Raw genomic sequence first — 144,179 nt, forward strand, 5'->3', positions numbered from 1 at the left:
GGGTCCAGTGCAAAGTGTTACCGGGGATATCAATTAGTAAAAAAAATGAACATATGCTGCACTGCTTGCACCAGTGCAGCCAGTTCAGATAAAAAAAAATGCCTCTACCGGTGGGTGTCACTTTGATGGAGTGCTTATACAGTAAATCCTCGTTACAGGAGACACTGTTACAAGAGACACTTGGTTATAAGAGACATTTGAATGAAGACGATTTGGTTGGCTTTCCTATGTTTGCCATGTTAGCAACACTGCATGCAAGAGACCTTGGTTACAAGAGAGACGTTTTTTTGGTTTCCTTGAGTGTCTCTTGTAACGAGGCTTTACTGTAGTACCATTGGACGGCACTCAAGACACAGCAATAAAAGATACTTATGCAGCAAATTCTGCTCGAACAGAAAGGCTGGTACAACTTCACAACCCGTTCTCTGCGTGTTCTAGCTTCAACTTTGCAACGTACGTTCCCTGATGCCCGACAGCATTCTACAGATTGTGCAGCCACCACACAAGATGTGTTGTGCAGCGGGACAGTCGCTTCCACATGCCTGGTTTTAAGACTGCAATGCATGCCACGTGTTCAGTGTAAGGAAAAGGTTGTAAAGTTCGGATTCTGTGCGGCACCACAACCTTGCGCCACACAATAACTGCAGCAAAATAAAGTTCTACAAGACAGGAAAACCAGATGGTAACTAAACGCTGGAGGCAGTGCCTGTTGACCCAGCTCAAAATTTTAAGCTGCATTTTACTTTTGATGTATTCACACGTAGGAGGTTCCAACGCATCACAGACTGTGCGCCATCCTCCTCTAGGTCACCATTATAAAAAATAGTTTTCAAGCAATACAACTGATTTTGATAGCTTTTTTTTTTTTTCACGAAGATAGCGACTAACAACGAATAATGTCACCAATAAAAGGCCTTTTATTTTTTTTTTTTTTGGCGGCGGGGTTTTGGAGATGGCTTACGTCCACTGCGCGTCAGGGAGTACGCCTTATCGCCAGACGTAACCCGCTTAATTAAGCTATTCTTGGAATACCCCCCAAAAAGTAGTACGCTAGGTTTATGTGCCTATGCTTCTGCTCTCCCGAAAGAAACTCGTGCAGGCATGCGCAGGCATCTGTGCGCGCACAGTGCCGGCGAAACGCCACAGAAAATATGTTCATACAACAAACGTAAAATAAATGCAGGCCTTTTTTTTCTTTTCTTCGGGCAACATTTATAATTTACCACTTCGTGTTATGATAAAGATTACAAATTTTTTATTCCGTTTATTTTTCTCGGCCTCTTATCTTTCGCTCATTTTTGTATTCCTTCCCTGTCCTTTGAAGTTTGCAAGTCACCCACGCCATTAGTGAAAGGAAAACAAGACCCAGATAACAACCTGATTCACTTTTTCCGCTGTATTGCCATTTGATGCGCGTACAGTCATCGCAATTTTGTTTGTAGGTCCCATTTGGCTACAAACAGCTGAATATATGCTGGTCTCAACTTCAAGCTGAGTATCACCTGATCGTCAATCGGCTGATCAGGTTGATCGCGGCGCAGGGAGCCAGGAACGAGCGTTGCAGCCAGAACGAAATCGAGAGTTCACGCACGGCCGCTGGAATGCCCGAACAAAAGGGACAGCTTGGAAAAGAAAACAAAGCAAAGCGCAAGTTTACTTGACCCCTCGCGCTTCCCGGCGCTCTCTGTAGTCCTCCAGCAAGAGACTGAAAAAACTGGGTTTGAGAGTGCGTTGCTATGCGCAGGCGCGTATTCTTTTACAAGTGTCCGCCATATTGTGTCAATGAGGGGTAGAATGTGTCAAAACTTGGGGCCGTAAAGTACCTGTGTTTAAATTCGTGCTGCTGCTACGGACATTGTCATGTTCTTGAGGTGATAAAATGGCTTGCCTAAACAGTCTCAAGCAGGATATAAGAGCGTTAGAAGCCTCGTTCACGAAGAACCACGAACGATTTCAAGTGGTAGCTGCGTCAGTGGATGAACTCACTTGCAGATTTATCGGACGCAATGGGAAAAAAATTGAGATCCACGCCAACATCACAGTAAGTACTCATGAATGCCGCTTTTCAAGTGTCCGTTGCCTGATGTTGGGAATCGTTGTGAGTGATGCAACCGCTTGCTTTCGGTAACAGCTGAGTGGGATTTTTTTTTCTATCTAGGCCAAGACCTTGAACAAGAGTATTGTTTACGGGTGAAATCATGCGCTCAACAATGCGTTGTTTTTCAGCGTCCAGTGTATTGTTGATCACTCTTCGTGTGGTATTGCGGCCTTTAAAGACACAGACAGTGCCTCCTTTTACGTAGTGACAGCGTGCTGGTTGCGGTAGTGATTGCCGAGATATATTATAGTTGCTGTCGTGGGCTTAGGCTACAAAGCCGCGTTTTCTTGGTACCCAGCTCGTTCCGTCCAAGCCTTGCAAAATGCCGTTTACGCGGAAAGGAAATAGTCAGGCTAACTGGTCCATCTGGGATTAAGGAACTATCGTGTGCGGTTGTTAAGCCGAGCCCATGGAAACCTGCCTTCGGCAAACCATGGCTACGGCGCTAGCGACAGCACATCGCAGCTCGTTGGATACAAACCTGCGGGCGTATCCCGCACTCGAGGGGTGCGTTCGCTGACAGGTAGAGTCGTGCGTGCCGACGTCGCCAGTTTTGCTGTATTACGAAGCGACATCGGGAGCGGAAAAAAAAAACAATTTCGGAAATACGAGCCCGCGGTAGCTGACAAAACAAAAAACCCTAAAAAGGTCCACAGCCGATGGCCAGACGCTTCCGTGCGTCGAGCGTCGCCCCCGACGACGACTTTCGTGGAACGTCGCAGTAGGAGTGTTGACTCCTTGTGGCGCGCCTTTGTCCCCTGCCTTTATCACGCGGACTCTTGTTGCAGCGCTCCTTTCCGCCAGCATGTCGGGCATTTTAGGCGGCATGGTGCAGGGAATAAAGAAAGAGGTTCCGACCTAATGACCGGCGCGCAGACCAGTCAGTCGGCCGCCTACAATCGGTCGCGCGTTGCTCCGCTGCTTGCCCGAGGGCTGGTGCGTACTGTGCTTGCGTAATCAATCGTTACAGGAGACGTACCCGTCAACGCCGCCGGTGTGGTTCTCCGACACCGAGGATCCGAGCATTACCAACGTTATTGAAAGCCTTACCAACACTTCGGGCCGCGACAACCATGTGAGTCAGCTTGTGCTTTTTCGCTGTGCAGTACTCGTGAAATTTCGTAGATTAAGAATTTTATGCACTTTAAAGCTACCGCCCTTGTTCCTGTGGTCGCCCCTGCACCAAAGAGAGCTGGCTCTTTGCTGCAGTAAGGCCAAACTGGGATGTAAAATTTGAGCATGTGACAGCTATACCACATACACCTGCTTGAGTCATAGTGGTAGTCTTTTTAAACTTACAGAAATGCTACTTGCCTAATCTCCGTTGTCTGATCATCCTGGATTCACACATAAAATGACCCGAGAAAAAATTATGCACAAAGAAAGCATTAGAAAAACAAACCAGGTAAATATATACTTCACCCATGCAAACTGAAGCACATGTGGGGTTATTAGTGCTACAATGGTCATTCTGCTATTAAGTGTACTCTGTGCCATTCCTTCGCAAGATGTGGATGCTGCATTTGTTTATAAAATATGTTGTAAGTGGGGTAATTTTTAGAGGTGACATGCCCTGTGTTTGAGGGAGTGTGTTTTAAGTGAAGCGGAAACGCCCATGTATCAGTATTTCTTCACATGTGAAAACCCTTGGTGGTTGAAAATGATCCGTAGCCCACCACTACAGCACGCCCCATAGCCGACTTGTAGCTTCGGGTGGTGAAACACCCGAAATTTGGTGGAGTATGCGCGCATTTTTTTTTTTTGTGTGTGTGTTATGTGGAAATCATAGAATAAAAGGTAACCTTTTTCTGTTTATGAAACTCAAGTTTGTTTTATTCTTACTTCACATTTTTTATAAGTGCAGTTGCTGCAAAAAAACAAAAAGGACTTGCCATTCGATTCCTTTCCCTGAATAGAATTTTCATCATATGGTTGCTTCTATGATCCCTTATATAAATATTTCGCGTGAAATTGTTTAGTGAAAGTAAAGTATTTATTAAATGCAGAAAAAAAAAAATCAGTGGCAATAAATGTACCCCAGCACATTCCTCCAACACTGTTAGCTGACAAAGCAAACCCTTTTCGATGACATGCAATCTCGCACTTTTTGGGACAATTTTTGCTTGTCACTTGCATGTTTTAATGAGCAGAGAGGCTTACTCCATTATTATGGCATTACGGAAATAGGTAATTACAAGCAGTTCCTTGTTTTGCCCACAAAATACCTGGTGGTATTGCACTTTGTTATCCAGCCTGCTGGCACTTCTGTGCCTGTGAGTCCACCCACGAGTTTGGCACCGTTCTTTGCATCCGATGTAGATGCTTTGGGCACATCTGAGCATCCTGTCACCCTGGCCTGTGTTGCCAAGGTGTGGCAAAGAAAGCAGCACACAGGCTGCACTACCACAGACATTGTGGAAAAGCATTTTTCTGCTCAAATAGGCAGCTTGTCCACATTTTATTCGATACAGTGCTGCTTTCTTCAGTACGGCAGCCATGATCCAGGCATACATATGGGGTGAGGACTTGCGTGCATTTGTGTGCCAGGCCCCTGTAATGAAGGCCATCGTTTGGCTCGGTGCTTGGGTGAGCGATTCAGGGTTAGTGTCTATAGTTTACTTGCGGGGCGCTAAGATGTGATCAACATGCGCATCATTCCGTCCAACAGCTCGGCTGCCATTGTGTCCGTGCAGGCACTGCACTGTTTCCTAATAGCAAGAGGGCTCTTAAAGGGACACTGAAGTGATTTGTAAACATTGCGGGATTACTAGCGCAAATTGTAGTCCGGACTCCCCAGGCCATGTTTCAACCACTCTGGGTGCGTTTACACGAATTTATTTAATAGAAAAATCAATTAGAAAATTCTGTCCTCCTCTCTGCATCCTCGCATTTCTGTGGTGTTTTCGTGTGATGTCAGGAGGAGATGAGTTGTCTTGGCTGAGCTACTGCACGGCTCGCCGGCCGCCGACGGGTCGTCGCATTTCGTTCGCTCAGTTGAAAACTAAGCCATGACACGTTTGTGAATGGAAGAATGTGCCCTTTAGTTTGTTAGTTTGTACACTGTATCAAGCTCCAAGTACAGGTTGCTCCACACAAGCGCTGCACAAGCGCACATGCGACGTTTCGCTGACTGGTACGCTCGTAGGAAAATCTAAGGCCACTTGAAGGCGGGAGAAGGGTCAGCGAAGTCAATATAGGTACTATGGAAATAAAATCAACTGAAACTTTAACCGTACAGCGTAAAACTTAGGAGCAGGAAGCACTTTTTTGCGCTGAGTGAACAAGCACAGCGGTTTGCAGCACGACCTTTTTCCGTCTAAGAAATGCAATTGCTAGACATGAGATATTGTGGAAATGTGGGGGGACGCTTACTGAAAGAGCGCTATGCAACAAATAGTCTTCTAAGCTGCTTGAAATGCTAAAAGTAAATAAAAGTGTAAACTAATTACACATTATATACCTCATATTTCCAACGCTGGCAGCGTTGGCCCGTCGCCGAGTGGCCTGGAGCTCTAGGTATGTTATTTTGCAAGTCAGAAGTTCGACTCCCTCAGCGTACATTCTTTCTTTCTTTTTTTTTTTTTTTGTAAGTTGACTTTTTCGTTTTCAGCCGATGTTATCTATACTGAGTTCACCATTTTTGGGCTGTAACGTTCACTGCTCCACGAACTAGTTCACAGAACACGCACAGGCTGACACTGACACGCTAGCGAGTTATCGTTGGCGTGCCGTTGCCATAAGCACCGACTGCTTGCGGGCAGTAGGCACAGGCCAGAATCGCAGACCTTTGGCCTAGTGTGAACATGGTTTTTACGATACAAGCATGAATGAGGCAAGCTCCAAAGATGGTGGAAAAGCACATCGCATTTGAGCGTCTGCGGTGACGCGAAGGGCGTTCATCCACTGCGTAGGCCTCGGCTAGTGACTGCCACGATTCCTAGTTGTCCTGGTAGGCTTATCTGAGGCATTTTACAGCCGACATGACTGAAGCACGGTATGGCGATTATTGAGATATCGAGAATCGCATTTAACGATGACGTCGGATGCCAAGCACGTTTCCCGAAACCGAAAGTTATTTGAATGCTAATCTTGGACATCGTCCAATCATGTGGCACCTTTACCTGACGTCACTGCGGTTAGTTGGTGCAACCACCGCAAATCGCGCATGGTAGTTTTTCTTCTTTCAGGCTTTATGAAATAAATACCACCGTATCGCCCGGACAAACGATGAAAAGTGTGTTCACTTGAGCCAGTCTACGCAGTGCAAGCAGAAACGGGAGCTTGGCAAATTCGCATCAGTGTCCCTTAAACTGGAGGGGGTTATGGAGGAGTGTACGGCCAACCGAAATGGCCTGGAAGCCGACAAATTTCCGCTGATCATAAGTACTTGGCTGTAGTTGGCACTAGAAGAAGATCACCTAGGGGTCATTTAGGAAATTTGAGAGCACCGTTTGCTCAAAACAATTCGCGTAGTGCTTCTCATTTCAGTGCTGACTGCTCTCCCTGGAAAGGGACTGATTAGTGTTACCTGGTGATTGTTGTGCGGGGAAAGGACACAACTAGTGGCAGTGGGGCTGTATAGAAAAGATAGCAAACCTATCATGGTCTCGCACTTGTGGTGGAAGAGAGGCACTCGTAGTGAATTGTCTTGCTGCTGTAAGATGGTTTCTGAGCAGGGCATGGGAAGGGGCAACTCCTTTTAATCACTGTTATGCTGTCTCATTAAGTTTTGCTGGCACACATTGCCAGTCTTCTGAATGCTTCATTGCTGGCCTTTTAGTTTCAGTGAAGGAGGCACTTGTCATTGAATTCCTTGTGCTCGTCATCACCTTGGCGGGCACCTTGACATGCATCTTGCCGATTCGGGGCCATACTAGTTGTTAGGCATTTCTCTTGCCACTGAGGTCTGTGGGACGTCTGTTTACCCATGTCGTCATTGTCTTGTTGCTCGTGCCACTCTGCTGCACCATGTTTAACACAAAGCTTGCGGCTCTTGTTTTGATCTCAAAGATGTAATAAATAATGTGGGACATTCAAACACAGTGTGGGGAAAGCTGTGCTGAGTTCTTTGGAGTTAAGTTTGAAGTTGCAAGCCTGAAGGAGGTTGGGAGGTTGCTTCAGCTACCAGATGATTGCTAAGACAGGGCAGGCATTGTTTGGTCTTTGTTGTTAAACTGTTAAATGGCCCCTATGCTTTTGATCATAGTTCAAATAAAGAAAAAGGAGTGTACTTGGGTTGGCCATGTGGCGAGACGAACCGACAACCGGTGGACAATTGGGGTAGCAGAGTGGGTACCATGAGATAGGTCTAGAAGAAGGGGAAGGCCATTAACCCGTTGGAGGGATCAAATAAAGACATTTGCAATGCTTTTTAGCTCACTGGGGCGGCTTCATGTGTGCACCACCATGCCCGAGCCCGCACATCACCGTTTAGTAAGGTGACACACATGGTTGTTGACATGTGCGCCACGCCAGTGAATAAAACCTATACCTTTCCCACTCAGTCACAGCCGTAAAGAGCGGCTGCGCGTAAAAAATGCGGAATAAAAGCCTGTTGATAGCTGTAGTCCAGCACTTTGGTCTAGTTTTTATAAGCTCTTATTCACTGACTTACTATTAACATTTCTGCTGTAAGCCATAGGCGAGCATCAGGGTTCTCCCCAGGAATTTTTTAGAGGTGGACATTTTGAGAACGGGGGGGGGTCAAGAAGTTTAGCAATTTCAAATTTTTATAGCAAATATTGAACAACTCTGGTCAAATACCGGGCATTGTGGGGCTATCGCGCGGTGATAAGTGGAAGCTCTTGAACAAAACAAGAAAGTGATAAGCGCAAGCATTGACTCCACGATTTGCATGCAGATGGCAATTGAGACTTCAAGGCTGCCTGTTCAGACTTCTTTTCACGTAACCAGACGGCGGGGGGTGCGGCCCGCTGCTGTGGAGTTGCTTTCGCACAGTGGCCGTGCTTAGTTTCTCGGGTGCACATTTCCAATCGGTCAGCCGGAGCAGTGGGTGGCCTGCCGAAGGCAGTGGGCTGTGAAGTGGAGCACTGGGTGGCATTTCCACCACCGCCCACTGTGGGTAGAACCCTGGCGAGCATATTCAACTGACTATACAATGTAAACTGCATTATTTAACGCACAAAGGCAAATCAACCGCGTGAAGGTGAAGCTCCACGATAAGCAGTATCGCAGTTTCTCGCTTGATACTACGCTTGGCAGGTAAAAGATGGCTTCATTTTTTTCTTCTGACTGTAGAAGTTCCTTTGATAAATGTGTTCATGCAGTAGATTCCCATTTTAAGCTCTCGGTCATTTATCTTGTCAGGTCAGGAAGTTCGAATTTGTTTCACTCACATTATCGGCCAGTAGAATGACAGTTTAGGCTGTAACGAAACAGCACAAATGGTTTACAAATACCCAATTTACGTTAAACATGGGAACTTGTGCTTGCACCACTTGCCCGGGTATGCAAGAGTCGTTCAGACATGTTGATCAGTCATATCAGAGGTCAGACATCGCCCGTTCAGTTGCTTGTGAGATTTGTCGTGTTGCTAGCGTTGTAGCTGTGTCGGACCCTTTGTAAGTCCACTCTATGCCAACATATTGGGCATACAGTAGGGAGCTATGATTGGCTTCTTAGCGTGATTGCATTTCACGACTTAACGGCCAACTGCACTCAAAATTTCAACCTCTTGAAAACATTATTTCCGTATAGTCTGCCTAAAAATACTGCAAGATACAAAATATGACTCTCAAACGACCATCAAAAATTGGAGATTTTGAAAGTGAAACCGAGAAGAGCGTGGCCATTACGGCCATGCTGAAGTGATGCTCCCGCACACGGCCGGCTGGCCGGAGAAAACCTGTGCGCAACGCTCCAGCGGAGCTCGCCCGCCTCTCCTGGCTGGCCATAGAAAAAAGCGCAAGGCCGCCTGCAATGTCGCTTCCGCTTCATGGCTGTTTGTGCGATCCGCCGGCAGCTGCGACGGAGATATTTTAAAAGTTTCTAATTAATTAACCGTGCATTTTCCAGTGCTACCAGTCGTGTCCCACTTGGTTTGGTGGTACGTACTGTACGTTCAAAGTAAATTTGGCCAAGGTGAAATTTGAGGGTAGTTAGCCTTTAAGAGAAACCGTAACTGCATTTTTTACCTATTTGCTGATATTGTGCATTACCTATTTGCTTATACCATGCAATGAAACGACTATGCGTAGTTTGTATGCAAAGGTTCCACAGTTCAAATTCTTAAACAATACAATTTCTTTTCGAAATCTCTTCATGACTTCTTTAAAGCAACCTCTCAAAGCTCGCAAGGCATGAGCGGACCATATAACAACTAAGTAACAACTATATAATCATGCTAAGAATGACCATATAAGCTGACTCGTGTTGTGGCAACCAAGATCATCCACGGGCTGTGTTTAATTCAAATCGGAGAAGTTTATTTTTAACTACAAAAAAAAAGGTTTACAATCCATCCCATTATCTACCTATTGTGCCTCATTACAAGGCACCAGTGCAACATATGCACACTATAGACATTGTTTTTGGCATTCTGGAGTGGATTTCTTTGATACAAAACATTTCATCTTGCCTGGCAGGGGGGGGGGAATTGTATGTAGTGGATGTTAATGAACATAGTTCAGTTAGGTGGTCTAGTGACAAAGTGGTAGTTGGTGGGACATTAGCCTATGATAATCTACCTGTTTGTTATGAACAATCTTTGTATTAGGTGCACAGTTTGCATGTTTCTTTTAATTTATAGAAAATATGGAGAATGTAGTCAAGAGTTCGACGGAAGTTCGTCTGGTCAGGTATCATGATGAGAACGAAATGCGGTCACTGACCAAGTCAAGGTGAAAAACACAGAGACGTTTCGGAACCCGTACGGGTTCCTTGATCACACTAAGCAGGCAAGAGCCGTAAGTCGCTTCTTATTCTAAAATGTGACGTAATGAACGGGTGTAGCTTGCCGGCAGGTTGCCATCTGTCCTATTGATAGTGTCCTTGGTCTTTTGAATGAACACGGATTCCAAAAGTATCCCAGGGCAAGTCATATCGAAGACGCGCCGGCATCCCATACGTTCCTGGGGTGAGCGAAGCTTTAAGCTGTATCTTTTCAACGTATGACCTTCGCGTTGCGCACATGCCGTCCAACAAGCTGAGGAATCAGCTCGTGAACGTGAAAGATCGCTTGGACAGCAAGAGATACCCCGGTGTTGTCTACAAGATACCATGCGCAGACTGTAGCTGCAGTTACATCGGCAAAACTGGCAACTTCAGAAGGAGATTAAAGGAACACCAAATGGACGTGGGCAGCAAAAAGAAAGCGTCGAATGCCCTGGCCGAGCATGCCAATGATCACGGTCATTCTATCGACTGGGATAACGCCACTATAATAGCAAAAGAAAAGAACCCAGCCATGAGATTACTTTTGGAATCCGTGTTCATTCAAAAGACCAAGGACACTATCAACAGGACAGATGGCAACCTGCCGGCAAGCTACACCCGTTCATTACGTCACATTTTAGAATAAGAAGCGACTTACGGCTCTTGCCTGCTTAGTGTGATCAAGGAACCTATACGGGTTCCGAAACGTTTCTGTGTTTTTCACCTTGACTTGGTCAGTGACCGCATTTCGTTCTCAAAATATGGAGAAGTGCATGTTGAACTGATTGTTTATTCATATAAAAATGCTGAATCGCTTGAGCAGTGTACTTCCAGTATTACTATTGGTGGTGCGTATGCAGGTAAAATAAGGCGGCCACTGCTGACACCGGCCGCCCGGCTGGGCTCGTTCGGGAGCAGCGAGCTTTTTACACAAGTGTTAGGAACTGTTTTGTCCTGCTGCTAGGAATGCTGAATGACATGACTGGTAGCGACGCTTGATGGGTGGCGAGGCACAAGTTTGTAGACATGTGGAGCTATAACAGCATAGTGGTTACCTCTTGGGGCAGTATGTCTGTCTGGAATTGGAGGCGTTGCTAGTGTCAATTCACGTTGTGCATGCTGACCCCTTGCTCTTTTTGCATAAAGCAAGGTTTTTTGCCCCAGAGTGCTGGCTTTAAATTGTGAATGTACATAAGATGTGTCACGTTAGCGTTGAAAATGATTGGGCACCACGGCTGTGCCTGTGCCCCCAAGAGTGTAGGAAAGAGCAAAAACTGGTCAGTTTATCTCCACAGTTCTGGGTTGCTTCCCTGACCTGTTGCTCCACCCTGGCTAGCAGAGCCTGATTTTGGCTGTGCAGCTGCTTGTGTTCTGAGCGTTGGTCCCTCTCTTTCTTTCCCCCACATGTGCTGCTGCCACTTGCAGCTGCTGCCACAGGTGAAGATGTTAGTCACCGAGCTGTGTATGATGAACAGCATACCCCTGCCAACAGAGTTGGAGACGATGGAGTACCTTCTGGTGAGTGGACTGGCATGTGCGAGGGCAGGGGTCTGCATTCCTGCCATATTGCTGTAAGCCTTTGCGAGTACCTAGGTGTGGGACCTGCAGCACTAACGCGGGGTAACCAAGCCTACCAGCTCTTTTGCAGCCCTCTCGTAAAGTGCATGTCTCTGGGGCAAGTTGCGTGAGGCCAGGGTGCACTGAGTAGTGTCATTTATTACGGTCGTCCATTCTGTTCCCCCATCACACTGGGAGAAATAATGGGGCTGGAAGCACAACCGTCTTAATTTAACGTTTTGGCACTACTTTTCTTTTTTGCTCGCGAAGTTTGCGGTAGAAGTTTTCGACGTGTGATCTTCATGTGGTCTTTTGTACTATTTGTGTGCCCAGGGCAGCTTTGAGCAATTCTTGGGCAGCCCAAACTGCTTTCGCCATAAATTAAATGGGAAGATAAAATACAGTGCTGCTTTGGAGTAATTCTGAGCTGTCCAGAATGACTAATGAAAGATGCCTGTGGTGTTCTTTTTCTATCTGGTGAAGGCCTTGAACCCCTTAAATGGCAAGTTGGGCTCAGATGAAAGTTCAGCTGCCCGAAAGCCGTCTCGGGGTTTATTCGGCAGCGAAAGAGGCTTTGATTGCCAAGAAATTACCAATTGAAAAACGTACAGAATCCTACATACAAAAACACATTATTCTGGGCTTCAAAGCACTATCAACCAAGTAATCCTTACCTGTCTCCTTGTGGCATTTCAAACCAAATGGACTAGAACAGGAGAACGTGAAATTACAACAGAGCAAAGTTCGTTTTGTTGACAAAACAGGCCTGCATTCTGATTTACTTAGAGAAGGATGTGATCATCTGATGGCTTTTCATAGCACTAAGCAGGATGATGTTTTCTGCAGTGTTCACGCGTGAAAGGGCCTTTTGTGCTTCTGCAGCTTTTCAAACTATTGAAAAAACGGTATGTCTCAATGTTCTCATTTCGCTTTTTATGCTAACTTTCAAGTTTTAGCCCCGTACATACCAAATATTTTTTCGTTACAGCCAATATGGCGCACTGCTCGCAGTTTTGGTTTCAGTATAAAAAGAATAAGTGTCTCTGAAATGCAATGTGACCACCCAAAGTTCGTATTTACTTCACTATAGCCGATAATTTGCTATATTGATGTTTGTCTTAGCAAGATTCGACTGTATGCTAATTTGACTTAGTATGTGCTTGAATTTTTATTTTTTCAACATCAAAAACTTTTAAAATATAAGCAGTTTGGGCATCGAAATTGCCAAGATACTAAAATGATTAACGGGTTAAATGAACAACTGGAACACCATCGTGCAGCTTGGTAGGCAACTACAAGGTACTCCCCCTTCCTTCCCACACACACACGGCTCTTTTTCAGTGTAGTCCATGGCAGTGGCCAAAGGTTTTACTTACTTTGGGACACGCTTAAAATGCAACTACTCCGAAATTGATAGCAGCAGCTGCTGTTAGCAATGACTGCATGGCTAAAGGTGTTAAAAGGGAGGCCGTTGCCTGCTTTTGTGAGACATTGCTGAAGAACTATTTTCTCTATAACATGGAAGGTTTTAAGTCTTATGTTTTGCTGAGCAGTTGCAGGAGATTTTGACAATGAATGTGCATTGGGAACTGCATTTTTTTTGTCGCGTTTTGCTATGTCAGTGCATGTACAGTGCATAAAGTGACACAAATAGAAGTGTATTGGAAAGTGAGGTTTCATTCAATTGGGCTATTGGGATGCAATCTCATGTCTCCTCTCCGATGCAGCCAGAGGCGGGGAACAATTCTGGCCTCCAGCAGATGCATCAGCAGCACTCTGAGGAAGAGGATGAGACGGACGTTGACGACGACATGCACATGGAGATAGACGACGAGGCAGGGTGAGCGGCTGCTTTCGACTTATTTCATGCCTCAAAACTCGGCCTCTTTTTCTTTTTCTTTACGGGCATTCTTTTTATTAATTAATTGAAAGGCGCAGAAGCTTGTGAAAGCCTTGAAAGCAGGAGCCTTGGTAGGAGCAGATGCAACTACACACTGTCATTAACAAGATTGATTAATACTGATTTGTGCAAATTAATTTTACTGGCTGCCTCGCTGGCCTGCTGGTTCTCATCTCTTCCCTGAGCAATCCTTTTGTGTTCTTTCACTGTGGCAGCTTTTGCATTCGGCATTGAACAGGCGAGCAAGCTTGTCTAAAGGTGTCCACAGTGATACGATTGCCTATGCGCAATACAGGCCTTCGTAACAGAATTATAAAACCGATTTGGTAGGCCAGGCTCGTCGAACAGCAAGCACCTGATTGGGCACCACAACATCAAAGTTCTTGGTGTCGAGCAACAGTAGTTTATTTGTAACCCCCTCCCTGTGTAGGCCATTTCATATCAGCTAAGATGTGGAGCTTTTGCCATCATGTTCTTCCAAGTTTTTTTTGCTGTAACGAGGGATTGTGGGTGGTAAGGGTGGAGCGAAGGACCCAACCTTTGATGTGTATTCTTGGTAGCTTGCGACCTTGCCTGTGGCTGATTGAGTTGTGTGTGTGTCCCTCAGGACGGAGAAGAGCAAGGAGGACGGGCTGAGTGTGGAGAACCATGCGACCCTGGAGAGGCTGCGGCAAAACCAGAGGCAAGACTATCTCAAGGGCTCCGTCTCGGGCTCGGTGCAGGCCACCGACCGGCTCATGAAGGAGCTGCGAGAGGTGGGTGCTGGGTGGGGTGGGCCACTCTCTTGGCTGTCGTTAAGATTCTTGAGGTGCAAGTCCTGGCTGCTCACTGAAAGCTTGAGAACCAGAAGCATGAAGCAACCGTTGTCACACTCCTTGATTGACATGGGTAAATGAATGGTTGCATAAAGTTGAAATGTGCGTACGATTGAGACCGGTTTGTTATGTGAGGAAGCTTGTTTCATACCGTATTTACACGATTGTAGGTCGACCCTTTTTTTTCAGATTTGATGATCCAATGTTGGGGGGTCGACTTAGAATCGAAATCGACCGTCTACCGTAGTGACAGCAAGAGAAACGAGAAATCGGGGGTGCTACGAGGTGGGGACAGCTTTGCACCCTCGTTCTCGTGGTTATGGTCTAAAGTGTGAGCTGCATGGGGCGTTTTCTGCTCGCGAAAATGCGCTGCGCTGACGCTGCCGCGAATACCACCCGCATGCTGCGCGCTACGCTATCGGCGGCGGCAACATGGCGGCGTCATCAGCCGCGAAGAGGTGCGCGTAGCTCCAGTGACCGCTTCTAACCGTTTTTTAAGGGGAGTCGCTACTCGAAGACACTTTTTTTCTAATATTCATGATAGAAGAATGAAATTCAGGCTGCTAACATAGTTTTTTGTGCAGATTTCAAATATTGTGCAGATTTCAAAATTTCACAGTGCATGGCTGATTACTTTTACTGTGAGTTGCAGAGTTTTTATGTTGCATCATGACAATGTGTAAAATATAAGCATTTTTGCCCCCACTTTTTCTCCAACTAAACTTCCGTGCATTTAGCTCATTGATGGCTCATAGCATTCCCCATACACAGTAGAATGCCGAAAACTAACTTCAATGTACATGTAAAGCACGATAAAACAGGTACAAAATTTAAATCTAGGAAGTCTAAATTGTAAGAAAGTCAGTATGAGTTAATTATTTTTTTGTTATAAAAAAATAAGTGGTATCAAAGTTTCATATAGATAACGGCACTCCTCATGCTTTAGAGAATATATGGGCAAAATTTCATTCGGATACGAGCATCAGAAGTGCCAAAAACAAAGGGGGCAAACTCAAAAAGTTGCTAAAAATTATGTTCTGAGAAAAACGCATTTGAAAGTAAAATTGAAAGTTTTTTTACAAAGCAGTGCCCAAGCTGTGATAAAACTTGCACATAAATGCGAACAAATGTTCACCCAGCAGCCACTGCCACTAGAAGCAGCCTGCACCATAGGTTTGTCCCTCACAGCTCTTCCGAGCAGACTCCGCGTCTCGAGACTTCTTCTTTAGTGTACGCCAATGTGCCCTCGCTTCCGCAGTTTGTTTGGTAGACATTTTTTTCTGCCGTGTGTTGTCTTGCGATGCGCCAAGCACAACCAGATCTTCAGTTGGAAGCACGCCCAGCTCCTCCAGGACACGTTCAAAGCTGGAGTGCCCTTGATTGAACCACAAAACTGCCAAGGCAGCGGCCATCTCCACAACAAACCGGGAGGCAAATCGTGTCTTCGGGCAGAGGAGCCATATCTTACTGTTCAATGACTCTGCTGCGTTTTGTGTTTTGCCCCGAACACAGCGTGTGAGCAGCTCCTTGTCAGTCAACCTCTTGTAAATAGGCAGGACTGCCTTCCCCTGTGCCTTGGTGAGCAGTGGTGTGTGGGAAGGTGCCGGTTCACCCAAGGCTTCGGCAAGCCTGTGCTTGCACCAGGATGTTGCGCCTGCTGGGCAGTACTTGTGACTGCTCGCACCATCGGAAGAACAAGAATGAAAATAGGAAGCCCAAATGGCCTGGTGCATGCCTTGAACGCTGCCCCTGTTGCTTGTGATTGCAACTTGGTAATAGGTTTGTAACTTCTGGATCACAGGATCCTTCAGTTTTTCACCTCTAGGCAGCGGCTCCTTCACCTTGCGAATGTTGGTGCCAAGGCACTTTGCCACATGATTGGTACATCTTCCTTCTGTATCTGAACAGCACCATCATACACATCGGCATCTACAACTGTATTATAGGCTTTCGAGTCGCCATCACTGAGGAACACTCCAAAGAGCAATGGCGTAGCATATTCCTGGCTCCTCTGCCATATCCGCAATGCTGCTTCTGCTTCCATTGCATGTGCCGAGCAGTCAACATTTCTCTCACACACAGGAGCATGGAAAGCTTGCCAAACTTTCTCTTCCTCATCTGGAAGGACCTTGTGACGACTGCAGGCTAGACAGAAGTTTGACAGGACTTCAAAGTCCAAGCAAAGTCCAGTGTCAAGGGACACAACCGTGCCAATACCATTGTTGCTCTTGTGGCCCCGTTTCTGCCACGTACCATCGTACATCATGGCAACGTTGTCCTCCCCGACTTCACTTCTCGTGAGCTGCCTAGATGTCTCAAGATTTTTTGAGACGGCACTCATTGCTGCGCCGTGCACCTTCCGACTGATCGCAGCAAATGACTTATGATGCATGGGCTTTGGCAGCCCATTCCCACAGAGCGTGCTGCCACAACAGCTTTCACATTTATGGCGAAAGACTCACGCGAGCTCCCGCCGTCGTACGCTCTGCTTGCGCTCGGTCTGTTCTCCGCGCTTATGCTTGCATTTCCGTCCAACGCAACTCGCCGTGACGTGTACGACGCGGAAAGAACACTTTCTGAGCACACAGTGTTTTCACATCGGAGCTCTAGATACGACGCGAGTCCTTTACGCTTCTCAGCCGGTTCGCGAACTCGAACTTCCGATCGCCGACACGTCGGGCAAACCGCACCGCTCACCAGCAAGTTCAGTTCTGTAATGTCAGCAATAACGCACGAATCCCCTTCGCGCGGTCTTTCTTCATTCTGAAAGAGTCCAATCTTCTTTTCGGAGGCACTCACGTACTCCAACGCAGCGTCGAAGTCGCACAAGTTGTCGGCGTCGCCGTTGCTAGGCCTCGCGGCCGCGGGTGCACTTGCCGTTCGGCGAGTCTTCGGCGTCGATTTGTGCCGGCGTCCCTTAAGTTTGTGCACAGAGCGGTACTTCGAGGGCCGATGAATAGCTCTGTTAGCCACTTTCCCAGTCATAATGATAACGCACAGCGACTGTTTCTTAGCTGGGCAGTTCAAAGTGACATGGAGCCATCAAGTAGGCTTCACCACACGCCAACGCGAAGCAGCCAATGGCGATCCCCAATTCGTACCACGTGACTAAAAGCCCGCTGCACAGCACGAAAAAAGCAGCAAGAAACATCCTTTTCTTTATTATTTTCTGCTCTGCAGCAGCCCGGGCAACCAAGGTCATTGGGAGAACACGGCTTGGCCTATCTCCTCACGCTGTCCGCGATGGCGTGCGGATGCGCTGTCTTGGGCGCGCGACGCTTGAATATAGCGTACTTTCGGTCTTTTAACTGCCACCATGGGCTCTTTAAATGCCGTTTGAACTAATTTCCAGTTTGAATTAGGCTTTGATTTTTATTTTATAGATGGTAGAGGAACTAATCATGATAAAACAAGTGAAAACAGAAAAACGAAAATTTCCGAAAAAAGATCTATTTTTCGACCCGCATCCCCCCTTAAGATATCACTGAAGGCACAAACGAAGGCGTCATTTGTGCAGGAAAGGAGCTGATAATGTGGTCGAAGACGACACTATAAAGCATCATCCGCGCCGCTAGGGAAAGCTCCAATCAAATATCCGCCTCCGTGGTAAGCCTAAACATCTCCGGCGGCGCCAGCTGGCTGTCCCGAGCGCTTTCAAACTGTTGCCATAAAGAGCGCGCCTCCCCATTAGGGCAAGTCGTCAGGCTCCTCCCACTGCCGCGCTCGTCACGCGTCATACCAAGGTAGAACCAGTAAAACTTAGAAGCGGCCGCGTGCGCGGGATCGTCGACGCGGGCGTGAAAAAGTCGCTCGCGAACACCGACGCGCACGAATTGCGTGCAAAAACACGTCAAGAAGCATTTTATTCGTCTCTAATAAACAAAATGAGTATTAACGAATTCCTTGATTCAATGCGCGGCGCTAATGTAGCCCAAATCATATGTTAAGTAGACTTCCGAACGCGATGGTGGGAAGGGCCGCTTTCGTCAGCCGCCATGCTTGTTTTGGTATCGCGCGGCAGTGGCCGCTGCCGGTTGCTTCGATGGTTGTCATCTCGCAGCAAATGTGTTCTGCCCGCTCAACCCACAGCGCATGGTTATTCCTTGTGCTTACACAAAAGCTTTTCTTTTTTTTAACATCTACCGCGCATACCGCGAGCGTACTGCTCTTGTGGGAGTATCAATCATTGTTAGAGCCGTTGTGTGGGTTGACGGAAGAGCTTCTCTTTGTGATACGATTTTCTAGGTGGCGCTCGCATTTTTTATTTTTTTAGAGAGATGCAACTTTTGGGGGTCGACCTACATTCGAGTCGGCTGACAATCGTGTAAACACAGTATTTAAGGTCAACATTTGCTGCTTCGCACCTGCCGGTTTTGCTGACGGTAGCTCAAACCAGGCCGTCAAAAAAGAGAAAAGGAAATGCTGGCTCGGTTCAGATGTGGGCAGCTTTTAACGAAGACCAATAGGAAAACAGTCGGTGAACCACCTCAGTGAGTATAAACAAGTTGTCTACTGACCAGAGAACTGGGAATTGTCGAGGAATTTTAGAATGTTTGGAAAAGTCATGCAAATTTCTAAAGAGGATTGGCGCAGTCGGAAAAGTTAACCTATACCCATTTGCTTGTATCAGTAGCAGGAACTTGGAACAGGCGCAGTCATGAGTGCAGTCAAGTGTGGCAGTAAGTGCATTTGCATTGGCCTTCGAGATTCCAGGCACATGCACTACCATTCAGAACATCGGTCGTTCATCCATCCTCCCAGAGGTGGGGGTCCATTTGTTCATCAGTCTTTGCGCTTCAGTTTCTGCTTCTGGGTTGAAATTTTCTCCGTGTTGTGTTCCGGGAGTGTTATTGTCAATTTGCTGTGAATTTCTAAGGTGGTAACCATCAGATGCCTTTCCATGTTGCCCTGAGGCGAGTTGTGAAACTCAAGGGCCTCTCAAACACTGGCTAAATTGGGGGCGCCGTTTCGGTGCTTGTAAGAGCCGAGTGTGAGTGGGCATTGATCCCCCATCGCCAGGTGTACCGGTCCGAGAGCTACCGGCACGGGGTGTTCCGGGTGGATCTGGTCAACGACAGCCTGTACGAGTGGAACGTGATGCTGCGCATCGTGGACTCGGACTCGCCCCTGCACAACGACCTGGTGGTGCTGAAGGAGAAGGAAGGCACGGACCACATCCTGCTGAACATCCTCTTCAAGGAGAACTACCCCTTTGAGCCGCCCTTCATCCGCGTCGTCAGCCCCATGATCACGGGCGGCTACGTGCTGGGCGGGGGCGCCATCTGCATGGAGCTGCTCACCCGCCAGGGCTGGAGCAGCGCCTACACCGTTGAGGCCATCATCCTGCAGATCGCCGCCACCCTGGTCAAGGGCAAGGCGCGCATCCAGTTCACCGGCAACAAGGTGGGCACGCTTCCCCCCCACGCGTCGAGAGAGACGCACCCAAGGCAGAGGGTTTGCAGTAGTGTCACTTGAGTCCAGAGTCCACTTATAACAAGTGCCAGGAAAACTACATCGTTTTAGCCGCTAATTGCTGTAAGCGGGTTGCGAAATAAAAAGATGATACAGCACTCAAAACATCTTATTTGCATGCAAGCAAGGTTGTACACCGCTTATTTGTAGAAAAGAAGCTGTGCTCGGTCAGCTTTGTTGGCCGCACAAGATGCTGGCGCACATCCTTTTTAAAAGCATCTATAGAAGCTTCACCTAGCTGAGCTAAAGGTCCTTGACGGAAATGAAGCCCCCGGGACTGTGTCGTGCGTTGGGCCTCCTGCGAAGACACTGCCTGAGTAGGCTGCACAGCCTCATCGTCAGAGTTGTCACTGCCACTGCTGTCCAGCGCGTATCCGTGCAACGATTGCCTCTTCAGTGAGGCACTTGGACGTTTCCAAAACATCGGCTCTGACATCCCCTCTGCGGAAACACGGAGGCAGTTGAAAAGGCACTCTGTCAAATTCTAAGGGGCGCACATGTGACACAACTGAACACGCGAGTGAGTAGCGCTGCAATCTCGCAAACAGGCGCGGAGACAATGCCAAAGTGGTGGTGCCGGGAAAGGGGTTCGGAAGGAAAAGTTCGCTCTTCCTCTCTCTGCTTTTGCGTAAGCGTACAGTCGACTCGTTTTCTGAGGGGTGGAACAGATGTGAGGCGCATCGCGCATCGCTCTTATTTTTGGCACCCGCTGTAACCAGATTCAATCATATCCGATAACGGGGCACTGGAGCATTGTAATAAGCGGTTTATTTTCCCATGGAAAGGATACAAAAGTGGCCAGTGCCATAGTTGTTCATCGTTATATCCGATATATTGTTATAAACGGTATTGTTGTAAGTGGACTCAACTGTATATGCTTTATGGTCCCGAAGAAGGTTTAGTGACTAACTTTTGGTGATGCTAGCTTTACAGCCTCCTGTGTGGAAATGTCACCTTGAGGTCCGTGCTTCAGAGGGCTTTGCTAGCAGCTGTACCGTCAAATCCGCTTGTAGGGCTGCCCAGTAAGTTTGGTAGGAGCGTGAAAAAATCCCAGGCATAAAAAATGGGAGGACGCAATTCGATGTCTAAAGGCAAGCTTACTTCCTAACTTTTGTACAACTGCTGGGACTGGGGATCTCTGGTACCTAACTTTTGTCTGGAACTGCTGGGGCAGATGATCTCTGGCAGGCATGGAGTAGCAAACCCAGCAGTTCAAAGGAGAAGGGAAATTATAAAAGCCCAGAAAGAGCCAAGTACGTGTGGTTGCGAAGAAATTGAACCGTTCAAGAGGAGCAAGGAATTAGGCAGAAAGCACAGCTGTGCAATATCAAAGCAGGGAACTGCATAGTTAAACATTAAAACAAGAATGAATGTTTGAAAGCAGACCATAGAGGCCAGAACGTGGATATGGCTATGTTTGACCTGCTCCTCCTTATCCAGTCTGTCACTTGTTCAGCCTTACAGATGCATGAAATGCTTCAGTGGATTTCCCTTTGTGTGCATGTGTGTTGTACTGGAGGTTTGCTGTAGAGCTCTCAGAGGGCCATGGATCACATGCTGGTGCATGCTGCTGTACTCTGCATGGTGCACTCTTTGGTTCGTGGCAAAGAAAAAAAAGAAGGCTAGTTTCTGAAAAGTTTCTTTTTGGAAGCTTGGCTGCAAATGACCATAAATGAATCTCTTTTCACTGCACATCCCTCGGTTCTATTCCTGACCATGATGTTTTTCAAAGTTAGATGATGGTGCGCAGGTTTTGGTACCATATGCTGCCCACAACGCCAAATTTTGTGCTTTGTGGGAAACAATGCTTTCACATTCGAAATCGCGAAGACACTTGAACACTCCTTGGGATGTAGTGATGGCAGAAGGGACACTGAAGTGTGGAAAAAGCTTGCTTCTATTGGTAGATCGCAGTGCCATGGATGCAAATGTGTCACTCGTGGAAGCGGCACTTCCCTGTTAATGCGGAAAAGGCCAAAGGTTGGGAAGACGGACATTGCCACCCCATGCACTTTCCTGCAATACAAATTGCGACTTCACGCATCTTGAACGGTGCAGCGTAGTGCCACCAATCATGCGTTGGGTTTGTTTATGTTGTGTTTTTAACACCCGGCTGCGCCGGGTTGTGTGATCTGTATCCCAAGTGAGGCCTTCTTTTTTCTTTCTTATGCCGTACTGGTTATTTCGTTTGATAGGGAGAATGTTTCGCCCTAACGTCACGAGCTTAGCATAGTCTTTTTTGATCTACAGTGTTCTCATTTGATGGGAAGAATGTTTTGTCTAGCTTAGAATAATCTTCGTTGATCTGCAGTGTTCTCGATGTAATTCGACGGTTCGAACGGTTCGAGAAACACCCGCGCCGAAAGATAAATGCCCGCAGAGCAGATGCCGCAGCATACAATTCGCCGACACTCGCCTGTGCACGTCACTGTTGAGTGCTGCTTTGGCGCCGGTGTATTCTTTGAGTTAGGGGAGCACAAGTTCGCTCCAACAAAACTTGTTTTTCCTTCAAGACAACTGCATCGTCTTTGGCTTCGTGACAATAGGATAGGCAGTCTTAAGAAACACATGAAAGCGCGTTCACATAAATAGGAAATTAAAAAGTTAAAAACGGAAGCTCCTAAACATTTACATGTGCCGTGCTAGTTTCAGCACTTTTAAACCCCCCCCCCCCCCCCCCCCCCAGTACAGACAACAAAATTATTTTAGCATTATTTTTATCCTCTATGCGACGTGTCAGGTGATGCGTTGCACTACTGAGCATGAAGATAGTGGGTTTGATTTGTTATTGTGGCTGCTGTTTTATTATTACTATTATTTAGGGGGAAAAACCAAATGCCAGTAAGTAGAATATTTTGATGCTTATTAGAGATCTATACGTGCACTAAAGTAATTTGTTGCCTCGCACAATGCCTCGCAACCGAGATGCATCTTCATTCTGTAAAGCCTTAGTGTGAGCTGTTTCTCGTTTCCTGTTTCCTTTGTGATGTGGACTGATGTGCTCCTGTTCTGGCTGTGTGCCGTGACTTCCAGTCGCACAACCTTTCCATGCAGGCCCAGTACAGCCTCTCGCGTGCACAGCAGTCCTTCAAGTCGCTTGTGCAGATTCACGAGAAAAATGGTACGCTCTCTCCCCCCTCCTACTTGCTCGCCTTATTTTCCAGCTGTTTTCGTGGTGGTTGTTCTGGTGGGCTGAAGCATGTCACGTACAGGGAGTCTAATTCGCATTAAAGTTCTAAATGGGAATCACTACCACTTAGTTCCTATTCTCCGTATTCTGGTTGCCACACCATGTAATGTATTTTGGATGCTTGGGTCAACAAGCTGCATGCAGCACTGTGGAGTCTGCATTGTTGTCAATAGAGCGCCCACTGAGGGCACCTAACTCACCGCGAAGGAAAACGAGAATAGGTACCAGTGGGTTCCACCTGCCAAGAGGGGAGACTGAAAGGTCCTTTCAAAACCCCCTTCACGGTGAGTTAGGCGCCCTCAGTGGGCACTTCTTTGACAACAGTGTAGCCTCCACAGTGCTGCACACGGTGCAAGATATACTGTTAGGTGAGGACACAGCTTGCAAAACAGACGTGCACTCGTCGTTTTAATTAAGTCATCAAACTGATGCCGCTGGGACCGTTGACGGTAGTTCCCTCCAGAAGCAGAGAAAAGAAGCTGCCCGAGCGCCGGCTACTTGGAGGTGTTTGGATGTTTTCGGCTCCCTGCTTCTGTAACCGGTCGTCTGCTCGCCGCGACTTGGCCGACTCCGTCGGCTGGTGGTGCAGACGATAATTTGAAGAAAGCCGTGCGAAAGCCTTTGCGCCCTCCCTAGTGTTTCAACGTGTTCTAGGCATGTGTTTTGAGTCGGTAACAATCAAAAGAAGGTATAAAACACTAAACCGAAAGGAATGTGTGCCGCGGTAGCCGTTGAGCACTCACACAAGTGACATTTATTCTTGCGCAACGAGAAAGTGGTGTGCAAATGTTTTATTGAGTACGTACTACATCGGGTGGCAAGAAAACGTGACAATATTTAACGTTCCCTGGGATCCTAAACGAACGAATGCGTGCTCTGCAGCCATCCCCAGCAGGAAATGATATGCTACTTGCAGTCAGCATTTCTCTGAGAGCGCGGTTGCGCGCAAGGGTACTTTTTGGAGCTTTGAGGGGAAGTACTACAGAATGTCGAAGAGGTGTGCGCTCGCAAACAATGCACTGCAGTCGATTTTACCGTTGACTATAGCCCCCCAGCTACTCAGTACAAGCAGTGGCAAAAAGAAAGCGTGCGCTGCCGGAACAATGCCTGACATACAAGGAAAGTAGCCCAGTTTCTGAAATGGATTGAACTAGCGGCGATTACGCTGATGTTTCTTCGTCGTAAATGACGTTGCACAACTGGGGCAAGTTCATGCACAAAGCAGTGGAGACGAATCGATGTTGTCAAAGTCACTGCCGGTGTCCCATGTTCAGAGGAGCTGCGCGCGCGTCTAAATGAACTTAGGACACCTGAACTCTCACAGCTGTTTCAACAATGCAATAAATTACGCGTTAAGATCGTGGCGTGTGAGCACACACAAACAACGTTGTTTTACAGGCATGCCGCTGGTGCCTGCGAACTACCTTGCTTCGGACAGTCGTTGAACTACATTGCTTCGGACAGTCGTTGGTCAAGCCACTTGAAGCCTAGGATGCTGCGAAGCTTAGTTAGGAGTTCTGACACCAGATGTCCTTTCAATCAAAGGTCTACGTGCAGTGCCACGGCGCCACCAACTCTGTTTGACACATTTTTGGGCTGCTGTGTCCACACCTAAAAGTATCTTGCACCGTGGTGCTGCGTGCAGCTTGTGGTATGAACTATAAATGGGGGGCTACATTACATTTGAACAGGGCTTTCTACGGGAACATGTAAACATACACAACAATAACGGAAGCTGAAGTTCTGCGGGGGTCACTTTGCATAAATATAAATTGGTCTGTTTTAAAAATTGTTGCACAAACAACTTTAGTAGCAAATGCAGGGCTTAGTAACATGGGTGATTTTCTGCAAGGATCTGTGAAGGTTGTGCAGGATTAATTCTGATAAGTTATTGGCTTTCTAGCCTATGTGTTGTAGAGATGTCAGATTTCGCACCTCTGACAAAAACTGGAAATGGGGTCTCGAATTGATCGACCCGGCTGTGTGCCTGTGAAGGGGAAAGCATGATATATTACAAGCATGAATTAGGCTGGTTAGCCTTCTAGTTAACAATCTTTTCGTTTTGTTGTTGGCTTGAAGCAGTTAGCAATGCTTGCCGGTGCCGTACGGGCACAGGGAGCAGCCCACCCAAGCTCAACCTCACTGACGACACTATCATTTCAGTTTACCGGTTCTGGACAGCTAAGGGTAGTTTGAGAGCAGCATTGTTGTGCATTTGTGAGTGTCTTTCTTGTGCATGCTTTATGTTACTAGCAGACTTTAGACAGTGAGCTGCCGTGCATTGTAGCTGCATGAAGCCACATAAATAGTGCAACTAGTGGGTGGTTATTTCCTTGCACGAGCTACCCTGATAACCCTCCAGAACTGACCGGGAGACTCCCTGATACTGACCATGCCTCCTGACGGTACGGTTGTGTTCTGAATTCTTCCGGAAAATGGTTCAACACATAGAGGAAAGAAAGCTTAGGAGACGCCCCAGTGGCCACCAGCGCATTGGGAGAAGTGTGGAGGAGGTAGTGCTTTTTCCACTCTCATCGGAGGCCACTGGCAGCTGCGTTGTAGCGACGGTGCCGAAGGCTTACCGTATTTACCCGATTCTAACGCGCCCCCGATTCTAACGCGCACCCGATTTTCCTGGCAAAAGAACCGAAAAAACTTGCACCTCCGATTGTAACGCGCATGGGACTTTGTGACCCAGACAAATGAATGCGAGAGAAACGGGTGATTTATTTCACGAAGTAATCTCACTCATCTCACTCCTCGTCGCTCTCCGCTGACCACAACATCTCGGCCTCGGTGCCTTCAAGCGCGTTCGCGATGCCACACTTCTGAACGAACGTTGAACCATGGTCGATGGGATCGTGGCCCACGCCTCGCACGCCCATCCCAAGAGCTTCTCCAGAGGTGCACGCTTCAGCTGACCGCTCATTTTGAACGCGTGGGAGCCGCTGCTGCCATTGCTGTTATCAAGTATGCAAGTGAAACGATTTGACGATTTGTGTGAACGCCGATAGAAAAGCCTAGGTGCCTAGGCTTGCTGCGTCCAAAAAATCGTTGCTAAAAGCTTTGGCGCCATCTTAAGATGGCAATGGGGATGGGTGGGATGAAATTTCCGCTGTTTCGGCAGTTTCGATTTTGTATGCGATTCTAACGCGCATGCGAATTTTCGGCCTATTTTTTCGGAAAAAAGGTCCGCGTTAGAATTGGGTAAATACGGTAAGTCGTATGCTTCTGAGCTCTCCCGTTTTGTGCCGTCCAGAATAAGCAGCGTGTTCAGAACCTGCACCACATGTGTGTACGAGGCATCACTATGGCAGTAAGGGCGACATCGAATGCCACGCAGGAATGCATTGTGAGAGCAGACATTTTGCTCGGCAAAGAGTTACATGAATGGATTTCCAATCACCAGTGGCCAATGTGGCACTGAAAAATGTGCTCTTAGTTAAAGGTCACCAGTCTGAACCATGCTTTGAATAAAGCTACTCCAGAGAGTTCTTGTTACGAGCAAAATTTGTTGCGACTGAGAGGGTGAAGAAGTGAAGTACCTGGGCATTGGAGACCCTCCCACTCACAGAAATATGGACTCTCGATTTTTGACTTGGCCAGGTTGGCAGCTGTCATAAGCACTTTCATTGTAGGCTCTGGACAGCGAAGTTTGACGGGCTAGCGCAGTGTGAGTCGTGGCAGAACCGCGCAACTCTGGGTCGGTCCCACCGTGCCGATCGTGTTCAGATGCACACTGAGTGGGCCTTCAAGCGTAGCTTTGTGGTGGATTTTTCCATGAAACTTAGAGTGGAGTTCATTCATATACGTTGAATGCAAAGTGTGACATCCACGCCTGTACTCCGAGCCACTGTCAGAATTTGGTCTCTCTCTTTTCAATGTGCCGTCAACACCATATCTACGGCAATGATAGGAAGAGCTTTGATCTGTGGCATCTTGCTGCTCTCGGCAAAAAATTCCGGTAGTCAGGCCTAGGCTATTAGGGCATCAGCGTGTTTGTGTTCTCTAGAAAATCGGCTCTTGCCACTAGCTTAGTGTACTTGGTTATTTGTTGAAAATGGTGGCTTTGACCCTTCGTGTTTCCCGATTGTCCTGCCACATCGCCTTTGTCTTTTCCTGCAGGTTGGTTCACTCCTCCCAAAGAAGACGGATGAGTGGGCTAGAGCTGTCTTCTGTATATATAAAGGAGCAACAGCGTAATCGTGGTCGCTGCTTTTTCCCCCCCCTCCTTTCTTTTTCTTTTCTTGTTGTTCTCTCGCCTTATTATTTGGAGTCAAAGAGGGTGAAAGAAGAGGAAAACCAACAGCAGGACAGTACACTGGTGCCTGCTGCTTTTGAGGGCGACAGTTGTGCACGTTGCGACCAAGACTGCTGCCCCTTGCCTTCCTTTTGTTTTACATCGTTTTCTTGTGTGTAGAGCTGAGAGAAAAGTTCCTGTTTGTTGCACACACACACACACCCACACACAAACACGCCGCCAGACAGACATTCAAGACGCGCCCCCTGCCCCCCTTTCCTACGGTGCCCTCTCGAGGGAGTGCTTTGTGACATACCCACGCTCCCACGGTGGAGCCCCCCAACCAGTGCATATTGTTGTTTTGTTTTCATTGGCTTGCTTTTTTTTCCCCCTCAGGCCGCATTTTTTTTAGTGTGATAATAAAAATGAGAGGAAAGGGAGAACCAAATTCCTGTACTGCTGTGTGACGTGTTTTCATTCTGTGCTTCACAAAAACAGCACACGGGTAGTCTGTGGCAATATTGTTGGGGCCCCTGTGGCTTTAGACATATTGCTTCCAAAATGAAAGCTAGAAAACTATTATGCGCAGGGTTCCTTTGAGGGTAGGTAGGGCATGGTGAGCAGCAGAGTCAGTTGTGCACCAAATACACATTCAAAGAGTAAATGAATGTGTATCGAACGGTCTGATTTTGCAGTTAGAAATTTAGATTTTACCCTGGCCTCGAGAGAGAGATTAGCGATGCGTGGTCACCACTGGTCGAAGTCTGGCGGCGACGGTGGCAGCTCTTGTGACGAGGAGTGTTTGCACGTGCAGGTCCGAGCTGCCCGGCGCACGCTCCCACTGCTCATCACTATTTAGTACATACGGGAAGGGATCTTGGGGGCATGCCCACATAGAGTGGACAAATGTGGCGGGGGCGCCACAGGGGAGGCAATTCGGTGAGGGATATTGAGCAAGGTAGATACGATGGAGTACTGCCCGACGAGTGAGGGTATCCGTTTGCAGGAGTCGCCCGAGGCGTTCCTGATAGTGGGCGAGCCCTGGATGAGTGGGGCTATTCGCCCCGAGCGCGAACACAGTCGGCCCCTGGCGGCGGCGGGACGAACCGCTCTTAGTGTGGATGGCGCTCTCGCGTCGTCTGCTTTTTCACGTTGCGTGCGGCGCAGGATGCGTGCTGCACACGACAAAACAACCAATATGTGTACTCGTTTGGGAGTAAGCAATGACATAGTTACCTCTGCTTACACATTTCCTCTAGAAACGCAATGATCTGCGGCCGTTGCGGGTTAATGCACTGGTTTAATTCCACGAAACATCTTCGCCGTGGTCACCGTTTGAGTGTGAAACAAGTTATAAACATTGCTTCCACACATTGCACTTTTCTTATTGTTGAGTGTAGTCGTCTGCCGTTTCGGGAACGTCGAAGGGTGCTTTTTGAAGGTGGCGTGGTGATTATTTAAAGGATCAAAGTTTAGTACGCGAAACGGGTAAGAAGCGACAAGACCAGTGCATACGCGTGCAAATTCCACACCCTTGTAAAATTGCTCTGTGTCCTTATAGAAAGAAGAAACAAACAAAAACATTTACAATGCACACGACCCGTGCGCTATCACCCATACATTACCGGACACGTATTTTACACCCGCAAGCGCCTGTGTGATCGTGTCCTTCCCGTACCTTTTCTAAAATAGATACCATTTTTGGACAGTCGTTGTTTATACTGAGAAGGAGGAATAAACATTTATTCAACTGTATCGAGTTGCTAATTTTACGTATTATTTAAAATATGTTTCTATGGATGCGCAAAAGTATTTAGGGGGATTTTTCGGTAAAATTAAGCAGTTGTGAGTTTGAGTCTGTCATGTGGCATTTCATGTGTCATTTTCATATATATCATTTTCAAATCCGACATGAATCACCTTCTCCAGAAACGTGTCTCACTCAGCATAACCGAATGCCTAATATGGTAACGTCTTAACCTCTTATGGTGGACCGAAGTTTAAAGAAAGAGGAGAAAACGCGTAATATAATGCGCGTTGTTGCCCACATGTGTGAGGGGTGTGTGCCATGACTCGCTGTTTTTTTTTTATAATTTTTCCCACAATGCTTGGTTTCAATAAAATTTTGAAAAAGGCGAGCCACAATTCCTGGACAATCCCAGACCAAAGGGGGGTTAATCAGTTTTGAAAATACGTACTGCTTTTTCACCGCTACAGAACACGATGCCTAGTGTAGTTTCGATTGTAAGTAATTCTGATAACCATAGTTTTTTGGCTTTTCGCGTTACATGCGTTCTCTTCTCGCTGCTCTTTCAACGTTGGCAGAACCCCCCCCCCCCCCCCCCCTATTTCCCCCCAAAAAACTAAATGCACAGAATTTGATTTTTTAACCAATCCTAAAGAATTAAATGCCAAGACAAAGGCGATATTCAGTTTACAAAACAAAGTAGTTACCGGGAACCCGTTGCGCTAATTCGCAACGAGAAATTATAAGGAAGTGTTTGCAACAGCGCAACTTCATTTATTGCCATCTTTAGGGTTCGTAAGTGACCTTGTACGCAAGAATGCAAACACATCTCGCTGTTGCAGGCACCTGTTAGATTTTAAAAGGAACGCAAATGGTCAACAGAGCAGCCTTAACAGAAAATTTGTGCTCACTGTGAGGTCCCAGAAGCTTGGTGTGCACACTGTAAACCTGCTTGTAACTTTGCGAAAGCCTAGCTAAACATGGGATGTTGATTGTACTGCGTGCGTTGACAATTCAATGCGCAAGTTCACTTGCGACGAAAGCTGTAAATAAGTGTTCCGAAACCGTTATTCATCAAACCTTTTTTCAGAGTCGTTAAAATTTTATTTAGAAGACCAGTTAGAGCGATTACATTTATATCTGCGCTGACCAAAATTCAGTAATTTTATGTTGCCTTTTGAACACACAAAAAATATCGTAAGCTCTTAGAAAGAATTTCGGGGCAGTTAAGTAGTGTTACTATTTCACGGCATCCCACAAATGCAAGAATGCGTCATGCTACCACTGAAAGCGATTGAGATTGCCGTTGTAAACTGAATTTCAGATATCGAGGCTTCCTGATTTGTTTCTATTTATGCTTTTATTGAAGGCTCAAAGCCACAGTCTGGAAAGATCGAGCTTGCTACGAGCCACTGCGTACAAGTTCATTGTCACAATTACGGCCATTCTGAGATTTCCGATGAGTCGTCGCTTTTTTTGGCGTAGTAATGAAAACTGACTGCCGCTTCCATGCTATGCATTGAACGTTGAGGAACCGAACTACAGCGTACCACTCTTGTTTGCACCTTTCGTGCGCACATACGGCGGGAAAAAGGCACGAAGCGCGCCCACAGTGTGTATTCTTACGGGCCGCTCAGCGGAGCATCCACACTAGCAGCGCGACGCTGTCGCCACCTACATGTCGAGCTCGTGGCGAATAATGGCGGCGGGCGAGGCGGTAATGCACGATGATGTCATCGGTCCCTCGCGGATCGGGCACCATGGTAGGGGGTGAGGCTATCCCCGGCACGGATAGTAAGCCCTCGTGCCACATTATGAGCCGCCTCGTTTCCTTCAAGACCAGTGTGCGCCAGGGTCCAAATGATTTCAACCGGAAAGGTTCGAGGGGGAGGGGGGGGGGATTTTGAAGAGGATTTTGGGTGCCACGAGGCAAATTGACCCATGGGTGAAATTTTGAATGGCCATTTTTGAATGTGCGATTATATTTGTTGGAGTAAGCCAGGTCATTTACACAAGTGCTATTGCAGCCTCCTCTGCCGCCGCTGGGGAGGTGGTACGCACGGTGGGAGAGGTAACGGGGCTATCTGGGCTGTTGATGGCTGCGGGGGCATAGCCATCAGAATGGCGGTACTATTCTGCCGTGCCGACATGGACTATTTCTTCGTCAGTGCTCGCACCTCCCTGCGAGCCCTGTGGTACCACGGCCGGGCTGGAGGAGCGGCGGACGCGCAGTTTCATACGGCCTGCGCTTCGGGTATAGTTCCCACCTTTGACCGCCGCTAGTTCGTGGCGCTTCGGACCAACCCTCGCCAGTTGACCCACAGCACGGGCGGGGTAGAGGAGCGGTGCGCGCGGATTTGCCGCTGCCCTAGCCCTGCCGTGGCTACAGGTGATACCTGCCAGTGTTTATTTACATGGGCGTTCTTAAAATAGTTGATTCCTTACCCCCTTCTGAATTTTAGGGCTATTAGGGTCAAACAGCCTAACATTATCATTCGGAAGTGGCGAATCAAACATTTGAAAGAAACATTTCAACGCGGGGCGCATGACGAAAAATATGCGAGGTCTTCATATCTTATCAGCGACTGTATTATATGAAAATGGTGAGACAGGCAAATAAACACGGCACTTTCCGTGACTGAACTATCATTTCTTATTTTATTTTTCCTTTCGGATGATGTCTTGGTTTGCACACGCACAGGGCACGACCAGTGACGCGAATGATTTCCCGTCGAGGGAGATAGGGTTATCGCTTAGCTAAACGTGATTCTGCTATTCACGCTCCGGTCGGGCTGAGCGGTCCGCCGGCAGCGAAGCGCACTGTCAAAAACACACAGCTGCTCGGCCAGAAGCGATGCGTCGACTAACAGAAAGGCGGGTTGGAAGGGCAGAGGGTTGGTTCGAAGCGCCCCCACTGTAAAGAATCTGCTGTATTGGTTCCTTCTTGGGTGCGCAGGCCGTATGAAAGTGCGCGCTCGCCGCTGCTCCAGTCCGGCCGTGCCCTAGCCACGGCCGGGCTGGAGGAGCGGCGGGCGCGCACTTTCATACGGCCTGCGCTTCGGGTATAGTTCCCACCTTTGACCGCCGCTAGTTCGTGTCGCTGCGGACCAACCCTCGCCGGTTGACCTACAGCACGCGCGGGGTAGGTAGAGCGGCGGCGCGCGCGCACTTGCCACTGCTCTAGCCCTGCCGTGGCTACACGCGATACCTGTCCGTGTAAATTTACATGTGCGTCATTAAAATAGGCGACTCCTCCCCCTTCTGAATTTTCGGTCTAATAGGGTCAAACAGCCTAACATTATCACTCGGAAGCGGCTAATCAAAAAATTGAAAGAAACATTTTAACTCGGGGCACATGAAGAAAAATGTGCGAGGCCTTCATATCTTATCAGCGACTGTATTATATGAAAATGGTGAGACAGGCAAATAAACACGGCACTTTCCGTGACTGAAATATCATTTCTTATTTTTTTATTTTTCCTTTCGGATGATGTCTTGGTTTGCACACGCACAGGGCACGACCAGTGACGCGAATGATTTCCCGTCGAGGGAGATAGGGTTATCGCTTAGCTAAACGTGATTCTGCTATTCACGCTCCGGTCGGGCTGAGCAGCCCGCCGGCAGTTTATTCTAGTAACGTTGGTCAAAAACACACAGCTGCTCGGCCAGAGGCGATGCGTCGACTAACAGAAAGGCGGGTTGGAAGGGCAGAGGGTTGGTTCGAAGCGCCCCCACTGTAAAGAATCTGCTGTATTGGTTCCTTCTTGGGTGCGCAGGCCGCATGAAAGTGCGCGCTCGCCCCTGCTCCAGTCCGGCCGTGGTGGTACTTGGGGTGCATGTTCTGTGGGAGGGGACGAACGCGGAGACGGGCATGGGTGGTTCTTGGGATGGGGACCTTCGGGTCGAAGATTTCTGCTGCGCGGATACCTTAACATTTTAGAATGTGCTCACCAGTGGAGGTAGTGGAAAGACCAGGTGGAGTTGGTTGATGTGATGGGCTTCAATCAGCTCTTGAGCCGTATTGTGGAGGCCTGGGCGTTCGAGTCTGGCAGTGGGTGCATTCTGGGGAATTTGCAGGTTGTTTTTACGATAAGGAGGTGTTAATCTGATCAGGCGGAGCAGGACGAGGCTGTTGGCTGCGGACAAGGACAACGTGTATTTACGGGACAAATAACTGGAAAAATAGATAAATGAGCATTAACATAATCAAGTCACGAGAGTTAATGTCCTATGCAACAAAGTTCGCGCCCCAAAATAGTTCGCGCTCACGTGTGGAAGTCGTTGACGTCTGTGAGCTGGGTAGGTGCACTTGGCTCGGTGCGCTGGTCAGTATGCTTGAGCGGTGTGCTGACGAGAGGCCCTAGTCGGTAGCGCTGCTGCTGGTCGATGAAAAGAGCTGCTTGCTTGAAGGATTGCAGAGCCTTTCTGACGCTGCTACTCGGCGGCTCGAAGAGACCTGGTGTAGCTCGGCGCGGAGATCTCCTGGGCGTTCACACCCAGCAGAGAGTTTCCAGAAGAAAGGCGCGGCTCGGAGCGGAGGTTCCCCGAACGTTAGCGTCCGGCAGGTCGCTCCCTGAACCTCGTTCTTCCTGCTTCTCCGTGTTGTTGTTGTTGTTGTTTTTGTTCCTTCACAAAATGGCGCATACCCAATCAGGGGATCGGCCAAACATCAGTTGCTAATTCGAATGAGATTGCTGCCTAGGTGGATGATTCAAGGAAAGTTAGAAAATTTTGGAAGCTTTTTTCTTCTTGTTTTTGAGGAATCGAGATTGGAAATTAGTCAATATTGAAACAAAATAAATAGAGAAAGAAAGAAAGAAAGACGAAGAAGAAGAAGAAGGAGGAGGAGGATAATAATAATAATAATAATAATAATAATAATAATTAAAAAAAACGGCAATGGAAACGTTTGGAGGGCTCTGGTGAGGTTCCAGAATAAGATACGAATTAGGTTGTGAATCTTTTGGAATTTTCTATGAAGCGCAGAAGAGCAGAACAAACATCCCGGCGGCCATATCCAGTTTCTGAAGCCCCAAATGATAAAAGAACCGGCACCGATAATGCCAACCCCAGGCGATGAAGCGGCACCTCAAGGAGCTGACGTCTGAGGCTTGAAAATCGTCGACAGGACAATAGGATGTGGTCCACAGACTCTTCTTCATTACAGTAACTGCACATGGCAGACTGCGCCAGACGAGACCTGTGGAGGTATCTGTTCAACTGGGGCACACGACATCGAAGGCTCGTTACTATCACCTCCAGGTCGCGTGAGGGGCACCAATTCGGTTTCCAGGAGAATTTGAGATGACAGAAATCTCGCAACGACAATAGGACTGATTCGTGCTGCCTTTGCAGCTTCAACAATCTACGGAACCTTGCGGCGGCTAATAGAGGCGTAGTCTCAATGACATCGACAACAGGCCCGGAGAGTGCTACCCTTGCTAGAGAATCTGCGGTTTCATTAAAGGTGATTCCCGCATGCCCAGGGACCCAAAGAAGGTCAACTTCCGTAATATGAGGTGGCAGAAGTGACCGAAACGTCCGTAGAAGAGGTGAGTCTTTCGGAGAAGAAAGGGCTAAGCCTACGGATAGGGAATCTGTAATTATGAGTGGAGACGATACCGATATGTGAAGCTTTCGTAGTGCCAACACAATTGCCAAGAATTCCGCATAGAATATTGGGGTAAAATCCACCAGACGAACCGAAAAGTACCAATTTAGGGAAGGGGAAACTATACCTATTCCGGATTTTTCATCTCGTTGAGAAGCATCTGTATAAATGATAATATCTTGCTGAATTGAGGCCAAATGATCTTCTAGGATACCATTGAGCAGTCTGGCAGGTAGCATTTTAGCATTTTGGGGAAAGATGTTCCGGAAGTTGACCGTTATCGTATGACCCCTATCAAGAGATGGAAGTATGTTATTGAGCGCAACCCCTAATGGAGACACCAAGCTTTGTGCTAGAGTAACTTGCGGTCGATAGGACCTGGGCCACTGGGCCGCCAGAAACACAGCTGGCTCAGCTACAAAGGTAAATTGTGCCCTGCTAACCCCCGCGCCATAGGCTCTCAAGAAAGTCTCCACCGTAAGTATTCGAAATCGGTGATTCAGAGGGGGAACTCGGGCTTCCAAATAAAGTAACGCATTAGCTGCATGTTTAGGTAGCCCTAAACAGCAGCGCAGAGCCTGGCGTTCCAGAAGAACTAGGCGATGGAGCTTATACGTAGCAGCACCCGAGAATAGAACACACCCGAACTCTAAAATAGGCCGCACGTACATATGGTATATCATCAGAAGAGATTCACGGCGCATTCCCCTCTTTCTATGACTGAGGCGCCTCAATATGCCAACAGCACGTGCTCCTTTAGTAACTATACGCTCTATATGTGGACTCCAGTCAAGTTGGCTGGTGTGTACTACACCAAGGTATTCTAAAGAATCAACCTGGGGTATGATGGTATGATGTGCTGACGATAACAGAGAGAGATATTAAAGGAAAAAGTGGACTGAAAAACTAGCACAGAGCATTTCTTGGCATTTATAGTGAGAGAGATGCTGTCTAACTAGGAATCTAAAGTATTCAGATACGACTGCATTAATACATACAGTTCGTGTATGTCAGAAGCAGATGCGAAAAACGCGATATCGTCGGCTTAAACATAAGTCTGGACACCCGAAACCAAAGGGACCGAGCTTAACAGGATGTTAAAAAGAACCGGCGAAAGGACAGCTCCCTGTGGTACACCTCTTTTCTGCGAGTGCCGAGAGGAACAAATGTTACCCCTCACACACCAGAACTGCCTGTCCTTTAGGAATTCACACAGCCATGCTATAATGTATCTCGGGAAATTTAATTTCTGTAAGCGAGACAATAACACCGGGTACTCCACGCTGTCGTATGCTTTTGCTATATCCAAGGTCACTAGAGCCGCAACCTGTTTATATCGACGGGCAAGTTTTATACGACTTTCAAGGTCGATGTGGGCACTCCAAATAGAACAACCTGGGCGAAATCCAATTTGACTTGGGCTGAGGATATTATACTCAGACAAAAATTCCATAATTCGGTGAAGCAAGATCCGCTCAATTAGTTTTACTACGTTAGAAGTCAGAGAGATAGGCCTGATGTTATCAACAGCGAAGCCCTGACCAACATTCTTCGGTATAGGAAGTATTTTTGCTATTCGCCACCCATCGGGTATCCAAGCATTCCTGAGAGAATAATTAATCATACTCAGCAAGTCATCCGGTGCCTGATCGTATAGTAGTTTTAACATTTCAGTAGTAATATGATCCGGACCAGGGGCCGCAGCTGGCATTTTCGACATAGCGTCAAAAAGCTCCGCATGCGTAATTTCTGCGAAGTCCTCTACCACTATAAATGGAGGAGACGAGGTACCTAGAGAAGACGAAAAGCGAATTTGCAGACCCCTAGCAATCAACTCTAGAGTCTCGGAGATTTCACTGGAAGATAATACTATAGAGTCTGAATTTTCAGCTTGGGAAACCACTTTCCTTGACCGATGAAAACGAAAAAGGGCCCGCTTATTATTGGGTTCAGAAAGAATTGAGCAGCGGTGACAGTCATAGGCCTGTTTGGCATTAGAAACTGCTCGTTTGAACATCGCGGAATGATACTTATAATTGCTCCAGTTGAGCGGGCAATGATTATAGCAAAGCTTCTTCCAGGCTGCCTTCCTGCGTCTAAAACAACGCGTACATTCTTCATTCCACCAGGGGCTAGGTGACAGCTCCCTTAGATCGTACTTCAAATAACGAGGACTGTGCCGAAGTGGTTAGGGCAGCACAAAGACCCGTCACCCGTTCAGTTGTGTCTTCTGCGGACAGAGAAGATATGGCCTCCTTCAGGAAGATTTGGAATTTCTTATAATCTACAAAAGTGCAACTTCGCCGGACGAGAGAGCGAACAGGGCACTGAATATCAAACAATATTGGAATGTGGTCACTGCTTGTCCCGTTGTCAACAGTAGACCATGAAGAAACTCTAACACCCCTAGAACAAATAGTTAAATCTAAAACCGATCGAGTAGGACCCTGTATGTAGGTAGGAGAAGCCGAATTTATACATGCCAAGTTGTTGTCCGTAATCCAATCTATCAAGCGAAGACCGCAGGAATCCGTTCGGTGACCCCAAGAAATATGGTGTGCCACCACCGTCGTCTTCCTCCTCCTCCTTCTCTCTCGCCTCCCTCTTCCGCCTCCGCACACCTCGTCTTCTTCGCTTTCACCTGCCGACCCCTGTCCGGTAGCAGCGCCTCCTCACACCTTCCTAATTAGATTATCAACTTCTTGGGGAGGGAGTAAGTACTCCGGTTGATGACAAATGTCTGTACGAGTCGTAGCTAGCCTCTCCTCTTAAGTCCATGATTTCGACCGGAAATTCGTTTGAGACCAATCGTTTGATTTCGTGGGAACTTAATTTTGAAATGTATTGTGTTGCCTCGGTTGCGTTGTATTGCCAGCCTAGCACCTTAAGGGCAGGCACCTCTGGGATCAGGTGACAATCTGTGAAAGCTGATGTTTGGGGGGCTCCGCGATCCTAATTTAGGTGGTAGAAGGAGCAGTTCAGATTTGGCGGGTGAGCAAGCAAGGCCTGCCAGCAGAGCTGCTTCGGCAACCGCATAAGCCCCTTGCTGCAAGGTGTTTTCGATTTGTGCGTCACTACCGCCTGTTACCTCTAGCGTTATATTGTTTGCATAGAGACTGTAGTGAAGGTGGGGTAATACTTCTAGGCGTTTGGGAATATTAAGAGCGGCCAAATTAGAGTAGGGGTGATAATACGGCCCCTTGCGGGGTACCAATGGAAGGAAGAGTGAGAATTTTCGATTTGAGATCTCCTCTTTGGAGAAACGCCGTGCGCGCCAGGAGGAATGCACGCATGTAATTGTAAGTGCATTCCCCAGGGGCCATTGATTGTAGGCCGCGAAGATGGCAGCGTGAGAGACCCGATCGAAAGCTTTTGTAAGGTCCAGAGCCAATATTGCTGCCGTGTCGCGCTTGGTAGGAGGTGTTATTACGTCTTGAGATAATTGGAGCAGGATGTCCTGGGTGGATAACCCGGGCCTAAAGCCAATCATTGAATGCGGAAGAGCATCAGTAAATGTAAGGTAGAGCGTGAGGCGAGAGAGGAAGGAGTGCACCATGACTTTACCTATGCATGAAGTGAGTGAGATGGGTCTGAGGGGATCGATGGTAAGGGGCTTCCCTGGCTTCGGAATAAGGGTTATCTGGGCGTGCATCCATGCCGGGGGAGGTAAACGAGATTCCAAAAGTGGTTAAAATAAGTCGTCTAGACTACGGAACATTTTATTGGTTATTCCATCCGGCCCCGGCGCTGTCCTGGGTAGGAGAGCAAGGATGAGGCATACGTAGTTCTTTGCCTCCCCCGCATACTCCGGATGATCTTGAGCCTGCGTCTCTGGGAGGTAGTTCCAGCACACATGGGCGCCACAGTAGGCGGCAGGCCTAACCGGAACGAAGAGGCAGACTCGACTGCACGCGAGCTCACGCACCGTGCAGCCGGCACTCCGCCGTCTCGACAACTTCCGGCGACAGATCCCTGCCCAATCACTAATTATAGTGACTTGCTCGTATGGTACAGAGAGCAGCGTCGAAGCATGGCTCGGCCGCATCACCGTCTCTCCAGAGAAGAAGAAGTCCATCTTCGTAGGCTTCAGACAGGCACAGTGCTTACTCCCGCGCTGGCGAGACATGTGCGGCCCGGACATTACGCGTCGGCAACGTGCAGTGTGTGTTGTGCAGTGCTGGCAGATCTGCCACATGTGTTGTGGGGGTGTAATGAACACGAACGTCGAGGGTACCCACAGACTCTACCCGAGAGGATAAACTCTGGGTTGGTGTCCACGAACCTTCTCGAACAACGAACGGTGGTCCAGCTGCTGGTGACAGCCCTGAGCAGACAGCGGCGGGCCGAGACGGGCGCCGAACGTCCTAGTGATGGCCGGGTCGTCCCTCGTGCCCCGCCCGGTCACGCTCCGGGGGCTAGATAGTGCTCCAGCTCTTGCCTTCACGACCAGGGCGGAACCCTGTGCGGTGATCCCCCTGGAGCAGGGCTACTGTAAATAAAGTCCTTTTCTCTCTCTCTCTACGTAGTTCTTTGCTCCCCTTCAAGAGCAAGTGCCACCTGTAACCTTTCGGCTGCTATGCTTGCAGGCCACATGCAGAGGGATCAGCTCACGGCAGCAAATTTTGTTCTGCATTGAAGGGGGTGTGAGATATTACCTTGCTGCCTCAAAATGCCTTGTAAAAATTGGCCTTTTGTCATGTTTGGCTGTTTTAAATGCCATGAAAGGGATGCCATGGGCATTTGCTGACATGACGAATAAGGGCCGTTTTATTGGACATTTAGAGTGTATGGTAGCTGGATTAAATGTTCAGGGAGAGATACACACATCAAGTGGCGCAACCTACTGATACTGGGTGGACTTGAGGTGAGCCTGGTGAAACCAGCAGCTGGCACGCCTCACAAATGCTAACTGGAGTGGTGGTGTTAGCCACAAGTAGTACAACACGTGAAGCTACATCCCTCTCCTCCTTACCCCTCGCCTCGCGCGCATCACAGTGAGGCGGACATTAAATAATGACTGATGGGATAATGACCATTTTCGATGTACTGTATAGTACATCGAGAATGGCCATTATCCTATCAGTCATTATATAGTACATCGAAGAAATGCGCAACGCACATGCGAAAATCAAGCCCCACTAGAGCCGATAATGCTGTGGAGGCACCAGTATGCTACAAAGGCACACAAGTGCTACTTCCAAAATCGTGTGGGGCGTGTGTGTGGATGCACAAGGTGGGAGGGGGACAACGAACACAGGAATTTTTTAGGCAGCAGAGTCCGTTTCTTGGCTTATGCATGTACTGCCCACTACATCACATTAACGTTATATTTTCATGAAGGGCGCATGGGCCTCCTTTTCACTGGTACATTGTTTGTGAAGCGCTGCTGGATCTTAGGCATACAGATTAAAACCCTATCTAACCAAGTCACCGGGAACCGCACCCTATTTCCTTAACTCGATAACTTCGTAAAATCCGCACTGTCATTTTGTAAGCAGTTGATTCCTTAAATATTAAGGGAGGTGCATCCCAGCACCTACCATGCCATCTTAATTGCGGCGCTCGCCTGCCGATAATTTAGCAGCGTTAATTCCTCTGTCAGAGGAATCAGGAAAACGCGAAAGTGAAATGTGCAGCAAAACCTGCAGCTGAGCCTGATTAGCGGGTCGGCGGCTGTCTTGTGGGTGTGCTTGTCGAGTGACGTCCTGCTGGCGGGTCGCATCGGCAAAGGTGTACTGGCGTCATTTCCGTGACTGGTATGACGTCAGTGAAATCTTGGGGTGTCGCGGCATACAACACTTTTGTGTTAAAATATAAAACCCAAAAACGAACAACCCTAAGTATAACGTACTCTTTAGTACTAAAGGTTCGGATAGCGTGGAGTGCCTGCGTTAGCTCCGGGTCGATCCTACTTTCCCTGCACAAACATGGTTATTGGAGGCGACTTCAATGCAAAGAGCCACACCTGGGGCTATACCAGTACAGAACAGAGGGGCGGCTCTTGAGGAAACTGCTGAACTATGCAATCTACACCTCGTTAACGACCTCGCCTGCGCAACAAGGGTGGGGCTTCATCCATCTCAACGGGACACCATCCTTGACCTGACATGGACCACTGCAGGCCTCATCCGTAATTGGTCCACATACAGCACAACGTGGGGTATAGTGACCACTATTTTATCTATATTACATTACGCGGCAAGTGACTACGCATAACTATCACTCGAACAGACTGGTGTGCCTTTCGGCAAGCTTTCAATGCACATGTGAGGACCACGATCTTTCGGCATTCATCGCTGGCGTCCAACAAGCCTCGCACACGGCTTCGGAACAAGTCGACTGTTATGAAGACACCCCTGCCATTGACGGGCATTTATCGAATTTGTGGAAGCAAGTCGAGCAGCTCACCCACCGCTACCGTTATAATGGTCATCGCCATCGGGACCTGATGCGGATCGGGCATCAATACAATACAAGCTGATTAATTCGTATCAGAAGTAATTAATGAATGACCATTGGAATGACTTGCGCTCCTCACTTAGCAAGGAACGTGGCCTCTCCAAGATGTGGCGAATTTACAGAGGCCTCGCCGGGAAATCGAAAAAACGCCAACCACTGTTTTCCACCCTTGCACTGACGGACGATCCAGCCACAGTAGAGCACCAACTTATCACTACCTTCTTCTCCACGGCATCACTCACCCAGCACCCCGCACTACCGGTCACCCAGGTCCCCAATTTACGCGAGGACCTAGACTCTCCGTTCACTCTGGCAGAACTCCGGGCAGCCAATGCAGGGAAGACTACGTTCTGCACCTGGCTATGACGGCATCACCTGGAAACAAATTCGGCACATGGACGATTTTACCCTGACTCGACTACTAGCCCACGTGAACAAGCTCTGGGGTATGAGCGAGGTCCCTGTTTACCTGAAACTCACCCTCGTCCATCCCATTCCCAAACCAATCAAAGACCCCAATGTTATCACAAACTTGCGGCCGGTTTCACTTACTCCTACTCTGTCCCAACTTGTTCCAGAGGGGGAAAAATTGCAGCGGGGCTATCTTTCAGTAGCACGGCGGCGCAGCTGCAGAAGTCACTGTTGCAGAAAGTTCTTGCTTGGGGTCATTGGTACGGCATTGTAACACAAGGATAGCGCTGCGGAAGACGAGGACAAAGAGAGGGGACACACACGAGGCGCCGGCGCCTCGTGTGTGTCCCTCATCCGGTACACCCGGATGAGGGAGTTCGAGAGGCAACACGGGATGATATCCAGTGTGTTTGCGTGCGTGCTGTTCGCATGTGTTTTCATGTGTTCTCGTTTGTATTCCAGCAGCGGCAAGAGGGGGAGGGGGCGTGCTTAAAATTTGCGCCCTTATACGTATTTCGATTAGCCTTTGGCAGGTATTCTTACAAGGCAAGGTGAACAACGTTCAGGGAACTGTAGAGATGCTGGTATTTAAAAAGTCGCGGTGCCTGTTGTTGTCAAGTAAGACTCGGAGACGGAGTGCAAGGGTCAAAGCGCGGTAAAGACAGTCAGTAGGTACCTTGAAGACATACCTGAAGTTCCCCAAGTTATGGCAAATAACGACAAAGAAATGAGTGAAACGAGAAGTGATCGCACACTAGCTATTGCACCAGCGGATGGTAAGATATGATTCTTTTTATTTCGCTCGGCTTTTGGAACAAGATACTGGTTCGGATAGATCGTGCTTAAAGGCTGCAAGACTCAAAAATGAACTTTTACGAGGCTGCTTTAGGCATGAACACTTTTAGAGAACAGTTTCATGGCGAACGGGAAAAGCTGGTGAGTGAGTTGTGTTTGTGTCCCTCCTTCTCTTGTCCTGCGTGTGCTTGCCGCTGGTTTCTTTTTTGCAACAGTATGAACCAACAAGCCCAGCATTTTACTCACTTCTGTTGAGTATCACAACGGTGTTTCCCTTGTCCGCAGGAAGTATGGCAATGGAGGCATTATTCCGGAGGCCCTTGATGGCTTCTTTCTCAGACGGTGAGGACCTGGATTGAGGGCCGCGCGTCCTCCACTTCGATAAAACACCGATTGCACGGGTGCGAGCCTCGTCTCTTACTTCGTGAGGAAGCTGTGTGATGGCTCGAATGTATGCAAATGCGCACGCGAGCGAAACCAAAGCTTCTCGCACAACCTCTCAGCTGATGGGACACTCGTTACGGCGCTATGATGTAAAGGGAAGGTGGCGCGATAACTCCGCAATCGTCAAAGCACACCTGGCAAACACCACGCACCCGTAGGCCGCTCCGTGCTTGTGAATGTTTACAGCGGCGCGTTCGAGCAAAGCCGGTCGTGGTTCCAGCGGTAAGCGTCAAATTCGGCTCGCAGCTCGTGAAGGTGCTCCGTGAGCATGGGACCTACGTATCGTGTCGTTTTGAACAGCGACAGTACATCCACGATACGAGGGATACGAGGGTGGGAGCGCAACGCTGGCGAAAAATCGCGTACGGCGCCTTCGGCAACGCCACTCGCCTCCTCCTCCACCGGCAGCCAGCCGGAGCCACTAAATGCTACCGCGGGCCTGAGAGTGGTGCATCTTCCATAATGCATTGCGCGGGAGGAGCCCGAGGAGAGGAGAATGCGGCGTCAGAGGAGGTTGGCTTGCCAAAGCTGTGCCGCCTGACGTCATGCTCCCTCCTAACATTTTTCTTCCTCCATGCCGGTGTGCCGCTCTCCGGCGGCCTTTCGGTCGACGGTTGCTCTCCGTTGCGCTTGAACCCCCCTCAGCGTCGCATCACACCAGGGTTCCCGCGAGGGGAGGTGGGTGTAATTTTTTACAAAATCACCAGGGGATGTCGATTGCGCGAGTTCCTCTGCTGGCTGCTCGGTTGCGTTTCGCACGCTTTAAAGTTGATTTTAAATATGTTCTAGGCTGTATACTAGGCTGTCTGCTTTTCTTATCTGCGAAGGCCATTTCGCTGGCGTAAACATTCCTGACGCACGTGCCGGGCAAGTGTTACGAAATAAAAATCAAACGCGCATCGGAGGTGCGCTTGTGCTTCAAATAACACCGGTTTCTCATAAAGGAAGTCGTGCGACACTGCAGTGGTAGGGGGTAAATCTCTCTTAAGTAAACAGCGTAGCAGGCGATGCTCTCTCGGGAAAGGGCCTTTTGCTGCTGCGTGTGCTGTTGCCAATTGCACCGCTGGACAACGGGATAAGGCGCTGACATGCCGATCGCCGGTCGCACCTCTGGTGATATTAATTTGGAAGGGTGTACATTGCCACTTCCTTAATCGCTGTGTCAGTAATAACTCTGTTCAAATTCCTTATGTAGGCCTCAATACACGTCTGCACACATTTTTAAGTCGAGCGCCACAACGCATTCTGACGTCCACCCTTAGTCAGCTAGGGCCGCTGTGGCACTGGGGATACGGGTTCGTGTCGCATTCGGGAGATCCAGAGTTCGAATCCCATGCAGACCCAAATTTGCTTATTTTTTTAACTCACTTTACTTTTGTTTTCTGAACAGGTGGTCGTTTTGTGTGCCATTGGGTATTATTTCCGACACCGGATTTTCGACCTGCCAAGTCGGCCGAATCCCTCTTCGACTTGCGGGTCAAAGAGGGATTTCCTATTCTAACCCACGACCATACTGGCTGAGATTTACGCAGGCTAAAATTTACTCGGGCTTAGGCATATCTACACGACGTCAGCCTTAGAACGGTTCAGAATCACGCGGTCGTAGGAGCTCGCGCTGTATCGGGGGGAAGGGGGGGGAGAGGAGGTCAAACTTAGGTCACAGTAGGCTGACGCTCACTCAGACTCCCGCGTGAGTCGGAGCCCGAATGAGCGGACTCGTGAGTCTGCCAAGGCTTGGCGGCATCACGATCCCGCTTTCCGTACCCCATCGGATGAAAAACCTCAGGAATTATTTAGCTAGCAACTGGCAGCTGGCCCAGTCTCTCTCCTGACCAATCTGTTAAACAATATTTTAGCTGATCTATTGGCCCCAATTTCCCGCATGGCCCAGCCAGCTTTCTTGACGGCGGTTGATCAGCGTTCTCCTGGGGCGGGATTCTGAGTTGTGTTCACTTCAAAAATGTTCATTTTGCGTTTGTTTAAGACGTGTTTTTGTTCTGGTTGCAATATCTTTGACCACCAGCACCACTGTGCAGAATCCAACGTGTCGCCTTGCTTGTCTTGCTTCACTTCCGTGTCGTCTGCGAAGGCTCGCTCGAAGGGGACACGATGAAACAGATGGGACATGAACACAACTCAGAATTCCGCCCTAAAACTCAAACAATGACCTGTATTTCCGCCGGTTCTATGTGTGGCAAATTGTTCAAACAAATATTCTTCTGCCTTCTATAGTTCATGATAGCTTATGAAACGTGTAGCCCCGCGGTTGTACTTACGTGACAACCAAGGACCCCTCGGCCAGTGGCTATGATTCTTGCTTCGCAGCCATTAGGCGGTTTGGGTTTAAGGTTCACAGCGCGGGAGACGAGGACGATGAAGAACACAGGACAAGCGCTGTGAACCTTTTCCCAAAATGAATTACCAACACGCCCAAGTGTCCACCCTATTGGGTTTAATGCTGGATACTGGCAACCGTGCTTTGTAACTCTAAACTGGACGAAAAGTGTCCACGCAGGCACAAATGCACAAATAAGTGACGAGTGGGTGGGTGCCCCTAAAGACATGCCATGCCCACGAGAAGAACACCAATGGCCCCGACTACATTATCAACTCTTTTGTGAGCTTTCGCCTCTGTCTGCGAAACTGGCGTTATGCGGCGGCATAACAACTCAGATGACCCATGGTTAAAGGTGAACGATGTACTTACAAGGCAACCATTACCGACCGAACAAGAGCCAATGCTACGGGCTTCGTCTGGGGTGGGAAAACATAGTGATATGCACAAATTCCACTTCGTCATTTAGTCTTGGCAACAAGCACGTCGCAGCGCATCATTGCCCATTCCTTCTTGTAATGGCCGCCTGGTCAAGAGCGGTCGTCCTGGTTGAGACCTCAATAAATAGCAAAAAGCGTGCCGAGGAGGCGCGCGGCGAAAAGGGAGAACGTTCATGCCACCACAGATGGCGATGATGGTCGCTAGCCTTAGAGAGCGGTACCCGCCAAAAAAGAGAGGTAACGTCAAAGGCCCTTCGAGACTCGCCGGAGAACTGATCATGGGAAACGGCATCGTCGTATTGTCAGGTCATGGCCGGTCCGGGCCGGTCTCGGCGGGTTATAGGCTGGGGATACAGGGTTGGGGAAGGGGTGTGTCCATGGCTTAGTTGGGCTGGGGCGGGTCGACGCGGTTTGAGTCAGGAGCCAATACGGGGCAAAGCTGGCGGGCCAGGGTGGAGACGACACCGCAGCACCCACCAAGCAATCTGGCGAAACCCGCCGCGATCAACGCCATCGTCATGTGTGGCGACAAGAGCTTCTACGGCACCATAAGCAAAAGAAGCGGGCAGTGGACGCAACAGGCGCATTCACATTGGACGAACACGAAGCAGGTGTGTGGCACGTACAGTGAATCCATCGCATCCCTTTCAATCCTTGTTGGTCTCTTTTGTCCTGCCGCCCCGTAACAACGTCCTTCCACCTCGTCAGTGTTTTCTGCTTGATCTCAAGCCGTGGCTCAGCCTCTTTTAACACGAAAGTGTTTTATGCCGGGGTACACAAACCTCAACGACGTCATATCCGTCACGGAAATGACATCAGCAGAAAAAGTTCCACTGGAGCGGCGGCTCTAGGTTTCGAGCCCACGATCACTCTGGCCGGAACGGGAGGTGTGAAACGCTCTACCGACCTCAAAAAGGAAAGCTGCAAGCGCTTACAGGCAGAAACTCCTGTTGGCATCCTTGCCCCTCTCAAGCGCTTCTCGCGTCCGGGGGAAGTATTCGCCAATAAAGTGTATGCGAATGCAGCGTACACCCCCCACATTATTTATAAATGGACAGCTCCAGCAGGATCCGAATTGCGCCGATGCCCCCACTGTAGTCGTGAAGGCACACCAAATCTTTATCACTTAATTTGGCTTTGTCCATCATTCGACCGTAATCGCCACCAGCTTTTAACTCTAGGTCCCGCCCCTGCGACTGAACAGGAACATGTTAGCCGGGTTCGTGACGATCCCACCACATTAGAAGCAATCACCGAGTACGCCCTTGAAAACGGACTCTACAAATTAGTGTAACGGCCTGGTAGACTTCCCCGTTCTACCTACAATGTGAACTGACTGCAGCGTGCACTGTTTTCAGTTTGAACCGCATTGTCTAGTGTGTGAACTGTACATTTAAAGTGGCCCTGAAAGGCGTTTTGAGCACACTAAATGAAGTAGCGCAATCGTTAGATTGGGTCGTACAGGTAATCTGGGCCAAGTATTACTCTTTTACGCGGAGCGGAAAGCTCACACTTTTGTTGCAAAGTTGTCACTTTTTTCTCACCCTTTCCTTCGTGTTTTTGGACGCTGCCATCTTCACATGTCTACATCATCGATTCCCAGATGTTCGTCATGAGCTAGACATCCTGCTATTGGGCGGCTTTTTCACGCACTTCCGGCAAAGAGATGAGTCGTCTGCTCAGCGTCGGCTCGCCGGCTGATCTGCCAGCGGAGTGTCGGAGTGCTTGGACATTTTACGACAAACGAAACAAGTGTAAACAAACGCTTAACCGTTCGTATTGAATGCAACACGGCCATAACACGACATGGATATTCTCTTACCTGAGTACGTTTCATACAGAAAGCGTTGAAGCCCCGTGGCACTTCTTTCGTGCAATCGCAGAGAACGCCCTGAGCCGAATGCCCGGGTTTGACAGATACATTTTATTCCACTTCAAAACAATCCAGAGATGCGTTTCGAACGAACACAACGTCACAACATGCGTTGCAAGTCTGAACCGCGATTGACAGACGATGAGTTGCCTCCTCCTGCCCGTCGTAAATACGGCACTCACCTCGCGCGTGGTTGCGGGGACGAACAGCAAGTCACTTAACTCTGGCGCGCAAGCCGAGATGGCTTTTAGCCACGCACACTGCACATGCCCCATGCGAGGTTGAGTCGTACGTCGCTCGAGAAAGATAATCCAGACCATGGGAAGCACTATCCACCCGCAGAAGCACAACGTCGCATTTCATCGCGAAACAAAGGCATCCACAACACACACACCATCGCCTCCTGTAATGCCAAACGCATCTCACACTTCCCAATGGGAGTGAGTGGTACGCCTGCAGTGCCCACATGTCGCGAGGTGGGGCCCCGAGCTGAACCGGGATCACGCAACCGTAACTGACTTCTGGGGCGGTTTGTGCCTTGTTGCCAAGGCAACCGATGTTTGAGATTGTCAAAGAAATGGCGCTCGCTCCAGCGCTAGAAAGCTCAGAGCCGCGCCGGAGCATGTTTTGCCAACGTTGCCGCTCTCCACCACGCGTCGCACCAAGCTGAACTGATCTAAGGGACCTTAAACTGGTCACATGATTGAAGCGTTTTGTGCACGGGTTCTGTATCGGTTTAAAATGTCTTTTTCACATGCCGCCGCAGGAATTACCACCACCGCAAAATAAGACCCGGCACCAGCGGGGCCACATCTGATACGGCGCTTTTTGGATAAACAGTGCACGGTGCATCAGGAGCATGAGGGACCGAGCGCACGATACCCCCCGAGCGGCTGCGAGGTAGCCGCCGATTAAAAGTCACGTGCTGCCCTGCAGCAACGCACACCGCGAAAGGGCAAGGCCAGGCCGCCGCACAAATGCGGCCAGATTTTTCGTTCGCTTTTCCAGCCTTGAGCGGAGTGAGGGATTCAAGGTGTCAACAAAGCTTGCCCGTAGCAGACGGCAGTATGAGCAGCGCGACTGCGGAAGTACGTCACCGCCGAGGAGCGCAGCATCACGGGAGGGTAGGCTCTCGCGCCGTCAACAGCGGAGAGTAAGTTGAAAGGAGGAGGAAACGCGGCGCGACGATAATGCGCGGTTTTTGATTTACGATTTCTCAGCTAATACTCATCGCTTTAACAAAATTCTTGCGGGAGGAGATTGCTAATACATCGTCTTGTTTGGTTACATGTACATCCATGCATCGGCGGAAGGTATTTCAGGACCCCTTTAAGTGTGAGCTGTGCATTTTGGTGCCACTGACTGACTTCAATGTGTTCATTTTGTGATTAGGACCCCAAGACTGCAACTGTGTTCGTTCTGCGAGTTGTGCCCTTCCCCTTTTTCCCTCATCCTTGCTCCCCCCAGGGCCCAATGGCCTCTCGTTTAATAAAGTTTTTCTCTCACTTCTGACCCATGAAGTTTCTTTTTTCTTTATTACCAGTCTTCAACACGCACGTACAACACAAAAAATAATCACACGCTGCATGTGGTACAACACGCACCGACATACCAGCCGTGCCTCCGGCTAGGCCTTGTCATTTAATCATCACTTTAGAGTAATTAACGGCTCTAGAAAATCCAACCAATCTGGTACTGGCTGTTGGACTCTCAGCCCCTCAACGAAGCCCAGGAGATTTATTAAATCGTAGGGGACTCCGTTATTTTAAGTTAAGTGGGAAGTCTGTGTAACCTTCGCTGCATTTAGATATCCCTAAAGTGAACCGCCATCCAACAGTGTCTAAAAACGTGGTCTATGCTATCTGGTTGTTTACAAATTGTGCAGTCAGTGCCCCTTTTCTTTTAACCATGTTGTGCAGTCAGTGCCCCTTTTCTTTTAACCATGTTTGCACAGTAAGTGTCCCCGAATGAAGTTTGAAAAAAAAAAAAGGACTTCACCTCGGGTTTTACAGCCATACGAAAAAAAAAAAAAAAAGACTGAGCCATGAATTCATGCCCGGGTGGCTGTACGAACATGTGTACGAACGCGCCTTACGTCCTACTACAGTGCTCTAGAAGCACTGTGCTCCTACTCTCTAACTCGTCCATCCAGATGGTGCTGCCGACCAGGAGATGTGAAACGAAGTAGTGTGTCATGACGCTAATGAGCGCCGATAGTTGGCGCCTCGATAGGGCAGGGTGGAGCAGCGGAAGCTACTGCGTTTCTGTTCTGTGGTTTACCCGTCCGCCGCCTATGTGGAACGCCGCTCAGCTACAGTAGCTCAGCTTGTGGAACGCCGCCGCCGCGTTCCCCAAGCTGAGGTCGTCGCAACACAAGCGTCTGGCGTACACGCCACGGAGCAGGACAAATGTGGTTGCACTTTTGCCTAAGCGACCCGCTAGCAGGACGTCACTCGCCAAGCACACCCACAAGGCTGCTGCCGACCGCAAATCATGCTCCTTTCGTTGTAGCGTACTGTGACTTGCTTCACCAGCGATTCGCTGACAACGCGTTCGGTTTCGTTCGCACGGTTTGCGAGCGCCTAGGGTTTCAATCGGATTTACGCAATGCTCCGGCGAGTGTATAATCCAGTGTCTAATGTTGATCCGTCTAACGGTGTCATACCGACGAAATATAAATAGCGATGTGCAAGTTCATATCGATGCACAATAAAAAATCAACTGCTCCTGTGAAGGCACATTTCACTTTCGTGTTTTGCCGCTTACGAGAAAAGGATCAACCACATTTTTTTAGTACACAGCTTTAGTTTTTTTACACAGCTTTTAGACAGCATCTGGTGTCTTGGTTACCCGCATGACGACGAATGACCGCGTTTTTTTTGTCTTGCATTTTTTTCCTAGCAAATTTCTTCCGAAGTCTTCTAAAAGCTGAAGTATTTTCACATGCAAGGCAAGTGGTTACTGGTCAGACGCTGCATACGAAGCAAGAAATATAGAGGTTCTCCGATGCATGCACGTAGAAATGCACCTTGGGAGAGACGCAGAGATACACTGACAACGTTTTTCTCAGCCACGTTTATTGAAGTACTGGTGAGCATACAGTTTGTGCAAGCACACAGACATGTGTTTCGTGCGAGAAGAGTGCCTTCGCGATGTTTATCGCGACCACGAGCAGCCGGGAACGCTTGCTATCGAACGTGTGCATGCATGCAAGCGGACAGCGAGTACGCCACACACGTGTACACTACTACGCTGCGCGGGACACCTAATGAGCACATTCACTTTGGCACTTGCGCGGAACATCGTGGGACAGCCGCGGGATATCGAATACCTGTAACTTCGGTTTGAGGGTGCTAGAACTGTCCCGACATTCGTACGGCATTGTGGGGTGCGTGTATTCCAAAGTGTCGCTTTCGTATCAAACTACCAATGCTTTTTCTCCCTGCGTATAAATTCCAAACAGGCCTAGTTTTGTTGTCCAATTCCGAATATTTTCGACGACAATTCGATTATTCGCGCTAGGTTAACATATCCACGGTGCCGAACTTCTTGAAGCATAACTTCACGCGGGCGCTTTCAAAAGAGATCAGCTTTCGATGGCAAGTATTGGATGTTGAAAGACTACGCGGCCACATTTGAGCGAGAAGAAAAAAATTTGAAAGAAAACAATAAAACCGACTGAGCTCGTAGACAAAGTAGAAAAAGTTGTATGTAAGTGATCAAAATCATGTAATCAAACTCATCTAATCAATGTAAACATGTGAACATGTAATCAAAAAATCAAGCTTGCTTGGCTCTAGTCTGGGCTACGGAGAGATAGCTCTTGTCTTCTACGAACTCCAAGGCTTGCGACCCCAATTTGCCCCTTTTAGTAATAAATAGTGAAATGAAAGAATAAATAACTAGAAGATGCGAAGTAGTGAATTTTGGGGCTGGGATTTCTTCCTTGAATAGGCGTACATTGAAAAAGAGAAACATTTGAATGGAGATAAGGTCGGCAGAAATAAATATAACGACATGCTTTTTCCGCGCGCCATGCTGAAATTTCTAAAAAAAAAAAAAGGTTGTGGTGGCAGTTGTTAGAAGCCTTGAAAGCTATTGATATAAAATGAACATATGTACATCTCAAGCAATACTTACAGCGCTTTTATCTTGTGTTGCGCTAAATTAAAACAAATACGGTGCCGTAGTTGCCTAGGGTGTGGGCTTTTGCAGCAAATGAGCGTGTGATAACAACACGTGCAGATAAGATTTTTTTTCGTAACAAAACATAGCTTTCGAGCTTTTTGTTTTATTAATGTTTTGTGCTATCAACAAATGATCTGAACGTTGTGGGGGGTTTGCCGTTGTGCATGAAAAAGCCCCCTGGGAAAGAAAGGGGGATCAGATAGACCACACACATTTGGCATTTAGGGGTCCTTGCGTTGTTTTTATGAAGTGTCGGTTGGCTTTGACTTAATCAGGGGGGTTGTTTGAGTGTTCGTTAGATCTTGGGTAGTGTTTTCTTTCCTACGATTTAAGCAGTGAAGGTGAAAATGTAAGCTAACGCGAATTTCACTTTTTATTCCCATCCTGCTGCAACGGAAGCAATAAATTTGATAAGTGTATTGCGCACGATTGGGAAGAATGCCGGCCTTCAAAAAGGAGGATGTTAGGCGTAGGAGGATTTTAAACGTTTTCAAGGTGAACTAGCGAATGAACTTCATTGACCACGCCGACTACTATGGATGACGAAGCGTACAATACTTGCGCTATGTCTTTCTGTACAGAAACTTTTGTTCTTGTGGGGTTTTCTTTTGAGCTGATAAGTTTTCAAGAATATGTGTTGGAATGGTCGTGGGTTTTCACCGAACTGAGTGACTCGTTTTGAATCACCAGCTACTACGTTACTTCCTTGTGTTCGTGGGATCACAGCGATTTTTGAATCGAACGTGGATGGCACTTTCATGAAACTTCTCCCAAGACTCAGTGCATCTCGCATTCATTGCTGCAAGAGAAGCACCGGCCCAGCAAATAACGCAACGGTTTAAAATACAGTTTTCTACCCTTATTCACAATAATAAATATTCAGAGGCTGGCGCTACTCAAATCTGACAGTGAGTCTTCTATTTGTTCGTACAATCTCTGTTTTCTTTGCGACAGGCCAGCAGAAGACCACTTGTCTCCTATACAAAAATACTTTTTGGCACGGAAAGCTTCCGTCTGCTCGCATTCAAAAGTTCTCATGTGCGGGTTATCTCTCTCTTCTTTTTTTTGCTTTATATCACTGGGTGCTACTGAGTACTTTTGGACACCTACGTTCCTGTAAATATAAATTTCGTTTTAAATATATATATAAGTATATTTATATATCCCTGAAACCGTGACGATGCATGTGAGCTCTAACGAGGTAAAGCATGCGATGAGAGTATTCTATGTCTCGCTGCACTGCGTTGCAGCAGGTTGTGCAGTCGTTAACAATGCTGCCGCTTCGTACGGCGCCTACACAGTAGGATGTCACAGGAACACAGGCCACAACCGCTATACCAGCAGGGAGGGAGGTTGTGACAACAGCGGGGAGCTTTGGCAGCACTGGGGCTCCGCTCTGTCGTCTCATCGTTTCCTTTTTATTCTGTTTTTTTTTTTCTAGTGCGCATCATGGTGCAACTATGGCACAACAAGACGCACTGTTTCCGTTCATGTGGCGGTGCGTTAGTTAGCGATAAGTTAGCGAATTCTTCAGGCTGTCTCTGTATGTACCTTTGAACTAGAACTTGAATTGTAAGCAGTCTGAATTGATATCAGGTTTCGCAAGTTATAACTGGAGGAAAACAGAACACTGCATGTTCGATCGGCAGGGATTTGTACACACCCCCAACACCCCGCCCCCGACACCCCCGAAGAAATTCGACCTCCCCCCCCCCCCAAAAAAAAAAAAAATTCTAAAACTATTAGCACCCCGCCCAGGGATTTATACCCCCCCCCCCCCTCAACAGCCCCACAACACCCATCAGAAAAATTTTGACACCCCCCAAAAATACAAAATCTGGATAAGCCCCTGCCGATCGGTACATGGCTTCTCGAATTTCGTGTGTTGCGTCCCCAGTTTTAGCACTTTGATGGGATACAGGTATTGCAAGGTTGTCCGCCCGAGTGAGTGCAACAAATTTTTGGGAGCCAGTGAGGGTTAAAATTTGATTCTGCAGATTGCATTTGCACCACCTGGCCTTGAACGCTCAGTTGGGCCTAATTGAGTAACCTGTCCCCAGACTTTCGACCCTCTGGAGCGAAGCTGCGCACACACACAAATAAAGCGCACTGCATCGTTGTCCTGGCTGCAGGCCGCAAGCTCCCCGACGCCGTCACATCCTCCTCGAGCTCCCCGTGTCCCAACGCTAGCGCGGCTTTCCGGCGACAGGGGGCGTAGCGGCAGAAGCGACGAGCCCGGCAGCGGTGGCCACCGTAGCCGTGCCCGCTGGAGGGTGGCGGCTCCGTGCAGCGTGTGTGGCTCCGCGGGGGGACCGGCCTAGAAGCGCTGCCGTAGCGACCTCTTGCTGATGCCGAACCGGATGGCCTTGTTGGCGACGCGCACCTGACGCAGCTTCCTAGACGCGGCCAGCCTGCGGAGAAGCTCGACCAGCTCGCCTGCCGTGTAGTAGCGGCCGCCCGCCGACTTGCGGGAGCGACGCACTGCGAGGGGGGGAGGGGGGGGGCAGACACAGGAAATCAATCAATCAATCAATCAATCAATCAATCAATCAATCAATCAATCAATCAATCAATCAATCAATCAATCAATCAATCAATCAATCAATCAATCAATCAATCATGTCAGTTTCGCGTGTTTTGAAGGGCGCAACAAAACAAAACCTAGCTATCACGAGCAAGTGCAAGTTTGTCTTCGCGCGAGATTTTGCAGCCTGTCTGCATCTACTGGATGATTGAATCCACCCTTTCGTTTGCGCTGAAAGGCCCGCACAGACAGCCCAGCCGGCGTGCCATCGATAGCAAAACTGAGGGACCAAGCGCAGGCGAAGTGGCCCCTCTCGTCTCTCTTCTGTGGCCTACACGAAACTCTTCGTGTAGGCCGCAGTTATTCTGATTTGGTGCAAGGCGGTTTCATCACGCCTACACCGCCTTCTGGAGTAGCGCGGCAGGTACCCATTGGTGTAGGGACAAACTTTCGCCCTGCGCTACATTGTTCCGACGAGGGACGTTTTGCGATCACCGCACGTCGGGAGCTTGTTTTGACAATGATTGTATTTTTTTACACTAAGCTAGAGGACAAACCCTGGTGAGGTGACCCCTTTCAGTTAAACGCTTCCGTTGTGCGAAGAGATACAGGTCTCTGCTATTTCACTCTCTCCCAGCGCATACCAAATGTTCTTACACTTCCTCGCGTATGCTCCGCTTGTTGATATCAACCCTCAAACACGCAAGCAAACGTGACGGCGACAAAAGCTGAAGTGGGAAATATCCCTCCGGAGAAATAGTGCCGTTTCAGTGTTCGTCACGGAAGGCTTCCCTCTCCTTCACGATTTACGCGCACAGGGAACATTTAATCGCCCAAACATAAGCGTGGGTGGATGGTATAGCAGCCGTACATTGCCATCCGCAGTCATGCACCGCCCAGTTATCACGATTTGGTTCAAGTAGCGGCGAGCGTATAAGCCGACAACTAAAGGCCCCGGAAAACGTATCGCGGCGGATGAGGCTCTATATATAGAGACAGCTGCGTCGCCGAGATAAAGCTGACCGTCTGGGTGCCCTTCCCCACACGGTCGTTTGCCGTGGCTCTCCTCGCTCTCATTAAAGGTCGGATGGCCGCGCGCTGCACCACGGACACATCGTTAAATTTCTCACGCGCTTCGGAGGCTCCTCTTCTGCAGGGAAAAACGCCCTGCTTCTTATCTTTCACGCCCTTTAGGGCTTTCCGAAAAGAAGTCGCACGTTGAGTGTTGTCCCGCCGGATATTGCGCACGAGCTTAATATAAGAATGGCCTTTCGCCGAAACCGTGACAGACTGTCAAGATCGGACGGATTTATTGTCCTGGCCTCATGAACGTGGGGGCATTGTCTGTTGACAACTTATCGTTGCTGCTAAACTTCTGTTTGTTTTTTTTTTCACCCCAGTTTCCTGGTAAATTTCTGCACAAAGCTAAACATCCCTGTACGTACTACAACGTGGCCGCGCACAATACTTCGGAATGTCGTGCTCTCAGGAAATCGATAAAGCTGTAGCAGCTCTTGCCCAGCAGCGAAGATGCATACAATCGCCGATGCCGTCTTTCACCACCCGATCCACACTGGCACCATGACCATTACCTTATTCCTGGGAAAGCTGGGTCACTCGCAAGAGAATGTTTGTGCGACGCCGTGGGCCCAACTCGTGTCGCACGTATCACTCGTATTGGACCGGAAGCCGCCTTCCACCTGCCAGTGACGCATCTGCATGTTTCAGCCCGGGCTTCATCATTGTCGCACAGTAACCGAATTTCATGAGTTGTTTACTCTCTCTCTCTCTCTCTCTCTCTCTCTCTCTCTCTCTCTCTCTCTCTCTCTCTCTCTCTCTCTCTCTCTCTCTCTCTCTCTCTCTCTCTCTCTCATTCGTAGTTACGGTGGACTTTCTCATGCATGGTCTTCCGCTTTACTCTTCGTTTCCTGTTCTATTAGGGTCCACTTTATTCAGAGCTGCAAAGGTTAACCTTGCCGTAGGTGTTCAGTAGTGCGTAGTGCATGGCAGGGTCAAAGGTGCGGCTGACAAGCGCGACAAAGTGCTTTAGCAATAAGCGACGTGCCTGAATCCATCAACAACTGGTTCGAACTGCGTAAAGCGAGAGGCGAAGTAGAATAAGATAAAAAAGCTACCACGTAAAATCAAGGGGCGGAGCTGGCTTAATTCGGAAGCTTTTTTTTTTTTTTTTTTCAATGCCGTATTCATTACTGGGGCACAAGAACCTGTCAAGCAACCACAGGTGTGGGCGTACCACAGTGCCTTCGACCAGCCGCCTTTCTTTTTATTTAGCTCTGTACGTTAGCGAGGCGCAGTTAGGTGGAACGATAAGAGACAGTCACAAGGAATCACCATCCTCCTTCTCCTCCGCATACGTTCAGCGGAGCAAAGCGTCCTGGCTAATGGGGATGAAGCAGCACTATGTCTTGTCAAAAGCGGGCCCGTATAGCGTCTCTTATTTGTGCACGTTACGTTAACTGCGAGCGGATCCCGGAAGGAAACTGAGGAGGACGATGAAGCGGAAATGCGAAGAGTCTCGGGTTCGGAAACACGCGCTGTATACGGTCCGGTCAGTAAGATTAACATGGCGTGCCTTTTTGGCTCAATCCCTCTGCTCATGGCGATGGTTTGTTTGGTTTCGTCAGAACGTAAGCAAGCACAAACTTCAGTGACGAAGCCATCTCGAATAAACCTGACTACTGAGTCGATAGATATCGAGAAGTCAGTGTTTCACAAGTCTTTTCCGTATGATTCGAAAAATATTTCAAATGAAGGGTACGACGCGCTCATTCTGCCGTCGGTGCACTCTTTGCGTGTTACAGTAATAGTGCCCACCAACAAAATCTATCGATAAAAGTGAAACTGCATGCTAAACGTTTAAGAAACGTCGTATTCACGGTCGCCAACGCTGTGTCCCCGAGAGGACAGTTTATTCGTGCAATAAATGCCAACCGCATCGTAGGGCAGTGTAGTAATCCGAAAGTCCCGGTCCTTCGTAGTCTAGATTCATGGTTAATGCCCGACGACACAGGGATTATCAGACGAATGTAGTACGCCACCCGGCGTTCGTTAGCGTGCGCGCAACTAGTGTATACGGGCTATAATGGAGGACTCCGGAATAATGTGCAACGCCACCCGGGGTTCAACGTGTAGTGGGTCGTAGCCCAGGCGTCAAATGCTACCCATTTACCCATTTCGTCGTGGCCATGGCTGGCAAATCCGACCATTTTTTTCCGCCCCTTGCAACTGCGGAATATGACTGGGGACCTCCCAGCCTATAAAACGTGCACAGTATCTTTTTTGTCTGTGTTTTAAAGTGTTAGTCAATAAAAATTACGCCCACCTCCCCTCGCGGGAACCCTGGTGCGATGCAACGCATCTCATGGGGGGTTCCATTGGCATTTTCCATCGTATTGATTACGCTTATAGCAGGGATTCTCACGCGAAGGGAGGTGGGTGTATTTTTCCATTTTCATCATGCAATGCACATGCAGTACACGTATGCTCATGTACGGTCTTTATTGCAGACGAGAATGAGTGCCTTGTGGTCCGTAAAGTGCACAGTTAGGGGATCGACGATTCGTCGAGTACTCCGAAAGAGTGCAAGCGTAACGCGGACGACCGTCGACTGAGACCGTAGGAGCGCGGCATGCCGCTTTATATTCACAGCGCCCGAAGGAGAGGAGAGCGCGGAGAGAGAGAGAGTACTGCACATGCGCAGCGCGCGCAGCGCCGAGCGCAGCGCCGCCCACCGGCGCCTAGCAACGGAGTGAGAGCGCGCTGCGCCAACCCGCAGCTGTTTGGGAGAGAGTGTTCGCTATCGGAGAGAGGAGCGGAGGAGAGGCGCAGCTGTGCGGACAACGCCGGACAGACGCAGGAAGGACAGAGGGGCGAGCATGAGATGCGTTGCATCTAAAACCGCGCCTTACTTGGTTCCGCTGGCTGTGTTCGTTCTAATATGTGTGTACAGTTAAGCGGGCACTCTGATAACCTGTGATTGCACAAGCAGAACGGACCGTTCGAATCGTTTCCATCAATTGGTATGAAATGCCGAGTTATTCGAAGCGGACGAGAAGCTCATTCCGCCGAGACGCATAATAGTACGCTGAACGTCTATAGCCCACGCGCGTTTGTATCACGTCTCTATAGAGCACAGGAGCAGAACCAATAAAGCCCCTCTTTAAAACCCAAAAAAAGTTTTGAATTTAATATCCCACCACGCAAGGATGCACAAGGCTTCTAGTTCGAGCAAAATGAATTTTAGTGTTCCGAGATCAAACTATATGGGCAACCACCCCCGCTTAAATTGGCTATAGGGCAGCGAAGCAAGAGCATCTCTTGCATTCCGTGCATTCCGGTCCTGGTGTATATATATATATATATATATATATATATATATATATATATATATATATATATATATATATATATATATATATATATATATATATATATATATATATATATATATTTATTTATTTATTTATTTGAGTGGATGTATGACGAAACGATGGGGTTCAATGAGAAAACGCTTCGCACGCCTCCGGATCCTGGACCGTGAAAGCTCGGCTACGGTGAACTTTTCCGCCGTGCTTCTGGATCGTGTCCTTCAAGGTGCACCGGTGCAGCGGCGTCATTTTGAAGATCACAAACCCGACAGCCACGAGTGGCAGCTCGTTCCGAGTGGGAAATCGATTTACGTACTCGAAAAGACCTGTGTCCTTTGCAGACAATGGCAGCGTGAGGAAGCCTGATTGAAATGTCAGGAACAATGATCGCCTGGCCGAGACCTTTCCTGCTCCACCTCTCTCTCTCTCTCTCTCTCTCTCTCTCTCTCTCTCTCTCTCTCTCTCTCTCTCTCTCTCTCTCTCTCTCTCTCTCTCTCTCTCTCTCTCTCTCTCTCTCTCTCTCTCTCTCTCTCTCTCTCTCTCTCTCTCTCTCTCTCTCTCATGGACAAGGACGAAGAACCACGACAGCGGCCAAAATGTAAGTTGAACATTTTTTTTTCTGAAATACTTATCCACAAGGCCTTGAATTTTTAGTCCCGCCACAAAATTGGGAACTGTCATGTGGGGCGAAATACCCTTTGACGGCGGTGATGACATCTTCATTGGACGAAAATTTCTCCCCGGCGAGCCATATTTTTCAACTTTGCGAACAAGAGGAAATTAGACGGTGCCTAATCCGCAGATGATGGTGATAAGGAATGAGTTGAAAACCAAATTCATGAAATTTCGATCATGCGACGTTCGACTTGAGGGACGGTGCAATTCTTTCGTAAAAAAAAAACACTTCCTTTTTTATTACAAACTTGTTTGAAATCGTGCAATAATATTGAATAAAACTCGCCTCTTATTGTTTTGCCATTTGGGAAGTAGCCGGTGAAGAGTATAGCCCTCGGCTGCACGAGAAAACGTATCCGATACCCTCCTGTAGGCTACAAAAGTATCTTCGCTTTCTTTGGAGAGTTTTTACGCTCCCGCTCTCTACTGATTTGCCTACTTCTTCCATTCAGGGATATGTTGGTGAATCTGTGTTTCGTCGCCTGCCCCGAACGGACACGAAACGGGAACTTTAGTCTGCTTTCGTGGGTTGAAGGCGAAAGCCAGCGAGTATCGAGGAATTCTCCACTGCTTCATCGCGTTAGCGTCTCTTTCTTCGCTCTCGTTTCTTCGTCTTTCGACACGAACTACTAGGACAGGCAGAGTGGCCGCGATTCACGCGGCAGTTTCCCCACAGTGATAGAGCTCCTCCGTGTGCACCTATTCTACGCACGTTCCGTCACGTTCACTTGTCACGGGCCACGCATCCGGCTAATCGTTGCTTATGATAATGATGGTACATAAAAATGGCACAGGGGGATTTGCTAAGAGTTTTTTTTTTTCGTTTTATGAAAAAGAATGCAATAGTAGAGCCGAAGAAAGAATTTAGATGTACATTCAAGAGATAAAAAAAATGGAAGCGCGAAAGCAAAGTAAAAGTCAGCCTGATCGGAATAATTTTAGCATGGCAGGCGAGCCGCCTCCGAAATGAAGGAACGGATGGCGTGACAAACATCCCCGTGGCAGTGGCCTAACTTCGTGCCAACAAAAGACAGAAGCACTGATCGAGTCAATGACAGTCCAAGACGTCGCAGGGGTGCCTCCAGCAACCTTCTTCGATGATTGGAAAATCGGCGGCAAAAAAGGAGGAAATGTTCTTCGGATTCAATTTCGTGGCAAAAGCGGTACAGGGGAGAGGTTGTTAGATCCGCCCGAAATAGGTATCGGCTAATCGTTGCTCCATTCTGGCACGGTGCCTGGTTAGCCCAATGGTAATGCACTCGCCTCCTGCTCCGGGGACCCGGGTTCGAATTCCACGAGAACCCAAGTGTGTGCTTATATGGTGTTTATTTACTTCTCATTCGCAGCGGCGGCCATTTCAGTGCCAGTCGTGTTGACGCCGACGACGATGACAGCTTCACTTCTCGTGTTTAATGAGACACCTAATGCTTTCCCATTGATTGGGATTATGCACTGCCAGGCACTGCATGGCAGCGTCCGTACGCATGAGTTTTTAGTTCACAGTCAACAATCGCGGTACTTATCGCGAACACTTTTTTCTCATCAGCAATGCTTCGTTCAGAATTTTTCAGAAACCCCATCCTTTAAGTTGCGATCGGCGCCCTCGACTTTCGAGCACTGGTACTCCGCGGTTCTGCATAAAAACGCCGGGAACTTTTTTATTAGACGATGTCCGGAGCGATGACTTCAAATGGGCATCCCGGCTGGTATCGTTGACGTGGACTAACGTTTCAATTCACTCACCCATCTTCAGTTTGGCTGCACAGTTCAGCTGAACTTTACCTGATTGAGCTTGGGTCTGGAGAGCCACCCACTACTTAAAAGAATTACCTTATGCCTGTACGGAATTCGTCTTATTCAACTTTAGATAGAGAGAGAAAGAAGAGAGAGAGAGAGAGAGAGAGAGAGAGAGAGAGAGAGAGAGAGAGAGAGAGAGAGAGAGAGAGAGAGAGAGAGAGAGAGAGAGAGAGAGAGAGAGAGAGAGAGAGAGAGAGAGAGAGAGAGAGAGATTAATGATGAAATTGATTTTAGCCGTGTCCTTGCACCTGGCTGGGTACACGCTGGATAAGAATGACGAAAAAGAAATAATAATGACAATAGAAATGAAAGCGTGGGATGATGCGCTCAAGATTCTCAGTCACGTACGCAGAGCTTCGCGACAAAGCTTTTCAGGAGGCTTCGTCCAGGCCTGTGCTCCGCGGGAACCCCACAAGTGCTTTGGTAGCCCGTGAAGCCTGACTTGGACCGAACCAAGGGAACAAAACAACCCTCAGATCGAGTCCCACGCCATGCGGCCCACAGAGATAAATTACGAGTGTCTGCCTGGGCGCCGGGAACTACTTCTATTCGCAGATGACATGCTCGATGTATTATGGTGTGTCGCACGTGGATCAAAGGGGTAAAGGAGTCCTGCTGGGTTTTAAAGAGCAAATGCCTTGTGAAAGTCGCATTCAACCGCAGTCGATCTAAGACTGCTTCCTCACGCGTGCTACGCCCATGGTGATATCTTGAAGATGCATTACGGGTCAATAGGTGCAGTGGCGCGCACTGGTGCCTTGCGTCACAGAAAGCTACGTTTTTCAGGCAATCCAGGATGCGAGGGTTGCCGCATCCTTTCTCCTCAATGGAGTTGGCAGCGCTTGAAATGAGAGGCTGTAAGCCGATTAGGCCGCTTTGTCAGCTGCGACATTGCCGGCGCCTCCGCAGTCACTGCAATTCCACGATTTGCCGCTATTGTATTGCTTGTGTGCGCAGGAAATGCATTTCCCAGGTCACCTGTTCTTTCGGTAGCGATGCTGAACAATCGAGTGCTGACCGGGGATCAGTAAAGACTGCCCATTTATTTGCTGTCTGCTTTAGAGTATTATGATAAAAACAGACATGTACGCTCGCTTCAAACGTATACGTAACACGTGAATCATGCTGTTTTTCTCGATGATATTTGACCTGACTTAGATTGGAGAGATTGGAGAGTATACATGCCATCCATGATGTCACAACCCAACCTGTGGCGTTATCTCATGAAAACTCACCGAATTTATCGAGCGACCCACGTATATGTCGAGAAAAAAACACAATGAGATGAACGAGAGCATCTGTGCGCAGATTTAGAGCAGAAAAATTTGATTTTCGGACTAGGGTGTAGAGTTCATGCGGCGTTGGCTTGGAAAAAATAAATATGGAACAGGGTGAACAGAGCAGAGTTCTTGGGCTCTGTCTACCCTGTGAACAGAGAAAAAAAGCCGAGTTCTTGGGCTCTGTTCACCCTGTGAAAAAAAAAAACTATTTACCAATGCCTTCGAAATGGCTTATAAGAAGCATAATTACACCCGTGGAAGCCTAACTCCTCCTAACAGCTCTGACCACTTCCCACACACCGAGCCCCACCAAGATCACTAATATTCACGCAGGCTCCAAATGCGATATGGTGCATACTCCGGCTCAGGACCCTCAGTACCCCTCAGTGACACCGTGCCCCTGACAAAGTACCGCGACAAAGTGCCCCTCAGTGACACCACTACCCGGAAACGTCGAGACCTGTCAAGGTACACTAGATGCCTGGACACAGTGGGACAACAGGAGACGAAAGAGCTTAGAAAGGTGCCGATATCCCCAGAATTTCGGGTTTTTCTTGGTGTACTGTGCGTGCTATCCATGTACTGGATGATGTCACTTGTGCATGTATGGCGAATTGGCAGTGTTATAACTACAATGTAAAAAAATTAAAGACGTTTCATTCAACGTGAAAGCTGTCGGAAGTGCAGAGTAGTGATTTGCCATAATGGGCTGTAGCGCTGTTATCCGATCACTGCTACCACCCAATGCAATTCAAATTACCCGCATCCGCTGTGCTCGCGCACCCCTGCCTGAAAAAGCGCCAGTGGGAGTTCTGCTATTTTTGTGCTTTCTTTTCCTCCCGCACGTGCCGGCGTTGCACTGCCACTTTTCTTCGCTTACTATCATAAAAACCAACCAAACGAGCGTTCCTAACTAAATGAACGCGAGCGCTGCGGGTTAATTACGTATGTTTTGCCTCAAATGTACCTGCAGTTTTCTTTGCGCTAAACTACGGGGAGATGTATGACAAGCACCAGTGGTTCACGAGTTTCGAGTGGTTATGACTATGTAAACCGCTTGGTTTTCGAAGCCTCTGCGGGACGCCCTACGACGGGTACGCCGGGCTCTACTTGGGTCCGTTATCTCGCTACGCAGCCTGATTCCGGCAGCCGCTTGACACCGAGCGTTACAGCGAGCTACGATGACAAGGCGAGCCCCTAAGGTGCTTTGCACTTAAAATTACGGTTTCTCTGCCAGAAAATTACAGGTCTTCCAAGACTTATGGAGGGTGTCACTTGATTTGATTGATTGTAGGGTTTAACGCGGCGACGCAACGCCGGTGACGAGGCGGGCCGTAGTGGAGGGCTCCGGATTAATTTTGACCACCTGGGGACCTTCAACGTGCGCCGAAATCTCGTACACACGGGCGTTTTTTCTTTTCGCCTCCATCAGAAAAGCGGCCACCGTGGCCGGAAATCGAACCCGCTACCTCGTGCTGAGGGAGGGTGTCACTTAGGCGTTGCACTTGTAAAATATCCAATGCAACGAAGATGGATGTTTCGATGGAAGCTCATTTTTGCAAGCGAAAATAACGAATAATGTCTCCATAAACCCCACATTTTAAAACATTAAGATCTAATCTGTCTTAACTGTCATCCAAGAGCTCGAAAGCTTGCTCTGTCCCTTCTTTGTCTGTTCAGGAGGAGTTCTTTTACCATGGCGTCAACGCCTAGACGGATAGTGCGACGCAGAAGATATTCAAGTCTCTCTGTACGATGCGCCGGAAAATATAAAATTACAAGAGTGGGAGCATAACAAAAATTAAGGACACGACAAAGGCGTCACTCGTGTTTCAGGAAGTTTCTGTGTATTTTAAAAAGCCCGCATAATTGAGGGAGTGAGCGATGAGTTGCAGACACACTGTGCTTCAGCCGCGTTGGAAACGTGTCGATCACTCTTCCTTCATTAGAAACTGTAAAGATAAACTTTACTCGGTTCCACAGGCTAATATATATGCTAAATTCCCGCCAGCTTTACGGCGTCGGCCGCTTATTCGCCGTTGTTTGCAGTATCCAAACAAAGCCTCATTGCCTGTAAACTTCACTGTGGACGCCCAGCTTTGAATATTTATTTTTTAAACCAAGGTTTTGTAACCTGACCTGGCAGGAGGAGTTCGCGGTAGAAAATTCCTCCAAGTTTGGCCCAACCTCCTGGAGTGCAGCTTGGGCGCAGGACAGCTTTATTGAAACGAGTTGAAAATGCCAAAGGTTTCAGCTCTTCGCTTCGTTGCTGCTGCTGCTTGCTGCCGGCTACACACACAAAAAACCAACAAGCAAACCAGATCCTGGCCGGCAGGTGATACGAAGTGGCGCCGCCAGATTTCAGTGATACACTCGCTGTCGCCAAAAACCACTGGCGGAAGTACTGTTCGTGGGCTGAAATGTAAAACAGGGAGCACATGCCGCCACCCCAGCTAGAGTCGGCATTGTTCGCGTCAGAAGAGGATTATACTTAGAGTTACTGTACAAGAGAGGTATACACAGGAACTCTATAATTGCCTTGCCCATAGCGCGAGACAGTGCGGCTCGGACGATTTCCGTTCATAAATGCCACGCACTGTGAAGTGAACGGGGTGCTACTGTCGCCAGGAAGCGGTGCTTCGTAGAAAGTAAACCGCACATATACGGTACTGGTGTGTGATCTGAAACTACCCCAGTCTGCAACGCTCCCCTTCAACGACAGTCGCTCATGAGAACGTGTCCGGTAAAACGTGCATCGCATATTCGACTGTATAACTTGCCCGAATAGTTTAGTGGAGACCGGAGGCAAAGTATATGCTTCAGGCATTTCGCACTGGGTCGACGCACAGGTCTCCTCAAAAGGAATGAATGAATGAATGAATGAATGAATGAATGAATGAATGAATGAACTCACTAATGTCGTCGTGCCACCGGTAGGATCCCGGCGAGGGCGGCGTTCCCATCCACTGGAGCTGGTAGTCGTCCGGTTCGTCCGTGTCGAGTTCTGGGTTAGCTTCCAGCCATGGGTCTGCAAATGCAAACGCAGGACGTCATGTTAATGAAAACAGACATTTCCTTCCGGGACTCTGACGAGAAATTTGCTCGGGAGACGGATGGAATAAATAAATTCATAAATTTATTTACTCCTAGTGTACGGCTACGCGAACACACTACGCTGCTGGAAAAGTGCAGCATTTTATTGAACGGCGATGCGAGAGCTCTATTGACTAACACCCGGAAATATTCTTAAGAAAACATTGCTTCCGAGCTTGTTTCTGATAAACGCGCAAAACAGGAAGCAAAATAAACGGGGTGAAGCAAGACAGTCTACACAAGCTGATACGTGTTTTGTTCCGTCTTCATCTTTGGTGTAGGTTAAAAAGGCCACTGCAAAGAAATGACATTCTTTCTTACATTTCTGCACTTTATCGATTTGTTGCAGTCAATTCAGATAGTGTGTGTCTAGCGGTCTAAAATTTCCTTTTATTTACTTCGACTGCGGATGTGTGCACCGAGTAAAGGTTATTGCACCGGTTGTTTTCATTCTCACGTTTTAACAGCTGCAGGTTTTTTTTTCTTGACCATCTGTCCTGCCACAGGCCACAGATGAACGTGTATGATCGGATGACGATGGAGGAAAGTGATCGGATGGACACTTCGAAGCAAGTCGACACGCAACTTTGCTGTTCGCAGAACCACGTATTTTACTCCCTCTCGTTTCCTGTTTTTTTCCCTCGCACATATATTTTTATGTCTCTAGATATCTCCTTTACACACATCCTACGCACGCGCTCTTATATAGAAAAAATAAACGCGAGCACGTAACTGCTGCTAGACCCAAAACGAAACAATATACGTTCTGGTGGCGTTTAATTAGAGAGAGAGAATCTATTAAAAACTACCACTCGTCGATTATTTGGAGTTCGTAGAGTATAATGAGTGATGGAATATCCGTGTATTTGTATGTGTATTACCGCCTGTATTTCTTAATTAAAATCATGCACGTATGAGCCGTTTCTTTTCCGTCTAGGAACGGTAGGGCAGTTGCAAAAATGTGACTACTGATGTTACAAAAACTCCAGCACAACCTGTTTCACGCTCACCAGAAGGTCGGCTGGAACTTGGAGCGGTGAGCTTGTTTCTTTTGCAGAAACAAAACAAAACGCGAGCTCGAATTATAATAGCCGCTGTCGGAAACGGCGGGGGACCCTCGAGCTCCTAGAAGCCATATATATGCTCGACGCGCGACGACGCTCACAAAAGTATAAAGCCGCGCAGTCAGCTTGGTCGACATTATTTATCCCGAACGTATTTCTCGTTTGCCTGTCACGAAAATACGTTGAAAAACTACTGCACCGGAGCAACAAAAAGGGAAAAAAAGAGAAAAAAAGAGAGAAACAAGATTTATCGCGTCTAGTTACTCCTTTGAAACCAGTGGTCGTTGCACTTTCGAGAGAGTCCCTGGTTTCAGACAGCTTTCTTACTTTGCGACTTGTATGTAGGCGCGCTTTAAGTGTTTCTGCGTTTCTGAGTTGAGATTTGTTTTTACTGCCAGCAGCCTTCTTTCAGCGGTCAGACGTCTTCAACGGTCAGTCGTCTTTAACGGCAGATCGCGTCCAGCGCAGGCGAATTACAAAGAATGGAAACGCGGTCGCCTCTTCGTCTTGCCGGTCTCCCATATCTGCGGCAGGATCAAGTAGCTTCGCGAAGCGCACAACCGGCGTTCTTCCTCTCTGAAACAAAATTGAAACTGGCGGGAAGGTCACCGTATTTATTGGTCTCATGTGTCACTTCAACTGTCGCTGGCGGCCAGACTTTCCAGAGAGAGCGAAAAAAAAAAAAAAAGTCGTGCCGTGGCTAAAAGCGAATTGGGCAGACAAGCGGAAAGGGATGTTTTCTCCTGGGCTGATTCGGTGACTGTGAGTACAAATGACCCCCAGGGCGAAATCTCGCTCGGTGATGGTTCCGTCTGTAACAGGAAAAAAAAAAAAAAACGGTAGCGTGCGAGCGTACTGAATTTTACCGCTACGCTAGCGATCGGATTACAAAAAGTTAAATGCGAATACTAGAATTAGGCGAGTTCGAGACGGAAAAAGTATTAACCCTCTGACGTCAAAAAAGCCCCGCGTGTACGCGATTGCAGTGACTGACGTGTACACGAAATTCGAGATGTCTCGGGGCAATTAGACGAGAGATAATCGAGACTTGTTCGGGCCCAGAGACTTAATCCTTTAATCCCGCAGCCGGGAGACGAGCAGGGAGGCGGAAGAAATAAAGGATGAGAGATAATGTGCCGGGAGTCCGCTTGTGGTAAACAATTTCAAGACTCCACCCCGAATGATGAAGCAGAAGGATGAGGGGGAGTAAGAGGAGAACAGAGAATTTCGCGCTAAGACGACGCTAGTTTTCTCGGGGACTTACTTGCCGCCAGAAGCCACGAATCGAACGTGGTTGCTCTTCGGACAGTTCTTAAAACGAGTTCATGAAGCTCTCGACTCGCTGCCTCGTGTTACCCATTTCGCCCCCACGCCATACTTTTCTGTTGTGCAGTTCAAGTTACTGCAGTCGTGCAGTCCGCACAACGCTCTAAACTCGGATATCAGGAGTTACGGCAAGATGAGCCTCTTTATGTGTATGAAAGATGAAACCAAAAACTGTAGGAATGAAATATTGGCAAAATAATTCATTACATGGCTGTGGTTTTAAAGAAACCCGAGATAATGAGAAAGAGACAAGGCCAAGCTAACTGTAGCTCCTCCTTTCTTGTTGTTCTTCAAGTTTTGTCCCTGCCTTTCGAACACTAATGAAAGTGTGGATAACAGGAATAACTCTTCTTTTAGGTGACACACGCTAACAGTTCAGCCGTTAGCCTATTTTATAAAATTTTGTGTTTTAATCGATCACTGTCAACTGCCTTCTGTTAACATCAGACAAAAAAAAAAAACCTATGACGATTAGTCTTGAGAAAAAAGCAGTGCCTCTACGGCCACGTTATCTTAATGGAAGATTTGTATTCGTGGCCCAATTAACGAGCTAATCAAGTGAAATTCGCTAATTGCGCCTTAAGGTGTGACCCTCGATGGCGGAAAGGGCTCGAATATACAGAGACCCGTCTTCTGTTGCACGGTCCAATCTATGAAGACATGGCATTAGCTTTATGATAAAGGTTCCACGTACATTAACGTGCCTCTCTTTTCTTTTGGAACCAAGGTTGCTAGGACAAATGCTCGTTCTAAGAGGCCTTGTCTTACCGTTACAACATTCTTGCTTCTGGCAATGTTAAAATCCCCGCCGCCCTTATGTCCATTCCGCATTTTGTTTGCACAGTGTTTTGCGAGTGCCGCACTAGACCTCAGCTTCCGCTCACTAGATAAGACGGTCACATGTCACAAAACAGAACAACCTGCATATAAATTTCTTGCTTTGGCGTTCATCTTAGTTAGATTTCCCAACAGCCTCCCACGTGCGTACGCATTAAGCACGGTGCGGTACGGTACGGTACGGTATCAGCATTAGCGTACATCGAATGCACTGCGCTATGGTTGGTATGAAAGAGTGAAATCACGTTCATCATCATCATAATCGTCTTCATCGCCAGCCGTGGGATGTCTAGCGAGGCACTAAGCCCCTTTCCACTGACTTGCTCCTGCTTTCATATCGCATTCGACCACTAATATTGTCTGCTCCCGAAGTCGATCATATCCTCCCTCCCCATGGTACTCCGCCTACTAAGGCTTCCAATTGCACCAACCCTGTATCACTCCACATTGGAATGCCCCAAACACCGAACCCAATTGCCCATACCCAGCCCCTCCCTTCCTCCGGATGAGAAGCCGCTCTTTTTAGCACAGCCTTGGACGAACAGCGCTGACTGATCGACCGGGCAAGGCGGATCGCAGCATCAAATGCGGCCCTAAACTAAGGACACCACCCTCTGAGAGGTAAATAATCTGACTTTTATAATAAAGATTTCTACTGCTGCTACTACTACTTGAAGACACGTTCTAGTGGGGTCAGTGTCTAATCTGTGGCAATATACCATCGGCTGAAATGTAAACCTGTAAAATGAAGTTATTCCTATCTGGGATGTGCTTACATAAGCCTACATTGCGCGTGTAAGCACAATTTGGCGCAGCAACAGTGTGTGGGGTTAAGTGCGCTTGACTTTTCAATGTACATAAGCTTACCTATAAGCGCGCATTACTACACCCTGATATACGACCCATATGTGGTGTTAAGTGTTTTTCCTTCTTCACAATAGTGGCGTATGCAAAGTGGGGAGTGAGGGAGCCACGGCCCCCGCGGAATGTTTGCCCTCTCTAGGGTCGAGTGGTACAGGCGAGGCTACTGACTGTGTCTATCTTCAAGTAACGGTTGCCGACAGTAATTTTTCTCCATCAAGTGATGCGGTAATTAAGCTTACGCGCTTTGACGATAGCACTCACCACAAAGTGTATTTTAGAATACCCCCGAAGGAAAGCGAGACTAAAAAAACGCATAATAGGGAAATTAAGTGGGAAATAAGCATTTTATACCAAAGTTATTTTAAGTTGAATTGATTTTCTTTCTTTGTTCTTTTTACTTTTTTTGTGGTGTTTCTTATGGTTGAAGAGCGACGAGACAGATGCGCTTCGGTTTAGGCGCGTTTGTCTCGTCGCTCTCCGTTTCTGTGTCGTGTTATTTAGCGCACTTTTTTTCAAGCAAAGTGCACTAACCAGCCCAACAGCATATTTTACTGAGGTGTTTTTATGTCTTGGGCGACTGTAGTGTTTTATGTGTGCTTTTTATGTTTTTCCCGCCCCCATTCCCGTGAAAATAAATCCTGCGTGATCCACTGGTTCACTATATTGTTATTACCCTCACATGCATCTTAAATATCACAAGCCGCATATTTTCAAACTTCCTGCTCTGTTACCATCTCGGGGAATAACGTGAACTTTACTCCTGCGCGCGAGCTCTTAGTACCTACAGTAATAGCAAACAGTTATATATTAAACTAGCTTTGTGCTGCACGCACTATCAAGCGAGAAAAGATGATTTCGACAAGACGGTACCACGAAGTGGTCTGCTTCTCCCAATGACAAAATGCGGCTTTTTTCAAGTCTGCTTCGCCTAACGCGCGCGTGCGGTGCGCAAAGCACGCTTCGCAGGCGGCGCGATGCGGGCTTGCGAAAGACCGCAATGCAATTCAGAGCCGCGGGCACAATGTCCCTGCTATGAACACCGACACAAAGAAGTCAGAACCGTACGTGTAATTGGGGTACCCTACTCGTAAAAAGGAACTCGGAGTCAGTATAGGACATCCTACAGTTTTCCTAATACGTAGGTCCCATGAAGAACGCGTCCATCCTATTAGAATAGCACCGACGCCGAAAAGCCGTGCTTTGCGATGTATAAAAGAGGCCGAGATACAGACTTCTTGCAAACCTTCCAGTAGTCTCTGATCAAGCATCAATTCACGTGTTCTCTCCGGATGGCAAACATACTTTACTACTAGTAGTAATAGCATGCGTTTTCGGTTTGCCTCCCATCCCTAACTTTGCAAATTGTGCATGGCGAAAGCCCGACCCAAACGCATTGAGCCCGCGGATCAAAGATGCTGTCAGTTGTAAGGCTGAGTAAGCGCACTTGGCTTTAAGACGAAGTACGCATAGTTTTACCTCCCTTAAGTTGCCAAAAAAAAGGAAAAAAAAAATAACCCCCAAACGAAAGATTAAAAGAAAAATGTAATGCGAGACGTATTGATTCCGTGATGCGTCTTTTACTAGCTCTGCGCTGAATCTGCGACAGTAATATTCCAGACTGCCTCCATCCAGTGTTACTTCCAGGGTGACGGAGTATCAAAAAAAAAAAAGGGAGCGTGCTGCGTAAAAGTCGGAGGGGGCAACGCAAGACCGTCGCTGAGACGCCCTTAGAACTTGAAATGAACAAGAGCTCCAGAACAGCAACTCCAAACTTGTCTTCCTCCTTTTACTACGGGCCGTAAATGCAAGTGCACAGTAACTCTGGAAATGCTCTGCTTATGGAACACTCCCGATACGGACTGGAAACGTACGTCGGCTGAAAGACAGTGCTCAGCGTGTACAGTAAAAAAAAAAAAGGTGTCTGAACCATATCTCAGCGACACAAGGAATTATAGTTCATAAATTTGAAGGGGCCATAGAAATGGAATGTACGAAGGAAAAAAAAACGGTGGAAAAATCGTGTTCATTAGAATTTGCTTAGCGCGTGACTTCAAGGTCAAGTTGAAGCATGAGATAAGCAAAACCCACAAACACCCCTAATTGGACCGTTCAGAAAAAGAAAGAAATAAAAAGGTTTCGTTCACCCTGTGTCTCCTTCGGGGCGTGCCGAACGTGTGTCGCGTGGCAGAAAAAAAAAAAAAAAAAAGCGACGCCATTAGAGCTCGAAACAGAGACCCCGGGACATTTAGGAAATGGAGTCGCGCATAGATTCAACCTGCACATGAAGTCACGTTACCCTGCCGCCTTACGCCCACTGCGGCAGTTTTCGCGAACTTCATTTTAAGCAAAATTTGCAGATAAGTACAAAATAAAAAAGAAAATTGGGTAGAGAATTCCGCGGGGTCCGCTTGCTTCGTTCACGTAATAATCTGGATATTAAAAAGCATTTCCTTATAGTTAACCGCGTTTGCTTACATTTTTATGTGTTAAAAATATCTTCATCAAAAGTATCAGACATTGCTCAGATCCTGGTGTGACCGAGCCGAACAAATTGGATACTTGATACGTGGGAGGAAGTCAAGTGACGTTAATACAGTCCTCGGTGCGGTCAGAAATTACGAAAGTAAAGGCGAAGTCGTCTTTTTTCCTTCTTTAGCGCGAACGAGAAACAAGCAGAAAAGACGGGATAATAAGGGCAAGGTTGATGACTATCCGGCGCCGGGCAGCTGAGACACTGCATGGGGCGTATAAAGCAGCGAGAAGACTCAGAGATAAACGAGAAATGGTCGTGCTTTTTCGCCAAGGTCAGGCGAGATAAAAAGCACGGTGTGGTCATCGCGAAGGGTCTGGAGGATTAACAAGCTTATTTTAGAAAAAAAAAAGAGATTACGTGTTTAGGCCCTTGTAAACCAAGATCGTCCATCTTTCAGGAGGCTGATCCCAACGCACAAAAATCACATTTTGGTATCGCGTTTGCAGAGACAGTAAAAATATCAGCACGGGCATCCTCGACGCGTGAGAGCAAAAATGAGATTTTTTTTTTTACTTTCACCGAACATGATTAGGGTATATATATCTAGCTTATTTCTTGTTTTGAGAGTGATTCCCGTAGGCGTAGAATGCACTTTTACACCTTTACACCTTCTCGCGAGCGAAATGTCTGTTCCTTTTATCTCTTTCTGTTTGGTTTCCCATTTGTGGTAGCGTCAAGTAGCAGGAGCGAACGAGGAAATCGAGGGAGGAAAAAATGGCGCGAAAACCGAGACGCTTCCAAACACCGATAAGAGTGAACAGGACGCAGCTTCCTGGAGAGAGCCATCATTTATCTTGCTACGCTTTCTAGTTCCGTCGTCGCTCGAATGTGGTTCCGACGTAGCGCCAGCAACGTTGTGTATGAACAGCTGTAATCAAGATGAAACATACGCCATGCGCCTCATCTGTAGTGAGGCTAGATTCCTCTAACATTGTGCGGGAAAGAGGAAGAAAGAAAGGTGCACATGTGAGTCGCTGCCGAATTGCGCTTTACGTGAACGCGGATTCGGAGTTTTTGTCGGTTCTTTGGGCACGGCATGCACCAAAACTAGTAACAGAGTAAATTAAGACAAAATATATATATATATTGTTTCTAGTCAGTGGAAACCACTACCGGGCTGATTGCAACAGATGGAAGTGACACTAGGAAAAAAAACATGCATCTAGTCACTAACATATATTTCGTCCTGTAGTAAACACGGATCTTTGTTTCTAAAGTAATATTGTTTCTCCGGAATAAATAAAAAAAAATCACGCAGTGTAGAGGTATTGAAGAGTTTTTAGGTGACCGTGCGCTAAAGATGCCAGAAAAACTGAAAAGAAAAAGCAGTTTCCGCTGATGATAGAGAAAATACGCGTTTGCTTCGAAGTGGACGGCAACTTCGCAGTCCGTGTTATATCCAGATGGTTTAACCCGGGGGATCGAGCTCCACAGCTAAACAATAGATTAAGACGGTGGGAAATGGTTTGTGGGAAATCAGCAGACGTTCCCAGCCCAAATGCTGGGAGTTTACGGGTTAAGAATAACAAAAACATATTTCCCGTTCTACTACCTTTTAAAGCGAAGCGTTTTATGAATAGGAGAAAGGAAAATATGGCGGTTTTGTGTACGCAGAAAGCTCCTTCGGTGCAACCTGATTCGCATGCGCGAAAAAAAAAAAAAAAAAGAAAAAAAAAACGGGTTGGAAAGGAGCGAGAAGTAACGGGTGACATATTGGCTGGGTTGAACGCGCGCGCTGGGAGTCATCTCGTTAATCACACCTCAAGCGATAACGGTGGGCGGGTACGGGCGGAACAGCGCCAACGGGACAATGGAAAACACCGGCCCCACTTCACAGCTTTGTTGTTTAACCATCTGCATTGGCGCATTTTTAATACAATATTGATTGATTGATTGATTGATTGATTGATTGATTGATTGATTGATTGATTGATTGATTGATTGATTGATTGATTGATTGATTGATTGATTGATTGATTGATTGATTGATTGATTGATTGATTGTAGGGTTTAACGCGCCGACGCAACGCAGGAGATGAGGCGCGCCGTAGTGGAGGGCTCCGGATTAATCTTGACCATCTGGGGATCTTTAACGTGCACCGAAATCTCGTACACACGGGCGTTTTTGCTTTTCGCCTCCATCAGAAAAACGGCCGCCGAGCCCGGGAATCGAACCCGTGACCTCGTGCTCAGCAGCGCAACGCCTTAGCCACTGAGCCACCGCGGCGGGTTTTAATGCAATACTGCACGTATTACATCGTGTAGTCCTGCCGGGAACGGCTACACGAACGATAACGCACTTGCTTGGTCTCTGGGTTAAAATGCACCCTCACTCGTTTTTTTTTTCATTACATCCGGGGATGCTTTTCCAAAGCAATTACTCAATTTAAGTTATTTCTAGGCATGATTTTCCGAAGCTGAAATGGAGTGCATGGTGCCTTCTAGATCCGTTAAGGGCACAAGGCAGAGAAAGAACTGCGTTGCAATTCGAGAACTCACTTTTTGCAAAGCAATCATTCAATTTATTATACCCGTGTACCTTATTTTTAGAGGCTGGTTTGGACTTGGGCCTGTTTGGTTGCTCTCGGCACGGCGTGCGCAAAAGCACTGTCCGAATTTCGGAAGCTTACCAAGCCATACGTATACCCATCTAAATAGGGGGAAACGACGTCATGCGTATGTTCTCACCGTTTTTTTTTTTTCGAGGAAACCTTTAGTGACTAAATTTTTAGCATGACTCGTTCTGCCTTGATTTTAAGCTTCTTGTTCTTGGGGCACTATTCTTATTTACCTTTCGCAAGCACATTTTAGATCATGCGTGTCATAAAGTCAGGAGCAAACTCAAGTTTTTTTTTTCATTTCTTTTTTTGCAAGCTGGCAATAACAGCGACCTGCGGCTGACAGTGTTCACACATCACGCTCGAGCGATACCATTTACCAGAAGGCAACACTTAAGAAGCTATACTGCATGGTCGAACATAAACAATGTTGCCCGGGGACATTAAACCTCCACTTTGCTATCTCTTGACCGGGATACAAGATAACGTCGGTGTTTATGTGTAACGACGTCGACGCCTAAGGTGTTCTCTTCAAGGTGCACAACTTCACTTCTGTATCCGTTCTGTATCCGGCGACCTACATTTACCGAAGCCTCGATGCATTATGGAGGGTGCTCAAGCTCCGGGACACGTGTGTGTACACACAGCCTGAGTCAACAGCCCAGTGATGCGGAGGACTCTGAATTGCAGCACCATGAAACGCCTCGTACAGTTGGTCACGCTTCGAGCACTTCTGGAGCGAAGAAAGAGCGACATCTTGGTGCCGTCTTTGCTTTCTTGTTTTTTTTTTTTCCGCTGCCTCCTTACTTCTCGATCAGTACGCCGTCTTTTCATTGCTTTTGTAAACGATGGGCCGTAGGGACAGGAACTGAGCAAGGCCCTCGACCGACCCGTAATGTCGTCCGAACGAGCAAAAAACTGGTCTAATGTATGATTTGGCTTAAAGTGCGCGAATAAACAAGTCCGGCGAAATTATACGAGCCTGCAGGTGGCTCTTTAAGGCGCTGTCTAGACGCATGTCGCGCAAAGCTAGACGTGTACTTCAGCAGAGGCGCGACCTTTCACGTGGTGTTGCGGATAACCGCTCTTTAAGGGGGCCTGGTGCCTTGGGTGATTGAGTTTTGACCAAAGGCAGTAGATATGACGCCGGGTGGCGCATTTTGCCATAAATCGAAGCAGTGAAAGTGATCGTGTATGCTTTTGCAGCCGCGTGCGGTAAAACCTGGTAGTCCTTAGTCGTCGCTTTCTGGGAAGCGTTCCTGAAAACCAAAACTTTAAGCGAGACGTTTGTTTGATTCATTGATTGATTGTGGGGTTTAACGCGCCGACGCAACACAGGCGATGAGGCGTGCCGTAGTGGAGGGCTCCGGATTAATTTTGACCACCTGGGGATCTTTAACGTGCGCCGAAATCCCGTACACACGGGCGTTTTTTTCTTTCCGCCTCCATCAGAAAATCGGCCGCCGCGGCCGAGACGTTTCTTTTACCTGAGCGTTCGGTAGCAGGCAGTGACAAACTGGTAACTGGCAGAGGGGTGCCACGTATTGCAGCGGTATTACACGTGGAATAGGCGGAAATATTTTTTTTTTGCTTTTTGTGATTGTTATCGATTACAAAATAGTACGAATATTCCTATACATAGACAACATAAACAAACCACCGTGATGAGTGGTTCTAGTGCGGATGGCGTTACTAAACATCAATTGTATGCATGCATTTTCTTGATTCCTGCAAACTTCTTTGTAGTGTTTCTTTTTATATTATTGATGTCTCCCGCATCAACCTTTGCTATGAGAAGCGCTATGAATTTTTTCAATTATTCTGTCAGGCGACAGAACAATGGAGAACATTTGAAGCTCTTCAACGTGTATTAGAATCTCGGCACCGGGAGAGTTTATTTATTTATTTTTTACCGAAAAAAACTGCCTTCGCCCAAAGCAATGAAACCACGGAGCAAGAATATTTTATTCTTGCTCCGTGAATGAAATCCATTGCTTCGTTTTAAAGCGGAGCTTCAGTGTTCCCACTGATGGCGTCTGTAACGCAAAAAACGCCCTGCATGCAGGAAGGCCAACTTTTTCTGACGGCGATAATGAATGATCGTGGGTGGAATGAAAGAAAAGCACGCTTCGTGGCCGGAATCAAACCTGGGTCCCTCGCAACGTGAAGCCGGCGTCATTCCGATTGCTCCATTTTGGCACGGTCCAAAATCAGTCCAAACTCAGACGACAACCGAAGAATCTGTCACGAGAAAGCTTCGCGTTCAACTATCGTCGTCCCTAGACGGAAGGGTGCGTGATTTTTGGCAGACAAGCGCCCTAGCCGAGGATTGGCGTTGTGAGACCGGAGGAACGCAAACATTTCAGGCGAGAAACGCGCAATTCTACCACTGCCAAAAACAAACGAGCACGTCGTCACGGACGCTGCTTTCGCTCTACCTCCCACACTCGTTATCACCAATTCTTTGCAGAGCTGTAGAAGCTGTGATATGTGAAGAGACGCATCCAAGAGTGCGCGCAAGAAAGCCTTCTCACAACATCTCGTTTGCATCCTCCGGCGGATCTAGACACTAGGGGTGTGGCACCCGTTCTGCCAAAATCCGCCGTCGCCGTTTTTGCCGTTGTCTTGCCTGCTGTGGTGCCAGAAAATCCCATTGGCCTAGATGCCGTCGGCATCCCATTGACTACGGCGTCAGCGTTCCCACCCATATTGCCTACATATTCCCTCAGGTGGGTCGGCAAGTGACGCTGACAGCTGCAATCAGTAGCTCACGTCACGGCTGATTCCCCAATTACTACTTGGCTGTGGCGTGAACATTCCTACCCAAAATTCTCACATACACAGTCGAGTGAATTGGCCAGTGACGATGACAGCTGCCTCCAGAAGATCCTTGTCGATCTTTATGAACACACTCATAGCGAGAAAAAAACATACGGCTGTGGCATGTAACACACACAAGGAGCCTGAAGTGTCTCTGGATTTTTTCTCCGAAGAGCATTGTTTTTCGTTCATCTGCAGTGAGACTGCCTCACCCGCTTTTCTTATCGCCTGATTATTGCTGCAGCTTTGCCAACACCGCATGATGGTCGTAAAACGCAGGATTAAAACGCAGGCTATTATAAAAAAATCAGCAGAGGCTTATCTCGGCTATGCCAGGATATACGTAGCGTGAGCTAAGGTTCAGCTGGTTATTCTTAGGTTTCCTGGTTGTCTAGGATTAGTTGATTATCATGCTTACTGCTGCTAAAATTAGTTCCAATCCAATCCAATCCAATCCAATCCAATCCAATCCAATCCAATCCAATCCAATCCAGTCCAGTCCAGTCCAGTCCAGTCCAGTCCAGTCCAGTCCAGTCCAGTCGAGTCGCGGCGGCGGCGGCTCCGGCGCGCCAGCTGTACGCCGTGAGACGACACTGCTCCTCGCGCATGCGCAGCACGGCTCTCCAGGAGCCACGCTAAACTGCTCAACCTCGGCCAGTGTAGCTCATGCGACAAAAGTTTAATGAAACTGTAAAAAGTGCGGCAAAAACAACGCAGTGCTCTTACACCTTTGAGCGTAACAGTCACTTGAGGCAATGCCGCGTTCCTGGAAGCCTTTGAGTAAAAGTGCGAGCACTCGAAAGTCGCGTTTATCAGTTTCAAGAGACACGCGGTCCTCAAAAATTGGCGTCTATGGGTTCACTTCAGTCTCAGCGATGAACTCGCTAAAAATGAACTCCCGGCGTCGAGGCCTTCCACCAGAACGGCCACTTGCCTCCTATCGTAGTTCCTTGTAACTGCCGTTGCTACGAGCTGAAACATCACTCGAGTGGCCTTGTACTACATGCCACACCCCGCTCACTACTTCCGCTGTAGTCGAGTATTGCCTCGTCACTTATTTCTCGTGTGCTGCTGGAAGATATCGATATTTTTACCTGCGTCGACGAAGCACCTATAGGCTGGACGCCGCGATAAAACAGATAGTTCGCTTACACGTCAAGTGTGCCGAAGACAGGAAAGAGCTGAGGACTCGAGTGCACAGATAAATGCGGAGGATGGTGCCGACGTCGGCCTCTTGCGTGTCGTGACGTCGTCTTGTGGGTGCAGCGTCATCGTACGCGAAACGTCATGGCAGTGTCACTGGCGGCGAATACGTCACGAGTGTTTGCCACGCTAAAGTCAGCTGGGAGCCGTTATCTTTGGGCTTGAGACAGCCTCGATGTCGAGTTAGATAAGCATGGCGCTCGACACTCTGTACACGAAGCACGTATGATGCCACTTTTTTTTCTTCTTGCTTAAGCAAGCAGAAGTCGTAGGCCCTATTCTAAATTTTACTTGATCGTTGCCATCTCCCTCGAAGTCGGTCTTCGTTGACTTTCCGAATACTAACGTGAACTGACGGCGAACCAGAAAGCGCATTTGTGGCGTCATATTGGCATGACGAAGCCCAGGCAAAGGCAATTTTTTTCCAACATTTCTGAAATTTGGGCACGAAGTCGAAGTTCGATTACCGGCCGCGGCGGCCGCTTTTCAAACGGAGACGAAAAGCAAAAACGCCCGTGTGTACGAGGTTTCCGCCAAAGATCCCCAGGTGGTCAAAATTATTCCGGAGCCCTCCACTACAGCGCGCCTCATCGCCTGCGTTGCGTCGGCGCGTTAAACCGTAAAATCAATCAAATTTCTAAAATTTGGGGGGTTGTACGCTCCGAAGCTATACGTAGGTCATGAGGCGCACGGTAGCTGTATTAATTTCGGCCAAATGCATTGGGACCTTTGACCTGCACCAAAATCGTAAAACACGACCGTTCTCTTTTTCAGTTTTCTCCAGGAAAAAGAAAATGTCGCTGGGATCAAACCCGCGTCCTTGGGCTCAGCAGCACAACGCCTTGCCACGGGGCCACTGCGCCGCAGCGGCGGGCTCAAGCAATGCAAAGAGTAGGGCGGCCGAGAAATCAAAGGAACGAACCAGAAAAAGAAAACGAAACAAAACAAATTCTGCACGTGACTGCAAGAAACCGGACAGCGAACCGTGTTCGGGCTGTTCGTCCTTTTATGTGTTTATTTCTATTTCGCTAATGTTTAAAATGTGTTTTTATTATGTTGCTGCTGTTCGCTCCGTCCCACTTCCATCAAATATGCGTTGCCAGTATTTTTCAATGCCACCGGCAATATATCAGTCAAACAAATATGGAACAGCGCTAAACAATACCAAATGAACTGCGCCGCGTAGATATGCCCGATTGCCTGCCTTATCTCAATCTGAATAGGGCACAAACTACGTGCACACGTGCAGAATAACAGCACAGGCCCCACTGCTATCGCTTACAATGGCACTTGACGAGATGATATTTTCGCTACATCAGGGCATTTTGTTGTGTTTTTGACTTCAAAAAAAAGAGTGAGGAGGGGCTACGGTAAGAAGTGTGCCATGCAGTTGATTCCAGCTCGCATGGTTATACCAACTCGCGCGATTGTGAAATTTCGAATACGAATGGTGCTTGATTTCCAAACCGCGCACGAAGATCGAGCGAGCGAAGCGCACAAGCTGTCAGCAGCTGACGGGTTCGCTATTCAAGAATCTGGATTTTTTTTTTTTTTTGTTCGGGGCTCGCAGCACGCTCATATATGGAAGAGACTGGGGCTCCGGTAAACTCGCCCTAGATTTTTTTCGTTGTTAGCTTACTTGGTGGCTCCCTAGTTTCTTGCACGCCTACATGTCTGCACTTTTTTTTTCTTTCCGTTCATTCTGGTAGCGACGCCGATGGCTGAGCGCAAGTTGGAGAAGATGGCTGAGGGGACCATCCTTCTCAGTGTTTTTACATTCCTGAAACCTCCCCTACCTTCCTTCCTCACGACAAACGCTCGTGTCGCTTAGCCTGAAGGTCTCTTCCGAGACGGGACACACGTGCCCTAATTCCCCCCTCTTCCTCTTACTTCCCTCCTGTCTTACCTATTCTCTCTTTTTATACGCCGCGTGGTAAAAACATAAGCGAAAAAAAAAATAGGCGAATGATGTGGGGGTGTTTTATTCTTGCAAAAAAAAAAAAAAAGAATCCCTCTCTTATCTACAACTTTGCTGCGTTTTCTCGACCCTGAACGACAACAAAAAAAGGAGAATAAACCGCATTAGTGGCATTGCATATTCATGTTCGCCCGTGAAAAGATTTCGGCCGCGCAGCGTAATTATAAAGTCCCCATTTCTTCTCTTACATTTGCCCCTCCGAGACATTTGGGGATATTTGGTAATGTTTTCCCGTCCCGCACAATTTAGAAAAGTAAGCTTCGGCGGTTGCGCAAAGGCACGGGGAGTAATTGTTGTCAGAACGTTTAGAAACACAGCAAAAATCTAGATAACAGCACACGTACGTATAATAGAATATGAAGTCCGTATCTGCTACGCGTATTCAATAGGGGCATACAGGCGACGACACACCTGCGGGGTATGCGGGCTTGGAGGGAAGAGATAAAAGCTTGGCACCGTCTTTGTTCATAGCTTGTTTCTAGTTGACATCTGCTTCCCGAAGCAGGTGTGTCGGAAGTCAAAGGCAGCCGGGCGCCTTTACAGCAGCCGCGGAAGCGATGACAGGTCAAAGAAAGTTTGCTCGGGACAAACACATTGGAGCAACCAACCCGCGACAGCGCAGCGATGTCGATAGTGTGACGCACGTGCGCATGACTGGGCAATTAAAGCTACGTCGTGACTTCCGTAAGGCCAAGTCTCTGCTGCACGTCCACTCTTCCGCAGACAGTGTAATTAAGCTCGCGGATGCGCGGCGCACTCCTTGCGGAGCAAGCTAATTAATGTCTCGCCGGGTGATGGGGGCGCAGGCGGTCTATGCGTGGAACGCATTCAAGATATGCAGAACATTTTGCTTTTGTTCAAGATTCGGTCGCACCCTCTTTTTCTGTGTTTCTTACCTCGTAATTTAGGAGATGGAAAATCGAGCAAAATTTGGAGGGCCGTGTTCGCAGTGCAAGTTCTGGCTGAGAACGCGTAGTCGCATGAAAACGTGTATATTTCATTGTTTTAAGCATCCGAACATATGTAATATGTTTTTGTACTATATTAGAGTTGGCGGTGATATTCCTTATCTCCGCAGCAAGGTTTCACCATCGGCAGATCAGGTTATATACGTTGTATGCTGTAAGTGACCCTCTCGCATGCTATTGCAAGGACGTTTTGGCTCCTGTGCTGTCTGGCCATTCTGCAAGTACTACTGGAGGGCGACGGAGAATTAGACTGCCCCCACAGACTAACGCACTCGGACACGGACAGCGCGTGTGTAGTGCCGATAGTTTCAAGAGTGGAATTCTCCAGGCCCCAGCTAAGGTTGCATATAACCAATATTTAGGTCCTGCAGTGAACCAAAATAGGCTGTTGATGAATGTAGCGATGGTGTACGAATATATTAAATACTGTCTACCAGTCGTAGTCTTTTGTTTTGCTGTTGGGTGTAGAATTCGGCATTTTTGAATTTTGCGATGGGATATCTGTATTTTTCGGAATACGAAATAAATGCTGAATGAATGAAAATGCAGTTGTAATTCCAATGCAATGAAAAAATTTCTTTTTTTTTTTTTGTCGCAGGGAGGTTTCTCGGAGAACAAAAACGGCGCTAATATCTACTGATGTCCAGCAAAGAATTTTTCTACACAACTACATGCACCGGTATCTCCGTGATGTCCTGTTTGATAGACCGAGTCCCAAAGTGTAGCTTCATTTTGTATCTATGCTCGTTCCTGTATAGCTCCTTTTGCGGATGTGGCTAAGTCGTCGTGTTGCTGAGCACGATGACGCGGGTTCGATTCCCGGCCGCGGCGGCCGCTTTTCTGATGGAGGCGAAAAGCAAAAACGCCCGTGTGTACGAGGTTTCAGCGCACGTTAAAGATCCCCAGGGGGTCAAAATTAACCCGGAACCCTCTATTACTTCGCGCCTCTTCGCCTGCGTTGCGTCGGCGCGTTAAACCCTACAATCAATCAATCAATCTTTTTGTGGATGCTACAACTAGTAAATATTTGCAGCGCCGCGACGGGTATTAGTACCGTTCGTGCTTGATGCTGTGGATTTTCGTTTGCCACCGCTTGTAACCACAAGTTCACTGTGTTATTCATATATGATGTTCTTCAACATTACATACATACACGTCGACCTCCTAACCATTTGTACTTTCGTTTAGCTCGCCACTGTTAAGGTCATGATCGCATAAACCGTGGTGTCATTTGTTATCTAGCTAATGCAGGTGTTCATGAGCTCGAAACTTCAACCATTTACGTTTGGGGAGGTTGTTGGAGTACTTCCCATTGCATTTGGGAAGTAGTGGGTTAGACGTCTGCATTTCCTCACACGGGCCGCATGTTTACACAAAAGGCAGAAATGCGGATGCCTTCCTCTAATGAACGCAGCCTTAGAATTCGATTCAAACCCCGAGTTCCCGTCATTTACCGTTGCTGTGTTGGCAGTGGTAGCCCTCAATTTAAAACAGAGCGTGATGTACTTTTTTTTATTAGAAAGTTTTCCCTGCGGCATACCGGTACACGAGTTCAAAGGTACACGAAGTTTGCTTGGTGTATAAAGTCCAAAAGTGTGGTGTTCACAATGTAATTTCGGAAAAAAAAACATTTCGAGCAGCGTCACCTCTTGTATTGTAGTTACTGGAGATAAGGACAACAATTGAAATAATGAAGACAGTTCTTTGTGCATAAAGCATAAATCGTCAAACAAACTTTGAGCCTTAGCCCGGTTAAAAAAATTCTACTTCTGTAATGTTACCTTTATATTTGTTAACTAGCACTTCTTACTCGGCAGCCATTTTCAATTATCTGCCCACTGGTATGTTAATAGTTTACCGAGTAGCCGAAGTAATAACAGTAATAGCCTAAATGGAGATAATTGGTCGGACAGGATTTAAAGAACCAAAAAATTTGACTACAAAATCTCACAATAAAGACATGCGGCATAAGAGTGCTACGCATTAGTAGATAATTCTCTGAATTTATGCAGAATTTTTTTATTATTCGCGTTATAGAAACTCAGCGTTCTCCAATACGCCAGAAATATTCCTTGATGATTGCTGCAAGCTGTGCTGTACATTTATTTATCGGTCGGTTCTCGGGTCATGCCTATTTATGGACCTTCACTCCTGCAGTCCTTGGCGTTAAGCTGACAAGATAGGCGCGAAGTGACGTTTCGTGACGTCACCGCGTCGATCAAGAGCCTCGTCATCAGAACGCGCCCAAACCAATTGTCAATGTTATCACTGTACCAACCAACAGTACAAGAAGAATATCCGAATGAAAACACTTGAGATATCCGCGTGCCTGCTCAGGGCGATGCGAAGAAAGTGTTTTTCACCCTGCGGAAAAAAGCACTCATGATGTCACTATTTGACGTCACGCCGAAGCTCTGTATCTGGACACTCATCCAGAGCACACCTCCAAAAACTTTCCTCAAGACCTACAGTTCGTAGCTGTCTCAAGGGCGTCGCTGACCATCATATCTGCTCGGAAGGCCTGGTTCGTGTGGCGTTTTTCCGTTACATTCCGTTGTTGGTTATCGGCAGCAAGCTTATATGGAGCTGCCCTTATAGGGCTGGCGTCGGCGCCTCGTAGTGAGTTGCTTCTGCAACGTGCAACGGAGTTGGACGCGCTTATCGAGGTGTCGGCGGCGTGCTTCTGACAGAAGATGAGTGCGGCCGTGTTCGTGTCCTGGCCGCAACTGCAGCAGATGTTTCCTCGTGAACTGGCAATCCTTTGTGCCGGATGAAGGTGGAATTTCAGCACTGCCCTAAGCGGATCCCTGTGTGCGGTGGTGCTTAAAAGCGTCTGCTGACAGCGTAACACTGTTTTTTGTCGAGCTGTGGCTCGTAATCAGGTGGCCGGCATTTTTTTGTGACGTCGTCATTGCATCGTGAAGGTGTGACGTAGGACTGTCGCTGCGGACGAAGTATACGGAACGTGCGATTAAATTAACGAAACACGGGCGTCCCTTGAGCTGTATCGCCATCGTTGATTGGTGAGCTCCACCCCGCGTGTTACGGAATGAGGAAATTTCACTGCAAGGGGGGCTAGTGTTAGTGCAGTGGCGGGGCACTGTATTTGCTGTTTGCGGCCAGTTATGTGGGACTGCGCGTGCGCAGCGGCCTCCTTTTGCACAACGCGGACGCACGGCCTACTTAGCTTACGGTGACCGTAGCACCGGAGCGTTGCAGTGAAGATGTAACCTGGAGCGTAATGCGCCTTGACAGCCTACTGAGGAATTAATCCTCTATTGATTTCTGGTGTCAACTGTTTTTAACAACGTATGGGTACGAGCTAGTTGGTACTCCATCTAAACACCGTATAGCGCAGTAGGCAAGACACAGGACGAAGGGGACACGGACGAGCGCTATCCGTGTCTCCTTCGCGCTCGTCCGTGTCCCCTTCGTCCTGTGTCTTGCCTACTGCGCTATACGGTGTTTAGTCAACTGTTTCTTGATGCGCAAAAGCGATGCGAACGCTGGACATACGCCATAGTAAAAAAAATCCAGGCATGCAACCCGCGTAATGATGTGGGGTTTGAGAATCACAATTACGGCGTTTTTTATTCTCTTTATTCACTCTATGTCGCCATTCGACGCCCTAGTGAAGCTAACAGTTGTGCTGTTTGCACGCGACTGTGTTCTCTGGCTGCGGGTACCGTCACAGACAAACAAATGGAGGAAAAAAAAGCACAGTTATCTTGGATTTCATCATGTACAAGAACTACCGCCTCAAAAAAATATCTGCTTGAGAGTAAAATGATGTAGCTGCAAACGTTCCTTTGCAAATGAACCGAAAGCGCAGGCGTTGCCGGCTCGAAGCTTTTATTTACCGATCAATCTCTATCATAAGGCTGCGTTGCCGCAGTCAAAACCGTGGAGGGAGGCATGGAGCTCGTTCAAAGTTGCATTAACGTGATTGAGTGCTCTACCACGTAGTGGTCAAGACTGCCGCTATCGTTTCGTTCTCCGGCTTCTAACCGTTCGCTTTCTCGTTTATGTTTACCGCCCGTACGTTCTGCGGCTCGTAAAAAATGTAGCTGCGTACATCTTCTCTCCCGTTTTTGTGCTGTTCTTGTCATTTCCTAGCAATGCTTTATTAAATGAAGTGTGATTCAGGTCCCTATAAGCTTAAACCTGGCGCTGGACTTCTGTGCCGCCCCTCTCAATATCACCGATGAGCACCCCTTGCAATCCTTTTCACTTTCTTTCCCGCAGAAAATTCGCAGAATGGGGTCTTTTCGCATTTACTTGCAGGATTCTCCGTCGCAATACTTTGTGGCAATTTCGTTTGTTTTCCTTATAATCTTTACTGGACAGCGTTCAATAGAACATCTACGCACGAACGCACGCAAATACATGTGTATACATGTGTATATATATATATATATATATATATATATATATATAAGGTTAGTAGGGACAGAGACAAACCAGAAAGACGTAGAAAATTATTTTTATTTTCTACGTCTTTCTCGTTTGTCTCTGTCTCTACTAACCTTATTTTTTTCGCGCCCTGTGTGAGTTTTTATCTTTTCAGACTATATATATATAAATTATGATGAGGTTTATTGGCAGGATGACTGCAAGGTGTCGAAACGCAGAGAGGCTGAGCTGAGTCCGCAGGGGTTCTGCCGTGCGCGCTCAGCTCTCGCGCCAATACACTGGTGATGATGATCTTGTGGCTTGCCATGATGATGATGCAGGTCGCATGAGGTAACACACTCCACAGCCAGTTCTTTCCACTTCACCGCTGTGTAGCTGCGCTAGTAGCGTTACGTCGATGGTGGCTATTGTTCCTCGTTACAATCAATATATACCTTAGTATGGTTAAAATTAGAGTGAGGGAGGGACTCGCTGAGGGAATACAGAAAGGAAAGCAAGAAGTGTGCGACGCCAAGGAAGGATTAGGGGAATAGTTTATTTTTTAATTAGTATCCTGATTAGTGAAGGTACCTTTTTTGTTAGGAAAGAATGTGGAGAGAAACACCGTGTTTCTCTCCACCTAACACCGTATTTGGTCTCCACTCTCACCGCGCCGCGGTGAGAGTGGAGACCAAGCTCACACTTTCCGATTACATGTCAGATGCCTCACCAATTCGGCTATCTGAGTGGCTGTGTTTTCCGCCACTTTCTGGGGTATTTATGTTTATTACATCTATATACGCTTGAGAGTCGTAGCCTGTGCCGCTCTGAAAGCTATCGCAACCCTCCACGGCGAGTCGTCAGAGCAGTAGGTAGGTGGCTACCGCAGAAGAAATTATGTGAGGAGAGCCGAAAGGCGCAGTGGAAACCGTCACCACTGACTCGAGATAAAGGTGGTCACAATGAACCCTCACAGTTTCTGACTACGTGTGGTTCCACTTAATAAAAAGAAGGTAGCTATTCGAACAAGGGGCGGGAAGGATTTTTCTTCTTCTGCGCTCGCGGCTATTGCGTTATAGCCGCGACTGTATTTGAATGGATCACAAGGCGCATTGTTCGCAATATTAAGATGAATGAGAAGCCTTGCCTGAAAAAATTTGAATGTTTTATAGACGTGAGAGAGAGAGAGAGAGAGAGAGAGAGAGAGAGAGAGAGAGAGAGAGAGAGAGAGAGAGAGAGAGAGAGAGAGAGAGAGAGAGAGAGAGAGAGAGAAAACGTTTATTGAAACAACAGGGACGGGGTAGGGGAGAAAAAGAGTTAGGAGCTGTGGGCGGCCATCCTATTCCGGTAGGCCGCGCGCCGCGGCTGCCATCGTTTTTTTTTTATTACTTTACGGCCATACTTCACCAGCGCAGACCACAAGCAGCGTACTAAAAAAAAAGAAAAGTTCGCCAGTGTGGGTGGATTCGGAAAACTCGTCGAATGCCCGCAGTAGAGCACAGAACGAGGGTAAGAACAGGAACTAACATAGCCGCAAGCATGAATTCGCGGCGCCCTTCACACTTTCTGCGCACACGACGGCGCATCATGACTATGAATGCGTTCCGCTCTTTTTGCCGCGAACACAACACCCCCCTCCGCCCACGCGCGCACACACAACGTCCACGCTTTTCTGCGCCTCTTATAAGCGCAATGGTGGAGGCGCATATGCACCTGTGTCCACTGCTTTGAATGCGCAAAAAAAGTGTGTTGAGAAGCTTCGAGGGTAGGTACGCCGGCATAGAGGTCCACTGCTGCGCCCCTTTCCGTTTTGTTTTACCACGCGCGCCGTGTTTGTCGACGTGAATTTCAATATAAGCACGAGCAAAGTCGGTATTCGCGCTCGTTTTCCCCAGTGAAATACTGCGCTAGAAGAAAACAAAAAAGCGCACGCATGCGCTAGTTTTGCGTCTCTAACGCACCGTGCAGCTATTATTTGCCGAGGCCCGCGTTTCCCTACGGGTGGTTGACTGGCAGCGCATGATGTGTCTGCCATGGGACCTTTTTCTTTTCTTTGACTACGTACCCAGAAGAAAAACTCGACATTACATCTGGCGAGACTACTCGCATGATGTGTGAATATAAATGCACATCTTCGATCATCGATTGATCTCAATTTATAGCTTGAAAACGCAGGGCCTGAAATCGCAAACGTCACGCCAGGGAAGGCGAGAACTAGAGTTTACTTTAAAACGTCATCCACGCAGTGCAAAATGTCGTGGTGGCGTGGTGTAAATGTCATATCACAGACCATATTTTAATGCCACAGCCGTACAAGGCGTTTGGGTGTTGTTCTGAAGCAAAAAAAAACATAATTTGTTGAAAAAATATCACTTTTGCGATGCTCGTGGTGGCTTGGCAGACAAGCTAATGCAATGGATGTGGAACACAGTCCTCGTATCCAGCGTTCGCCGTCATGTGATTCCCGGCATTCCGAGCGCTTCTACCAGATATAATGCTTTGTTTCTTTCATGCCGTTTGCGCCTATACTCGCAAAAAGACTTCTACGTTGCACCTTGTTACAGCTCGTATATTTCATTGATTCTAGAGTTTATCGCGCCGGCGCAACGCAGGCGGACAGCTCGTATATTTGTTACTACCAAAATTATGTTCCATAGCTACATTTCAATACCCGCAAGTACTTTTCGGAATGACTACAACGACTTTATAGACCAGCATCAAGTAACTATTGCAGTTTGTAGATGCTGGTCCGTGCGCACTGAACGCATGACATGGCGCATGTACAGCCTCCCAAATTTTTAATAGTATAGCGGGAGCGAGGACCGATCGGCATGTCAGCGCCTTATTACGGTGCTCAACAGCGAAATAGGCGAGGGTCTGCGTACGCGCATAGAACTATCTGTCGTGGGAGCGTCGTCTGCTCCGATGTTCTTCTCAGGGCAACACACCCCCTGTTTTAAAGCAAAGCTTTTTACCTCTACCCCCCAAGGGTTCTTTCGCGACCGTTGGTGTCACCAGAAAACTCCAGCGAACAAATAAAAGAATTTACTGGCACGCCGGGAATCGAACCTGGAACTAATAGACTAACAAAGCGAGAGCCCGTTGTCTTACCGATTTAGCTACGAGCCCATGCGAAGACTGGGAAGACAGGTGGTGTACTCACCAAGCACATCTACGGGTTTACCCCCTGCGTTCTAGCTGAATGCCACGTGAACGCGTCATGCGACCACTCACGCCCGTCTAGTGGCCCTGTGCGCACCTTTCTCATGGGATAAGAGTTGAAAAAAGTAAAGGAAGCTCACACAAATGCATGGAATCTCACTTCTAGTACGCCAATGTGCTAAAGCCGGTGGCCTCCAGTGTTCATGTAAACACTTACAGCTCCTTGTCGTCCGCCCTCACGCCAAACCAAGGAATACATTCAAATACTCCTTGATGGCCAGGCCATCACTCCAAGCCCCAGCATCAAGATCCTGGGCCTACATCTCGAGGCTAACTCCAATAGTGACGTCTCCTTGCAGCGCCTCAAAAAAATCGCGCCAATCCACCGAGTGAATGTGGTTGGAAAGCAAAGCTGTAAACGGCACCCATAACGACTACCCATGCGACGTCCCTTAAATTCCCTCACATCGCTCTACAAATAGCAAAACCAGATAGAAGTGAAATGCACTTAACCACACCATTTATTACTTCAAAGAGTTATTCTTGGTAAGGTTAAATCAATGCAGGAAGCATGAACGGTGTTTGGTTGAGTTGTATTGGTGTAGCACAAGAGTGGAAACTTTTTTTATAAAATTAAAGTAAGCTCCAATCCGGTGTTAGACGATCTGACTTCTGCGTCTCTGCGCCGCGGACGGAGGCGACAAGATTTGCGGTGTAGAAGGAGGAGGAGGAAGAAATACTTCTGTTCAGATTTCTGAACGGCCCAGAGTGCAGCCCTGTGGAGTGATTCTATCTTCTGTGGGGCCCATATGCAGACCGCGCGGCCTGTGTTCTGTCCACCCGCTGAAGCTGGGTAGGTAGAGAGGGCCTGGACAGCAGCATCTCCCATTGCTCTTGTTGGGTAGTTGACGGAAAGAGAGGACGGTGCTCAGGGCTAAAGTCGCACACCCCGATTACGGGGCGAAGTGTTCCTACTTCTGAGCAAAATTTACATTCTGCGTCGTAGCGACTCGGATACATTAAGTGAAGACGCGTAGGCTTTGGGAAGGAGCCCCGATTTTATGAGGCGTACGGTAGTTTGTTGTTCTCTGGAAATGTCAGGGTAAGGCGAAGGTACGGTCTGTCTCAGAAGGCGATAATGCTGGGTCATCTCCCTGAACGTGACAAGCGGGTGACTGTCCTCGTGCAGCTCCATAGCACGGGAAGTAAAAGCGCAGGCTTGTTGGGTGGGCGTATTTGTTGCCCTCCATTGAAGCGTGAGCGGGTGTCCAGATGAGCTGAATGGAACCGTTTGGGGAGTGGTTTTGTCACACGCGCAGTGCAAGTCAGGACACCCAACCCTACTGGTAATTCCAGTAGGCTTGCTGGGAATCGATCACTACCCTCCGAACCCCTGGTTGAGCGAGAGCCAAGGTGGTGGCTGCCTCTTCTGCTGCCGCCATTTCTTGGGTCCTAAGCGAGGTACACGCAAGGAGGTTGGTTCTGGAGGTAACCACGATGATGGCGTATTGCTGCCCTCAATGTTTGGAGGTGTCTGTGTAGAAAACTGCATGATCCCCACCGAGAGTGGTGTTTAGCGCTTGAGCCCCTGCTTTTCGGTGACCCTCGTCATGTGAGGGGTTCATATTTCTAAGCAAAGGGAGCATCTTTAGTTTTAGTCGCCAAAAGTCTGGGAGTACGTCACGCGGAGTGACATTCTGGGCTGCCCAGCCAATCTGGTCAAGCATGCGGTTACCCATCGCAGTTCTGAGTCGGACCTTATGGTTAGAAAGATGGCCTTCTATCAGCTCTTCCACCGTGTTGTGGAGCCCCGTGCTAAGCAGCCTCTGTGTGGACGCACTCATGAGAAGACCAATGGCCTGCTCGGCCGCCTTTCTAAACATTATATAAAGCATCTCTATGTCTTCCTTGTCGATAATAAGACAGGGGGTTGACGTAAGTAACTCTCGAGAAAACAAAAGCTTCAATTAATCGAAAGGTACCCGATTCCTTTAGGCCTTGCTTCTTGGTGGCACCTCGCCTGATCATGTGTATGATTTGATTAATGCTGTTTTTGAGGCGCTGCAAGGAGACGTCACTATTGGAGTTAGCCTCGAGATGTAGGCCCAGGATCTTGATGCTGGGGCTTGGAGTGATGGCCTGGCCATCAAGGAGTATTTGAATGTATTCCTTGGTTTGGCGTGAGGGCGGACGACAAGGAGCTGTAAGTGTTTACATGAACACTGGAGGCCACCGGCTTTAGCACATTGGCGTACTAGAAGTGAGATGCCATGCATTTGTGTGAGCTTCCTTTACTTTTTTCAACTCTTATCCCATGAGAAAGGTGCGCACAGGGCCACTAGACGGGCGTGAGTGGTCGCATGACGCGTTCACGTGGCATTCAGCTAGAACGCAGGGGGTAAACCCGTAGATGTGCTTGGTGAGTACACCACCTGTCTTCCCAGTCTTCGCATGGGCTCGTAGCTAAATCGGTAAGACAACGGGCTCTCGCTTTGTTAGTCTATTAGTTCCAGGTTCGATTCCCGGCGTGCCAGTAAATTCTTTTATTTGTTCGCTGGAGTTTTCTGGTGACACCAACGGTCGCGAAAGAACCCTTGGGGGGTAGAGGTAAAAAGCTTTGCTTTAAAACAGCATTAATCAAATCATACACATGATCAGGCGAGGTGCCACCAAGAAGCAAGGCCTAAAGGAATCGGGTACCTTTCGATTAATTGAAGCTTTTGTTTTCTCGAGAGTTACTTACGTCAACCCCCTGTCTTATTATCGACAAGGAAGACATAGAGATGCTTTATATAATGTTTAGAGAGGCGGCCGAGCAGGCCATTGGTCTTCTCATGAGTGCGTCCACACAGAGGCTGCTTAGCACGGGGCTCCACAACACGGTGGAAGAGCTGATAGAAGGCCATCTTTCTAACCATAAGGTCCGACTCAGAACTGCGATGGGTAACCGCATGCTTGACCAGATTGGCTGGGCAGCCCAGAATGTCACTCCGCGTGACGTACTCCCAGACTTTTGGCGACTAAAACTAAAGATGCTCCCTTTGCTTAGAAATATGAACCCCTCACATGACGAGGGTCACCGAAAAGCAGGGGCTCAAGCGCTAAACACCACTCTCGGTGGGGATCATGCAGTTTTCTACACAGACACCTCCAAACATTGAGGGCAGCAATACGCCATCATCGTGGTTACCTCCAGAACCAACCTCCTTGCGTGTACCTCGCTTAGGACCCAAGAAATGGCGGCAGCAGAAGAGGCAGCCACCACCTTGGCTCTCGCTCAACCAGGGGTTCGGAGGGTAGTGATCGATTCCCAGCAAGCCTACTGGAATTACCAGTAGGGTTGGGTGTCCTGACTTGCACTGCGCGTGTGACAAAACCACTCCCCAAACGGTTCCATTCAGCTCATCTGGACACCCGCTCACGCTTCAATGGAGGGCAACAAATACGCCCACCCAACAAGCCTGCGCTTTTACTTCCCGTGCTATGGAGCTGCACGAGGACAGTCACCCGCTTGTCACGTTCAGGGAGATGACCCAGCATTATCGCCTTCTGAGACAGACCGTACCTTCGCCTTACCCTGACATTTCCAGAGAACAACAAACTACCGTACGCCTCATAAAATCGGGGCTCCTTCCCAAAGCCTACGCGTCTTCACTTAATGTATCCGAGTCGCTACGACGCAGAATGTAAATTTTGCTCAGAAGTAGGAACACTTCGCCCCGTAATCGGGGTGTGCGACTTTAGCCCTGAGCACCGTCCTCTCTTTCCGTCAACTACCCAACAAGAGCAATGGGAGATGCTGCTGTCCAGGCCCTCTCTACCTACCCAGCTTCAGCGGGTGGACAGAACACAGGCCGCGCGGTCTGCATATGGGCCCCACAGAAGATAGAATCACTCCACAGGGCTGCACTCTGGGCCGTTCAGAAATCTGAACAGAAGTATTTCTTCCTCCTCCTCCTTCTACACCGCAAATCTTGTCGCCTCCGTCCGCGGCGCAGAGACGCAGAAGTCAGATCGTCTAACACCGGATTGGAGCTTACTTTAATTTTATAAAAAAAGTTTCCACTCTTGTGCTACACCAATACAACTCAACCAAACACCGTTCATGCTTCCTGCATTGATTTAACCTTACCAAGAATAACTCTTTGAAGTAATAAATGGTGTGGTTAAGTGCATTTCACTTCTATCTGGTTTTGCTATTTGTAGAGCGATGTGAGGGAATTTAAGGGACGTCGCATGGGTAGTCGTTATGGGTGCCGTTTACAGCTTTGCTTTCCAACCACATTCACTCGGTGGATTGGCGCGATTTTTTTCTTATCTTGCAAGGCCGTTTTGCTACCGCTTAAGGTAGCTAAGCAACGTGGGGCACAAAGCATTCAGATGCAGTGGCAGGGGGTGTACCACTCCCAAAGAAACAGCGTAGCAACGACAAAGAAACGACACTCATACAGCAGATTGTACTCTCGCCTGTTTCGCTGCTGAGCACCGTGATAAGGCGCTGACATGCCGGTCGGTCGTCGCTCCAGCTATATTATTAAAAAATTGGGAGGCTGTACGTGTGTACTATATATGAATTCCTTTGCAATGTAGGCCACATTGCGCCCAGAAACCCAGCCATCCAATCCCCCCCCCCCCCCTCTCCCAAATTAGAGCACGATAATCTTGGTTTGCTTACGATGCTTTTTTGTCTTGCGAGGCACCTTCGTTACTTTAGATGCTTCTTTTGGGTCACCTTCGTTTGTTTTGTAATAAAAATATTGCGGCAGCTTCGCACTAGTGGCGCGGAGCCTGGGCGAACAGCGAAGCTGGCGGCCCCTAGCTTATTTTCGGTTCGGCTGTCTATGCCTGATAATGCTTGGAGACTCGGCCAAGTTTCCTGCGTGGCGTCGTCGTTAGCCCCCCAAGAACAATGAACAGTCGGTCATTAAAGTAGGTACAATGTACGCGAGCGCGTAACAGCGGATCTTCTGCAACTCGCTGACGTTTCGCCACCGCTTCGCCGCCGCGATATTCGGGATTGGACCGAAGTCGTCGCATCCGTTCTCGAGTGGCGGCAGGCGGCGGCTTTCAGGCCGCGCTTCCTCTTCTTCGGGGGTGACGCTCTTCTTCTGTCGCCCCATCTCTCCCTTCGTCGGAGAACCGGCTGTCGCACTTCACATGTATCTCCGAACGTGCCGCTGTAAGTTCTCCATGACTGGCAGGCGCGGATCGTTTCGTCCGCAGGCTTTCACATCGCTCCCAAAGCGGACCGCGTCAGCACGCGCTAGAACCGGCGGCAAGTGACTTCGCGAACTCAGCGTTTGTATACGCCTCGAGCTTCGCGATCGCTGCGCCGCCTGCCGCCGCTTCTCCGCGGTGTTGACGGGATTTGCGCTACGTGGCTGATAGGGGCTCGTGCCGTGTTTTTGGTTCTGTTTCGCTTCTTTTCGCCTTTCCGCGCCCTAAAAAAACTTGTTATGGTGACGTCTATAGGCAAAGAGTACGTTTAGGTCACTTAAAAAGCAGCTGCGTCTTCGTAGAGTCCGCGATCGCCTGCAAGAGCTACCCGGGGACGCGGTTCTGCGCGCTTCGTCGCCGCTCTTCCGGGCGTCGGCGACGGCAGCAACGTATCACCCCTGTCACCTCCAAAACATCAGGCACAAATGAATTCTACTGTCGCCTCGTTTAGACCTGATACTGGCACAATGAGAGGTTGGCTTTATTTTGCTGCGTGGACAACGAATGCGGCTTCGTTTCGAATATATACGTCGCCTTTCGGGGATGTGATTACCCAATCCAGGACAATAACTTATGCCTTTTATAAGATATAAACCCTGCGAAAATGTTAAGTATATTCCAAGCCTGAGCGTCGTTAAATATGTGCCCACACACGCCATATAGCAAGAACCAAGGCAAGTTAATGAAAGCACGGAAAAATAAATGCTGTGCAAGTGCGGAATTAAGAAACGTAATAGCTCTAACAGGAATGAAAAAAAAAAACACAGTGCAGCTTCTGACATGCTAAAGACATTCGTCGAAACTTAAGCCAGGTAGGGTTCACTAGACCAACTATACGCGAAATGCACTGCTATTTCGTGAGACATCGGTGGGGGGGAGGGATCGAGGGGGACGCTGTGTACAAATGCGGAGCGGAATCAAGCAATGAACGCTTTAGTAATCACACACAAATCTCGCGTTCACTTTCCTTTTGTTTTTCTGCTTCAACGAACAGCTGATCGTACGGCGGACGCATCTTTGGAAGTATACAGGGTAGGCTGTTCAACAAGCGGTGAAAGGTGTCGTTGGAAGAGTGCACATGGGGTATGTGATAAGGCCTTCTGATTTCAGTTTCTGCTTCATTCTGCAGGCTCCCTGTGCCATATGACGATATTTCGAAGAAGGATTAGTCGCGGGCGCGGATTATATTCTAAGCCCGTCTCCGCGCTGCTCGCAGAGGATATTAGTAGCAGTTGAATGTTTGCGGGCGCTCACCTCACGACAAGACGACTTTGTCGTGTGCTGATCCCCGAATATAATTATGCATTGTCCATCGTACTTTTGTTGAATATTCCCGAAATTAACACAGACTGGCTTGTAAATGGTGGTGATCAATATCTGAGGTATATTATTGGCAAACGTAATTAACTGGCGTGCTGTAAGGTATGAGTGCTCCGCTGATTGCGAACAAAACCGATTTAAATCGTAGTGTATAGCCGTATCATGGACATCTGAGGACCCGGTGGTTACGGATACACTGCTAGTAAATTCAGGTCAGTGTAACTACAATTGGCTCCATCATACGCCGGTTCTGCGACGCTGGCCTGTGACACACACCTGGCGCTTATACAGATCGAATATACCACACTAAGGTCGCGCCAGGAACATTTATACTCTCGTAAACACGCCCCATTTGCGAACAGAGTGACTGCTCCACATAAACGGTGATTTCAAACGCCCGAAAACGGAGAATCTCCGGCGTGAACGTGCCGCAAAAGCAGCGGCGGCACTGGGGAGCCGGATGCGGACTCCCGCGCCTGCTTTCGAAACGGGCCGCTAGGGGGATTTCAGTGGCGCCCCTACAGGCCGCGCTCGAGGCGTATAGCGTGAGCTTTTGTGTATCACTTGAGGCGCGAACGCACGGCGACCAGATGGCGCGCGAGCCGCACAAGCGTGGGAAAAGAAAAATCCGCAAGGGTAAGAAGAAGAAGAAGATGACGATGATAATGACGGTATCCCCTTGCTGACGAGTAAGGCGCTAAAAATTGCACAAGGGACGAAGAGGGACAACAGAGACAAGCAAGGAAACAGAGAGCGCTTGTCTCTGTTGTCCCTCTTCGTCCCTTGTGTAATTTTTTGGGGGCTTTACTTCTCAGCCATGGATTACCAAGTTGCCCAGAAGTCCGCATTAATCGGTATCCCCGTAAGCTTTTGCCCCATTTCCCAAGGTGCCCACACGGGGACTAACGCTCACCACGCCACCACGCGGCATCACCCTGTCGCAGACGGTGCTCTGCGCTCCAGCGGTGACATCACGTTACCCCACTTCATCTCCGGAGCGCCCGTGCCGGCGCTCCGTAATGACGTCACGCTCCCTCACTGCGCTGGAGCCCGGCCTTTCGCAACTTTCGCGTCGCAGGCTTCGCCCTTCCCAAGAAACAGTCCCGGCCGGTTTCAGACTTCTACGCACGGAGTAAGCTCCTAGGCTTACGCACTGTAAAGATAAACGACTAAGTCGCGGCATCTTTAGAGCGCCGCGCCCCGAGCACAAATGTTTTTTTTTTTTTTCGGTTGATTTCCAGCTTTTGGTTTTAAAACAAATGAAGCAGAAACAAAATAGACTTTTCGCGTACAAAAACTGTGGAGTAGACAGGAGCTATAAAAGGAAACGCTGTGTCGTTCACTTATTCGTAACTCCAATTGAAAGTTTTCCTTTGCGAAAGCAGCAGAGGCTTTGCCTGCCTCGCAAACAGTGCGGTTTTCCCGTTCGGAACCGACCTTTTAGAAGTTAGAAAAAACGAGCAACTGCCGGAGTAGTTCCTTTCTTCCTGATTTGTTTCTTTCATTTATTTTATTTGGCGCTGTTTGCCAGCTTTCTCGACTGACGACGAGTAGGCAGTTGGCCCCACTAGAGGGTAACTTACTGATTTATGCTGCGTCAGCACCGATTAGCATCTGTCAACCTCGGCACTCTACTCAGCTTTTGTTCGCTACATTTTACTGTTTTTACGCATCATTACATGTATTCTATTTCGTCTAGTTTGTGCGTGATGGAACGCCGTCGAAGCAGCCTTTTATGTGTCATATTATCATCTGTGCTTTCCGGTTTATTTATTGCAAATGAATGTGTGCCTGTTCTTTTTTTCGTCATCAGATCGTAATCTGCTTTCGAAAGTCGTTAATAAAGCTCCGACTAAGAATGCCGTTTCTTTCAATTTTCGGTTATCTCGGCCCCGCCAGAAACACGAGGCGATGAGCCTTCAGGCTTTTTTTTTTTTTTTTTTTTTCAGCTTCCCAGGCTCGGCCCACTGCCTTTTCAGCCCGTTAAGAACCTATATGGGCTTGGACGCAGTTGTTGGAGAAGCGCACGTGGTATGTAGAGCCCCTCGAGAGTTGCCTCTTGCTCCGTCTTCCCAAATGCGTAATGACTTTCCTCTATTCTCTCTGGTTTTACATGATTTATTGTTTAGCTTGCTGTTTTAATTCACCCGTATTTCGCTTATCTTCCCCGTTTGTTTGGTAATCTAAAACGCTTACGGCAGACCACGCACGAAAGATATTTCGGAAAAAGTCGAATTGCGATTTAGAAATTTGGTCGAAGGTGCGTTTGTCACTTACAATAAAAACTGCATAGCATATGAACAATTACAAGTAACATTTAGGAGTTTGAATAATTTTGCAATAACAGCTAGTTGTTTTTCGTCATAGTATGCACGACACTGTTTCCGCAAAGTATTATTTCGTCTTACGGAAAGCGCGTTCGGCAAAAGGAAGTATGTTCCATTATACATTGCACAGACGTTAGCGAAGTCAGCTTTGCGATTTCTGAATAAAATACGCCGGCAAACTGGTATGACCTTGTCATTTTCGGTCTACGTCACTAGTAAGGGCTGATTAACCGCAATTGTCGAGTCCTTTTGGGCTTCCCTAACGTATGCAGGGACACTCCGGCACTTAATAAATATAAAAAGCGTGATTTGAGTGAAACAATTGTTCCATGCAAAAACTATTCGTAGTATAGACGCCCGTGCAAAAGGTAAAAAAATTAAAAAAGGACCGTGGCACGGATGCTGCGCATAGTCGTACCCGCAATGAAAAGAAAAAGAAAAAAAAAAACGAAAAAAAAAAAAACACGTGCGCTTCAGCCGAGAATAGGCGTTCTTTCAGAGCACGAGCCAGTACTTACCGCCCACAGAGCGCCGGTGCTCACAGGCGCCTTTCTTAAACGATATTTCCCACCACTCCAGTTGAATACCTTCCGCTTTTCTTGGCAAAAGAAACCTCCCCTTGCTTCGCGGCGCTCGATTAGGATTGGGGCCCATTCTGTCCTCAGGGGAATTCCCTCCTGCAGAAGCGTTCGGTTTCGGGAACGAGCCCGCAGATAGCATTCCTTAGACCGAGCCCGCGTGTTTTCTTCGTGAAGGCTTCAAGCTTCTTCGTTTTCTTCTGTTCTCTTTACGTGATTATCGTCCCCGGAGTGTTCTCGTCTGACGCAGCGTCAATTTCAATCACTCGCTATCCGGGATGGTTTCTATCGAGCCATCGAGCACGGTATCAATTCTGTCCTGCTATACACTACAGCTAAGCTCTTTTTTTTTTTGTCAGTATGTATACGGCAGCGGTCTTTTTCTTTTTGGGGGTTCGCTTTATCGGCACTGAAGAGGCATTTGCCTTGATTAATTCGCGTCTTCTCTCTTGTCTTTCAGCCCGCGAATCTCCCGAATACGTACTCGAGGCCCACTAGCATTTCGAAGGCATAAGCGCAGATCGCCTTGACGGAGAGGCGCAGCCACCCAGAGCACAGAACAGATCACATCGATACTCGCAGTCTCCTTTCTAAGGACCCAGTGGAGTGTTCCTGCGAGAGGCTAACCGCCGCAGGTCTACACGCATGCTAAAATAGCGCTTCTCAACTCGTGTTGTTTCCCCGTTTTACGATAATGCTTCAGGTGTTTTACTTACAACGTAGAGTTTTTAAGGATCCCTTCGTTTGCTCTTGAGCGGTCTCTATATCGCGCAGTACTTCACGCGCCGATGAAAAGTTTGCGGTTTCACTGCGTCTGCATTCAAGGTTATTTTAGGCAACACCGCCGGCTACGACTACGTAGTTCTAGCAATATGAGTTGCGTGCTATACAAAAATATAACGTTTCTGCTGTATACGGTGAAAAGTAAAAGCTGCTGTACCCTGAAAGGGAAGCGCGTGAATAGAACTTTGTTAGTTCACATTTTTTTTGCGTAAATTTTGTTTTTTATATGCGCCATAGTTAATCAACCCGAGGCTTATGAGCAAATATTCAGCAGGCAGGTTCCTTTTTTTTTTTTTTTTTAATGCGAAGGCGGTGCATACACCATGGTTCCGAACATCCCACGTCTTTGTCAACTCTCCACAGCGGATGGAACCAAAAATGGCCGACGGCAAAAAAGAGTAAAAACACGTCTAAAAAATGGTCGCCCTCCCGCCCTGCGAAAGTGGATGTTCAGCGCAGCTGTTGTAAACAACTACACGTGCTGATAGGGGAGGGGATGAAATGCTCCTCGTTGTCTCGGCGGGCCTGTCGCTTGCACTCGGTTTCTCTCGCTGCAAATGCTGGGTCCTAACGCACGCGCTCTGCGTCTTGGGCGAGGACTGCTGGGTACTGCCTAGCCTTACGCATGCGCTAGCCCTAGAATGACGCCAACCCCACTCCCCTTTCGTAAGCCTCTGCAAACATAATCTTTACCAGGCACACATGCTGGGGGTTGGGGTCCCATTGTTCACCGGCGCCTTATCATCCACCATGCGGTTTCGATGCTTGTTCTGTAGTTTTTTCTTTGCACGAACGCTGAGCTCTATAGAGCTCAGTGTTCACTGTTCAGTGTTCAGTTCACTGTTCAGTGTTCAGTGTTCACTGAGCTCTATAGAGCTCAGCCTAATCAGGCGTGCAGCATATATGCTGCGCGCCTGATTAGGCTGACGCATGTGCTCGGCGTCTTGGGCGAGAACTGATAGGTCCTGCGTGAGTTTATTGGCGACACGGAATTTTCCGACCAACGAGAGGCTAACAGCTTCGCTGTAAAATAAGCTCAAATTGTCTTCAAATTTCTCAGGGAGGCTCACGTAAATAGAGTAAATTAGTGGCTTTAAAAAGAAAATTTGGTCATTTCGGTCTGGGTGGTCCAAACCCTCGTGGTGCGAGACGAACATGGCGCCACGACTTGTCCGTGGCTCTGGTTGGCTGAGGGTGTTCCTAGTGTGGTCGTCACTGGATAAGAGACGGTGGAGCTAATAGGGAGGAGGGGAACGTAACGGCACGTGAGTGAACCCCAGTCACGGAGAACGCTTATTCTGGGGAAACGTGAACTGTCGTCAGTCTGCCGGTAGCAGTGATTATCACCGTGTCAGTGATTTTCCGCACTCGGGCGAAAAATTCGCACTTCTCGGTTGAGAAATTCCCTATTGTTAGCATATTTTTCCCGCAGGTTTCTCAAGAATTCCCTGCAGAATTTTCTGCGTTCTCTTTCCTCAGCCGACAGATCTTTACGTGGATTCTTGTTCGGTGTTAGCCAGAGCCACCTATGTCCACTTTACGTAGCCTTCCGGAGGGGAGGCAGACGCCGTTGAGAGAATGAGAGTTTCAGCGTGAAATAAATTCCACATCTGCCGCTTAGCAGCCAATGACTGCATTGCACGTTTTGAACCAAACATCATACTTACTTTTCATGCTAAAGTCCAAGTAAAATCTGCCCGCATGAAAAAGAACAAGACATTGTTGGGTAATCGAGGTAATTTTAGCTCAGCGCTGGTACTCTGGCGCCATCTCTTGTTGACTGCGAGCACATGGACGTAGTCGCACCCGAAACACTTTTTTGTATATTGCGCAGGATACATGCGGACAGGCTTCACCCCTTCAGCCACCGCCGCTTCACGCTTCACTAGCTCTTTCTCGCGGAGTGTTCTTTCGTCTATGCTAACTCCTGTTTTATGAACTGTATTGGAAGCGGTCTTGGATGCTTGTTGCTTGCGGTAACACGACTGCGGATATTTCAACATAAATCATACGAAGTGTTAAGGGAACTTCTTAAAGGAAAACAAGGTAATAAATGATGCAAAGTCCGGTTGCTGACAATTTTTCTTTTTAGTCCACATCTCCTAAAATTCCCTGCATCTATTGAAGATTCCCTTTTTCCCTTTTGGCCAAAATTACAGGCGAGAATTCCCCGAAAAAGGGAAAATTCTCCGCACGGAACATCACGTACTACGCCGTGTCTCGCGGTGGAAGTTGCTTCTACGTAAGATGTACCGCCACTTTCTGTGCCGACTAAGCGTGGGCGACCACGCTGATGTGCCACAAGGCCGAAATACAAGAGGTGAAGAATGCAGCGAAGAAAGCCCAGAGACGAAGAAAGAAAAGAGAAGAAAGAGACGCAAAAACAATGTAGAAGTAAAGAAGTCTCTGATAAGTATCTCCGGGGGAAGCCATTGTGTTTTAGCATTCAAAGCACGAAAGCAGACTTAAACGCCCCGGGGAATTGTAATAATAAGGAAGCGCGGGCTAGTTGGTTAGCATTCACGACGGTAGCTTGCGTGCGCTGTAAGGGGACTAAACGAAAAACGAAGACACAAATGCCTGCGCTGGTCCTTGTGTCTTTTTCACTTTGTCCCCGCATACATGCGCGCAAGCTACCGTCATGAAGGCCCGGGGAGTTGCTTTGTTGTTGCTTCGTGCGCCGACACAAGGCCAGTAATATTATGAAAGCATATTGGGAAGGTTAGAAAACTATTATTAGTGTTTCGGTCTTCTCAGATTACTTTATCGCATCTGTATTACGCCTTTCGCAACAGCTTTAAAAGTCTTGGTCTTTAATAAAGCGCCGCTGCTGTTTATCACGCATGCATGCTCTCGTGTCACACGAGACCAAGTCATTTCTTTCACGTTTAAAATTGTCTGTCTCTCTCTTTATACTCCCCCTCTCTTTTATCCTTTTGTACGTTTGTCTTTGCAAGGATTACGGTTCAGTTGTTTCGCGTTATCTTTTGGAATGCGGCATAAGCTTCGAGCACACACTGGGTCGAGGCCTAGAGAAATAAAATCTTTTTTTTTTTTTTAGAAAAGAGTTTGCCTTGTGAGTTCTCTTTTTTTTTTTTTTTGAACTTTCAGCATTGTAAATCAGGCTCTTATGTGGTGAGAACAGATATTATGGAGGGCGCGAAAGGCAAGCAACCGAAGACCCGCCGCGGTGGCTCAGTGGCTAAGGCGTTATGCTGCTGAGCACGAGGTCGCGGGTTCGATTCCCGGCCGCGGCGGCCGCTTTTATGATGGAGGTGAAAAGCAACAACGCCCGTGTGTCAGACATTTCGACGGACGTTAAAAATCTCCAGGTGGTCAAAATTAATCCGGAGCCTTCCACTACGGCGCGCCTCATCGCCTGCGTTGCGTCGGCGCGTGAAACACCACAATCAATCAAATCAACCAACCCAAGCAACTGTTATAAGTATCCTTATTCCGAGCTTTCAACCAGAAGGGCAAGTGTTGGTTGTGTAATTTATAGCATAGCTTTGCCTGCTCGTGTTTTTTTTTTCTCGTATCAACAGCGCACACGGCTCATTCCTAGAAGCAAATGTTGCCGAGTTAAACTTTGTAAAACAAATATCTACAGTCTATCATAAACTAATGACAGCGGGGAACGTCCCTCGTCTACAAATGTTCGTTTTTCCACCGAAAAAGCAGTCTACATTCACCGCTTTGTGTTCTTCTGTCACTCCTTTCTCCAAGCAGTTGTGCAACTGATCTTTCGAAAAGTTCGCGTTAAATTTCTCATCGCAGCCCTGGTGATACGCGCACCCTCCAGCAGATTACCCGTGTCTGCTATTTGCTCTTTGGCCTAGCACATCGCGAAGAAAGCATTTTCTTCCAAGTATTATTCAACTGCTTGTTTCAAGCCCATTAGACCCGATTCGAGATTCATGCAACCTGTTCATGCATCGCCGACGCAAACAGCAGCCGCCCTTCAAAGCTGCTTTATTCAGACCCGTTCTTCCCCGCGGGGCGATTCGGAAGGATTTAACTGAGAAACGCGGGCGACAGCGAAAGTGCATTAATCCCGCGTTATGGTCTGAATAACTGAAGTTACGATTTCAAAGCCCCGTCGAAACACGAGTACATAGATCTCGCCTGGTGAATATTTTTGCAGAGCTTAGAAATGTTCGTTTCCAAGGTTGCTTCGGATGCCTCATGCATGCTCCGTGCTGCCTACGAAGCATGGATTATATAATCTTAACATTTTGGGGTTCGTATACTGAAAGGTCAATTGTCAAACAGCCTCCACGGGCCAAAACTGGCGGACGAATTTCGGAGAAAGCGTCCTCTGTTGCATGTGGGATTCATACTAAGCTTGAAATTTTTAGGACACGCAACGTACTCAGTCTAATGTACACGTGTAATCACCACTAACTCCCCCCCATCCACCCTCTCCGCACATTTTGTTCTTTATTGCCCAGTGCTCCGTGCAAGTCAACATATAATGGCGAGCAATTGAACATCGATTCGACTGGCAAAAAGGTGCTCCTATACTGACACAACTAAATCACGTTGAAATCGTTCTTTACAAAGCATTAATCAAAAACAAAGCGAACGCTTCGTTCAGAAACCAAAACTCTCAGCAGCACCCGGCTCTAATGGTGTGCGTTATTGCCTCTCTGTTTCGCTACGCATTATCGTTTCTAAACATCGGCCAGATTTACGTCGTCTCACGACGGCTCCCTTACTCTGAACTGCGTTAGAAACAAGAGCGTTGCGTAAGCAGAGCTGGGGTAAATACCAGCGGAAAGGTTGAGAGATTGCACACACTAAAGACGGGCCTTTATATCCAGCAAATGTATCTGCTACATCTTAAGTCTAAACGACGCGGGACCACACTTAGTGAACAACGCGTCTGCGAGTCATTGGTCATCATTGGGAGCACTCCGGCCTCGCAGTTCTCTTCCGAACAGCGTGATTGCCGTGTGCCCGCGACAAATGGTGGCGTTATTGTGTACGGCCTATTTGCTCGATGCCGCTCTTGTCATCGCCCTGGTGGTGTCGACAATTGGCTCCCGCTTATTTATTTCCTTGTGCAGCTGTGGCGCAAGCAGTTCCGGGTGATTTCTTCCAAGCTAACGGGAATGGCACGACGGCTGGACAGAGAAGGAACGCTTATATAGAGCTGCAACCTTCGTAGACGCTTTGCTTATCCCCTGGCGTTTTCACAATCTGCGGCGTCTTTAAAGTGCAATGAGTGGTAAAGATTTTTTTTGCCACGAGTAATGTGCACTCGCGGCACGCCAGAAGATTTCGCGAGCCCATTTTCTTCCAGCGTCGCTCGAATTTTTGCGTTTTGGCCCCTAGCGTGGTCATTTATTTGACCGCCATATAACAAAAACTCTCTCTTTCTGACCTTGTATGCAACGCTTGAGCGGTAATATATCGTGAAATTAGGCTAACCCGAAAAAAGCTAGACGGAAGAAACAGTGATTGGTTGTCGGCGCCTTTCATCAACTGTACTGCATTCGTGCTATAACAGCTGTGTTCCGCTAACCGAGACAATCATCACGAGTGTGATCGAATACACAGTGCTCCGGATAACAGTCGTGGCCGTACCCTCATCTTTGAGCTCCCGGCTTGTCCCAGATAAATGTGACCCTGTACCTCACAGCCCCGAAAGCACCAAGATTGCGTACTGATCCCGTGAGAAGTAGGTCAGTTTTGGAAGCACGAACCTCAGACAAGGCTTCTTTACATCGTCGAGGTAACTGCATAACGTCCCACTCCCCGCCCCTTCTCTCCACTTCGCGCAGAAATGATAATCTTCAGCCATAATTAATAAAACTATGTTCTTAGTCCGTGTGATTGGCTTAATGTGCCGCCGTTTCGGAACCCGCTCTTTTCAAGTCTCTCTGCTCCCGCTCGCCGTCGAATGGTGGCAGGTTGTCGTAAGTGAGCCTGGTATAATTACGGCGGACCAAGTTCAAGTCGCTAAATATAGCGCGTGACCATTTCGTTCCCCTTACTGTAACGCTGAAACACACAAGAGCCGCACCGGTCGCGTGCAAGCCTATGCCCCGCAGACGGGATTGGTTGTTTGTGTTATAGTTACTTTGTGCCTGTCAGGCATGCATAGGAGAATAAGCAGCCGCGTTCCAACTCGCCCCCAGCAGTTATTACCCGTTGAAGCCAGCGCTGCTATAACCCCCACGCCTAATAGAGGGCTCATTCAGTTTACTGCTGAGCTGACCGTCGCCACGAGGTTTTCAGCAGGACTTGGAATGGTGTCATCAGCCCCGGAGGAAAAAGTTCGCGCTCGTATGAGCCATAGATACAATGTGAAAGGGGGAGAAAACGCGGGTAGAACGAAGTCTGTTGAATTTTAACGTTTAACGATAAAAAATGAACCGAGTGGGACGTCTCCAGGCCTTGTGAGTTGGAGGTGACGCGTTGAAACAAATCGGTCGCCCTCATCTTCCTACTCGAGGGGGTAATTATTTTGCGGAGCCGGCGAGCGGCCGACCCGATGGTGCTTCGTACGCAGTTTCGGCTGTGGCGGCGGCGTGTTGGCCCGAAAGTGGAGTTATACTCCTTTCGTGTGCTGCCAAGATAATTCCCGTAATAACTGCACGATCGTCCCAGTTTCGATTTACGCACTGTGCAGTGATGCGTGTCCGCGTCTTTCAAGGCTTTAAATGCGATAACATCTTTTCGCGAGCAGTCGGCGCTATTGAATGATTGGCCGGTGTCAGGCGCAGTGGCCCGGTTGAAACTTCCGTGTGAATTCCTCCGCTTGCTGAACTCGTGGAGACCGAACGAAAGACGTGTCATACGTTGCTTGAATGTCTACTTTAAGTGGCTGAGCGGCGATATTAAGAGACAAGCACCCTGTGATTTGCTTATCTGCAGTAACAGCTGGGCGGCGGCGTCCACCCAGGCTTGCGGTCATGTTCGTTCTCTTGTGCTAGGCTCCTCCTGCGGCGCTGATGTTGATGCAGGCGTGCACGGTTCTTGACGATGATAGTGGACGCAACGGGACAATGATGGTGCCGCTACTATCTACTATCCACAGCGCCTTGTCTGAATATAGTTGCGCGTATGTGCACCATGCTGGCGATACGCACGCAAGCACGCACGCACCCGCACGCACACGCACATACACACACACGTTGTTATTTACGGGAATATTGTCAGCTCATACAGGTGTATAATATAGATGTAGCGCACTTTAAATGGGGTCTTGTAAGAGTATGTAAACGTGCTACAGATATATCAATCCGAAAACTTAAAGTGGCCCATTGAGAGGAAGCGCCATTGTCCCAGAAATGCGGCCCGTAAATTACCATTAGCGGCAACGCTTCCCTCAGAAATAAAACGCAAGGGAAAGGACCGTGCGCCTCGTAGCCCCGCGTATAGCTCGTGCCTCAGAAATAAACCAGAAAGGAAAGGCGCACGCCTCCGGCGTCTTCTGCTCCCCTGTTCGAGCGGCGCAGCAATACGTCACCAACAACCCGGGCCCAACCAACCAATCATCTCTCAGCGTGGTTCGAGTCTCTAACGTTCGAATCGCAGTGAAAAGCCCAGGAGCACTCAACAAGGCACAAATGCTTCGGCATTGACTACGTCAGAAAAAGTGCTTGTATGCTCTCGTTTACTTTTTGCTGTGAATGTGGCCGCGTAAATCTTTTTTCTACACTCCGCACACGCAGTCGTTGAGTGTTTACGTCCTTTCGAGCCGATATCTTTTACGTCTGGTTAGTGGGAACTATAAGATGTGCACTTCCGGCACGCGAAAGTTGGAGTAGCCAGGTACTCCTTTGTTCAGGGTTAATTTCTCCACGAAAATAAACATTTATCTCGGTCTCCCAAAAGAATCTTCATTCCAGGCTAAGAGATGAATCAATGTATGCTAAAAAGAGCATTGCAACGTAAACTCTTCAATCGGCCAGAAATAAATTTACCATTCCACCATCCAAGCGGAATATTAATGAAAGAAAGGAAAGATCGACCTTGGGTACAAGCCAGGAACTACGCTTTTTTTTGGAGGGGGAAGGAGCAAGATGACAAATTTTCCAATAGGAAAAGCCGCCCAAACACGACGTGACTCTCTCGGAGCCTCTATACTGAGAGCCATACGCTGGTCCCATGGCGACCATTTCGCGTCGACTTCAGATTAGGAATCGGATTTCATGTCGAAATGTTTGCTGCGGTTTTAGTCACCCTCTGCAATTTATCCTCAGCTTTCTTTAAGCACATTATATTGATGCAAGTGCCCATGAGTGCTACGATCATATATATATATATATATATATATATATATATATATATATATATTCGTAATATTTTGCGCCAACATGCAAAACGTGTTGCTTAATGATGAAGTGCTGCACGTGCACCTGAAAAGCTACATGATAGGTGCCAGTACGTTCGCTTTCAAATAAGCTCTCCCGGGAACCATCAAATAAAACGTGGGTAGCGTTGGTCAGCATGGTGCACGCATTAGCGGCACCGAGCTTAATTACTTCTGGGTATCGATTATCTAAAATCTATGACGGGGGAAACAAGAAGGTGCATATATAAACGCTCAGTTCCCAGCGTGGTAAAGGGATGGCAACGTCGTCACTTTGACGGCAAAAAGTAGCGATCGAAAAACCCTGAACTTTGTAGGTGGCAATACTTGACTCCATCCTCGGTCATTTCTCTGGCGAGGTAATTTGCCTCGGTCGACATTTACGGCGGTCGTCTGAAAGTGGACACACTCCTTGATTAACGACACGCTGGCACGGAAGAAGTGGGCGCCATCTTCGCTTCCCACTTCTTGCCACGTGCGCAGTTACCTGCAGATATATATATATATATATATATATATATATATATATATATATATATATATATATATATATATATATATATATATATATATATATATATATATATATATATATATATATATATATATATATATATATTTATATATATATATATATATATATATATATATATATATATATATATATATATATATATATATATATATATATATATATATATATATATATATATATCTGGGGACGTTCTTTTGCTTAATATTATATAGAAGACGAGCGGTAGAGCGCGAAATATTTTTCTTTTACTTTCCGGCGATCACGTATATTCAGCCGTCTGGTAGCTTATTATCGGACGAACGGACGAGATGTTCGATGTTTCGCTTCTCTTTTCCTTGTGCATGTGGGTTGAAGCAGCTGGGCACCGACATTTCTTCCGGTCTTGTGTGTCTAATAGAGAAGCGAGAAGATGCCTACGCAACGGCAAAAAAAGGCTCAGGTTTAATACTTCTAAACTTAGTTATCACGAGACAAAGCAACGACTATGCATACAGTGTTTCATGAAAGTTTTCCTTCGCCTGAGATTTCGTACTGGATGATTTGATTCATCCTTTCGCGTGCGATGGAAGTCACGCACAGACAGTCACGCACAGTCTTGTCGCGCTTTCTTGCCGCGAAAGAAACCCCAACAAATGTATGGGGCCATCTCTATTGGCACATTTATCACCAGCGTATTATTCGTTAAGCGCAAATCTTTTGCTTAGCGAAGTCTTAGTGCGACAACGTTAAACTGCCCTTAAAATGTGCTGCGAGGAAAATGGGCTAGTGGCCGTAAACTAAACAGCCCAAGTTATGCTCGTGATACAAATGAATCCTTCGATTTACATACGATTGGCTGGGTGTGCCGAGGGCTATGCAATAAGCGGTTCGGTAAAGACAAGGTCATTAAGCTGCACATAGCCTAGGGGTCGCGATATTCGCGTATCAGGAGTGATTCAGCTCCGCATAGGCGAATATTCGTGCCTATGCAATGATGGTATGATACCGTCATTCTAAAATATGTATGTGGTATATTATAACTGTTTGCTTTAAAGCATTCGTGTTTTTTTTTTGTAATGTACGGCAGCGCGAAATATTTTCAAAGTGTATTTACAGCAACGCAATGCGCGATACCCTCCTTCAAAGGGCCCTGTAACTCGCTCCGTCAACCAGCATTTTAAAAGGTCATTCTACATTAATACCTCCGATTCAATTTATACTAGAAGCCCTTAGAACGTAATTAAGTGCTTATAGGACATGACATTTAGTTCTGTAAATCAGCGCTGACCATCTCTCACCCACGTAACCTCTTCTCTCTCCCGATTCACATGCATCAGAGCAGTTTCTGGTTAATGGCGGCTCACCCGCTAAAACTAGAATGTAAAACTAGAAAACTATCCACAAAGCAATCGCCGATAGGACAATCCGTCTTTCGCTCTTGCTTGTTCCGGATAGGGCGGGCACTCAAGCGATAAAGACAAAATTTTCAAGCTCAGCGCAACAAATCCGCGCATAAATCTGCTCTCTCCTAAGCTGGTCAGATAGGCCGATTACCCCTCTGTGTAGGTTGCAGTGACAATAACGGCACGTGACATTATGAATCGTATCTTAGTCCATCAGCAGCGTGTTTATTTTTAGGCGGGCAATAATACATGGGGCATTTAGGCAAAAATTTGCACCGTCGATCCGTGGACACATAGTCATTTTGTTGCAGCTTCCTTCCATTGGCCAGAATAGCCGAAGCCAATGAAGGGCTCGTTGGGGTTGTGAGGGAAGGAGAATGTAGGGTTCGAGCAGTTCCACTTCATAGTTGCGCTTGAGTTTCTCAGGGTGGTGAACTAGGAGTCACCCTGCTATACAACCCGCGACTGAATAACAGAGAACGAATAAGCGCGTGTGAGGAGGGGTATACGTCAACTAGAGCCTCGAGCCGGCAGCGCCATTGGCTGCAGTGGCGCTGCTTTCGCACCACTGCCTCTTGCTTACGCGTGCGTACAGTCCTGCCCCTCGACGTGTCTTGTTACCTTTTGTAGGCGCTGCAGTGTGACACGAATGTAGGGCCGAGTAGACGGCAGATGCGAGAATGACGGCGAAGAAATTCTGATTCTGGCGGGCAACGAGACGAGTGAAAGGCAGCAAATTCCGCGTTTTAAGTGAGCACGTGTGACCGCCGACACGGTTGGAGCGCCAAGCACGGTGCGCAAACGTTGTACGAGAAACGCCGAGTTGCACGGTGGCTCTAGAACCGGAGCGAGGAGTGCGCATCGCCCACAGACTAATGTTTGTGAGGTACTGGAAAAAGGTTTTCACACACCTAAATATCCACCGATATTCTTTATTTGTATGAAGCTTGAACCCTGTTCGAATCTTAAAACTGTGGTTTTACGCGCCGAAGCTTGGACATGAGGCGCTCCGCATAGCAAAACTATATTAATTAATTTAGACTACCGAAATATCGACACAGGGTACTTTTTCACACGAAATTGTTTTATTCCGGGATACACAAAGATTTCCCTGACGTAATATCCGCCACGGAAGTGACGCCAGTACAACTAAGCAAGCGGCTTGTAAAGGGTGCGCCCCTGCACACAGGGTCTTCTTGCGGGGAAACAGGTTTTATACTAAAGAGCACGTTATACTTAGGGTTGTTCGCTTTCGGGTTTTTATTTTAACACGAAAGTGTTTTACGCCGGGATACACCAATATTCACTGACGTCATGTCCGTCACGGAAATAACGCTAGTACACCTTTGCCGAAGCGACCCACAAGCAGGACGTCGCTCGCCAAGCTCACCCACAAGACAGCCGCCGACCCAAAAATCCTGCTTAGCTGCAGATTTCGCTGCACATTTCACTTTCGTCTTTTACCGATTCGTATGAAAGAGGAATCAACGACAGTTTTTACATTGAAATGCGCGGATTTGTTGTTCAAAATTGAAAAAAACCTACCGAAAGAAGTATATATTTTTTTCAAGTAAGAGTGATACACGCATAGCATAGTTGCATAACATTGGGAAGCATTACGTTTTTTTACTATATTTTCACTTGATAAACGAGAACATAAAACACATCTATAGCCAATGGGTTTTCGTGAAGAGGTATAGACCCCGTTTATTTATTATATTTCTTGTAACTTAGAAATGCGACAAACCGTAAAATTTAGATCAAGAACAGGCACGGTCATCCGCGTTTGTTTCACTACAGTCAATACAAGCACCGATGTAAGGATGCGTAAACTGTCGACTATTTCAGTATGGGCGCGAATACCTCGGTTGGTACACTTTGCTATGTACTCGGACAAACGGTGTTGCAAACTGCAACCAATTAAAATTCCAGCAGCGCCGCCTCATACGAAATGAATTAATAATGAGCGGACTCTCTCTGCATATTAATGAGCTTGTGCACGCATAATTCATAAGCACCGCCGTGAAAACAATGCGCTACCCTCGGGTTATCTTTCGCACTGCATTTACTCTTATGACAGGTGTTGGCGCACTGACACGCGTAGTCCTTTTCAAAAGCTTTAATATGCAAAACCGAGTGGCATGTGTTCTCTTAAAAAAACTGTTTATTAAGCGGTTTGCAAATTGTGAAAGAGCAGAATGCGAAAATAGCTTGGGATGATTTGAATCTCGGTTCAGTGTTTTCAATTTTCTCTCGCTGCAAAGCCCGCTATCGATTTTTAAGTTCAAGCTAAAATCGGACGATACAAGAGTGGTTCGAAACAACACTGTGAAAAGTGGGGTTGGTAAGGACCAATGGAGTCGTGGAATACGATCCTGGACATTAAAATTACTTTGCCCAAAAGAGAGACCATAATTACCCAGAATGAATGTTGCGAGAAGAAAAAAATGAACAAATGGAACTCTTGTATACGGGCATTGGTTCCTTGATTGTATAGGTTACAGCGAAGATGCCTGAGGCATAAAAAGGGGAGACGGTATGTTTTTTTGAAGTTTCTTTTTTTATTCTTGATTCATTTTCCTCAATTTTTTTTTCTGTTTCAAATTGCTTGGCGTTCCATTTTATTGCGCGCTTTTTTTTTCTCTCTCATGGGGCCACCAAAGCGATATTTTAGCTGTTGCCGAGACCCATGAATCTCGGCAACAGCTAAGCCGCTGCTTAGTTTTATCACTGGAACGATGAAAAATGAATTCGGAAACACTCAAATCTCCAACAGGCTGTCGTTGTGGCATACTTCGCTGGATAAAGCGACCAAGGAACGCATATATGTCCGTGAGGTGCGAATGTTTCCTTTCTACACGCAGGAGTCTGCGGAAGCTAATTAGAGCTGCCTTTGAAAAGAAGCCATTCTTATGCTGTGGTGCTTTAGTGCTTCATTATCGTCAGCCTACACAGGTCCACCGCAGGACGAAGGCCTCTCCCATTGACCTCCAACTACTCCTGTCCTGTGCTGCTTGAGTCCGCAGTTTACCCCCGAATTCCCTTAATTCATCCATCCATCGGGTTAATGGCCTTCCCCTTCTTCTAGGCCTATCTCTTGGTATCCACTCTGTTACCCTAATTGTCCAGCGGTTGTCGGCTCGTCTCACTACATGGCCAGCCCCCAAGTCTGTTTCTTTTTTCTTTATTTCAACTATGATATCTTCTACTGTAGTTTCTTCTCTGATCCGGGTAGCTGGTTTCCTGTCCCTGAGTGTTACTCCTGACATTATTCGTTCCATGGCCCGTTGAGTTGACCTAAGTTTGCACTCCAGTTGTTTAGTAAGGCGCCAAGTTCCAGCTCCGAATGTCATCACCGGCAGTATGCACTGGTTGTAGATTTTTCTTTTTTAGGTGACAGAGGTAGCCTACCTTTCATTATTTGGGAGTGATTGCCGAGTGCTCCCCAACCCATACCTATTCTGCGCCGGATGTCTCTCTAATGGTTGGGGTCCACACTAACCATCTGTCCGAGCTAGTTGTATTCTTTTACTTCTAGCGTTTCGTTTCCTAAGCGGAAGTGGATGTTTTTGGCACGCTTAGTCCACATTACTGTGAATTTATTAGTGCTTGCGAGAGGAGAAATAAATTGAATATATTATCTAGGCTTTTTCCAATGGGAACGAAGAAAACAAAACTAATTACGACAAAAAAATTACGCAGCAATAATGCCGCCTTTTGCTCTGATTCAAGAAAACAAAGAAAGCTGCCTTTCTGATGCCTCCACCCATAGCTGTTTCAGTTGCGATGCGGATTACAGATTGTTGGCATCGGCGTGACAGTTTTTAAGATTTTAAATAGGTGCACCAGTCGCCAGCGATTAGCCCAAATGGGTACCTGCGAATTCCGGGAGAACGGGCCGTAAGAACGCACACATTAGCGGAGAGAGCCCCACTCCCACCCCACTCTCCCAGTGGGCCTAGAGCCTTCCTTTCCTATAAAAGTATTCCTCCTCCTTCTATTCATTGTGCCCATCCTAAACAACTTCAAACCGCGCTATTTCTACCGGTGTAGCGGTTCGCATTGGAAGTTACAAAGACATCTATGAATAAGTTATTTAATTATCTATTCAATCTTCTGCTCTGGATTAATTAGCATTTTGTCAAAATCAAGAGACTGCAGAATAACAAAACACTCCCAGAAACGTTCGTATTATAAGAGCATTTATCGACACTAAGCAGCGTAATAGATCATTATTAAAAAGACGTTTAGACATCGCTGTTTCTTGTTGCGCCATGAAGTGTCAATACATACAAAAATAAAAAAGTATGTTTTAGCACAAATGCAGTTTTGGTATCAACTAAGGGCGCGTGGATGTGGTAACGCTTGGACCCCATATATAGGAGTCAAATGAGTTTATTCCCTCTGAAAAGGTGTCTCTCCTTACTCCCATTCGTTCCTTTCTATACCGTATACAAGACTCACCGGCGTCCCCCGTTGCACTTTAGTCCCCACATGTTCCAAACCCTGCTCCTTCAAGAGTGCTGGTGGTCTATAGCCTCGAACCAGTTAACAGACCAGTTAGCTTTGCTGAACCTGGCCCAAGGTTTAATGTGCGTTGCAGTAAAGCTTTTTCATCCTCCCTCCGTTATTGCTCGTGCACGTCGTCGCTCGCTCTGTAGGGAGCGTACGTTTTTCATATGTCTCGTTAATTTCTGAACAGAAGAAAAGCAAAAGGCTGCCAAACGCAACAACAGGCAGGTCTTTAAAACGAAGAAAACAAAACAGAAACTCCACGGAATCAAGTAGCATAGGGAAGCATGGCCTACAATGTCGTGAGGCGGGCAACATCTTAGAGAACTCCCGTCTTCGCAGAGTTTGTAAACGTGTCGACAAGCGTGTCTACGCGACTGCGCTGTGACCTTACCAGACACGAAATGAGAGTTGTGGGCACTGTTTACTGACTTTCTCTCCTTATTGAATGCTTGGCATGTGTTATGAGCCTTAGCGGTCTAATATACGCAAATTTTACGCGATGAAAGTGCACCAACATAGCTGTCTTAAGCGAAGCGTGTATGGCTAGGGCTTTTATGCCCGCGAACGAGAACTCTCAAGCCCAGGTCGTTAGACAGCGAAGGTCCCGGTGAGTGTGCTTGCTGTTAACACGCAGTCATCACCAAAGTCGCACGTCGTTGAAAACATGATTTCGGCGTTATTTATCAATGGGTGCCATTTTCAGAAACAGAAGAATCAAAATCAGAGTGTGTGCGTGTATGTATGTATGTGCCTCCTTAGGAATGACCGCCCGCAACGCTCGACAGAAATATAATTTGCACACAACATTTCACCTAAATTCTGTCACTTTTACGTCCGGTGCTGAGAAACTTGGCTGGTCACCCACCATCACGGAGTGGAGCGGCTCATGATTTTTTTACCCACCTCGTCGCTCTATCTGGTGACGCCAGCTGTCACGACACATTTCCAATATTGGCGGGCGGCAATGGATAGGGTGCCAGAACATATTCCCCGCATGAATTTGTCGTGAACGAAAATGGAGTGATAGGCTCAAAGCCCGACGAAAATTGAGACGAGCAATGTGGTGTCGTATCACGTTTAAACCGATGCGACGTCGACGGAGTAGCCCGTGAGGCCGTCGTCTTATAGGACTAGGGGTGTTTTCTCCTTGAGGTCTATAGAAAACGAGCTTTTATCTACAACAAAACGGGTGAAGGAGTTGAACTACACCGTGTAGCCGCACACACAAAAAAGGAAGAAAGTAAACCAAATCACCTTGGCTTCCGACAGATATGCCAAAACACTTCCATTATTACATCAACCAAATTTGCTCTCCCCAGTGGCGTGCCAGCAATTTCTCCCACAGAAAGGGGCATCTGACAAAAAATAAAGAGGAAAATGTAAAAAAAAAGAAACGAAAAAAAAGCGCTGGAAAATAAGGTAAATAAAGGCGGAGACGCATGAAAAAAATATTAAAAATGAAATTTACTGATTTTCGACTGGAGGGCCAGGTTGCATCGGAGTAAACGTCATTTTGGTAATGTTTATATATATATATATATATATATATATTCGCTGCTCGTTTCATTGCTTCAGAATATTCAAGACGAACCAGCATAACCGCCTTAAAACAAACTCTGTCTCTTCAACCGCTTGCTTCGCGGCGCATAATTTCTCGCCTCTGCCTCCTGCACACTTTTTACTTCACTCGGTCAGGACACGCCCTCCTGAAACGCCCGTTTCGGACATCGTCCCGTATATCTCACACTCGCCCCTTGGCGGCGATAAAGGGCCGCACGACGGCGATGAGCAGCTCATTCTTTCCCCACACCGTCACGCTTTGGAACGCGCTGCCGGATAACATTGCTTCGTGCAGCGATCGCACAAAATTTCGCGAAAAACTAGCGTATATCAGCAACCCAAACGATGCTACCTAAACACCCCACCTGCCTTCTTCGTATCTCTTTTTTACTCTTCTTTCTTTGTCTGTTATTACACTCCTGTAAAATTTATTCTTAGTCTTGCTGTTGTCACTTGAGTGTTCATTCCTGCTTTTATTTCCTTCTAGTGTTGTTTCTAGTTACTATGTGTGACCATTGTCGCTTTTTTATATGTTACAACCTCGACGTACGCCTTGTCACTTGAGTGTTAATTTCCTTCCTTTTTATTTCCTTTTTTTTTGTTATTCCTTGTTGCATTTTTGCGAAGATGTTACAACCTTGATGTACGCCCCCCTTATGTAATGCCTCCTGGCCCTTAAGGACGAATAAATGAACTATATATATATATATATATATATATATATATATATATATATATATATATATATATATATATATATATATATATATATATATATATATATATATATATAATATTGTGATGTTTTCTTAGTACGGTTGACACTCTTGGAGCGGAGGCTGAGGGGTATCGGATGAACGTTCGCGGCTTTTCTCTTAAAGATTTCGTTACGGTATAATTGGTTGGCTAGCTTGGGAAAGCTGAAAACCGGCTTGCTCCAAGAGTATCAACCGTACTAAGAAAAAATCGCAATATCCTAATTCAAGGTGAATGATTAAAAAGTGAACGATTTCCCGAACAACCACGCATTGTCTACCGGCGTAATAAGAATTTAGGCGACTTTCTTACTAACTCTCGTATCAGCCGACCGGAAACTACTGGCTGCATGCCCTGTAATTAACCTCTATGTAAAGTATGCCCACACATGACCACTACGCAGCGGGCCAGCAGCACGGCTTCATACTATTACGTAAATATAAAGGGTAACTTTAACTGTGACTCTGCTAATGTCGTATACCTTCTATAGAGTGTACTATTCATTGTAGGCAACAATATATCGACCAAACTGAAACGCCCTTTGGAAAACGGTTCAATAATCACCACTCTCATGCAAAAAGTGGTCCTTATTTGCCCCTGTCAAGACATGTGAACGGTCCCGATCATGCTTTTGAACATTTTAAAGCAACAATTTTTGGAATCCGCTTTAGAATCCACGATCGCGAGGTTCGGGAATCTTATTTCATTTATAAGTTTAGGTCAGCGACGCTTGGTACCAATAAAAGTTACGGAAAACTAACGTGCTTATCCCTCGATTAAAATTGGCGACCTCATAATTTTTATCACGTTCAATAATCCTACCCGTGAGTTTCCCATCAGAATTCGCACAAACTCTCCAAGTACAGCAGCCTTATTAGCCTAATGCGGCTCAACAATGCTATTTCCCTTTGGGAAGGAGCCCGCGTGCCCCCCATCACTCAGCAACATTTAACCCTTTGTGATCTATGAGCCCTACCTATTTCCTGTTCGTTTGCTAGCTCACTGTGCAATGCTCTTTTGTGCACCGTGTCTATTCTTTCCATCCGTGGAGGGCACACCCAAATTACTCTTCCTACGCTACGAGTGTTTCGCGATGGAATGCGCCGCAAATGCCGAGGCTCGAGTGTGAGGTTGTGTTTCTCGAGATCGAAAAAAAAAAAAAAACGATTACAGCTCTTTGTGGGTACACAGCGCAATCTGAAATCTGACTGGTTTTGCACTAAGGGCTTTGAATGATCACTGGGTGATTTTTTTGCCGAGGTCTAAAGCCGCAAAGTTTTTGGCGCCCGTTGTAGACGACACGGCTAATTGTACCGTTCGAGTGTCGGTGTTCGCTCACCCTTGCGTCCAAGGTAAGTAAAGACAGAGACACGGGAAAACCTTAAATAAAAAGAAGTTTACTGCCGTTTCAGGAAGAGGATGTCCTCTTAAAAAATAAAAGTGTACTGACGTTTCCGGAGGAGGACTTCCTTTTAGTCCTCTTCCTGAAACGTCAGTAAACTTTTGTTTTTTAATGCTTTTGTCGTGTGTCTCTGGCTTTACTATATATATATATATATATATATATATATATATATATATATATATATATATATATATATATATGTGTATCCGCGCCTAAAAATTCGGCGTCCACAGTCGGTGGGGGGAAAGTGGGGCGGACGAGACTGAAGCACTATAAGCCCCTGGATATGTGCCCCTGGCTTATACTGATACGCATCTATAGTGCAGCGGTGGTCGAATGATGTCACAGTCCTCGCCGCATGTTCTAAATTGAAAATTTTCGTGAGGTAGAACAAAAGCAAGATAATATGGTGTGCATTATGGCACGATATTGTGTGCACGATAATACATTACCGTACGCTTTAGCAATTCAAGGTGCCACTAAATCCGTGGCATTGATCGCCTGTTTCGACACCCGTCCATCGTCGATTATGCAAAGTTTCGTCGATCTATGCATTATAGTTAATATCGCTAAGAATATTTTGTTAGGCAGAAATTCTTTTTTGAAAAGGGGAATTAAAACAGTTGTTTTGATATTTTATTTAAAAGACATTTCTTAGAAATGAAACTGTGAAAGATATGAATTCACATTTCGGAGGTCGGCTTTGTTACGACCGGCAGGCTGGATTGCCATGCGCGGGGCATAAGAATATGGGTTTCGAAATGTTTAGTACCGAAAATGTCTGGCAACATATACGTGGTAGGCTAACCAGTTATGGACGAATCTCATCAGCAGCACGATTTCGTCCCGTGCGTAAAATCCCCAAGGGAAATGCTTAGTACTGAACGTTACCTAACTGATAACTTAGCTGCTGAGAATTACCTGCATTAAAGTCCCATAGGCTGGAGAATTTAGGCTACATGCAAAAAAAAGTATCCATGCCACTCTTTGTATTTACTTTGACAATGTTCCGCAATTATTAACCTAATAAGAACACCCTGTGTACCTTCGACACAACATATAATTCGGAACACCTCGCATATATATTAGTAAATTCAAGCTGCATGTCTTCAATGGCCTGGAAAACAAAACGAACACGCAGGTATGAGTCTAATCTATTGCAAACGTTCCCCGGAAGTTTTCGTTTTTTTTTTTTTTTTTCCCCAGCCGCGGGCGCCAACGAAGATGCTACAGCACCCGCCTGGGTTTGCCATCACGCGCTCTACGTATAAGCCTGACGTTCTCGTTCGTGGCCGTTCCTCACACAGCTAAACAAAGACAAAAAGTAACCCGCCGCGGTGGCTCAGTGGCTAAAGGCGTTGCGCTGCTGAGCACGAGGTCGCGGGTTTGATTCCCGGCCGCGGCGGCCACTTTTCTGATAGAGGCGAAAAGCAAAAACGCCCGTCTGTGCGAGATTTCTGCGCACGTTAAAGATCCCCAGGTGATCAAAATTAATCCGGAGCCCTCCACCACGGCGCGCCTCATCGCCTGCGTTGCGTCGGCGTGTTAAACCTTACAATCAATCAAGACAAAAAGTAAACGTCAGTAGGCTAAGAAGCAGGCGCACAGGCTGCGCGTTATATTCCACGATGCTATCACAAGCCCAGCATGAGTTCAACGGCGAGCAACCCGCAGGATGGAGGTGTACAACTGACAGAAACCGTGACTCGGCACGCACGTGGTTCGTTCGCGCTCACCGTGGGAGTGGGTCGTGTCGTCGCCTTCGCTGCCGCCCAGTGCCGCCGACGTGACCAGTTGCAGGGCGCAGAGCAGGCCAGCCAGCAAGACGAGTTCCCGCATGACTCGAGGTGTTCCGAGCAGAAAACCTGGCAAGCCCCGCTAACGTCACTCACTGGCTGCCTCCGGTACACGGGCGAAGCGTCGCTCGATCGGCTACGACCACGCTGTGAGCGTTGCGAACTCGGAGCGAGCTTTGAAAAAGGGCGCGATCCTTCCCTCCTCCCCCGCGTGGCTAGCCGAAGAGGGCGGGGCCAGATACGCGCGCTCCCACGTGACCGTTTTTCCATTGGTCGATCGGCTCTACGCCGGCTAGTGGGAGGTGAGAAACCCCTTTCTCTTTTACTGTTTTCGTCCTCTTTCTAAGCACGCACCCTTATAGCGTTCTTTGTTATCTGGCTGTAGTATAGGATGACGCCGGTATTCGGGCGAGTCATTGCCGTTACCTGTTTGTGCTCCACTAACTATAGCTTCCGTTACCCGGCCTCTCCAATTTGTTGACCGCTCAAGTGAATCAATGAAGCCTTGATATAAAACGTTGTTTTATATCAAGAGGAGGAAGAACACGCAAGAAGAGGAAAAGTGCTGTCACAGGTTTCATTTTCGTTTTCACGCGTGTTTGCGGGCATCTTTTTGCACGGCGGTGTGAAATGCAAGCAAGGTGTGATTCTGGAAAGGTTCGGGGGAATGTCAACTCTAACCTGAGCAAATATTTACCCAGAGTAATTGGTGTACGATTAAAAAAAATGCTTGGCTTAACTCTTCAATTTACAAGCAAAAAACAGTTTTTTCACTATTGAATTGATTGCTTCATTTTTTTTTCTATCTCCTTGAATTGACTGCTTTCGTTTGCCGCCTTTGGTAGGACGCTCAAACCTCTTCAGGATTCGCAGGAGACAGATTAGAGGATTCCTGACTGATAACTGCCAATGAGTCACGTAGAAATGGGGAACACAGATACAAGCGCAAAAATAGAACGAAAGGAAAACGATATCAGGAGGATGTTGTTTCTTTTTTGTATGCACTCAGACAACAATTGAAAAAAAAATGTACCGGACTAACGCAGTGTCTGTCGTTCCCTGTCAGTCACTCAGGTCTGCAACTCAACTTTTCGTCTATTCTGTTTGGTCGCTGTGCGATTCCTTCATGTACGATCGTGGCTTGTTCGCTGGGGCCGAAGCAATCGTAGTACATGTCTGTATGAAGAGACTGAGAAAAGAGAGAAAGTGAGAGAAAATAAACAAGAGAACCATTTAGAGCAAACCAGAAAAGAATTCTATCAATTACAGGCCGATTAATAATAATAATAATAATAATAATAATAATAATAATAATAATAATAATAATAATAATAATAATAATAATAATAATATTATATTCAACTTCTCGTTTGTATATCTTTTATCCTTACATCACTATCTTCTAATTGGCTAGAGATACGTGTGTATGTATCATGTCATTCTGTTTGTTTTTATGTTTGTTAGTGTACCAGCACTAAGACATCACCATCGTTCCTGGGAACTGAAAATAAATTGATTGATTGATTGATTAATTAATTAATTGATTGATTGATTGATTGATTGATTGATTGATTGATTGATTGATTGATTGATTGATTGATTTATCGATTATTCATACATTTCAAGAGGTTTTCTTCCAGATATTTAAAGAAAAAAAATTCCCCGCATTTCCCCGAGGGGAAGAATGTGAAAGTGCGAATGCACGAGTTGAATTTGCGCGGTTCGGTAATGTTCGCGAAAGAGAGATCACACACACACACACAACTACAAAGAAAGAAAGATGCATTTATTCACAGACACCTATTTGTGTTGTCGTTGTACTTGATTGCTAGAGCGGATCTCAGCTTTGAAATTTCGTGTCAGTACTCCTTTAAGCGGGTGCATTAGCCCTTCTCACGCCCGATTCCTGGCCAATCCCCCACGTGGGTATGTGCCATGTCAGCGGCCAGGCAGCGCGCGCCCATCTCCCCCCGTTGCCAAGGAAGACGAGGAGATTCCTGGCCAATCCCCCACGTGGGTATGTGCCATGTCAGCGGCCAGGCAGCGCGCGCCCATCTCCCCCCGTTGCCAAGGAAGACGAGGAGCGCGCGCACCCGGAGCTATTGCTATGCGGACGGCGGCGGACGCTTCAGGCTCGCTTAAGAAGTGCATTCGCACTTAAAAGGAAGAATTGTCAGCCATTTAACTCGGTGAAAGGTGATGACCAGCGACGCTGTTTAGCACACGACCCAGACGTGTCAGAAGATTTTAAACACAAATAAGAACTCATATATCCGGGTCCAACTTATGGTGACAAGTGAGTGAAACTCAGCGTAATGATAGAATTATCTTAGTGGGCAATTGCCACGTAATCTTGTTTGGAAAGTTTCGCTAAAAACGGAGTTACAGCCATTTTCTGTAACCATACACTCCTCTCGTAGATACCCTGTATGGGCAGCAGACGGGGATCCTGTAATGTTTACGACTTTAGTGTGAACTGACTAATCATGGCAAGCAAATGAAACTTGGCACCACGATAAAGTGGGATTAGCGTCTAATTGTCCTATAACTGATTCTGCCGCGGCGGCCGCTTTTCTGATGGAGGCGAAGAGCAAAAAACGTCCTTGTGTACGAGATTTCGGCACACGTTCAAGATCCCCAGGTAATCCAATATAATCCGGAGCCCTCCACTACGGCGCGCTTCATCGCCTGCGTTGCGTCGGTGCGTTAAGCCATACAATCAATCAATCAATCAATCAATCAATCAATCAATCAATCAATCAATCAATCAATCAATCAATCAATAAATAAATAACTGATTCTGGGAAACGTTTGATATAGCAAGGGCTATAGCCGTCTTGTGCTGAACATTGGCGATAAAGTTGGCTTTGCCGCAGGGTTGCTTGTGGACATGAAATATGCACGGAGCTCTAGCCCTGTAAAGCCCCGCTTTAAAAATGACGTAGTGAACCAAATGTAATGCAGGACGTATTTTTTATGAAGCTGCAAGGTAGAAGAACGCCGACGTAGTTCCAGAAAGCGCGCCAGAAGTAAGAGGAGAAGGAGGAAAGGGTGGCCGATTCCTCCCTGCCTCCGCATCAGCTGCCGCGCACTGGGTCACTGGGTCAAGTCCAGGTGAGCTTCGCGGCAAAATAGCCCAATTTCTGCTCGCCCTTAGCACCACTTCCCCGCCTCCTTTCCCTCAGCTATGAGCGCGTCTCTCCCTTTGCTTAGCGAACACTAGACGGGCCTCTCTTCAACCGATCGGACATTGGTGTAGCTAAGTTCCGAAAGACTGTCATGAAGGGAAAAAAGAAAGTAGGGCACATGATGCGGCTCCTGCTCCCGCTCCTCTGAAGCGCATCTCTTTCTTTCTTTCTTTCGTTCTTTCTTTCTTTCTTTCTTTCTTTCTTTCTTTCTTTCTTGCTTTCTTTCTTTTTTTTTCAATATTTTAGCATCATATAGTAAACACTGCGCCAAATGGAAGCAAAAGTACTTGCATGTTGCGAACAATAAATTTTCAGTAGATTAAGCAAACAAGAAGCATTTTCTTTACCCAAACAAAGAAGCTCACTTGTAAGGTGTAGTAGCTGCACCGGTATCCCTACTACGCCTTAGAAGTAAGTCGTGTCTTTTAATCCAGACAAGTTTCTGGATTAAAACACGCACGGGTTTGATAAAGAACTATCGAAACACGGTATTGACATGAAACTGCACGGTCTATACCGCGCAGTTTCATGACAATACTGGGCCTATACCCCCCGCCGGCGGGCTGTATAGACCTATGGATTGCATGGAGTAACATATATTTAGTGACGAATGCGCACCTGAGGTAAGCATTTCAATCGAAATTAAACTCGTTTGCTGCCATTAACAAAATCAATCACTCATTTCACCCCTCTAGTGCATTCCTTGTTCCTGCATGCATCAAGTACCCGCATTATCGGCAAGCCGCCCGGGAATGGAGTGGCTAATTTGATCCCTGACTCCATGCTCCGTTTACTTTTGTCAAAGATTCCGCGTTACATTCTCTTGAGAACCAGTGCTACTGAGGTCTACCTGTTCATGGTGCCAACACCTTTTCTATTGAAAGGATTCTTATACGAGCTCGGAAGGGGCTGGGCTTATAGTCATTAAAATTGTGAGGTGCACACCGGTTACGATGGGCTCTATCTGAAAAATGGTAGGAACGCGAAATGGACAAGACTGTTCAATCACATTTTACTTTTTTTTTTTTTTTTGCTGATACCAGAATCTTTCAAGTGATCTTTCAACTGCGCAGTAAGGCGCCGGAACGTGCGACATGAAAGCAAGCAAAAAAAAAAAAAAAAAAGAACAGAACTCCCGCTCGCGCTGTTCAAGCAGGGGGCGTGACGGCACTCCGAAGGCGGGAAATTTGAATTGCATTCAATACACCTCCGGTCAATTCATTAAAAGAGGAGTGAGACAGGGAGGCGAAGAGCGTGATGGGTGGTAGCAGTGAGCGGATGCCACGTGTGGGAATTCAAGTGACGCCGCATGTGTAATCGGTGTGGGTGTCGTTTACAGCTTCGCAGTCCAAACACCTTCACATGGCGGATTGGAGCCAATTTTTTTTTTTTTACCGCTTTTTAGCACTAAAAAAGATCCGGATATTTAGTTTTGTTACGTCGGTATTGCTCGGAGTCTGATTTTGCGATTTCGCACAACGTGGGAAAGTCTGAAGCTATTTCAAAAGTTTCGATACAGGCTGTAATTACAGCCTGTAATTGTCGTAACTTAGCGTAATTACCGCCTCGTCTCCCTAGTGTTACGGAAGTTATTCAACTGGCGCAGATGGGCCAGAAGATGATGTATAAATTCATCAGTCTGCGCACTGCTTCTATCGTTCTCGTTCTTGATGAACGAAGTGGATGATGCTTGTCCTTTTTATTTGCCTCATTTATGCATTTATTCTTGATATCTATACCTTTGAGCTACTGAGCTACCGTATTTGCGCTATTCTAACACGCACGTTTTTCGGCTAAAGGTAGCTTTCAAATTTGTGTGCGTCTTACAATCGCACTCAAAACCGAAATCGACTTCAAAGCCGGCCTCAGCATTTCTATGGACACAAATTTCTCCCAAAATTTAACCGAAAATCCAACCCGCTCCAGTTTTAATGTTAGGAGGAGTTGGGTAAGGAAGTTTAAGAAGAAGCACAAGAGATTTTTGGTTGCACAGTTGCTTGCGTCAAATAAAATGTCCTCTGACAGGTTGGTGGTGTCATGTTCTAAAGACATGCGGAGTAGAATCGGTGTCAACTTATATTGTAGAATTTTCCTACGTAAACGTATCTGCGTGTTTCAATCGGGGGTGCGCTAGAATCCTGCTAGAAGGGTATTACCCTTGATCTATGACCCATGAGTGAGGGCAGAAGGGGTGGGGGCCCTTCTGACTTTCTGGAAGATACCACTGCGCTGTAGAGGCAGCCTAAATAATATTCGTGAAGAACGATGACGGGCTTCACGTCTAAAGCTTCAGACTAAGACAGCCCTGTGATTCAGCTTCCCCACAGTGCGCTTGATTGATAAATTCATGAAGCCAACAAAAATTCCCCGCATTTCCCCGAGGGGAAGAATGTTAAAGTGCGAATGCACGAGTTGAATTTGCGCGGTTCGGTAATGTTCGCGAAAGAGAGATCACACACACACACACAACTACAAAGAAAGAAAGATGCATTTATTCACAGACACCTATTTGTGTTGTCGTTGTACTTGATTGCTAGAGCGGATCTCAGCTTTGAAATTTCGTGTCAGTACTCCTTTAAGCGGGTGCATTAGCCCTTCTCACGCCCGATTCCTGGCCAATCCCCCACGTGGGTATGTGCCATGTCAGCGGCCAGGCAGCGCGCGCCCATCTCCCCCCGTTGCCAAGGAAGACGAGGAGATTCCTGGCCAATCCCCCACGTGGGTATGTGCTATGTCAGCGGCCAGGCTGCGCGCGCCCATCTCCACGTGCGCGGACATCGCCGGTGGACGCAGGTTCAGGGTCGCTTAAGAAGTGCATTGCACTTAAAAAAAATAGCGGCGAATGACGATGCCGAGCTCACCATTTGACTCGAAAGTTCCGCCTGAACTGTATCATCACGCAGTGCAAGCTTCTTTGGGTGGAGAATGATTTGATCCATCGAGTGCCTAGTGGTGAAGCTGGACCGTGGTGGCGTCTTGGAATGTTGCTTAAACTATATCAAACATTGCACCAAGTTTCTTTTAGTCGAAAGTGGGCCAAATTTACATTTCTTCCAACACGACTTAACTTTTTACCAGCTTAGAAGGTCGAGTAAGAAAGCCTCAAATGTGTTCAACGGGCCAAGCGTTTTCTTGCCCAGTTAAAGGGACCTTGCAACATTTTCGATAAACACTTTCACTCTTTCCTTCGCGTCTGGAAGCACTGCGAAAGCTATAGTTATCGCCAGCGCGGAGCGGCACTGAGCGGCACTGAGGAGCGGCACCAGATACGCCTGCGTTTCTGCTTTGCTCTTGTGGCTTTATTTTTAAAGTTGCTATCGAAAAGCGTTCATTGCTGCAACTGGAGGAAAACCGGCAAACAGCCGCTACATGGCCTCAGTGACGTAATTCGGGCGCTCGAAGAACGTCAAGACCGGGAAAGAGAGAAAAATCTTTTGAGCGAGTTTCCAAGTTATCTGACGGACACAGAGCAGTAATTTTTGGCCGTCGTACTTTGCGACCCCCTAATCTAAGTACTGGGTGTGTTGGGTGACTGCGTTCTCTAAGCATTTAAGATTTCAATAAAAGTTGAAGAAAGTGTTGCAGGGTCCTTTTAATAAGCCCGGTGCGTATACGAGGAGCAGCTAAACGAAGTGCAACTGTCCACGGGAAACCCCTCGGCGGACCTTCGCTCGGAGACGTGCCTTTACGAACACTCGTTCATGACGACGCCAGGAAAACTTCTATACGTAAGGATTCACCCGTCTCGACAGAACCGTCACATTCACCGCCAAGCATCGAGCTAGGCGGCGTCTCTTTTCGAAGAAGGTCATCGTTACAGTCGACCCGCGGGCTGTCGTCGCACCGGTCGCGCGAGAACCTTCAGAGCGGGAGCAGCAGCCGCCGGGCGTGAAGGCGCTCGAACGGCCGTCGATGTACGGGTTCTCCGCCGCTCTTCTCCGCCAACGACTGAGCACACAGACAGACGCCGTGTTGACCGAGGCCCACGGCCGCCGCTACTGTCGTTTCCCGCGTTTGTCTACGGATCCTTTGGCAGGCCGTTATCGCCGGTAGGGGCGGCAGTGGTCGTTGAGTGCGGGCTGTCGCCTAATCGTGCGAGGGAGGTTGCAGCGAGTGGCGAACGCGCTATCCTGCGAGGGTCAGCGAACGACTTCAGGGGTTGGCTGCCGTGTCCCCAAACGCCGAATAAGGACTTTGTAGTACAAGGGGGTTTGCCTACCTATTCCGCAAACACCTGACGTATCGGGATTGTTCAAGTTTGGCTTAAGATGTGCTAGGGAATAGCAGGTTGAACATTGGGGTCGCAGTAAATACGAGCAAGCAGGACGAATTGAATTGTATTTTTTACTGGTACATTTTTGGTATTTTTTTTTTGCATTTCGGTCATCATGGCAACTTCTTGGGCTGTCTGTATTTTATAGCATTTGAAAGTATATGTATCTTGTAGGCGTCGTTAAACAAGGTGGTTGCTTAAATTTTACAAAAGCAATAATTTGTAAAATTCTCAGATTACAGCGACCCACTGGCTAAGGTGTAAAAATTGCGCTTCTCGCAAATGTGACGTGTTGGCCATAAAAACGGCGACAGCAGTTTTGGACAGCGCTATACTTTATATGTAGTCTGAGTTTTTTCTATTGTTAAGCTGTATTAGGGTTTCCCCAAGGGCATAGCACTCGTCATCATTTTGTCAACTAATAGGTGACGTGACCACCAATAACAACTCTGCCTACGCGTGCATAAGGGTAAAGAAGAGTAATGAATCAACTGCTCCCTACGAGTGCAGCTGCATCTTCCCCGGCCGCGGCAGAATTACCTTGGTCTGTACGGGCCCGTGAACGCTATAGCGTGAGTGTTATCTGTATGTACCTATCATTGGACGTAGGCTTCAGTGAGAAGTAAGCTAATTACTAAGACAACTTGTCTTCTCATTTCATAATTATGCCATAGACGTAAGGACGAAAGAGACAGATATATATATATATATATATATATATATATATATATATATATATATATATATATATATATATATATATATATATATAGAGAGAGAGAGAGAGAGAGAGAGAGAGGGAGAGAGAGAGAGGGAGATTTTATTGATTGGTGCGCAGGATATTGTTAGGGCTTCCCCCCAGTGCGAGGCAGCCTTAGTCCAAAATGCCTTGGTACTTGTCTGGGCGTCCGGGCACAGTCGTCGCTCGTCTGATGGCTTGATGCTGGTCAGCTGCTTCACCCACGGCTCGTAGGTAGGGTTATGATTAGGAAAAAGTCCCTCCACCGGCAGCAAAGCGTATATGAAGGGACTTTATATTAGGAGTAAAAGAACATCGAAAAATTTTAGCAAGACATGATTCGAAACTTCGCTTCACACAGAGAACAAGGTTTGTTCTAGAATTGTATTTTTTTTTCGTCTGATATGCCGGCTCTTCAAAGCCTACTAAACCGACATACCCCTCTCCTCCCGCTTGTGCTTGGAGCCGAATGTGCATGCACCATCGCAGTGTATTCGGACGTGCGGGGACGCTGAACACTAACATTTGGTCTCTTTTCTTCTCGCCTTTCTAAAGGTGACAACCTTTTGGGCAGCATCTTTTGTGCCACGTTGACGGGTGCAGAAAATGGCCGGCGCTCTGAAGAGTACATAGAAGGTCATTTCATTTCGCATGGGAATTAAACCAGGGCCTTCGTATTAGGAGGGAGAGAGAAATTTTTATTTTAGAAGTCTGGTTAAGTGCCTTGGGTGGTCGGCAGCCGCAGCCTGCTTGGTGACCATGGCAGCTCTTACTGCGAGATTCTTCTAAGTCGCCAGTCCGAACTGCCCAGCGTCCTCTCCCAGAGCTTGACTGAGGGGATCAAGGGAAAGCGGTCTTCAGGGCATGGCCATATAAGATGGGCGACTGTGTCCTTCACACCACATTCAGGGAAATTAGGTGATGGATATAAAGTCGGGTGAATATGGTGCAGTATGGAGCGACATGGCAGTGTGTTCGTCTGCAGTAGGCGCCACAGACGTTCTTCGGCGTTAGTAAGGTCCCGATGTGCGGGCGGATACATTCGGCTGGAGAGGTAATACTGTGTGGTGATTTCTTGATAGCCTAATTAGCTGTTGCGGGCTGACCTAGTTCCATGTAAGGGACGGGGCTTGGTCCTTCTCCGTTCACGAGCCTTCGAGCTCCGTTGTTGACCGCTTCTTTAGCCCCCAACCCTGTATGGGCAGGAGTCAAAATCAATTCCACTTCGGTGGTAGGAGGGTTATGAATGAAAAGTTTGAGTGCCTGAGGGGAAATAGTCCCTTTGGAGAAGTTTTTGATGGCCGTTTTCGAATCTGAAATAATGATTGCACGGGTCGGCCTGCGGGCTAGTGCCCGCGCAATTGCTGCCTCTTGGCTAAGCTTTCTCCGATGATGTGAGAATGAATGAGCATCACTCCTCCCCGAATTAATTCGCCCAGTTATTGTGCCACCGAGCTTTGTGCGGCTGCGCTTAGTGTTGTGGAGCGTATCCGATGTCGCGAAACACGCAAGAACTATTTTTTTTCAAGAGTAGGCGTCGGAAAGCCAGCTCTGCAAAAACAAAGCTTGACACCGAGCCTTTTTAAAGCCGGATTTACTGGTTTACACAAAAGCGATGCTGCGAAAAAATGAGAGATACTACTAGCAGTTTTGCAGCAAAGCCAGAAGGCCCTAGGCCATCTGTTTTCAAATCTACTGCCAGGCATAATTATGCCTTATGTAATGCCCTCGGAACTTTAAGGATACAGTAAATGAAATAAAATGGAATGAAATGTTCAGCCCACACATTTTCATAACAGCTTCTGGGCGCGTTGTTTGGTTACGCTGATATGGCGACGCCGCGTATTTCGCCAACCGCTCGAAAGAACGCGTATGTGATGTTCGCGCATTAATATACATTAGAGATGTCGCTTGTGAGAGGAACATGTAACGTCGCGTAGACACAACCGCGTAGCGCCGGTTGTAACTGCGGTAGACATACCCACCTCCCGCGGCCGACTGCGCTAGGAGTAGCGCGAGATTTGCATAAATCTGTGTTTTAATTCTCTCAAGAAATCTCCTTTGAAATACGACACGTTCTAGTGATATTGTACGCTTCCCCGCCTACTGGAATACTATTTCCGGATGGTGTTTATTTCCCTAAGTTTCTTCCTTCCGACGGGCTTCTTTCAACTTCACTTTAACAATGGGGATAATGTATTGTTGTATACGCCTACGCGGTGACGCATGCAATGTGCAACACCATAGCTATGCTATACTCAACACGCCCATAAACACACGGATGATTTTAAAGACAATTGTTGGGCTAGTTTATTGATCAAACCAAAAAATTTCCTGTCTGTCTATCTTTCGATTAAACCAGTTGCGCCTTAGCAAAAAAAAAATGCAGAAAAAAATAATTGAACACGAAGTGTGCATAGGAAAGACCGTTCCAAATTACTAAATCAGCTGCCTTGGCGCATACATATCCATATTATTTATTGCAAATGGAACGTGAGGTATATTTGAGGCAATGTGTAAATACATAGCGTTCCTTTAATTAAGGTTACTCGTTGTATTGGTTTTTACGATAGAAAATAAAAAACACGTTAAAAACCGTGTCAAGAAAATGTGAGATTAAAAAAGTTGGCGCAGCTTCTACTAGTTGGGCAAGGTTGGAAAAACAGCAAAGCTGGTGGCTCCTCTGCCTTCGTCGTAGACCCGGCTGTTGCACCTCACAGGGATTTCCAAAATTGCCGCTGAAAGTTCCTCATGACTGGCAGGGCAGGCCCGGATTGTTTTAAAAAAGTCGGAAGGCTTTCACGTCTCTTCCAAAGTGGACCGCGTTAGCACTCGCTAGAACCGGCGGCAACCGGCTTCGCGAACTCGGCGTATGTAAAGCGAAATCGGCGTCCGTGCTGCTCCCCACTTCAGGAGCGAACGCATGTGAACTGGCAAGGAGAACAGCACGCCAGAGATCACGCCACGAACGCTAGGCAGAGTGGCCGACTCCGGGCGCACCTCACGTGGCGCAAGCCCACGCGCAAACCTGGACGACGCCGCTGTACGAGCCTTTATACCATGTGCTGCGTAGTGACGTCACGGCTTGAGGGCCGCCAGTGAGGCTGGACGGAGCCATGCCTAGGCTAGCGAAGCGCGCGCGAAGCTATGTGCAGTTGCGCCAGGGGTTGCTAGGCAATGCGAGGTGACGTCATTGCTCCGCACGGTTTTTTTGGTAACCAATATTCTGGAATGGCCCAAATTGTTAACGACGGCGGATCTACGCCTCACCACAGTTTTTCTGGAATCTTCGTTTGAACAACTTACCCAGGATGGCCATACCATCTTCTGCGGGCAACACCAGCTACGTCTGCCGAGCTACGCTGCATTCTTCGTCACCCGCCAGCACAGTGGTCTATCTTCACGGAATCGAAGACGGCGCTACAGACCCTACGACGTGCCAGCTGCTACAGCGTTCATAAGCATGTATCCCTCGATGTAAGCTATATATAGCATATAGCTACACAATCTGGCTTACGACCGCGGGCACCGCGGGACGTCAAGGTGAATCCCTGTGCACTGCGGCATTCTAGGCATCGACAAAGCGGACAAGGTTGCTCGAAGAGAATTACAACTATGAAATTGGAGGAAAAGTTTCGTGACAAAGCAATACGGCTTTTCCCTTGCGAATAAGGTTGTTTCGAGGGCACGAAACTACCCCTAGCCTCCCAGCTAAGAAAACCAGCACCCCTTATGGCACCGTCTAGATCCTGGTTACATGTTACATCGTCTGGAGACTCTGCGAATGTTACATCGTCTGGAGACTCTGCATCATCAGTGAAATCCCTACCCACCGTCGTTGCTCACTCGGTAATTCGCTGTGTTGCTGAACCCAGGACACGGGCGTCTTCGTAATGGCGGCCAAAGACGAAAACGACTTTTCGTCGAGATTTTGGCGCACGTGATGACTCCCCAGGTGGTCGAAATTAATCCGGAGCCCACCACCACGGAGCTCCTCATAGCCTACTTCGTCAGGTAAAACGCCGAAAGATGAATTTTAAATCAGTGACGTCACAACGCATCACTCACAAGTTCTCACTCCTGTCGTCTTGGCAAGACCCCAAACCCGTATACTGGGACAACAGTAAACCTCCGGAAACCGTCGAGCAAGTCATTCTTGAGAGACGGGCAAATAACAGAGATAGGAACGGTCTCGTACAGACGATACAAGACCCGTGTAACTTCGAAACCCATTCTTGGACACGGCTGTCTCCCTCATCTAAGCGGAAAGCGCTAGCCGTCTTTTTTCATTGTGTCATTGTGTGCAAGAAATCGGCGTCGTTAAGATGATTTAACCCTGAACGCTGTGTTACGATTCTGCGCGCCGCTACCATGTTCGCGCGTCCTGCAAAGATTCGCGGAGTGCCCCGGTGTGTAAGAACGCGGCCCCGGACAAGTCGCAACGTGCCTGAACCGCCGGTGCGCGGGCGTCTCCTTGTCGGTGATTCAAACCTCAGCGGCTGCAACGAATCTACGTGTAGCAACTTGCCCAGAAGGATGCGGGCGCCGCAGCCGAGATCTCCTCTCCCCCTCTCTCAGGCTCAACTAGCGTTGCTGCTGCCGGCCCCTCGCGAACTCTGGAAAGAACGTTGTGTGTGTCTGTAGTATTTGGTGCCGTGTGCAAGAAAAGCGTGGGGAGAGGCGCGCAGCCGTCACAGCTATTGTGCACGAAACCGTCCTCTTTGTGGACAGTTCTCATACGTTTTGGAGCTCTGCTCGAGTCCTGTTCTGTAGCCTCTCCCGGAAGGGCATTGTTCCTGTATTGCTTCGGCTCATCTTTCGCCATGCAGCAAACCAGTCAAGTTTGCCTTCTGCTTCTTTTCGTCACCCCCAAGGCAGCAACCTTTGCTGGCTGCTCACCACCACGATACCACACGCGTGACGGAGGCTACAGAGCCTGGTTCGGGGACGCCTTCCCGAATGTAACAACTGTCATATTTTTAAGACATCGGGATGTTTTACGCCGCACTTCGTGCCAACAAGTTTTGTCCTCTGCTTTTATCATCTACATTGTGCCCTAGAAACTTCAGGGGAATAAATGCTTACTTCCTATCCTCTATCCTTGAAGAGTAGCTTGTAGGCTACAACATGTCGACAGGCATTTCTGGTTTCCGGTTATAAAGAAACCCGAGGGTCTCTCTATCTCATTCTCCCAAACACACCTTTGATGTAGAAAATGTGGTTGACAGACGGTACGAGTTTCCGATAATAGTGATTGTGGGGTCTAGGACATTTCGGTGCACGTCATTTCGGTGCAGGACGTTTCGGTGCGGACATTTGGGTGCACGGACATTTGGGTGCACGGACATTTCGGTGCACGGGCATATCGGTGCACGGACATGTCGGCGGCCGAATTATCGGTGCTTGCTTGTTTGAAACATCCGTTATATTTTTATTTCCGCATAACGTGAGTGGTGAACAATAATTAGCGCAGTGATTGCATCTTTACATTGATGCCGTGTTTGATTGTTACCAGTTTTTGTTAGAAATTAAACAGTTGTATATTTTTATTTACTACCTTGTTCGGAGAACACCTGTTATGCAGCCAAGTGATTGAATTGTTTTTCTCTTTTTTAAATGTATGGCAAGGCGTTAATTTATATTCGCTCCTTTTTGCGGCATGCAAATCAGCTAAGACAATTAGCCAGCATTGACGGTGTAACGCATTTTGATGCAGTTTCACTATCCAAAGAAAGCAGCTTTACAAACATTCGGTTGCCCCCCAAAATGCAGAAAATCTTATGAAAAGTTTCATGTAGGCTACACTGTCACGCTAAAATGAATTTGCAAACACTGTTGCCCCTACCTTTTTTACAGACAAGTATATAGGATATTGTCGTGGAGGAAGAACGAGCCTTTGTGGAAACAGGTGTCAAAGCTCGTACGGGTTGTGTGTGCAAATACCACTCATTCCAGTATTAGGGCTTAATGTTTGCACGCGTACTTTCATCTCATTTTAATTCTTTGTCCCGGCCTCCACCCACCCCCTCCCCACCCTCGTCTTTAGGTTTCAATCTCCCCCACATTTCTCTTTCACTCATATTATTTTCTGTTTCCCTTGAAAACCTTACAGGCCTCCGAAGCGTCACCGCATTGATGCAAGAGAAAGCTAGACGTCTCTAATGCGCAACAAAAAGGGACCCGAACTTGAGGCCGCTGAGGACATTGAGGAACAAGCTTGCTGGCTACACCCTTTCACACGCCGCGGTCATACAGACGGCGCCCCTCTCCAGGAATCGCTCTTTCTTCGCATTCGGTCGCCACATCGGAAATTACCTCTTCAAGTCGCGCATACCATGGACACCCCAGACCTACCTCGCTTTCTTCTATTATAAGAAGAAAAAATTGCATAGGCTGGTTGACGAGAGCTGCGACAGTCGTCTTCAAGTTTTCGGCATCCAGTTGACACATTGGAGAAAAACAAGTGACACCCCCTCTCTTTACCGAGGGGGCTGGTAGCGGGTGGTGCTCAGCCCTCCGCCCCCCCCCCCCCCCCCTTAGTAACGCCACTGTAAGTGCAATCATTGGTTAGTTTTTAAGTAGAACCGACACTGAATGCAACGAAGACGAGATGGATAAAGTAATAAAAGGGAATGCACACGCGCTTAAGCAAGCTCGTTTTCTTTGTTTTTTGCGGCGGTTTTGCGGGAAAGGGGGGGGGGGGGCGGCGGGAGGAGAGATCGGAATGGACTAAAAGCAGCAGCGTCTTACAGCGTTGGGTGAAGTGAAATCAAAGCGCTTCGGTAGCACTTAAAGTATTAGGATTGTTCACATGAATGTCAAAATAAAGCAAAATGTTGAACGGAAGTAAATTAACGTTAATTTTTAACATCTACTACCGAAATTGGGTTTTACGCGCTGATGCTCCGGTTTAGCGCCGGTTTAGCGTTCGTTTCCGCGCACGGTGGCGCAAACACAACTCTCGAGCGTAAAGTCATATCAACTGCCAAAATTACAATATTAAAGCTAAAATGTTCTTAAAAGGATGCCTGGGCCATCCCGTACACCGAAATGTCCGCGCCGAAAAGTCCGTTCACCGAAAAGTCCGTGCACCGAAAAGTCCGTGCAGCGAAACGTCCTGCACCGAAATGTCCTACTCCGAAACGTCCGGATCCCGTGATTGTGACTACTGACGTAGTCGCACGTGTTGATCGATCCAGTCCTCCACATCGACGTCGTCAGTGGCGCAGAATGTTCCGGTTTCGCGCGGGCTGGAGTAGGGGTTCCAGGACTCAAGGTTGCCTCAACACCACAGACCACCGGGGAAGTACCGTGTTTACCTTCGGGATGACCTTTACGTTATTCCCCCGGTGTTGAGCAGCATAGGGCCTATGAACAAATAGTGTGTCTCTTTCTTGTTGTAGAGCATTGCTGTCAGATTTCCTCTGCATTTTGCCGCCTTACTCAAGCTACAGATTCTTCATGGAGTGCTCTACCTTGTAGCGTTTTTACATCCCGACCACAAATGTGCTCACTTAAACTCGCAATAAAGTCTATCTCTCCCTCACTCTCTTCTCTCTCCTGCGTAAACGCTGTTGTTTTTCGCGCCTTGACTCAAGCCCATGCTATTTCTAGCGACGCGGACAAAAGCTGACCGCCAAAGATCCCTACAACCTCTTCCCCTTGCTCCTCGGTTTCTAGGTTCCAGTTGACCTAATTGCCACGTTTGATTTCAGAGTTTCACAGCCATGGTGAGACTGCATGCAACTCAGAATTTCCTGTTCTCTTGACGCATGTTTTGCTCGTTATCCAACAGCGGAAGGGAAACATTTTGGCTTTATCGTTTCGCAGGAGGGCTCCGTCGTGAGGCAGCGTGAAGCGTGCATCTAAGAATAAGCTGCGTATCTGCTCGCGTCGCTTCAAATGTCGCCGAAAGACGATAGTCTTATGACGCCTCCACCACGTAGCACGCCCTTCCTCCCTCGCTCCCCTTTTGCTCCTGCGAATGGAATGGAGGTTGCTGGTCGAGTGCCAGCTCTTCTGTTTTTGTGCTTGGTTTTATCTCGCCTTTCTTCAATTGCGTTTTTATCGCGTTTTTTTTTTTTCATTTGCTAGCGCGAAAACCAATTCCGCGTGCATTTCTAATGAAAAGGACGCTGATGTGTTTTAAGTTTGCCTCAAATATCCCTTGAGGGCTCCTTGGCTTGAATAATGTGGGCATGTACGAGCCGAGGCAGCGGTATTAGTAGTATTAAATGGCATTGGTCAATATATTTCATGTTCGAGCATTCTGCAACCTATTTCTTCTGCAGCCAGGTGGCTGAATCGAGTGGCAGGCAGGCAGACAGACGGGCGGACCAAGGTTTTTTAAAACTATCGTATTTGATATTTAATTGAGAGTCGTATAAGCCCCAGAAGAGCGGGAATGAGTTGTCAGGGGTGAAATGGAGCCCTAATGTACGGTAGAGAGTTTCCATACGTACTACAAGACGCTCTCACACCACGCACACGCGTGCACATCTACATGCACGCACACCCACACACACACACACACACACGCGCGTACACCCCCCCCCCACACACATACACGCGCGCGCACCCCCTCCCCACACACCCACACACATACACGCGCGCACACACACGCACACACACACACACACACACACACACACACACACACACACACACACACACACACACACACACACACACACACACACACACACACACACGCACGCACACGCGCGCGCGCGGGTAGTTACTGGTTTATACATTGTAATGTAGGCCTGGGAGCGGTTGGGGCTTAACACATTGGATCTACAACTCCATGGGCCAGGAATATATCATTGTTTGGAGGCTATGGGAGAATTTATATAATCTATGGGTGTTCATCGTTTTTACTAATTTCATAGGTGTGGGTAGTCCCGTCCTAATAATAAATACAATTTCGACAGTGCACTGACCGTGCATTCTCATGCGTAGCAGCAGAGTGCACGGTGGCTTAGCCCACCACACTAACGCCGCGCTGGCGGCAGCATTCGAGGGATCGAGTCACACTGTTAGAACCTCTCGCCGAAATGAGCGAAGGCGTCGCATTTGCGGGGTAAATCCTGCCCGTGGGCACACAAATTGAGGAAGAACATCCGCGTTACTCGTGCGGGAACGGCGTTCGGCACATTCGCTCGTTGTTGCTTGCAGCGACCATCTCTTTTTTAGGACCAAAAGGACGGGGCGCTCATTGTCAGAATGTCTTATCTATCGCGTGCCTTTCTACACACCCACAATTTTAACTGAAGGTTAGATCTGTTTTTGCTTTTAAAATGAGTTATATTTATCTTAATGCCTTTATTTATGAGCGCTGGCGGGCCTGGAAGGTTTACGGAAGAAAGTCATTGCCAGTGGTGCATGTGCTTCTATCGTATTGCAGTTAGTTGTACCAACTGGTTTGTTTATTTGTATTTTTTGTTGCCAGCGTCTGGCCCTGTTCGCGCTGAACTGTGTTATTTATTTATTTATTTATTTATTTATTTATTTATTTATTTATTTATTTATTTATTTATTTGTAAATACTACGGCCTCTCTCGAGACTTTTGCAGGGTGGGTACAGGTTAAATACATATACATACAAAACAAGACAACAAACAATAGAACATAAAATGCCCAACAATAAAAATACATATCTTATTACAGACGCTTTTCAAATGAAGTAAATGATTGCTGTGTAACCGCGTCGTTAGTGAAACCGTTCTATTCAACAGTAGTTCGAGGAAAAAAGGAATATTTGTGACAGTTATTTCGAGGGTTCAGTGGGGTTATAGCAAGTTGAAAGGGAAGCGCGCATTTCGGTTTTGTTCTTTTGTATGCCGCGCAGGCTATCTGCTTTGATAGGAGGAGTATCGCCTGTAGAATGTTCGTCTTTGACCGCCAACGTTCTCGATCTGATTCGATGGTTCTCGAAGAATTAACGCCGAAGGATAAATGCTCGCATGGCACAGACCACGGCATTCGATTCGCCGACGCCAGTCTGCGCACGTCACTTCGTTGACTTCTTCTACGCCGCTTGTATTTTCTTTAAGTTTTTGCGGAGCACAAGTTCGCTTCAATAAACGTTTATTCCTTGAATACAACCTGCGGCGTCCTTGGCTACGCGACAATATGCAGGAATTAGCGCACTTAAAGCAGGGAGTAGCTATACATTTTTCATCGCGACGTGCTTAATTCACTGATATTTAATAACGTTTTACATGATCGCTTTTCGGCAATTCGTTTCCAGGGAGGTAATAAAGACGATTTGGAGTGCGGTCAAATACCGCTAGGCTTTTGTTGCGGAAGGGCAGTTCTGCTCTGAGCAAGAACGCAAGTCGGTCCCGTCAGTCGCGGGGAGGTCAATTCAATCTCACTGGCGCGCCCGCCACTGCCATCGGTGAATACGTAATAGCAAGCCTCCTCGATTATCATTCTCGGACCGTCCGCCATGGCTGCCCGGGACGTGATCCGGCGCTCGATTTTGGTACGCATTCCTACGGCACCTCCACTCCAAAGGCAGTCCTCGAACTGCCCCCGGGCTGTCCAGGACAGATTATTCGAGGATGCTCAATGGGTCGACAAACGCAAACGGTGATTAGTAAGCCGCGTAGATATCCAAAGTGATAACAAATGTATGCCACGGTCACACGATCTCCTGCACTTTTACATTATGGACGGGGAACGAACGACTAAGCGCGAGCTCCAGTTCTCGTGTTTGGGACGCATCAGGCAGGAGCATTATTTATGATGAATTATCCATTTGCTAAGCAATCAAACGGGACACACGTTCGTTCGGGACGACTTCCTTAATCGAAATGCGTCGTCAAAAATTATTTCGAATGGGATTACCAAATTTTGGTTTATTTGGCTGATCACCATGTCACTTAAACCATCTACTCTAGTAGCCATCGAGACATGAAAGCAAGCATTGAAAATTATACTTCCGTAACCACTTACCAGTTATCTTTATTTCTTTCGAACTTTGTTTCTGCTGCACAGGTGGAATGCTTTGTCTGGTATTTCTCGATCACTGCCCAGCACGATTTTTTTTGCCAGGCACAGAAACTCAGTGTTCACATGCCCCTTCATTTTCTCCGCCTTTCCCTCTATTTTCATCGGGTTTGTTATAGTTATACCAATCCACGACTTAACACTACAAATATGTGTTTAATATACCTACCTAACCAAATGTGCATAAATGTGCTTCAATCTGACCAAAACGTGTCATTATACCTTATACCCTTTCCGCTATCGCTTCCACCTCGGCGTATGCCTGCAAAACCTGATAATGTCTGCTGTTATGACTGCATTGTATGTCTACTATATGTGTACCCACTCCTGCTATAGCCCTAAGTGGGCTGCAGTAATAAATAAATAAATAAATAAATAAATAAATAAATAAATAAATAAATAAATAAATAAATAAATAAATAAATAAATAAATAAATAAATAAATAAATAAATAAATAAATAAATAAATAAATAAATAAATAAATAAATAAATAAATAAATAAATCCCTGCTTCCCTCGCTACCTTCCGAATGAGAAAGTCAGTGGAATCGATCTTAAAAAGGCATTGCGGTAATATAATGTCAAATAAGTCATCATACGCAGACTTTAGGCTCAATCCCGAACATCCGGACATTGATATGTTTACCACTTAAACTTGGAATTAGCAGATGGAGACGCTATAAATTTCGGCCTCAGCGTAATGGTTTCGCTAATGGTTTAAGAGAAAGAAAGCTGTTTATTAGAAGACAGATCCTAGACGTTTGCCGGAATCTCGACACTGACATGCTACTCGGCAGGGGGGGGGGGGGGGGGGGGGGGGGGGGGGGGTTGGGGAGGGGATGGAGAAGGAAACAAATGGGCAGACAAAAGACGACCAGAGGAGAGAAATACAATCAGAAAAAGATATCAAAACGTTCAGTTTGTGCGAACCGTTTAAAATTTTGGGCGTATACCCGGGCGGGATGTAGTGGAGGGCTCCAAATTAATTTTAACCACCTGGGGGTCTTTTACGTGCAACGAAATCTTGACACACGTGCGTTTTCGCTTTCTCCTTCATCTCAAAAGCAGCCACCGCCACCGGGAGTCGAACCCGCGTCCTTGCGCTCAGCCGCACAACGCCTTAGCCACTGAGCCAAAAGCAAAAACGCCCGTGTGTACGAGATTGCGGCGCACGTTGAAGTTCCCCAGGTGGTCAAAATTAATCCGGAGCCCTCCACAACGGCGCGCCTCATCGCCTGCGTTGCGTCGGCGCGGTAAACCCTACAATCAATCAATCAATCAATCAATCAATCAATCAATCAATCAATCAATCAATCAATCAATCAATCAATTCACTTTTTGCGGCGATCCGCTCTCATCGCAGTACCGGTTCGTGGTGCGGAGCGTTCAGAGCTCCGGACGGGACGCCTTCGCGCCTGTACCGCGGTGTGTGGTGCTGGTATAATATCATGAGTCTCCGTGGCTAGCATGAGCCTAGTATTTCGCCTCCTCCCAGTGTCATTGCCCTTTCTTTTTGCGGTGGTATGACAACGCAGTATCAAAGACAATGCTAGAGGCCTTTTAAATTCTGGGGAGTTGATAAAAAGCTAAACATAACAGAGCTTCATTTATGTGGCCGGGAAGATGGGAGAAAAGGGAAAGGTTGATGGGAGTTAGGGGTTAAGAAAGTTACATTCTTCGGTCAATGCCTGTGGAGCGCACAAACTCCCTGAGAAAAGGCTGGGTCTTCCGTGCGTCGGTGTCTGACATGTGTAGTCTTCCTATACGCTGCGTTCTTTGTGAAAAATACTGCAGGCACTGCACTCGAGGGATTAGGCACTTCAACAGTATGTCAATTTAACCCCTGTGCATCGGGAGTTTGGGGTAAGAGGGGGGGGGGGGTGGAGTGCATCGGGTATAGGGCAGCAGGGGATTACCGAATCTGGGCTTTCGAACTAAATTAAATTATTGAAAACAATACTAGCTACTGCGTCCGCATAAAACTTTCTTCTCTCGTGTTGACTAAATACATTCAACACGAGAGGAGAATGCGCTAACAATAAATCAAAATGGCTGCGGCTCAGCTCAGCTAACCTTGGGTATGCGAGGCTTGGCTTAACCTGGTTGAGTCTTGGTTTCGCTTTGTTAACCTTTGATGTAGCAGCATTGCCGACCACGGCTCAAAGCCGTTCAAGGTCCCATGAAACGCTCACAGAAGGAGGCCCGGCCTCGCTTCCATTTGCGACGAATGCGGCGTTCCTCTTCGCCGGGCGCAAGACGAGTCACGTAGCCCGAGACGACCCAGCGGTGCATGCGTGGGAGGCTGTGGTGGTGGTCGGCTGGCTATCAGCTGATCGGCCGCATCCAACGCGGCCGCCGCCGCTAGTTGAGCAGAATGACTGAAAATGGGGCCTTTGCGCAGCGCCGAAAAGGGGGCCCGGCAAGTCACGTGATGCGCTTCAAGGGGTGTGTCGGTGGGGAGGGGGGGGAGGGTGTCCGTGGTCAAAAGGTGAACTTGCGCATCCGCAGGGAAACCGCTGGACGAGAGCAGTAAAGCTTTGCTTTAAAAACGGAGTATAAGGTGACCGTATTGCCCTGTCGTCAAAGCTCCGTGATTGATTCTTTCTCAACAGCAAGGTTGTTTTTGGTAAAGTTGCTACCAACTGTGAAAATATCATTCCTAGCTCGTATGAGCGTATTGGAGGAATGTGCTTGTTATCGCAAAATATGGGGCAAAAAAAGCCGCGTATACTAAGTACCGTCAACCGCGTATCAACAGTAACGCATATCCTCTTTTTCCTGGCACGAGAAAGTAAATAAAAGGCGTTATCAGAATACGCAATCCAACCTAACTACGTTCGGAGATATTAAGACGGCATTCGGGCAGTCTCAAACACACATTACATAATTTCTTACTTCTTGTGTAGTTTTGTAGCGTGAGCTACACTGGCCGCGGTTGAGCAGTTTCGCGTGGCTCCTGGAGAGCCGTGCTGCACATGCGCGAGGAGCAGTGACGTCACACGGCGCACAGAACGTTGCTCGCTGCCCGGCGTCTCCCACACACCCCACGCGGCCAGGGTGTTCGCCGACCTCCGTTCCGAACGCGGCGGCCCGGTTCACTTGATGATCATGGGAGGTGTGGCCGGGTGTGCAACCGATGGCTCGTGCGTCGCAGCAACACCGGCCTTCGCCTGTGGAACCAGCTTAGCTCTGGGGCGATTGGTGACGCTGCGCCGGAGCCGCTTGATAAATAGGCATGTATCACATAACGCGTATACCGGGTGTGTGTCATTGAAGCAGCAGTAAGCATGATAATCAAGCTGATCCTAGACAGCCAGGAAAGCTAAGAATAACCAGCTGAACCTTAGCTCACGCTACGTATATCCTGGCATAGCCGAGCTAAGCCACTGCTAATTTTTTGAAGCGTGCGTGTCAGCGTTTTAAGGCGGAAACCTTAAATGGCTCATTCAGCGAAAAAGCCGGCTTCGGTAACAGAAAGCCGGCGTCCTTAAGAGAAAAACAGCCGCTTCGCAGGCGTGAAAGCTTGCACCGACGTCACTGTAGCTGGCGTGCTGGTGCAATGCGTGGTCGGTAGAACTGGAAGGCTGTAAACTAATCTGCCGCTCCTATCTCGAGCAGGGCTGGGAAAGCTGAGAGCGATGCGTTCGAAAGGCCGGCGGTGGTGTCGTCATGCGTAAGCCATATGAGGAGTTTCTTTCTTTTTTTTTTTTTTTCGAAACGAGTCAATTCCGTCTGCACAAGATTTGAGAAGAACAGCTAAAGTTTGTCACCGAACCTAAATACAACGCTGTAAAAACTATTACATAATATGTTTTACATGTCAGCTAGGGAAAGTTTACGGCCACAAGTAATTAAAAATTGCACGGCGGATTTGACTAATATCAGGCCGATAATGTTGGATTTGACTTGTACTCAATTCGATGCGGCACTCTTATAAGAACTGTCGAAATTGGCTATCAAGAATGGTACGATGGCGTTTTGGCAGCAAAGCCACTAGAAATTATGAAACAGGGTTTCAAGAACACTAGAACTATGCAGGAAGAGCAGGTGAGCTTTTTTGCCAGCATAAGGAGCTCTTTTCGAGTTCTGCCATAGGACCATTTTCTTGGGCGCACCTGAAGACACTCATGGAGTAAGCCAGCTCTTCATTGTCTAGCGATCGATTTCCAAAACGCTTCACAAGAAGGCTGGTCCCATCTACTTCTTCTTCATCATCACCTTTATGAAGTGGCTCGAATCTGCAGTGGGGAAAAAAGGGGGGATTGGACACGGTTTGTAAGCGTCGGCTATTTTGTTACGTAATAAAATGGTAAATATAGGAGTGAAATAAAACACAAAAATAACCCGATTTGCTCCGTATGGGAGGGGGGGGGGAGAAAGAGACTGGATTAAACGATTGTTTCACATCTCTCAGTTTCATTTCGTCCTCTTGTTATTCTGCTTGCTCTGTCGTCGCTTGTGGGGACGGGTCTTTTGCCGATCTCTTAATGGCCGCTCGAATCCATGATAAGTAAAAAAAAACTTCCTAAAACATCCATAAAGCACTCCGAAAAGTCATGTCAAAAGCACGCTCTCATTGGAGAAATGAGTTTGGCTCATTTTGATACGTGCCACAGCAGGATCTGTACATTTTCGATGCAAAAATGCGATCTGCGTACACGTTCGCCGGGCGTTATCTGACCTATTTTGTCGCAACCTCCTTTCTATGGGAAAGTTGCCGAGGCTTTCTTGTCACTACAGCGTATCTGACTTAGTTCCGGTTTGTGTATTTGACTCATTAAAAAAAATAGTCATATGAGCTTGGGTGAAAAAGCCAGCGTCCAGCATCGGCATCCCTAATAGAAAAACGGCGCCTTAATGAGGTGTTCCAAAGCACATAGGAGACAGACCGAAGCCAGACTAAAGCGCTAAGTCAGATCGCAAAGCAAAGCGTCTCCAGCATCGAGATTGCAAAGCGCTTCGACAACGCGAGGCGAAACAAGGCGTCTCGGGAGTTCAGTGTTTTCGCACTGAACTCACAAGGCATAAAAAGTGCTTAGGAGTCCGCGGATTTCTTTTTAAAAACGATAGTCTTTCTTGGGATACTTGAACAGGAAAATTTTGGTCAGTCTGTCTGTATGTCTGTCGGTCTGTCGGTCAGTCTGTCACTCGATTCAGCCAGCCAGCCAAAGTGAAACAGAATCTGCGCAATAGTCCTATATACTCACAGCCATATATCTAAACGTTTGAGACCGGTGTTAAACCTTCATACTTGTCAACATTGTCGAAAAAGAACGAGACATTACGCAAATATAAGGCAAAAAATCAATACATGAGTCATATTTGCAGTGTTTCTTTATTAAAAAAATACTGTGCTTGCTTTTTGCCATAGCAAATGAAATACTACATCAGCTGCAGAAAACCGTCGCCTCCTGTTGCCCGTGCTACCTGGCGGAATTCAAAAAATTAAACGGCAACAGCAACGAAAGGTTTCACGTGACAGGTTTCCGCTTGGAACGCTCGTGGAGTAGGGCAACGTGGTTCTATAAACGTTGTA

The 144,179-nt window shown here is 47.6% G+C and overlaps 2 protein-coding genes and 1 pseudogene across 3 annotated transcripts; 1 reads left to right on the top strand and 2 right to left on the bottom strand.

Annotated features, from left to right (window-relative positions):
* Positions 1-1,570: 1,570 nt before the first annotated feature.
* Positions 1,571-27,621, top strand: LOC144169552 (ubiquitin-conjugating enzyme E2 Q2). 2 transcript variants are annotated; one of them, XM_077698771.1, is made up of 8 exons: positions 1,571-2,041; positions 3,069-3,173; positions 11,417-11,509; positions 13,276-13,388; positions 14,056-14,203; positions 19,283-19,666; positions 22,769-22,856; positions 27,051-27,621. In XM_077698771.1, the coding sequence occupies exons 1-8, from the start codon at positions 1,880-1,882 to the stop codon at positions 27,080-27,082; spliced, it is 1,125 nt and encodes a 374-aa protein (XP_077554897.1). In that variant the 5' UTR covers positions 1,571-1,879; the 3' UTR covers positions 27,083-27,621. The 2 variants fall into 2 exon arrangements, with proteins under 2 accessions (XP_077554897.1, XP_077554898.1); XM_077698772.1 differs by having other exon boundaries at positions 1,573-2,041; positions 22,790-22,856.
* On the bottom strand, positions 15,959-17,331 carry LOC144169551 (uncharacterized; annotated as a pseudogene).
* Positions 27,622-53,260: 25,639 nt separating the features above from the next.
* Positions 53,261-119,592, bottom strand: LOC144167534 (uncharacterized). The gene is made up of 3 exons (XM_077696775.1): positions 119,368-119,592; positions 65,047-65,160; positions 53,261-53,949 (listed from the first exon to the last, which is right to left on the bottom strand). The coding sequence occupies exons 1-3, from the start codon at positions 119,468-119,470 to the stop codon at positions 53,786-53,788; spliced, it is 381 nt and encodes a 126-aa protein (XP_077552901.1). The 5' UTR covers positions 119,471-119,592; the 3' UTR covers positions 53,261-53,785.
* Positions 119,593-144,179: the final 24,587 nt, after the last annotated feature.

Source organism: Haemaphysalis longicornis, unplaced genomic scaffold (genome assembly GCF_048455015.1).
Source record: "Haemaphysalis longicornis isolate Haplotype H1 unplaced genomic scaffold, Haemaphysalis longicornis Haplotype H1 scaffold_2, whole genome shotgun sequence".
NCBI classification, from domain to species: Eukaryota; Metazoa; Arthropoda; class Arachnida; order Ixodida; family Ixodidae; genus Haemaphysalis; species Haemaphysalis longicornis.

Excerpts from the sequence above, each read along its gene's own strand:
- LOC144169552 (XM_077698771.1), top strand. The coding sequence starts at position 1,880 with ATGGCTTGCCTAAACAGTCTCAAGCAGGATATAAGAGCGTTAGAAGCC. Across the intron at positions 19,667-22,768 it reads TCCAGTTCACCGGCAACAAG|TCGCACAACCTTTCCATGCA; the intron begins GTGGGCACGCTT and ends CGTGACTTCCAG. Across the intron at positions 22,857-27,050 it reads GCAGATTCACGAGAAAAATG|GTTGGTTCACTCCTCCCAAA; the intron begins GTACGCTCTCTC and ends CTTTTCCTGCAG.
- LOC144167534 (XM_077696775.1), bottom strand. The coding sequence starts at position 119,470 with ATGCGGGAACTCGTCTTGCTGGCTGGCCTGCTCTGCGCCCTGCAACTG. Across the intron at positions 65,161-119,367 it reads CGACACGACCCACTCCCACG|ACCCATGGCTGGAAGCTAAC; the intron begins GTGAGCGCGAAC and ends TTGCATTTGCAG. Across the intron at positions 53,950-65,046 it reads CCGGTGGCACGACGACATTA|TGCGTCGCTCCCGCAAGTCG; the intron begins GTGAGTTCATTC and ends CCCCCCTCGCAG.